The sequence below is a fragment of the Gouania willdenowi genome, chromosome 13, assembly GCF_900634775.1.
Source record: "Gouania willdenowi chromosome 13, fGouWil2.1, whole genome shotgun sequence".
NCBI classification, from domain to species: domain Eukaryota; kingdom Metazoa; phylum Chordata; class Actinopteri; order Blenniiformes; family Gobiesocidae; genus Gouania; species Gouania willdenowi.
Genome location: NC_041056.1, coordinates 3,567,958 through 3,681,921, shown reverse-complemented (window position 1 = coordinate 3,681,921; position 113,964 = coordinate 3,567,958). Strand labels below are relative to the sequence as shown.

At 37.3% G+C, this 113,964-nt stretch overlaps 7 protein-coding genes across 15 annotated transcripts in view; 3 read left to right on the top strand and 4 right to left on the bottom strand.

The window, feature by feature from the left end:
- Nucleotides 1-3,790: 3,790 nt before the first annotated feature.
- Nucleotides 3,791-13,621, top strand: LOC114474515 (sushi domain-containing protein 6). 4 transcript variants are annotated; one of them, XM_028464897.1, is made up of 5 exons: nucleotides 3,791-3,928; nucleotides 9,825-9,934; nucleotides 11,470-11,673; nucleotides 12,276-12,408; nucleotides 12,802-13,621. In XM_028464897.1, the coding sequence occupies exons 2-5, from the start codon at nucleotides 9,838-9,840 to the stop codon at nucleotides 13,097-13,099; spliced, it is 732 nt and encodes a 243-aa protein (XP_028320698.1). In that variant the 5' UTR covers nucleotides 3,791-3,928; nucleotides 9,825-9,837; the 3' UTR covers nucleotides 13,100-13,621. The 4 variants fall into 4 exon arrangements, with proteins under 4 accessions (XP_028320698.1, XP_028320696.1, XP_028320697.1 ...); XM_028464895.1 differs by having other exon boundaries at nucleotides 12,799-13,621; XM_028464896.1 differs by lacking the exon at nucleotides 3,791-3,928 and adding an exon at nucleotides 6,193-6,627 and having other exon boundaries at nucleotides 12,799-13,621.
- A 5,200-nt stretch (nucleotides 13,622-18,821) lies between these two features.
- On the bottom strand, nucleotides 18,822-42,490 carry hif1al (hypoxia inducible factor 1 subunit alpha, like). 4 transcript variants are annotated; one of them, XM_028464779.1, is made up of 15 exons: nucleotides 42,335-42,490; nucleotides 29,350-29,543; nucleotides 29,026-29,177; nucleotides 28,097-28,181; nucleotides 27,851-27,966; nucleotides 27,030-27,214; nucleotides 26,834-26,940; nucleotides 26,544-26,691; nucleotides 25,717-25,919; nucleotides 25,438-25,616; nucleotides 24,835-24,945; nucleotides 21,850-21,995; nucleotides 21,576-21,660; nucleotides 21,334-21,457; nucleotides 18,822-19,967 (listed from the first exon to the last, which is right to left on the bottom strand). In XM_028464779.1, the coding sequence occupies exons 1-15, from the start codon at nucleotides 42,367-42,369 to the stop codon at nucleotides 19,912-19,914; spliced, it is 1,926 nt and encodes a 641-aa protein (XP_028320580.1). In that variant the 5' UTR covers nucleotides 42,370-42,490; the 3' UTR covers nucleotides 18,822-19,911. The 4 variants fall into 4 exon arrangements, with proteins under 4 accessions (XP_028320580.1, XP_028320581.1, XP_028320578.1 ...); XM_028464780.1 differs by having other exon boundaries at nucleotides 29,350-29,540; nucleotides 42,335-42,486; XM_028464777.1 differs by lacking the exon at nucleotides 42,335-42,490 and adding an exon at nucleotides 33,449-33,906.
- A 3,936-nt stretch (nucleotides 42,491-46,426) lies between these two features.
- Nucleotides 46,427-57,194, bottom strand: LOC114474448 (WD repeat-containing protein 20). The gene is made up of 4 exons (XM_028464776.1): nucleotides 56,255-57,194; nucleotides 52,435-52,617; nucleotides 49,893-51,305; nucleotides 46,427-49,014 (listed from the first exon to the last, which is right to left on the bottom strand). The coding sequence occupies exons 1-4, from the start codon at nucleotides 56,639-56,641 to the stop codon at nucleotides 48,967-48,969; spliced, it is 2,031 nt and encodes a 676-aa protein (XP_028320577.1). The 5' UTR covers nucleotides 56,642-57,194; the 3' UTR covers nucleotides 46,427-48,966.
- A 1,530-nt stretch (nucleotides 57,195-58,724) lies between these two features.
- On the bottom strand, nucleotides 58,725-84,624 carry map4k1 (mitogen-activated protein kinase kinase kinase kinase 1). Its single transcript, XM_028464824.1, has 32 exons — nucleotides 84,404-84,624; nucleotides 74,314-74,371; nucleotides 74,094-74,184; nucleotides 73,167-73,231; nucleotides 72,747-72,802; nucleotides 72,624-72,671; nucleotides 72,266-72,308; nucleotides 71,915-71,987; nucleotides 71,139-71,270; nucleotides 70,998-71,060; nucleotides 70,430-70,511; nucleotides 70,091-70,210; nucleotides 69,940-70,018; nucleotides 68,347-68,384; nucleotides 68,199-68,245; nucleotides 68,089-68,133; nucleotides 67,963-67,989; nucleotides 67,837-67,882; nucleotides 65,987-66,119; nucleotides 65,312-65,418; nucleotides 65,174-65,215; nucleotides 65,011-65,089; nucleotides 64,837-64,913; nucleotides 63,925-63,985; nucleotides 63,574-63,676; nucleotides 63,443-63,501; nucleotides 63,253-63,356; nucleotides 61,894-62,071; nucleotides 61,679-61,747; nucleotides 60,796-60,888; nucleotides 60,580-60,706; nucleotides 58,725-59,207 (listed from the first exon to the last, which is right to left on the bottom strand). The coding sequence occupies exons 1-32, from the start codon at nucleotides 84,509-84,511 to the stop codon at nucleotides 59,072-59,074; spliced, it is 2,589 nt and encodes an 862-aa protein (XP_028320625.1). The 5' UTR covers nucleotides 84,512-84,624; the 3' UTR covers nucleotides 58,725-59,071.
- A 5,206-nt stretch (nucleotides 84,625-89,830) lies between these two features.
- Nucleotides 89,831-94,793, bottom strand: LOC114474608 (THAP domain-containing protein 6-like). Of its 2 annotated transcripts, none has more exons than XM_028465027.1 (7): nucleotides 94,698-94,793; nucleotides 94,420-94,527; nucleotides 92,589-92,781; nucleotides 92,329-92,430; nucleotides 91,511-92,074; nucleotides 91,253-91,326; nucleotides 89,831-91,088 (listed from the first exon to the last, which is right to left on the bottom strand). In XM_028465027.1, the coding sequence occupies exons 2-5, from the start codon at nucleotides 94,497-94,499 to the stop codon at nucleotides 91,865-91,867; spliced, it is 585 nt and encodes a 194-aa protein (XP_028320828.1). In that variant the 5' UTR covers nucleotides 94,500-94,527; nucleotides 94,698-94,793; the 3' UTR covers nucleotides 89,831-91,088; nucleotides 91,253-91,326; nucleotides 91,511-91,864. The 2 variants fall into 2 exon arrangements, with proteins under 2 accessions (XP_028320828.1, XP_028320827.1); XM_028465026.1 differs by having other exon boundaries at nucleotides 89,834-91,088; nucleotides 91,174-91,326.
- Nucleotides 94,794-96,024: 1,231 nt separating this feature from the next.
- rhbdd1 (rhomboid domain containing 1) lies at nucleotides 96,025-104,880 on the top strand. Of its 2 annotated transcripts, XM_028464757.1 has the most exons (9): nucleotides 96,025-96,267; nucleotides 97,343-97,509; nucleotides 99,586-99,865; nucleotides 100,789-100,921; nucleotides 101,083-101,171; nucleotides 101,425-101,487; nucleotides 103,355-103,471; nucleotides 103,530-103,658; nucleotides 104,862-104,880. In XM_028464757.1, the coding sequence occupies exons 2-8, from the start codon at nucleotides 97,357-97,359 to the stop codon at nucleotides 103,637-103,639; spliced, it is 945 nt and encodes a 314-aa protein (XP_028320558.1). In that variant the 5' UTR covers nucleotides 96,025-96,267; nucleotides 97,343-97,356; the 3' UTR covers nucleotides 103,640-103,658; nucleotides 104,862-104,880. The 2 variants fall into 2 exon arrangements, with proteins under 2 accessions (XP_028320558.1, XP_028320557.1); XM_028464756.1 differs by lacking the exon at nucleotides 104,862-104,880 and having other exon boundaries at nucleotides 103,530-103,749.
- A 3,114-nt stretch (nucleotides 104,881-107,994) lies between these two features.
- Nucleotides 107,995-113,964, top strand: part of galnt17 (polypeptide N-acetylgalactosaminyltransferase 17) — a 17,198-nt gene continuing 11,228 nt past the window's right edge. The window contains exons 1-3 of the mRNA XM_028465528.1: nucleotides 107,995-108,543; nucleotides 110,239-110,422; nucleotides 113,439-113,605. Of these exons, the coding sequence (XP_028321329.1) occupies nucleotides 108,309-108,543; nucleotides 110,239-110,422; nucleotides 113,439-113,605 (586 nt within the window). The 5' untranslated portion in view covers nucleotides 107,995-108,308. The remainder of the gene's footprint in view (nucleotides 108,544-110,238; nucleotides 110,423-113,438; nucleotides 113,606-113,964) is intronic.

The following is a 113,964-nucleotide window of genomic DNA, read 5'->3' as shown; positions in this document are numbered from 1 at the left end:
AATGATTTCCATCTTTAAGATGACTATATACTATGGTGCAAATAATAATAAACATCCTGGTTAACAGTGGATATTATTCAGATAGATAAATAAATGTTGTTATCACAGATTCATAGAACAATGGACCATCATTTTACTGACTTTATGGATGGACCCCAAAAATCTCTCCCCTTTATTCCCCCTATAGATGGTCCTGTCTCCACATGACTGTTCTTCAATGTTCATGTCTGTGTTCAACCACCTTCAGCTACAGTGGGGGTCCCCGCTCTCTGGAACCTTTATTTTTGGGGTCGCGGCCTGAAAAGGTTGAGAACCACTGCCCTACAACACGCCCAATGAATGGTTCCAACTACAACTTTTAATGAGCACATTTCAACATAAGCTGTCACTGTTTTTAGTGCATTTCCAATGAGAGAAATTACTACCTTTAAAGTGATAGAATTATACTGTAAATATAGTATTTTCCCCATAATTTTAGAAGAAACATTTTTAAATGTTGAATTCCTGTTTGAATGAAAGCCAGCGTTCACAATCAGACACTTTTTGTGTTTCCGCGTCGACAATGTGTGTCGTTCTTTTGCCGAGGTGGAAATGGGACTTTTTCATTGGTCGATTGAATCACTGAAGTTACCAATTAAACATCGTAAATACAAGCGAGTGACCTTCTAGCGTTTTCTCTGACATTCTACGATGCATATCAAGTGAGAAACGAGTAATTACTAGTAAATGTGAGTAATTTCACTGAGTATATTCTCTTAGATATGAATGATTGTCACTAAATCAGGCTTTTGTGTTTTTATTGTACAGTAAAGGTGTTTTTTTTTTTTGTTAAACATGTTAGTATGGATTTTGAACGGTAAATACACATTGTTGCGGTTATAAAAAAAAGGTAAACACTGTTAGCATGTTTGATACATTGTCCAACTGTAAGATAACCTGATCTATTGAGAATCAATGTTGTATTTATGGGGTTTATTTCATTTGGTCCACCTGCATTTACAAAGTTCAGAGCTTAACTAAACGCACAAAACGTCACAGAAATACACTGTAGGACAATGGAGAAAAAAATGACAACAAAATACACAAAACGACAACAAAAATTGACAAAACAAGAGATAAATATCCAAAATGATAACAGACATATCCAAAATGTCCACAAATGCACAAAATGACAACAAAAATGAGAGAAAAATACATAAAACGACAACAAAAACTGAAATCGACAGCAAAAATAAACAAAATGAGACAAATATTGATAATACCAAAAATGCACAAAACAAGAGAAACTCACAAAACAAAAATGAACAAAATTAGAAAAATATACAAAATGATAAAAAAAAAAATAAAACAGCAACAGAAACACAAAAAAACGACAACAAAAATAGGCAAAATGAGAGAGAATTATACAAATTGACAACAAAAATAACAGCAAAATCAAATAGACAACAAGAATGAACAAAATGAGACAAAAATAGAAAAAACACACAAAACAAAATTAGACAGAATTACAGAAATATTAAAAAAAAAGCACAAATCAACAAAATATACAAACTGAGAGAAAATTATACAAAACAGTAAAAACATACTTAACGGCAACAGAAATCCAGAGTATGAAAACAAAAACACAGAAAGTAAAATAGACAAAATTATAACAAATATACAAAACAACCACAGAAACAAACTGTGTTGTTTCCTGTGTTGATGCTCAGATTGATCATTATTCTAAATACGAACATGAATGTTGATCATGTGACCCTCAGATCAGAGCCAATCACACCGCTGTGATTAATGGTTCAGAGGATTTCATTAGCTTCCCGTTTGTTTTTAACCTCCAACTCATGTTTGGAGTTGAGTGAAAAATAGGAGACAGTGTTTGAAAGAGGCTCACGCACCAAACGCAGCAACAGAAGGTCTGATTTGAACCGTGTTCACAACGATGATCTGATGATTTAAATAGATGAGCTGTCACAGGGACGTCATCGTGCAACAGAACCATGTCGTTCCATCTGGAAACACTGTTGTGTAAAAAAAAAACGGCTTTGGTTTGTGAGATGATTTTAATGATGAATGAAAGTTTGTTTGTTTTTAATCTGCTGCTTCCACACGGACCTGATCATTGTACATAAAACTGTACATTTCTACACATGGACCTAATGTTGTGCTTTATGTTTTTTTTGGTAAAAGATGAACAAAGATGAACAAACATTTTTGTTTTTGTTTTTTTTTTTTTTTACAGTTGATCCTGAAGTCGTGCTCAAGTTAACACACACACACACACACACACACTCTTACACTCTTCATGCTACTGTGTTTGACATCAGACCTACTGATTACATTTTTGTAATTTTTTCTTCTTTTTTTTGATATTTTTCTGAATTGTCCATAACACCAAATTGTTTTTTATTTTTTACATTTATAATATGTTGATTATAAATCAACAAACCACATAACTTCATGTCTGCTGAATAGAAACATTAACCCTCCTATTATCCTTGGGGTAATTTTTTTTTTTTTTTTGCTTTATATTTTTGGACTTTTCCTATTTTGATGAAGCATAAACTGATCATGATTGGTGTTCCTCTGGGGTCAGATTGACCCCAAGGGTAAATGTGTTTGTAATATTTGAAGATAATGCGAGGGTTAAAAACTTTTTTCCACCTGATGAAATTAAAGACGTGAACTTTGTGTTATACAAATGTTTTGTCACGTAAAAATAGTTTTAGTCCACATTATGTTTTCCTTCACAGAGCTCCATCACCCTCTATCATATACAGTAAATTAGACCTGATTATGTCTCACAATAAATACATGAAAGTGGTTATTTTTCAATGCTTTATAAGGGTTTGTTTTTTTAATATATATATATATATATATATATATATATCAGGGATTAATATCTGATCTGCCAATACACGTAATTTGTAATTCCAACAAAAAACAGATCCTGATATACAGATTATTTACACATTTTTCTTATCTACAAAAACCCAATATTGATATGTACCAATAATACATTACTCCTCAAATATTGCACAACTCTTATTTGTTGGTTTTTATCACTTTATTTAGAAGAATAATCACAATTTTCTTTATATTCTGCTGCACTGTGAACCTGGATAAGTTCAGAATACTGCGACATTTCATCAACTTAAAATCTTAAATCTACCAACACTCAAAAGTTTAGGTGTTTTTTGTGTTAATTTTAAGTGACAATTGTAATATTATAGTACTTAATTTATATATATAAGCCGGCTTTTTAAAAAAACTAAAATTATATATATATATATATATATAATTATTGCTTGGCCTTTTAAACTCAAATAAGAATATTGAAATTAAATCAAATGCTGAATGAACAAGTAAGATAATAATAAGATAAAGACTAAGTCTGTCATTTTTGTAAATATATGCTCTCAAATACTTTAGGAGTTATTTCCTCTCATATAACACAATTAACTTTTCTGTTTTTATCCAATATTGTATTTTATTTCCTCATTATTGTTTTTTCTTTTTTTTTTCTACTCTAAGAAAAAAGTAAAATAAATAAAAAACAAACAGAAAAACACACATAAGGTAAAAATAAGTTGAGGTAATATTGTTAGTTAATGCATTGTTTTTCTAATCGGTAGCAGCGCCTCCAGGAATAAGGAGGAAACAAACTTCAATATAATTATTTAGTTTAGAAAATATGAAAATCCATGAAAATGATTATATTTGATCAATGGGAGCGTTTCCAGCGAGTGACAGCTCCTCCCTGCTGGGCGGTGCTTGTGTCCCTCTGGAGGCCGATCATCGTTGATGAGAGGAGCGGTGACTCAGAACCGGAGCAGCCGCTGAGGAGGTCTCACTTGTTGCTGAGCTGACCGAGCATCGATCGCCCTGCCCGGTCACCGCTGTCCGACGGACGCCGCTCCCCGCCGGAGCTCCGGTGAGCACGCACACACACACACACACACACACACATACACACACACACACACACACACACACACACACACGCACACACACACACACACACACACACACACTGTTCCTTGTTGTCGCTAATAATAATAAATAACATTATCATTTACCATTAAAACTACATGTTTAATTTACATTAATAATTAACTCCCATATTTTAAATATTTATCCAACATTTTGTATCAAATATTGTGAGAGTAATTATTATACATATCATTGTTGTATCTTATTAATATTCTTAATAAAGTAGTTTTTTAATGTATTAGATTTGTGTTAAATATGAAATTGGTTCATTATCTAATTGATGTTGTTTGACACTGTGTTTGATGGTGAGTTATGATAATAATTATATTAGTGTTAATTTTCACATCTACTTTTGATTTAGTTTTAGTCATAGTCTGTTCACTAAAATACAATGTAGTTTTAGTCCAAATTTAGTCACCAGGTTCCAGGACTATTTCACTTACTTAATTTAGTCAACTTAAATGACATTAAGATTTTAGTCGACTAAATGTGTTACAGATTTATTAGCAGATATTACATGTATTTTTTCTAAATTGATCACAGTCCAGTTATTGTGTGTCACTTAAAAACTATGACAAAAAATGTTTAGTTGAAAAATTTAACCCTGGTATGAATAAATAAAAATAGCAATTATATAGTTAAATTATTGAAAGTTAGTGTGTGTGTGTGTGTGTGTGTGTGTGTGTGTGTGTGTGTGTGTGTGTGTGTGTGTGTGTGTGTGTGTGTGTGTGTGTGACTGAAAAAATAAGAGCTCATGAAGCAAGTTTTTTGTATTGAAATTTAATCCGTTTTAATCATTAATGAGAACAGACTGACTTCATGTTTGAATGTAATTATAAAACACTCCAAAAATTTAGGAAACTTTTCAATGTTACATTGTTTTAAAAGAGGGGGAAAGAACTGCTTTTCAAAATAAAAGTACAATCTTATTTCAATGATGTGACTATGACAACATTGCAGCTTATCTTTTGTCATTGTTAGATTTGTTCATACTGTATTTTAATTAAAATAAGGGGAATCAAAGTATGAAAGGAAAAGCAAGGCAAAGTTGTTGTTGCGGTACTTTTTGTAATGATGACTTGATGATTGTGTTGTGGTGTGTTTAATAAAGCTCCAGCTGAGCTGAGGTGAAGTGAGGAAACGCACACTCAGCTCTTTGCTCTGTGCTTTGTGTTTAAACTACAGCTTCCTCTGTGGGTCAACAGAGACCAACGTGGGACTTTGTAGAAAAGTGTCACAAAGCACAGCGCGTTGTTGGCCTACTGTCACCATGGTGATATGTGGGCAGGGCTAGCTCAGGTTTATTTGTTATCGGGTGTTGACTCAGGATGATCAATCAGGTGGACCAATCAAAGTGGATGATGAGGCTAAAGTTATTGAATTTCCCATGTCCTGTTGTGTCTTGTGGTTTTTGTTTTTTTTTTGTCATTTCTTGTCTTGCCATTTTGTTACTTGACTTTGGTCTTGTCTTTACTTGTTTTTTTTTTACTTATCAAATATTGTCTTGACTTCTCTTGACTTGTATCTTGTCTTGTTGTGTCTCATCGTGTCATTTTGTGTGTTGACTTGTGTATTGTCTTGACTAGTCTTGACTTGTTGTGTCTTGTCTTTACTTTTTGTCTTGCCTTGTCTTGTCTTGTCATTTTGTGTCTTGACTTGTGTCTTCTCTTGATTTGTGTATTGTCTTATGTCGTGTCTTGTCTTGACTAGTCTTGACTAGTCTTGACTTGTTGTATCTTGTCTTGACTTGTTGTGTCTTGTCTTGACTAGTCTTGACTTGTATCTTGTCTTGACTTGTTGTGTCTTTTCTTGACTTGTGTATTGGCTTGACTTGTGTCTTGTTTTGACTTGTGTCTTGTTTTGTCTTGACTTGTCTTTTCTTGACTTGTCATGATGTGTCTTGTCTTGTTGTGTCTTTTCTTGAGTTGTCTTGTGTTTTATTTTATCTTATGAGTTGTTATAATACTGAAGTGGAGAAGTGTTAATTTAAAAAGAAAATCTACTTAAACTAGAGGACGTGTTGAGACATTTATTTTCTAAGTTTCTACATGAAAACAAGATTAACAGGATAAAAGTTGTTTTCTTAATGAAAGATTATAGAGCGTAACTGGTTAATCTCTCGTCCTAATTCCAGTTCAGTGGCAGTAATGCTCTTTGTAATGATAATAAACTGCCATTAAAACACAAGAGAAAAAGAAATGTGGAACTCTTTGTGATGATGGCTGATGAACGACTGCATCTTTATCGTTTGTGATCAGTGTTAGATTAAAACAGCAGACAAACACGGATGGATTCATGTCTTCACCTTCTCGTTTCACCCGTTCATAGTTCAAAGTTCACCCCTGGCAGAGCAGCTACTGATCAACCAGACATGCTTGAGTGGGTGAAGACTTGGCGGAACTGTGTCAAACTTTCTTCTTCTTTGTGCTCATTCCCGTACTCGAGGCTTCAACTTTGTCCTCAGAGACCTGGTGTTTTTGTCCCAGTTAAAGTTTAATCTGCTAATCCTGAGTTATTATATCCCTGTTCACTCATCTGGTGAACATAGAGAGCTAACCCACGTCTTTCTTTGAGTAGTTCTTCTCTGGAGCGCTTTGGGAATTTTACCACTGGAGTCTTGGATCTGTGGAGATTTATCAGGTTCGGATCTAACGAGTTGATTTGGAATCAAGTCGTTTATTCACATCTTTTTAACGCATTAGGGACCGAAACTTTTTGAAAAAACTTGTTTTCTTTTGTCATGTCATTGTCTTGTCTAGTCTTGTGACTTATTTTGTCTTGTCCTGTCATTTGTTGCCATTCCTTATGTCTTGTCTTGTCTTGTCTTGTCTTGCTTTGACTTGTCATATTGTGTCTTTTGGTTTTTCTTTTTTTGACTTGTAAAATATTGTCTTGACTTCTCTTGACTTGACATTTCTTGTCTTGTCTTGTCATGTTGTATCTTATCTTGTCATTTTGTGTCTTGACTTGTTGTGTCTTGACTTGTTGTGTCTTATCTTGTTTAGTCATTATTTGTTTGGCCTGTACTACGAAGCTAGATTTCCTCTTATTTCTTTCCATTTTTTTATGTCTTTTCTTGTCTCGCTTTGACTTGTCTCATGTCTTGTGGTTTTTCTTGTTTTGACTTGTCAAATGTTGTCGACTTATCTGACGTGTCATTTCTTGTTTTGTCTTTTTTGAGGAAACTTTTCATTTATTTCACATTGTTGTGGCTTCAAAGTAGTTTCATATAAATTCATGAATTAGGATTCAAGCTCTCTGATACTCATCTAATTAGCATAATGTGACAGCACATGGGGGGGAAGAGGGTCTTTTATTTAAACTAAACTATTAACCTATTTATTACTATTATTAGTTGAAAGTTTAGTCATTATTGGTCATTGGTTTTGGAACCAATCCGGGAACTGAATTTGGTTATAATCCTTACTTCATATGCATTGGGTCTACTAATACTACTAATGAGATATTTTGAGTTTTCTAGTAGTAGTAGACTGTAAAAATGTTACTCATACACACTAGTGAAGCTAAATCATCTACTAGGAGACGATTTAGCTTCACTGTTGTGCCAAAAACCTTTACCAGTATTACTAGTCATCTTAAAATATCTCACTTGTACTGTAGCCAGTTTTTTTTTAACTCCAGTAAGTTAATTTTGTCTTCTTTTTTAAAATAATATGTTACGGTTTTTTCAGGAAATTTGCTTTGATCTCATGACATGTTTTGACTGCCAATTGTCAGTCTTCCTCAGAGGCATCTACTGATGGATGTTAAAACGAGACAAGACGTAAGAAATGAGACAAGACATAAGAAATGGCAGGTAATGACAGGACAACACAAAAATGAAAATACGAGAAAAACACAAGACGTGACAAAACAAGGTTGAACACACGGGACAAGACAAGAAAAAGTACAGTAAGACGTGACAAAATTACATGACAAGTAACAACAACATCAGGGGTGAGGGAACATTTTTACTCTCACATCATAGACGCTTTTCTCCAGAGACCATCGGGCGACAGAGGGCGTGGCCAGCCTGATAGAACTGTCCAGTTGGCCACGCCCAGAAATAACTTGTCAAAAAACATGTCAGGAGATAAAAAGTAAATTAAAAAAAAGTTGTCTGAATAAATGAAACCTTAACATATTAGACCATTTTTATTCCACTAGTAGTACTAGTAAAGGGGGACAAAATGCACCAAAATACTGCTTTCTGATTGGATGTTGGGATGTTTTTGATGGGAAACCTGAATTTCTTTTTCTCCGCCCTACGATTAGCATACTAAAGTACTAGTAAACATTATTAAGTCTACTAGTAAACCAAAGAATCAACTAGTACTACTAGTAAACATAAGAGTCAACTAGGAGTACTCGTGAGACTTCTTGCTTCACCATTAAAGTCGTGCAAGTAATGATGCCTCAGAAGTAATGATGGAGCTCTGATGACTCACAGTACCTCCTACATAGATTTCAGTCACACACGACCAGGTTGTGTGTGCGTGCGTGCGTGCGTGCGTGCGTGTGTGTGTGTGTGTGGGCGTATCAAATCAAGCCTCTGTGGTTTAATTTCTGCCATGGTCGTACTGGGATCTCCCAGACAGCTCATAGCGTTAAAAGCGCTCTCACAGCCTGGCATCAACAAAGGTCGAGTCCCAACCAAAGAGGTCATGGTGAAGTGATGCGGTGAAAGGGCTGATGGGAAAATAACACCACAAACATGGTTTTAGTCCCTATTTACTGGTTTAAACACTGTGTGTTTGAGACGTTTTCAGTTCAGAATCAAGTCCTGAAGTTGTTAAAGAGCTTTTAGTCTAACCCATTTACCAATATGATTCTTTGTGTGTTACTAATACTTGTGACTAGAGATTTGTGATATTATCGGCCGATAGTTTTTTCAGCAAAATTTATTCCTTTTTTCTTTTATTTTATATTTTTAATCCCCCCCCCCAAAAATAGTTTTGGGCAAATCAAGAATAAGGTCGAGATTAAATTCAAAATTTTGAAAATGAACTCAAAATACGATATCGTGATAGAAGTCAAAGGTTTGCAAATAAAGTCAAATCAATGGAAGCGGATTAGAGCCAAGTCAACATTTCAACTTTATTCTTGATTTGCTCAAAATTATTTTCTCCATCAAAATTAGCTCTGATCCTCTTCTGTAATTATCCATTAAAACAACAAATATGAATAAATTAAATAACATAACAATTATTACAGTAAAATTATAAACATGCTCTTTATCTATGGTGGAGTTTTTGGAATATAAAATATATATTATGTAGCCTAAAATATATAAACTATTGTAAATGTCTTTAATTATAGAAATATTATCAAAAAAAATATCATTAGGTTTTAAGTTGTTTAAAAAAAAACCAAAAAAAAAACCTTTTTATTTGTTTATTTAGTTTTCTACATCATTAAATGTTTGTGCAGTAAACAGAGAAGTCCATCTGCCTCAAAATGAACTTCCTCAAATTAATTAATAATTAATTTAATTCGGAACGGTCTGCACCAGTTCTGCTTGTGCACTAATGATTGCTGCAACCTCCGTGCAGCAGGTGAGGAAACTGCGTCACTAAAGGATTTAGGGAAGCAACTGCATTACCACTCTTTATTTCAGATCTTTGTGAATCTGCCCCTCAACATGTGATTTCCTCTCCTGTTTCTGTGGTGATGTGAGATTCCTGGAAAGCCTGCTGTTATATGAAGGAGTGTGACTTAATATTAACTCAGTGAGGAGTGTTTGTGCAGCTGCAGACGTGTGAACACAGACACGAGCCGGAGCTAAAGTCTGCATTAACGTTTGAGTGAGAACGTTTCTTTTCCTCTTTCGACTTCAGGAACGCTGGTTTGATGTCTGCGTCACTGCTGCTCCTCCCACGGCCATGTGGACGCGTCAGTCTGCTCTGTGGGATCCTCATCGTGGCCTCAGCACCACTCCTCACTGCAGGTATGACCTCTGAACCAGGAACAGAAACAACAGGTTTTAGTTCTTTAGACGTATAATGACACACTGTACTGAGATTATTTCATATTTCACTTTTTGCTCTTTTGATACTTTTCTTGTTTATATCAGACATGAGCGACGTGCAGCATGCGATCTAATTTTATGCAGCACCCAAAGTAACTGCACAAAACCAATCCAAAAAGACTGAAAAATACACAATATGACACAAAAAACGGCCAAAATGATTCTAAAAAGTTAAAAAAATACACAAAGTCACACCAAAACTACAAAAAATTACTATAAAGATACAAAAATACACAAAATCACCCCAAATACACTAAAATGACTATAATAACACACAAAACGACAACATAAATATACAAAACAACAACATAAATACACAAAATGACTCAAAAGGTTGACTTTACTTTTGGGGCCTGCACTAAATTAGACTGAGGCTGACCAGTTGCTCATGTCTAAAAGAGGAAAATAAAACATTACAGAAGATAAATGTATTTTTGTATTTTACTTGTCATTTTGTGTATTTTTATTTTCGTTTTTTTGTGCAAAGTACATCATAGACAGATCTGAGGTGGACAGTAGCAGCTTCTGAAAGAGGAATAAACAAAAAGGGAGACGGGAACTAAACTAAATCTGTCACAAAGTGTTCACGGCCCAAGTTAACATCAGAATGAAAGAGAAACCTACTGACAGCATGAAGCAGATGAAGCCTCAGGGCGTTCACTGTGTTGTTGTTGGTGGGGACGTCGGTTTGTGAGCATTCACGGGTGAACAGTTGAATAAATACAGGCCAAACACTCACACTATGCATCCTTTGTTTGGGGTGACAATAATCAGCACACACACACACACACACACACACACCGGCCCAGCTGCCGTCACACTCGCTGCTCGTCCATCGTCTGATGCAGGTTGTAACAAAGCGTCGCCTCACAGTGAACTCACACTCAGGAAAACAACACAAAATCAGTTTCTACGATAGCCAATAGAAAACCTTTGTCTGCAGTTTCATCCCTACAAATATATTTTGCCAAACATTTGAGCAAAACAAATGAAAATTGAACACAAAATGTGTTTGTTGTTTTTGTGTGGAACTCTATAGTCCCACATGTTTTCATTAGCATAGCATGTAGCGGCATCGCTGAGATGGGTCAAAGGATAAAGAGGCGGAGCTATGATTTTAGGTGGTATTTCCAGGTTCAACCTGAGTGTGTTTGTGTTGTCATTTTGTGTTTTTTTCTGACATTTTGTCTCTTTTTCTTGTGAATTTGTGTTCTTTTCTTGTCATTTTGTGCGATTTTGTTGTAATTTTATGTAGTTTTCTTCTCATTTTGTGTATTTTCTTGTCATTTCGTGTAGTTTTCTGCCATTTTGTGTATTTTCCTTGTCAATTTGTGTGATTTTGTTGTCATTTTGTGTAGTTTTCTTCTCATTTTGTGTATTTGTCTGTTAATTTGTGTATTTTTTGTCATTTTGTGTGTATTTTCTTGTCATTTTGTCTCTCTGTCTGTTTACAGGCAGGTGGAGTAACTGCTCTCACCCTCTGATGCCTGAACATGGAGGTTTCCGCTGTGACCCGTCACCGTGTCGTGGTTTCCCCTCTCGGAGCTCCATCCGTCTGTTCTGTGAGCCGGGGTACCATATGCCCAACAGGTTGCCCATGTCCCGGTGTCACCGCGAGAAGTGGACGCCCCCCATACCAGCCTGCATCCCCATCAAAGGTAAGACTGACAAACACCCAGTAAGACATGACATGGAGGGTCGCTGGTTCAAATCCACCATGGGCCCTAAAACCTCATGTTTTCCAGGTCTAACGTAAAAAAAATCTTTTTGCTTTTTCTGTCATTTTGTGTAGTTTCTTTGTCATTTTGGGTGTTTTTCTGAACATTTTATGTGTTTTTCTTGTCATTTCATGTTGTTTTCTTGTGATATTTTTCTGTTATTTTGTGTATTTTTCTGTATTCTTATTATGACAGATAGATACTGTAGATGCAGTAGTTTTTTTTTGTCCTGATTTGATCTTACAAAATTCTGCAGAGAAACCAGAAGTGTGACTTCCCGTCTTTCATTCAAACGACAGAAAGAGGAAGTGAGTGATGCCACCATCAAACCATCAGTCGTTTTTATATGAGCTCTGACCACAAACCTCCTCCTCTCACACGTTACATCAGCTCTAAGTTAAAGTCCATCACAGACAGAAATTCAAATCTCTACAGTTTGGTACCAAAGTCTTAGTTAGATTAGCTTAGTTAGTTAATTATATGTCTGTAATAAAGGTTATTTACACATATTTCTATCGTTTGAATCGTTTTTCTTTGCTCAGACGGGACCAACAACAGAAGCTACGAGTCGATGCCCAGCATGGCTACCACAGCAGTGGGCGTGTCCATTTTCCTGCTCACCACCACCGCCTGCCTGGTCATCAAGTCCCGCCTCTACCCCTGTCACTCAAACAGGTAAGCCCCGCCCCTAACTATCACTCATTCATTCTTTGATTGTTTTCTTACTAATTTCCTTCTTTCATTTCTTCTGCATTTGTTTCTTCCTTTCACAGGTTTTTCTTTTTGGCTTAAGTCCTTACTTTCTTTTTCTTTTACATTCTATCATTCTTTCTTACATTCGTTCTTTGTTTATTTCCTTTTTTCTAGCTTACATTCTATTTCTTTCTCTCTCACATTATTTCTTTCTTTCTGTCTTTTTTTGCGTTTTATCTTTTTTGCTCTCTTATGTTCTTTCTTTCCTTCTGTCTTTCTTTTTTCTTTCTTTCTTTTCATCTTTCTTTCTTACATTCTTTCTTTCCTTCCTCATCCATCTGTTCTTTAATGTTCTCTCATCCCTCCGTCCAGCAGGAGGCGCTCCTCTGACCAGTGTGACCTGATGGTGGACGGTCTCCCGGTGTCTCTACCGTCTTATGAAGAAGCCGTTTACGGGACGTGGGGTCAGAGAATCCCTGTCTGTGCCTCCCCGGGTCCAACTCAGCTCCTATTGGCTCAGGAAGACACGGGGCACCTTCAGCAGCCCCTCAACAACCAATCAGACGACAGCAGCAGCAACAGAAGCAGCAGTCCTGGGATAGCCCCGCCCCCTTATGAAGAGCTCCAATCCAGAGTCAGGACGTCACCCTGTCAGAGCTCAAAGACTTCGTAGCTGCTGCAACGCTTCCTGTCTGACTGCAGGTCATCAGCACCAGGGGGCGCAATAGGGGCGGAGCCAACGCTGAAATAGAGACTGTACAGTGAATCATACGAGTGTGTGTGTGTGTTTGTGTGTGTGTGTGTGTGTGACTGAGCTTTGATTTTCAGTGAAACCGGTGCACACTTAAACTAGTTAAAATCCTGTAGGGGCAGAGATTCACTTGACAAAATGGCTGTTACGAGCGTGGGTTCGGTTGAAATCTGAAATCATGTCAAGATCTTACGCGAGGTCATGTGTGCAAATATTTATGCGTTCATGCATAAATATTTTGACGGTAACCGTACCTCATAGCTGACGTAGTTACAGTTGTGCTCAGTGGGTGTGGCCAGTGTTTAACCAGTTTAACCAGAACCCTTTGTTATTATTTTTCAGTCAAGTAGGGCAGGGGTTCTCAACCTTGGGGTCAGGAACCAATTTGGAGTCACAAGACACTGGGAGGGGGTCGCCAGATGCCTTCAAGACACAACATTTTTTGTTTTTTTTTAACATTTTGAGCCCATTTTTCCTTATTTTTTACCCTTTTTTTGCAACTACACCAAACTTGCCATATTTTAACCCATTTTCATCACGTTTTCTTGCCATTTTTTTGCTCCTTTTAATGCATTTTTGCTACATTACTCCCATTTCTGCCACTTCTTCATCAAATTTTAATGCCTTTTTTGCATATTTTTTCCACTTTGAAGACATTTTCGGCACTTATAAACTCTTTACATCACTTTTCCACCTAATGTTGCATATGTTGACTCATTGTCATTTTTAACCTCTTTTCACCATATTTCAAGCTTATTTTTGCCAATTTAACCACATTCACCATTTGTTTTGCCCATTATTGTTAATTTAAACTATTTTGTAAACACAAAAGCGGAAAATTGGCGACTCAGGTCATTAAAGTTGTGCTCATAAGTTCATAAATCTGGTGAAAATGTTACATTTAAAAATAATTTTTATTGTTGCAAAATGTTTTTCTCAAAGGTTACACTTTATTTAATCTAATTTATTTCCCTCATGTTTTTTTTTTTATAAAACGTGTTGTTCACCTTTAAAATACAAGTCAAGGTTTATTAGCAACTTAAATAGAACTTACGGAATAAGAATGAGTTTAGTTTATTAATTATCCAAGTCTGGAGCTCATCCATAAAATGTATTATTATTATTATTATTATTATTATTATTATTATTATTATTATGAGCACAACTGTATCTGCCGCTGTTAAAACACAGATTCATGGATTGATCACGCCGGCCGGTTCGTGTGTGTGTGTGTGTCTGTGTATGTGTGTGTGTGTGTTTGTGTTTGTGTGTGAACAGACGCCACCAGTCCTCATCATCACGTGACAGAGGGTCTCCAGGTCATCAATGAGCTGTTGGGGAAATCTGCTTGTTTCCATGGCGACTGTGGCCTTGATTCAAATGAAACATGTTTTCTTTGGTTTCCAGAGTTGCAAAGTGTTTCTATAAAAGAAAATAATAAATGACATCTATTTATAAAGCTGTGAGTGAGTGAACAGGGAGAGAACCAACGACTGTTCCTGATTTTTTTTTTTTTTTTAGCAGATCAATCATCTTGATCGGTGATCTCAGAAGCCTTCACAGACTAAAGAATGTACTGTGTCTTTAATTTTGTGGCTGTAAAGCTCGACTCTTCTATGAATTGTGTTATTTGCTAATGATTTGTACTGCGTTGTATTACTGCCACATTAAGATCAATTAAAACTGTTTTGATTTTCGTTGAATGGAGCTTGTTTTTTGGAGCATTTGAGCTTTGAAAAATTTCCAACACCCAAAAATGGAGGTAAGAAAAAAGAGGGGCACAAAAACGGGCAAAACAAACACTCTAACGTCAAAAAACAGTGGCAGGGCCATAGTAAAGGCATAAAAATGGGTGAAAATTTTTCAAACACCCGGAAATAGAGGTAAGGCATAGTAAGGCATAAAAATGGGTGAAAATTTTTCAAACACCCAAAAACGGAGGTAAGGCTATAGTAAGGCATAAAAATGGGTGAAAATTTTTCAAACACCCAAAAACGGAGGTAAGGCTATAGTAAGGCATAAAAATGGGTGAAAAAATTTCAAACACCCAGAAATAGAGGTAAGGCATAAAAATGGGTGAAAATTTTTCAAACACCCAAAAACGGAGGTAAGGCTATAGTAAGGAATAAAAATGGGTGAAAAAATTTCAAACACCCAGAAATAAAGGTAAGACATAAAAATGGGTGAAAATTTTTCAAACACCCAAAAATGGAGGTAAGGCTATAGTAAGGCATAAAAATGGTTGAAAATTTTTCAAACACCCAAAAACGGAGGTAAGGCTATAGTAAGGCATAAAAATGGGTGAAAATTTTTCAAACACCCAAAAACGGAGGTAAGGCTATAGTAAGGCATAAAAATGGGTGAAAAAATTTCAAACACCCAGAAATAGAGGTAAGGAATAAAAATGGGTGAAAATTTTTCAAACACCCAAAAACGGAGGTAAGGCTATAGTAAGGCATAAAAATGGGTGAAAATTTTTCAAACACCCAAAAACGGAGGTAAGGCTATAGTAAGGCATAAAAATGGGTGAAAAAATTTCAAAACACCCAGAAATAGAGGTAAGGCATGAAAATGGGTGAAAATTTTTCAAACACCCAAAAACGGAGGTAAGGCTATAGTAAGGCATAAAAATGGGTGAAAATTTTTCAAACACCCAAAAACAGAAGTAAGGCTATAGTAAGGGATAAAAATGGGTGAAAAGTTTTCAAACACCCAAAAACGGAGGTAAGGCTATAGTAAGGCATAAAAATGGGTGAAAATTTTTCAAACACCCAAAAACGGAGGTAAGGCTATAGTAAAGCATAAAAATGGGTGAAAAAATTTCAAAACACCCAGAAATAGAGGTAAGGCATAAAAATGGGTGAAAATTTTTCAAACACCCAAAAACGGAGGTAAGGCTATAGTAAGGCATAAAAATGGGTGAAAATTTTTCAAACACCCAAAAACGGAAGTAAGGCTATAGTAAGGGATAAAAATGGGTGAAAAGTTTTCAAACACCCAAAAACGGAGGTAAGGCTATAGTAAGGCATAAAAATGGGTGAAAAAATTTCAAACACCCAGAAATAGAGGTAAGGCATAAAAATGGGTGAAAATTTTTCAAACACCCAAAAACGGAGGTAAGGCTGTAGTAAGGCATAAAAATGGTTGAAAATTTTTCAAACACCCAGAAATACAGGTAAGGCTATAGTAAGGCATAAAAATGGGTGAAAATTTTTCAAACACCCAAAAACGGAGGTAAGGCTATAGTAAGGCATAAAAATGGGTGAAAATTTTTCAAACACCCAAAAACGGAGGTAAGGCTATAGTAAGGCATAAAAATGGGTGAAAATTTTTCAAACACCCAAAAACGGAGGTAAGGCTATAGTAAGGCATAAAAATGGGTGAAAATTTTTCAAACACCCAAAAACGGAAGTAAGGCTATAGTAAGGGATAAAAATGGGTGAAAATTTTTCAAACACCCAAAAACGGAGGTAAGGCTATAGTAAGGCATAAAAATGAGTGAAAAAATTTCAAACACCCAAAAATAGAGGTAAAGCTATAGTAAGGCATAAAAATGGGTGAAAAAATTTCAAACACCCAAAAATAGAGGTAAAGCTATAGTAAGGCATAAAAATGGGTGAAAAAATTTCAAACACCCAGAAATAGAGGTAAGGCATAAAAATGGGTGAAAATTTTTCAAACACCCAAAAACGGAGGTAAGGCTATAGTAAGGCATAAAAATGGGTGAAAATTTTTCAAACACCCAAAAACGGAGGTAAGGCTATAGTAAGGCATAAAAATGGGTGAAAATTTTTCAAACACCCAAAAACGGAGGTAAGGCTATAGTAAGGCATAAAAATGGGTGAAAATTTTTCAAACACCCAGAAATAGAGGTAAGGCATAAAAATGGGTGAAAATTTTTCAAACACCCAGAAATAGAGGTAAGGCTATAGTAAGGCATAAAAATGGGTGAAAATTTTTCAAACACCCAAAAACGGAGGTAAGGCTATAGTAAGGCATAAAAATGGGTGAAAAAATTTCAAACACCCAGAAATAGAGGTAAGGCATAAAAATGGGTGAAAATTTTTCAAACACCCAAAAACGGAGGTAAGGCTATAGTAAGGCATAAAAATGGGTGAAAATTTTTCAAACACCCAAAACGGAGGTAAGGCTATAGTAAGGCATAAAAATGGGTTAAGAATTTTCAAACACCCAAAAACGGAGGTAAGGCTATAGTAAGGCATAAAAACGGCTGAAAATTTTTCAAACACCCAAAATCGGAGGTAAGGCTATAGTAAGGCATAAAAATGGGTGAAAATTTTCAAACACCCAAAAACGGAGGTAAGGCTATAGTAAGGCATAAAAATGGGTGAAAAAATTTCAAACACCCAGAAATAGAGGTAAGGCATAAAATGGGTGAAAATTTTTCAAACACCCAAAAACGGAGTAAGGCTATAGTAAGGCATAAAAATGGGTGAAAATATTTCAAACACCCAAAAACGGAGGTAAGGCTATAGTAAGGCATAAAATGGGTGAAAAAATTTCAAACACCCAGAAATAGAGGTAAGGCATAAAAATGGGTGAAAATTTTTCAAACACCCAAAAACGGAGGTAAGGCTATAGTAAGGAATAAAAATGGGTGAAAAAATTTCAAACACCCAGAAATAGAAGTAAGGCATAAAAATGGGTGAAAATTTTTCAAACACCCAAAAACGGAGGTAAGGCTATAGTAAGGCATAAAAATGGGTGAAAATTTTTCAAACACCCAAAAACGGAGGTAAGGCTATAGTAAGGCATAAAAATGGGTGAAAAAATTTCAAACACCCAGAAATAGAGGTAAGGCATAAAAACTGGTGAAAATTTTTCAAACACCCAAAAACGGAGGTAAGGCTATAGTATGGCATAAAAATGGGTGAAAATTTTTCAAACACCCAAAAACGGAGGTAAGGCTATAGAAAGGCATAAAAATAGGTGAAAAAAAACAGAGGTATGGCTATAGTTAGTATAGTAAAAAGTTGTTATGCCTTATTAAAGCCTTACCTCCGTTTTTGGGTGTTTGAAATCTTTTTTGACCGTTTTTATGCCTTACTATTGCCTTATTTCCGTTTTTGGGTGTTTGAAATTTTTTCACCCATTTTTATGCCTTACTATAGCCTTTCCTCTATTTTTGGGTGTTTGAAAATTTATCACCCATTTTACCTCCGTTTTTGTGTGTTTTCACCCATTTTTATCCCGTACCTTCGATTTGAAGTGTTTTTGCCTGTTTTTATACCTTACTATAGCCTTACTGTACTCTAGCTGCAATACAAATGGATTTTTGCATTTCTAGGCTCATTGGTGTTGTCTCAGACACAATAGTTGATATTAAGTAGGATTAGAGAACAATACAAGATGAAGAGCTTTTTGGTTCAGCAAATATCTACACCTACCTATTACAGCAATATTTTTGGCTACTTACAACGTATACTATTTATTTTATTTTTTCAGATAAGACTATATAGTTATACATAGAAATGGAACATATTTTTAAAAAATTCTGAAATAATGCTATAATAGGCAAAAAAATCTGCTGCAACAGCTTAATTTCCTGAAAAGGCTGATTTAACTATAGCCATTTCCATATCTATGTCTATATGTAGATGTGCAAACACAGAGTGAAGTCATATTGTTGTGTATCTGTTGATTTTATTCACGTGAATGAATGACACACACAGAACAAACAGTATAAGATAACAACTGTTTTCCAGCTCCAGTTTAATGCGTCCCAGCTGATTGGCTCCCGGCTGGTTCTTGTGCGTTTCGGTAACAAAAGCTGAGCGGAGAAAAACATTTTTCATTGATCGTCAGCGTGCGCCGGTAAAAAGGCACAGACCTAACAATGTTTGTTAGCTACAGCTTCAAAATCACGAGAACTCTGCTCCCTTAAAAACATCACCACCATCACGACCACCGCTCCAGCATCAAAAGTAACCATTGAATCATCATCATCATCATCATCATCATCACGTGTGGCTTCAGTTTATCATCATACAGAATATCAAGTTAAAAGTCACATGCCACTAACTTTAGTTTCACTACAATGATGGCTTTAGTATTTCAGATACACACATTTAAAAACAATCAGATTACCAAGACATTTTGGAAACTTTTAGATTAAAAAGCTCTGATCAGCTCAAAAAAGGGGGGGGGGGTGGGGGCATGGATAACTAATCATTATCATCATAATCATCATCATCATCATCACTGGCGGACCATTTGCTGACTCAACATTCATCAGAAAACTTTCAGGCATGAGAAAAAACTGTGAATATAAAAAAAAGTAAATAAAAATATGCCACTGATTTCACCAGCTTATCTGTGGGTTTGTGTCTCTGACGAGTAACTTCTTCACATCGGGGGAAAAAAAAACGGTTAGTTAGTTAGTATCCATACTCGACGGTTACGGCAGATAAATGCGATACAAAGTTGCGATTAATGTGATTCTAGCTGCACAGAAGACATCGGCTCTTTTAACGATGCGTAAAGATAGACGAACAAACAGCACCCCCTGCTGTTTCTATCAGGTACTGACATTAAGCTACAGATGACGTCGAACCGCACAAAATCACACACACGAAACGAGCTGTGTGCGCGTGTGCGTTGTCGTTCAGTGTGCGTTGTAGTTGAAATGCGTGATCGTTAACTGCTGTCCGTTGGAAGGGCGGTCATGTGACGATGAGACCACCCCCCACCCCAAGTGGCGAGGAGGCGGGGCGTCAGGTGAGAGGAGAGAGGTATGGAGGGCGAGCAATGAAGAGGTCCTTTATCAGAGCTGAGAGAGAGAGAGAGAGAGAGAGAGAGAGAGAGGATTTTTGTATTAAAAATTAATCAATTTCACACAAAACACATTATATCTTTGTTATCTATCCAATAAATAAAATGCATCTAATTTACACTTTATTTAAAATACTTTTACACTGTTTATTAGAGACTTTCTCATTTTTGTATTCAGTTATATTAAACCACTGTAGATGCACAATTTGACCACCAGAGGGCGACATGTCACACAAACCTGTTGTGCCCAGTTCAGGTTGAACCTGATTGTTGTCAGTGTTTCACTAACATTAGCATTGACATTTGCATTAAAACTGCATCAGCAATAGCAGTGACATTAGCATCGGAATTAGCCTTAAGATTAACATTAATGTTAGCAATAACAATGACATTAGCATTAACCAAACCATTAGCCTTATAATTAGAAATAACATTGAACTGTTCACAAAAGCATTGATTTAAATATTAGCATTGACATTAGCATAATAACTGCCATCAGCATTGGTATTAGCATTGACATCAGCCTTATAATTAGCATTAATATTGATATTAGCATTCACATTAGTATTAACATTAGCACTCACATTAGCGTTGACATTAGCAATAAAACTGCTATCAGCATTGACATGAGCTTTGAAATTAGCCTAAAAATCAGCATTAATGCTAGAATTAACAATGACATTAACGTCAACAAAAGCGTTAGCCTTATAATTACAAATATTATTACCATTCACAAAAGCATTGATATAAATATTAGCATTAAAGTTAGCCTTAAGATTAGCATTATCAATGATATGAGCATTGATATTGACATTAGCAATGACATTGTCATTAAAACTGCTATTAGCATTGACAATGATATGAGCATTAAAATTAGCATTATTAATGATATTAGCATTCACATTCGCATTAGCCCTCACATTAGCATTGACAATGGCATTAAAACTGTTATCAGCTTTGGGATTAGCATTGACATTAATATTAGCATTGACAATAGCATTAAAACTGCTATTAGCATTGGTATTAGCATTGACAATGATAATAGCATTAAGAGTAGCATTATTAATGATATTAGCATTCACATTAGCAACTAGATTAGCATTAATGCTAGCATTAACAATTACATTAACATTAACAAAAGCATTAGCATTATAAATACAAATAACATTAAAACTGCTATCAGCATTGGAAATATCATTGACATTTGTTTTAGAATTGAAATTAGCCTTAAGCTTAGCATTAATGTTAGCATCAAAAGTAATATTACCATTCACAAAAGCCTTGACATAAATATTAGCATTGACATTATCATGAATTTTAGCATTACCAATAGGATTGATATTAGCATTAACAGAGGTAGATACCTGTGGTGTCGCACAGGCCCAGAACGCCTCCTAACACAGGGTCGCTGTCAGTCAGCAGTTGGCTGCGTCCATGCGTTCCCACGTCCAGGACCAGATCTGATTGGTCCACGTCCCCCAAACAGTCCTGCAGGAGGTCAGAGAGCAAACGTCAACACAACCCTAACACCACACATCCCAACCTGAGCCGTTTATTGTTTATCGTGATTTAAAAGTGACTCTCTGTGGTTATTCTTTAGGCTCACCAGTAGTTTGTGGGTGAGGAGAAACTCCTCCTTCATGGACGGAGAACCTTTTTTGGCCGGCAAACCTTCGTCCAACTCCAGAGTCCTGAAGAAAAATTGAGAAAGATGGAGAATAAGCACAAAATTAAATATTTGAAGAAAGGGAGACATTTTTCAATTACAATTTACTTTTATTTTTTAATTTCATAAAATAAAACTATTGTGACATTTATTTGAATATGGATTTTAATTAATGTAATAGAAATAATAATATAATAAATAAATTGATTCTCACCTCTTCCTGCTGATGGGGATGGAGGGCTGCTCTGAGGACAATTGGTCACCCTCTTCAGGCAAAGCACCGCTGAGGATGGTGAGCTGGAAGTCGTCGTCCATGGAGATGTACGGAGCCAACATGTCCAGATCCACCTCCTCCATGTTCTGAGGACGGACAAAGAACAACACCGAGATATTTAATCACCTGTGAGCGTGTGTGTGTAAAACCTCAAATCATCAGGGCGATACCGTAGCTCTCTTACCTCACACACACACACTATTGAAACACTCTCATATAAACAACTGAAACATTATTTGCTCACACACACTAGTGAAATGCTCTGGTAATGAACTGTAAACTATACATTTATGTTTAACAGAAACACTCACATAAATAACAAAAAAATGTTTTGCTCACACATGCACGCACGCACCACTGAAATTATGTACAGTAAACTACAACAGTCCAGCAGTGATGATAAAAAATCACTAGTGTGTGAGTCTTTCACTAGTGTTTGTTTCACTAGTGTGTATGAAGAGTGTTTCACTAGTGTTTATGAGTGTTTCACTAGTGTTTGAGTGTTTCACTAGTGTGTATGGAGTGTTTCACTAGTGTTTATGAGTGTTTCACTAGTGTTTGAGTGTTTCACTAGTGTGTATGACTGTTTCACTAGTGTGTATGACTGTTTCACTAGTGTGTATGAGTGTTTCACTAGTGTGTATGGGAGCATTTCACTAGTGTGAATAAGTTTCACTAGTGTATATAAGTGTTTCACTGGTGTGTATGAGAGTGTTTCACTAGTGTGAATAAGTTTCACTACTATGTATGAGAGTGTTTCACTAGTGTGAATAAATTTCACTTGGGTGAATAAGTTTCAGTAGTGTGTATATGATTCACTAGTGTGAATAAGTTTCACTAGTGTGTATGAGTGATTCACTAGTGTGAATAAGTTTCACTAGTGTGTATGAGAGTGTTTCACTAGTGTGTATAAGTTTCACTAGTGTGTATGAGAGTGTTTCACTAGTGTGAATAAGTTTCACTAGTGTGAATAAGTTTCACTAGTGTGTATGAGAGTGTTTCACGAGTGTGAATAAGTTTCACTAGTGTAAATAAGCTTCACTAGTGTGAATAAATTTCACTAGTGTGAATACATTTCAGTAGTGTGTTTCACAAGTGTGTATGAGTGTTTCACTAGTGTGTATGAATGTTTCACTAGTGTGTATGAGTGATTCACTAGTGAACAAATTTCACTCGTGAGTATGAGTGTTTCACTAGTGTGAATAAGTTTCACTAGCGTGTATGAGAGTGATTCACGAGTGTGAATAAGTTTCACTAGTGTGTATGAGTGATTCACGAGTGTGAATAAGTTTCACGAGTGTGAATAAGTTTCACTAGTGTAAATAAGCTTCACTAGTGTAAATAAGCTTCACTAGTGTGAATACATTTCAGTAGTGTGTTTCACAAGTGTGTATGAGTGTTTCACTAGTGTGTATGAATGTTTCACTAGTGTGTATGAGCGATTCACTAGTGTGAACAAATTTCACTCGTGAATATGAGTGTTTCACTAGTGTGAATAGGATTCACTAGTGTGAATGCGTGATTCACTAGTGTGAATAAGTTTCACTGGTGTGTATGAGTGATTCACGAGTGTGAATAAGTTTCACTAGTGTGAATAAGTTTCACTGTGTATGAGAGTGTTTCACTAGTGTGAATAAGTTTCACTAGTGTGTATGAGAGTGTTTCACGAGTGTGAATGAGTGTTTCACTAGTGTGAATAAGTTTCACTCGTGTGTATGAGAGTGTTTCACGAGTGTGAATAGGATTCACTAGTGTGAATAAGTTTCACTAGTGTGTATGAGAGTGTTTCACGAGTGTGAATGAGTGTTTCACTAGTGTGAATAAGTTTCACTAGTGTGTATGAGAGTGTTTCACGAGTGTGAATGAGTGTTTCACTAGTGTGAATAAGTTTCACTAGTGTGTACGAGAGTGATTCACGAGTGTGAATAAGTTTCACTAGTGTGTATGAGAGTGATTCACGAGTGTGAATAAGTTTCACTAGTGTGAATGAGTGTTTCACTAGTGTGAATACGTTTCACTCGTGTGTATGAGAGTGTTTCACTAGTGTGAATAGGATTCACTAGTGTGAATATGTTTCACTAGTGTGTATGAGTGATTCACGAGTGTTAATAAGTTTCACTAGTGTGTATGAGAGTGTTTCACGAGTGTGAATACGTTTCACTAGTGTGAATAAGTTTCACTGTGTATGAGTGTTTCACTAGTCTGAATGAGTGTTTCACTAGTGTGAATATGATTCACTAGTGTGAATAAGTTTCACTAGTGTGTATGAGAGTGTTTCACGAGTGTGAATACGTTTCACTAGTGTGAATAAGTTTCACTGTGTATGAGTGTTTCACTAGTCTGAATGAGTGTTTCACTAGTGTGAATATGATTCACTAGTGTGAATAAGTTTCACTAGTGTGTATGAGAGTGTTTCACGAGTGTGAATAGAATTCACGAGTGTGAATAAGTTTCACTAGTGTGTATGAGAGTGTTTCACGAGTGTGAATAAGTTTCACTAGTGTGTATGAGTGTTTCACTAGTGTGAATAAGTTTCACTCGTGTTATACTGTTATAATTTGTTTACATGTTGCATTTGCTTACATTGAAAAATAAAGCACATGTTTTGAAACATTTCTTTTCATGTTTGAGTCCAACAACACACATAGTTAAGTAGGCAAGTAATTATAAGAAACTGCATTTTAAGGTGCTTAAAAAAACATAAAACATTATTTACTGTAACCTGAAAATAAATGAGGACGTCCCTCTGAAAGCACACAGACAGACACAAAAACAGACAGAAGAGACAGACACAGGCCTTTAGCTAGCTAATGATTAAATTAAACTGCAGAGCGACGCGTTCCCTTGACGCAGAACTGTTGTTGATCAACCTCTGTGTACGGAGTAGCTCCAGACGCAGTAGCATGATTCAGACTCTAGGCTGACCTGCTGGACTTCCTCCTCCTTCTTCTGAGCTTCTTCAGGCCAGAACGCGAAGAACTTCTCCACCTCTCTGGTGTCCATCTTCACTTCGTCCTCCTCTTCCTCAGCGGTACGCTGAAGAGTAAATAAACACAATTTCACTGATTATTTAATATTCGTTTACTGTATATTCACATATTGATTTTTAATATTAACATATATATATACATAAAACATAATAATTAATAAATAATAATATTAAATGAATAAATTCTATAATTACTATAAAAATACACTTTTGTATGGAATACAATTGTAAAAAAAACACATGTTGATGTGAACTGTTTTGTCCCACTCCCTTTTGAGCTGTGTATCTATTTATTTATGTAAATACATATCATGTCATTAGCCCTGTAGGCTACAAAAGGAAACATGCATGTACACATACTACTAAAGCTCGTGTGTGTTTTATTTTATTATTAAATATAATAGATTACATAATAAAATTAATTCAATACAACTTGATAATATTATTTTAAGCATATTATTAATCGTTAATTTCCTACTATATCATAAATAGTTTATAGGAGGAAACCGTGTGAAGAGGATTGCAGGTTCTCCTCTTACCAGTGCGGGCTTCGGCGAGCAGTCTGGTGAAGATGGTGCGGATGATGAAGGTGGCATGTCTGGGTTAAAGATGGGGCCCAGCAGCTGCCTCAGCTGTGGGCTGCACAGGTCCTGAGGGCGCGCGGTCCCGCAGTCGTCATCATCTGACGGGCTGCAGAACGATAGCTCCACCCGACCCTCTGCCAACAAGATCACAAACATCATCATCGTCACCTCAAGGACCCACACCACGGCTTTAGAATCACAGAAATGTCTGATTCCGTCCTTTGTCTGTCTCACCTGAGCTCAGTGGGATGACGGTGTCTCCAGCTTCAGGCGCTAACTGCAGCAGCTCCTCTGGTTTCTCCTTCAGCTTTATGAAGAGTGATGCGGCGTTGTCCTCCTCATCATTGACGCAGGCCTTCAGTGGCAGCTGCTCAGCTTTAGGCTGACCACAGCGCGTCTGCTCCACGGAGAAAACCACGTCCTGCTGCTCCACCGAGCTGCAGAGAGACAGGGCGGAGGAGTTAAAGGAGGAGCTAAAGTAGGAACTAACAGAGGAATTAAAAATGGAGCCAAAGAATGAGCTAAAGAAAGAGATAACAGAGGTGCTAAAGGAGCAGCTAAAGAATGAGCTGAAGAAAGAGCTGAAGAAAGAGCTAACAAAGGTGCTAGGAGCAGCAAAAGAAGGAGCTAAAGAATGAGCTAACAGAGGAGCTAACAAAGGAGCTAAAGAAGATGCTAAATCAGGAGCGAACAGATGAGCTAAAGGAGGCGCCAAAGAAGAAGCTAACAGAGGAGCTAAAGAAAGAGCTAAAGGAGGAGCTAAAGAAAGAGTTAACAGAGGAGCTAATGGAGGAGCTAAAGGAGAACCAAACAGAGGAGCTAAAGAAGGAGCTAACAGAGGACCTACAAAGAAAAGAAGCTAACAGAGAAGCTAAGAAGGGAGCTAAAGAAAGAGCTAACAGAGGAGCTAAAGGAGGCGCTAAAAGAGCACCTAACGGAGGAGCCAAAGGAGGGGCTAAAGAAGGGGCTAAAGGAGGGGCTAACGGAGGAGATAAAGAAAGAACTAACAGAGGAGCTAAAGGAGGAGCTAAAGGAGAAAGAGAGCGATTAAATTAAATTACCTGAGGATGAAGTTAAGGCAGACGATGGCCTCGGCCTGAGACGTCTTGTTGTTGTAGAGGACGGTGGCTTGAGTCTCCGCCCACACGTAGCCACCACCGTTAGCCAGGAAGCGGTACTGGCTGGTGGTCACCTGACCTTTGGCCAGCACTGTGAAGAGAAAACACCAAGTTAGGACACTTTAATTTTTACTAATTTTAGTGATCATCAAAATAAAGTAATATGATCATTTTTTTTTCTTTAATCTTTATCTGATCCTTAACTTTAGTCCATTTCAAATAGTTTCACTCACGCATGTGCAGGCTTTTGTTGATGTGATCAGAATCGAGCGCATGGTGAAAGTTGAAGGCCGAGCATCCAATCAGATCCTCCGATCTGTATCCCACCAACTCCATCACTCTACAAACACGGAAGAGGAGAGAGGCGTTTGTTTTTCCTCCTCGCTCTGTTTCCCACTGTGTGCAGGAGGTCAAAGGTCGGCGCTGTACCTGCCCTCGCAGTGCGTGAAGCACAGGTCCATGCTGTGGCGGGTCAGGAAGGTGCTCATGTCCAGGGGAAACTCCACGCTGGACGGGTGCGGGATGGGCTCGCACAGGAGCGTCATGGTGGTAGCAGCAGGGGGCGCCACCGAGCTACCGCCGAATGAGCGGATGTGTCCGAAGCAGTGGAGCACCTGGAGACAGGAAGAGGAGGAAATGAAGGAAACACCACCAAAATAAAATTTAAATTGTAATAATTCTATTACAACAGACAATTCCATTCTACCAGATGAATTACCACTATACAAAAAAAAATTCTCTTTACAAAATAAAATGTAATGCGATTAAACAAAAAAAAATTCCACTATCCAAAATACATTTGCACTAAACAAAATAAAAAGAGAGAGCGAGAGAAACTAAACAAAATGAAATGCCAATTTACAAAATATACAAACACTTCAATTCTACAAAATAAAAAATTCCATTCTACAAAAAACACAGCCAAACAAAAAAGTAAATATAATAGTAATAGTATACAAAATGAAATTTCCCTTTGCAAAATAAAATGTCCCTTTACAAAATAAAATTCCACTACAGCAATTGAAATACCACTCCACAAAATTAAATTCCACTATCAAAACAAATTGCCACATACAAAGTAAAATGCCACTTTACAAAATAAAATAAAATTCTGTCTACAAAATAAATCTCCATTCTACAAAATATAATGCTACTAAACAAAAAAAAATTAAAGCACTGCCAAACAAAAAAAAAAAAAAATAAAATGCATCAGTACTAGTATGTAAATGTAGTGGTATCTGATGCAGAACCTTCCAAGTGGCAGCCTTGATGTTCACCGTGCGCCCCCTGCTGGTCAGCGTCGTCTTCATCCGGAGGAAAAAGTTCCTCTCGTTCGACTGCTTGGAGTGAGTTTTCTTACTCAGCCCTGAAAACACAACAGAGCTCAGAAATGTTACATGAACTCATCACTGCTCTTGTGATATGAATTCTGACTAAATCCTCACTGAATACTTCTGAGGACTTTTGTTTGTCTTTGGTGTGGCAGGGTTTCAGACCTGGGCGAGTAGTCAGAAGGTCTCGGAGCTCCTCCTGATCGCACGGGTGCACATAATCGTACACGCTTTGACCCAGAAGCTCCAGCTGTGGAAAAAACCCAACAGAAAACACTCCAGTGAGAGGCCAGTACGTGTTAGGGATGTGTGATATTAATCCATATCTGAGCGTCTCTACCAGGGTTGGGGTCAATTATAATGGTGTAATTTATAATTCATTACAATTATGGCGTAAATATAATTGTCATTTAAAAAAAAAATCTGTTGGTCTCATAATCGTAATTAAATTGTAATTGAGTTTAGAAAATTGACTTTGGGATTGGAATTGCAAATGAAAATCCGATAAAAATTGTCAATTATAATTTAACGCCAAACTAAGGAACCATGTTACAGTTCTATGTCCAGTTCTACACATATGTAGTTAAACAATTATTAAAATATCTTTCATATCAAGCTCTCCCACAATTTTCCAATAAAAAATAAATAAAATTGAGGCGTATACTGACACAAAAAAGGCTCAGACGCCCACACCAAAAATATTAAAACCTATATTTTCATTGATTAGGAAGACTGATAAAGTAACTAATAGATAGGAAAGAAACTAGATGATAGATATTTGTTTTTAGTGTGTTTTACAGCTGATTTAAGACCTAATATCACAGGGGTGTCAAACTCATTTTAGTTCAGGGGCCAAATACGAGCAGTTTGATCTCAAGTAACTTTAGTAACTAAGAACGTAATTGACTTTCTGAGTTTAAAAAATAATTGTAATTTAATTGTAATTGGAAAAAATGCTGGTCATGAGATCATAATTGAATAGTGATTTAAACATTGGTAATGAAAAATGTCATTTGTAGTAGAAAAATGTAATTGATCCTAACCCTAAAGTCACTTGGTAAAGTCTTTTGTTGAAACCTATTTGCGTGTCCTACCTGCGTGAGGCCAATCTGCTTGTTGACGTTCTCCGTCAGGTAGACCATGTCTCCCTCCTCGGTCAGCACCATGATGAAGCCGGCCAGCGCTTGAGGGTAGAAAGTGTCCATCGGATCTTCATCCTCCACCTTCTCGTCATCCTCCTCCAGACCTGAAAATAAAAAAAATTAAAAAAGACGTGGTGACGGAAACCCAGTACGACCACATCAAGAGTGGTTTGTAGATGATTTTAGCTCTTAAAAAGATTCTTCTGACTTGTATTTAATTTTATTTCTGTGCTCATTGATCGGACGTATGTCGGGAGCGTTTTCTCGGCTTCTTACCATATTGGAGAAGGTGGTGCATCCTCAGGTAGCTGAGGGCCACCCTCATGATGCCGGCCTTGTCCAGGTGGGTGGAGACCTTGCGAGGGAGCGGCAGCGTGTTGGCCAACTCGTAGAACACCTCCGTCTCCTGACCTCGCCTGCATCGAGCCGCATCGCGGGAACGGAGCTTCCTCTGCTCCGAACTGGTTCTGCTGTCATGAGAAGAAGAATCATGGTCACAAATAAAGAAAAAAGAAAGTAGGAAATAATTCAAGCTGAAGGGTTTGGAAGTAAACTAAGCACAATTTTAAAAAAAAAACTCAAAGAAAGTTTCTGCTTCACTCATTGTCACAAAACTCTCTCCAGCATCAAAACTCATTTTAGTTCAGGGGCCAAATACAGACCAGTTTGATCTCATGTGGGCCACAGATTTCAGGCAGGAATAAGAGCAATTTCAACATTAATGTACTCTAGATGCATTTCCAGGTATATAAATTATGCACAAAGCAAAGACCCTAAACTTAGATTATCTTACATTTCCTTAATAAAATGAACAATTGTTATCTAATTCAGGAGAATAATTTGAGGAAGTTTGCAGGATTTTGGAAAAAATTAACATTTTTTCATCAATTTGAGATTAAATAAATTACTGTAATCATGTGATAAAAGCATGGGAAATTTGTAGATTTACATCTGTGTATTTAAATTGGCTGATATATCTACAATGAAATTATTTTGTAATTTACACAACGATGCATGTTTTTTCTGTCATACTTTCTCCAGCGGGCCGAATTCAATTTGGGCCCCGGGCCTTAAGTTTGACACATGCTCTTCTACAGACTTTAAAACAAAGCAGCACATGTTGTGTCTCCTAATTTTAATATTGCTTTGATTGAGTTTGTCTGCTTTGAGTCATCCTTAAAGTGCCAGTTAAAAAGATTATAGTTTACTTTGTGCCTTGAACTTTTGTTACGCAACCCGTCCAAACTGCAAGTAAAGACTTGTACGCTCACAACGGCAAAACATTTAAAACTGACTGTTAAGTAATGTTAGCACTTTACATTCTGTTCTCATAGTTTTTATAATACTGTTAAATTTATTAATTTCTAGTACTTTTCTAGTCGGCAAAATGTGAAGAGAAAGCAGCACACCCACACTAACCACTAATGCTAGTAGCTAATGCTAGTAGCTAATGGTCACTTAGGTCTAAAAAAAAAATTCTACTCTCACTTTTTACCAGTTGTTCATGATTATCCAATAGGCACACTGTAAAGATCAGAGTTTGATCATATAAATCCTTAAATGGACAATTTAGCGAGGGGGGTATGTATTGATTTTTGCATTTTTCTTCCATTTTCAGCTTCCAATATCTCGTGAACTCCACCACATAGGAAACTGAAATTTGATATGATAATACAGCTCCATCTACTCTCTCAGAATATACAACAAGATCTGCTATACATCCTATTGGTGGACATGCCAACCCCTCGAAATTGGTAATAAGTTTGTTTGGGTCTGGAACATGTTTGGGTCTTCAGTAAAGAACTTAGCATATGTTTCAGCTCCCTGAAATTTGATCAGCTTTGAGCTATGAACATAGACTGTTCACATCACTAATGATTAGTCATATATGCATTGATTGTTGGGTGACAGCCTCTTAAAATCTGAAAAAATGCTTTTTTTAATCTATTTTTATTGGCTCATAACTGCATGTAAGAATGTTAGAAAAAAAAACCTGATTTATAGTATAAATGTTGCTCTTTCTTTGGATATACAAATACATTTTTTTCCATGGAATTCGTCTAGTTGCTTAGTGTTAAATGTCTGAACAAGTGGTTTGGACTTTTCTTTCACTTTCTCAGCTAAAACAGAAAGACTGCGAATACGTGACAGGAAGAGAAATGAGGTCAGATACACAAAAAAGTGGAACACTTAATGAGAAAAAAACCATAAATCAAACCCATGACAGAGATAAACTTTGTGTTGGAAGGACAAAAAAAGGAAAAAAGAAATGCATCTGGGAACATTGGGAAAGTTTGGGCCAGAAAACAAGAACCTTTAAAATAAATAAAAATCTTTCACTGTGTAACAACCTAAAACAAATACGTGACGTTTCTCTCGATCCTTCAATCGTGAGTGTGCAAATTTCAGCTCAAAGAACATTCCGGCATTCTTATTGAAAAGCAAAACATCAACACGCTGAATAACAAGTGACTGGAACAGTCTGTTCAACCACAACCACATGCAACGTCACCGTCAATAATGTTTTATGTACTGGGAAACCTTCCAGTCCCCCCCCTCCCCCCCCCGCACCCGGCCCGCACACCGCCTCCACAGCTTCCTTTCAAGGCTAAGCGCTAAGTTCAAAGCCTGCCTTGGCTTTGTTTTGCACAAATCAGATGAAAATGCATCACTCTTTGATTGTATTTGCTCCACTTTTATGTTTGGATTAAAAAGAATCAGACATTTCACAGCTCTGAACATTCCTTTCCTTCTATTAAACAGACAAATAAAACAAAGACGTGTTGCAACAACACTTGTCCGTTATCCACAAAGTACATTGTTTGGCCCACGTTGAGGGCGTGGAGCCAAAGCTAAAGAATCCGTACACTGTGTATCTGCGCTTAATCCGTCCTCCTCTCCTCTGTGATTATTTATGCAGGTCAAAAGCGGCTGGAAGAGGATCAAAACAAACTCCAAGGAACTGCCTGACTTTTATTCAGAGTTTTAGAAAAAGGACATGGGTACTGTGTGTGTATGCGTGTGTGTGTGTGTGTGTGTGTGTGTGTCGTACGTGTGCACAACAGAAGCCAACGAGCCTGTGCGTATGGTGTCCGTCTACAGCTCTGATGATCCTCCACAGACGTAGTTTGGAACACCTCGAAGCTCCAAAATAAAACTGCAAGCCAGGATCGAGCTGACAGTGTACAGTTAGAAACTTTCAAAACATGTTGACTTAAAAAAAAAAAACTATTACAAGATTGTTTTTTTTTTTTTGGTCTATTCCGGTTTGGTTTTTGACTTTTCACACCAGGATCGTCCTGGACCCGCCTTGACGATGCGTCATCGGATCGTTTTACCACTTTAATTTGGCTTGGTTCCCCTTCGCACTGCATGTGGTAACTCCATATGGGCCGCGTGTGCCGTCTGAGTCACTCACGTAGGAGCCAAGACTGGATCACCACTGCAACCACAAACTGTGGTCAATAACTGCGATAGCCTTCAACTCGAGCTGAAAGGGCAAGAACAGCTGATAATTATATCACTTTAAGTTTGCTCAATTTCATTTACGGCGCACGAGAACTCATATTGTACGGCGTGGATAGGATTTTCCGCAGGGAAAAAGAAGAAAGAAGAACAGGGTGAAGGAAACGTCTCCCCGGAGCGTCACAGGCCGTCAAAAAACTGCTGCATCGTCTGCCCTAAAGATTCAAATAGTTACTTTTTCCGGTAACTTTCTTCAACTGCTGAATTCTTTTCGTTTTTTAACGTTCTGTGGTGGTGGTTTTTTTTTTTTTTAGAGCAGTGAATCTGATCGAAAAAACTCCGAAACAAACGCTGTAGGTTGCACTTCCCTGATCTGCTCTAGAGTTCATTTGTAGGTTGTTCACATCGTCTCAAACTAAGTGGATTTTCCAGACAAACTATTCCTAATGCTCAAAGATTTGTTGTTGTTAACCCAATAACTGAAATCCAGCAGCTAACATCTTCTAAGTTTGGAGAGACTCGATCAAACCATCTGCTACCATGCGTTAGGCCTGGGCATTATATCAAAACTCAAGATATATCAAGTTTTCTATTTTGGCGATAGATGACAATATTAAGTATTACGTTATTTATATTTTTATAGCTTATTTTGTATTAAAATACTTGTTTACTACAGAACTCACTCACACATGCTGTCCCATAGAGGAGAAAAAGCCGAAAGTGGCACATATTGTGCAGCTGTTCGTTAATAAATGTGCCTTTGTAACATTATGCATCAGCAAATTTAACCCAGAATTGTCTTTCTGGTAAGATTTTATTGAATTAAAAACATCATGATTTATATCGTATATTGGCATTTTGAGAAAAAAATATTGTGATATGAGTTTTGGTCCATATGGCCCAGCCCTACCTTGAGTTGAACATCTTGAACATGCCACGGCTGGTTTTAAGGATCATCATAGAAGACGGAAAGAAAAATCAAAAAGTTCCTCTCAGGTCTCTGTAGGCACATCTGTCGACTCGTCATGAGATTCTCATAGTTTGAGTAAAGCCAGCAGCACAAAGTAAAGCCCTGTGCTGTTGTCACGGCAACACGTGATGAGTCCACTTATCAGAGCCGATCTTGGAAGGAAGTTGCGGATGTCACGGAGGCTGAGAGTTAAACTGTGATAACTGTCGGCGTTGCATGGACTTGCTCTGCTTCAAATAAATTCCACCCAAAGTCAGACCTGGAAACGCCATCAGATTAGCTTATCCAGTTAAATAAATCTTCAAAGGATGGGAGTGACCTCGCTGTGAAAAACAAAGGGCCCTCGGAGGCATCCTAAAACTAGTTCCAGGGGCCAGGAGGTGATTGACGAAGAGAAGTGGAATATGCAAAAACAATCCTGTGACATTCACCAGCCCCTCCCCCCTCATCCTCCTCTTCCTCGCCAGCGCATCAGTTTGTAAACGAGCAGCTGAAGTTACACCCCGAGGGCTTGGGGGCGCCTAGGTTAACCTCATTGACCGGTTGAACCAGAGACTATTAAGTGCTGCTGCTGGGTGAAAACATCCAGCCGGGAGATAAACAGGTCCATATTAGTCCACACAGTGCAGGGCTGTAATGTTTGTGAATGTAAATAAAGACACGTACAAGTTCGCTTTTCCTCTTATCGCTGCGTGACTCTCCATCAACCCTCAAAATAAAAGTTTCATTGCACATGTTTCAGGATTTAAAAAAACATTAATCAAACTTGTTGATTTTAAATACATTATTGAAGCCTTAAAGGTGCAGGTAAGCGACTCTCAGATCCCTCTCTCCCCGCTGCTCTCTTGCCCTACCTCCAAACTTTCCAAAGTCCCTCCCTCAGAGGATCTAACAAGCTAACGTTAGTCCGACAGCAACATCACAGTAATATAACGCACTGTTTAAAAGCATATTACTACAGTGCTTCTCTCTCTCTATGTGCACACACCTCAACAACAGCAGCAACAACACAGTGTCACTTACAGCACTCACACGGAGGCTGCTGCGCAGGCAAACAACCCATGCACCGCAGAGTTCTAGTGTAACATCTAGAAATCAAACATAATATAAATCAAGCGGCAGTAATTACCTTTCAAGCAGAAAAGTTGCTAATTCCATCTTCTACTCCTGCAGACCATACACTGTAAAAAAGGACAGCACTACAGCCCGGGAAAGGGGCGGGGACTGTGAGCAACAGCTGTTATCATTTGTTAAATATTTTATACTTGGTGTTGTTCTACCTCACCTTTGTTAATTTCAATAAATGTTCCTTTAAAAAAAATTCAGACTTGTACCATTTGTTATCATCATTGTGTAATTTTTATGATGTAAATTGAGGGAGCAAACGTAGTATCGGCTCCAAATATCAGCTAGAGAAAATTGGCAGTCCGTATCGGTCATCGGCTAAGGCTGATCCCTATTAAAAATACTTCTTTTTTTCATTATTCTTTTTCAAATTAAAACACACAATCTTAAACTACTGTATTCATTCTATACTTTCACTTTGTCAAATATAAATGCAGTTATCAATCAGAGTTGGGGTCAATTATAATTGTAATTGCATGATTGGTAATTACAATTATGATGTAATTATAATTGTAATCTAAATTGAAAAAAACATGTTGCCGTTGTAATCATATTTTAATTGTAATTGAGTTCAGATTTAAAAATTCTATAAAAACTGTCATTTACAATGTAATTAAATGCAACATAGTGGAACCATGTTATAGTTCTATGGCTTACACTTGCGTAGTTAACAATTATTAAAATATGTTTAATATTATGTCCATTTTATCGTAAAAAAAAAAAATTGAAATCGAGGGGTACAATGACACAAATAAGGCTCAGACATTCACACCAAAAATATTAAAACCAATATTTTCATTGATTAGGAAGCCTAACAAGGTGACAAAGAGATAAGAAACAAATTAAATGATAGATAATATTTTTTTGTGTATTTTACAGATGATTTAAGACATGGGTTAAAACAAACCTCGATGATAACACAAGATGAATGTTAAGTTTCATGAGCTTATTTATTTAAAGGCTTATTTAATTTATTTGACTCCAACCCTGCTATTAATAATAATAATAAAAATAATAAAATGCAGTATAAAAATATCTGGGCAGACACAACGTGTCACTAATTCTGACTATTCTATTTGTAATACAATATAATAACAAGAGAGGTTTAAAATGTATAAATCCTCCTACAGGAACAACACGACACTGCCTTTACACAGCAGTTAGAATTCAGACAGTTTAAAGGTCACATAGTACGACCGTCCACGAGTGTCACATGTGAGTGTCAAAGCGTCACCTCACACATCGCCGCAGGCTCTGGTTTCTACTACAGCGACTGCTGTTTACAATCCGACGTGAAAGAACAGCAGCGCTGCTGTCAAACACAACGTCCCGTTCTCCCTACGATCAATAATACTAATAAATAAATAAGCAGAGTTAAGGAAGCACAACTGGGATTAAATCAAATACGTAACAATAGACAAACACATAAACTCATTAGAAAATCAAACACTGTATACATGAATAATGAAAAAACAAAGATTAAGAGCCTTGATAAAAAACATAACATTTTAAAAATGCAAATAAATGAACATATAGTACAACAATTGTATAAGATATTATAATAGAATATCAAAACTAAAAAGTAATTACAAGCTGAAAAAGTCTTTGCCACCTTCTTGATTGCTTACTTTTTTGCATGTTTTCCACACTTAAATGTTTCAGATCAAACAAATTTAAACATTAGTCAAAGATAAGTTTTATTAATGAGGTAGAAAAACTACATGGCCCTGTGTGAAAAAGTGTCTGCAGCCAGGACCTCTTGAATTTATCGGGGCAAAAACGGTTAACTTCATTAATAAGCTTATATTCTGCATGAACTCATCCTTTAGTACGTTCATCAGTTAAACCGTAAAAGTGGAGATGTCTATGATGAGTGCTGTAAACAACACGGCTGAAGAAGAAATGATCATCCCTTTCTCTCCCTTGTCACCGGCACGTGCACGCACACACACACACACACACACACACACACACACCACACACACACACACACAACACACACACACACCACACACACACACACACACACACACACACACACACACACCACACACACACACACACACACACACACACACACACACCACACACACACACACACACACACACACACGAACACACACACACACAGAGCAATATAAACAGTGAATAAAATTGGGTTGTGTGAGGTGTCATTAGAGACGGCTCGTCAAGACCCGCCTTACGTTGCTTCTGATTGGTTTATTATTGTGTGATGCCTGCTGTGGTTGGTTAAATTTAGGCACAAGGAGACATGGATTGGTTATCTCGGTCAGTCAATCGGAATTACTCGAGCTACGGCAAGCCGCGAGCATCAAAGTTCATTATCATGAAAAAAATACATAGAGTATTGAGTGGGGAAATATAAGCGTGAGAAATGTAAAGTGTGGCGTGTGGTGTGAGAATGTGTCAAATTGCGTTACTGTCACACTCAAAGCGTGAGGCTTGTTAGCTCTGACATTAGCCTAGCAATAGCATTAACCGAGCAATAACTGAGCATTAGCAATAAGGTTGAAAAGATTAAAAAAAAAGTTGAACTAGTTGAAAACATTTTTTTAAAGAAAGCTGAAATGGGTTGGAGGTAGAAGCTGAACATGTTAAAGGTTGAATGGTTTGAATCAGTTGAAGAATGGCTGAGGATGAAGGGGTTAAAATTTAAAAAAAAAAACACTAACTTCCAATATAAATGAATGGGAAAGAAAGTTTAAAAGTGACAACATAAATCTCTGGAACTTTCAGAAGTTTTTGACATGGGACGAGCGGTATGTAGGAGGAGAGTTAATGCAGATAACAATAGTGAGGATGCCTCCTGTATCCTCACTATTGTTACTTTTGATCTTTAATGCATTTTATTGGAGACATTTCTCTTCTTTCACTGTTCTTTGATTATCAATAATTCATCAACTCACTTTTCTGCCAGAATCAATGAATTCACTCTCATGCACACATTATACAGTATTTGTAGCCTAATTCATATAGTTTTCATTCTTTTTTTCACACACACGTGTCACTGGAGCAATGAAGTAAAGGAGTGACAAAAAACACCACAATGTTCCAGCGACTCCTCACAGGCGAATGAAGTGACTGCAGTCGCTACAGTCACGTTTGGTGTGAACGCACCTTTATACAAACCAGCGCAAGCAGAGCAGAGTAACACAAACCGCAGAAACAAACTAGTGCGGGCATTTAGGAAACAAAAACAAATGATAGAAATTCAAACATCTTCGTAACGATTCCGGAACCGGACGTGAGGAAGGAACAGTTCTCTGTGCCCAACCCTACCGCTTTCAGCACAAGGAGGACCCGGCGCTCAGCCTCAGCCGCTTCACTCCAACTGAGACGTTTTGCACTTCGCTCATAGGTTTTCACCTTTGTGCACAAATGCAAGTGAAATAAAGCCGTGTCACGTAGAGCAAACACCTCTTTGGTGTATGTAAATGAGATGATATAAAACAATGCAATGGGAGCATCTACAGAAAGTTTCATCACGACAATGACGTCAGTGATCGGATCGGCATTTGGAGACATTACAGCTGATCACATTAATTGCATAAAATGCAAAACATCGGCCGATCCGATCGGTGTAAAGCCTAGTATGAAGGCTTCATGTTGCTCTGCAGGAAACGCTGGCAACTGAAGATTCCTGTTCCTCTACAAAGTACACACATACACACAAGCAGACACACTCACACACAAAGCATGTGTTCAGTGGTGTCCTGGTGTGCCCTCGGCCAGTGGGGGAGGGGCGCCAGCTCTAGTCACAAGACCTCAAGGAGAAAAGAAGCAACTGGAAAATAGGGAGGGCTGCACACGCACACACTATTATAGAAGTTTCCATTACAGACGAAGGCAAAGACTGTCATGTTACGTAATATGGTGCGTCTCCCTGATATTAAGATATGTGTAAATGTGGGATACCCTCGCAAGTTATAATTACTTTCTCTCTTAATGATTTTTTTTTTTTTTGCAGATTTGTGGGTATAAGCTTTTTAAATGAGCTTTCTGTACATGTTGTTTTTTAAAATGTTGTATTCTACCATCATTTGGTTTCTTCTAGTACAGTGGTTCCAAACTGGGGTACTGAATATCTCTCAGAGGCACCACGGAAACATGCACACCGGACTTCTTTCTCATCCATCAATAATAATTGTAGCACAACTCTTTAAAATACACCAAAAGGTGAAGTTAAAATTCTACAACAGCAAAACATCAGAAATAAATGAATAAAACAAAGGACTTAAAATTGAAGGTTAAGTGGACGGGACACAGTAAAGAGTTTAGACGAGCCTGCTCTGCAGACCCAAATATAATGTATTAACATGATCTAAGGGTACATGTGATAAGAAATAAAGGCTAAAGGGAACATGGGGCAATAAAGTGTGGAAACACTGTTCTCATATATTCTGTATTTATAGATTATTTAACCCTGTTTGCGTTTTTCTTTTCTGTAACGCTGCTGGAAATATAATTTCCCTGACAGAGCCTTCCCAAGGATTTAATAACAGTATATCTAATCTAATCTAACTATGAAATTTTTATATTTCTTTCTGTATAAATATTGGGTTTTTATGTCCCCTGTATCCACTTCCACTAATAATTATCAGTGCTCGTTTCTATAAAAGAAAAATTGTCAAAAAGTGTCTGATTTGATAAAATAATTTGGTTTAAAAGAATAATAACAAACATAATGTTAAATATCATAACAATATGGTTATTTACATTTAGGGAAATTAATTTCAGATTTTCCATCCTGCAAAACAAAGCTTTTAAATGCTGCATTTAGAAAACATTTACATTTTAAGTTAAATATGAAAACAAAAGCACGAGCATTTGGAATCTGTCGCGAGGAAAAAGCAAAAAAAACAAAAAACAAAAAAAAAAAAAACAATAAGAGAAACTGAGAAACAACTAAACAACACAATGACCTCAAAGTGAGAAACAAATCAAACTAGAACATACTTCATTCCAATCAGCTGTACACCACACATCTATAAAATAACACACCCTGATTTAGAACAAAGAGGTCACATACAGGAAAGTGTTTTTCCACACACACACACACACACACACACACACACACACCCACCCCCTGGCCTCACGTTCTTCTTTTGGACTGGGTTGACCCTGGAACCAAACAACACACTAAGTGTATAACACCTGCGTTAAACACAATAACAACACGTACCTGAGGAGTTCAAAGTTCCCTCCGTAATCAACCAGCTGCATGTTTGAATTCGATCAATATTTTCTTGTACGACGTCAGATAAAAACGCTAGAAGGCCACTCGGCTGCATTAGCAACATTTTGCCGTAACTTTGGCGATACTCTCACCAATTTACCGATAAATCAAGATCTTTTTATGCACAATATGGGTTTGCAAACTGTACAATTCATCACTTCAGCACAACAGCTCTGTGATTTTACAGTGTAGTTGATAGATGGCTCACTGCACTATACTTGTATTGATCAGTATTATACTTGTACATTTGTATTATTTTGTTACTTTTTCCTGGGGGTGTGCATTGGTATTGAATCCCTATTTAATTAACCATATTTTATTAATTATGTACATTTTCTTCCTTTTCTATGCCTTAGTGTTTGTTCTTTTCATTCAACATTCTGGAGCATCTGTTAGAAAAAAGAAATTTACTTACGATTAATCATTACATCCCTAATAATAATAATAAGAGGCATTTCAGTAATAGTTCACGTAGAATCAGCGGTACCAATGATATATGATTGAGTATGTTAAGTTTTCTATTTTGGAGATATAAATAATTACAATATTGACTATATTGATATATCTATATATTTTTATAGCTAGTTTTATATTAAAATACACATTTTAGGAGTCGCTGCTTTTGATACTTCATAGAACAACATGAAAAGCTCAGTTAGATGGATTACTGAGTGCGTCCTAACCCAGACCTTCGCCAAAAACAAGCCATGCTACAGAACTCACTCACACGTGCTGTCTCAGAGAAGAAAAAGCCAAAAGTGGCACATACTGATCAGCTGTTTGTTAATAAATGAGCCTGTGAGGCCTTTTTCATCAGCACATTTAACCGAGATTTGTTTTTCTGGTCCGACTTTATTTAAATCAAAATATTGGAATTTATATCGACTATCGCTATTCTGAAATAATCATATTGAGATATGAGTTTTTTTGGGTCCATATCGCCCAGCCCTAATGACGATGTGAAGCTGCATAATCTAGGTCAATTAAACTAACTAAAGCTAAACTAAGCATTGCATAATATTATTATCACAGCCAAAAAATATCAAATTTAAGTTGCTGTGTTTTTCTATTTGAGTTAATTGTTGATGGTCAAAACATGGCGAGAAAGACAATAGTTAATATAGTAATAATCGTTGATTAATCGAATCGTGGCACCCTCGAATTGTGCGGTCCCTTATATGGCACTCCCCTAAAAGTAAGGCAGAACAAAGATAAAAAAAAAAAAACTTTAGCTTTACTTCACTAATTTTGGCAATAATTTGGCCAGTTATAAATTTCAAAATTTCCGTGCCAGCGACGCTCGCGCGCCACGCCCCCTATACAGTGACAAATTTCTAGTGAGAACCCTGATATAATAATATATAATAATCTGACTTTAATCAATATATCACAATAATCCACAGTAAACAACCCAAACAGTCCTAGTTATAACACTTCCAGAAACATGTAAACAATGAATCTATAAAGCAATAATTCTTATTACAGCCACACTTCTGTAGTAATAATAAACACAGCATATAGATAAATAAAAAGAGCAAAAACTGTGTGTTGTTGTCCTCAATAATCAATCAGTCACTTCGATTAATCAGTGTAAAAGGTTAAATACTCTAATATATATATATATATATATATATATATATATATATATATATATATATATATCTGAAAATGACCAATAAATGTGCTTCAAAGATACAAAAAACAAACTCACTACACCACTGATGCACTAAAGTAACAATCTGAAGTTTTTTTTAAAACGAGTCCAACAGAAAAATCATAGAATGATGACGTAAACAACCCCAAAGAGTCCCAGTTTTAACCCTTTCACAACATGTGAACCACTGCTCTTTGAAGCAATAATTTATGTTACACGTAGCTACACATTAGTCGTAATAATAAACACAACATATGGATAAATAGAGTTAAAATTATGTGGTACTGTCCTCAAAGGTAAAATGATGTAAAATAAACAACGTTAAAAAAAAATAAATAAATAAAAAAAAGCAGAAAATGACCAATAAATGTGCTTCAAATGTAGAAAAAAACAAACCAAGCTCCACCAGTAATGCACAGAAGGAACAATCTGACAATATATGTTTAACAGAAGTCCGACAGAAATGTCATAGATTTATCCAGTAAACAGCCCCAAAGACAGGAGATAATACTGAAAATAAACCGTGAGGCCAACAAAGCAGAACAAACACCCCAACATGTGCATTACAAGTCATCATCTTTCAGTTTCGAGCACAATTACAAGCTATTTGCTCCAAATGTCAGCATTTGATGCATAAAATCTGCATAAACAGTGTAAATGTGAAATATTGCGCCTGTTGTTTTTTTTTTTTCACCGTCTGCTGCTTTTTTACGGCTCATGAGGACTGACAGAAAATGCATTAATAAAAACGCGTTAAAAAAGCATCTTTAACCGTTGGTTAGTGTCTCACCGTTTCACCGGCACCGTCTCCTCCTTCGGGTCCATGTTTAGTCCGCACCAGCTCCAAACAATCTGTTTCTATCCGTTCGTTCCTGCGCAAATAAAACCGAGCCGTAAACAACGCGGAGCTTGCAAGATGAACGAAACTCTACGAAGCTTCCGCTGACAACCACAAAATAAAAGCGTTCGCGTCAACAACTGTTTTTGGAATGATCTATGTCGATTAACAGCAATCGTCTTCTTATTTATTAATCTCTTTTGTTTATTGTTTCTGTTTCCTTGGTATTATTACTATAGACGCTGACATTTTATATGCATTTGGCATGTAACTGCATATCCCTTATTTATTACACCTTAAAAAAAAAAAAAAAAACAGTTTAACTGTACAATTTAACTGCACTGAAGGGGATTGCACACCCACTTTTGTTGTACATTTTGTATAATGACAATAAAAAGAATCTACGTGGTTAATATGACATTTTATATAATTAATGTATATTAACTTTCCTAACATATCAGAATTGCCATGGTATGCACGTATATAGGCTACCTTGTAATTTTATTTTAAAAAAATGTCCATCCATATATATATATATATATATATATATATGTATATGTCCAACGTTGACAATCAAGAATTACATCAAATATGAAATCAAAACCACTTTTTATTATTCACTTAAAATGTAGAATAATTTTTCGAAATATTATTTTTTACGTGTTTAACTCGTGAAAAAAAAAACCTGTGATAATTAAAATTGAATTGTAAAAAATAAATAAAAAACTTTAATTTGTAAACCAAACTTAATGTCCAAAAATTATTTTTGTGCTCGCATATAGCAAAAACAAATGCTCAATTTTGTTTTGTTCCTTTGATTAAAACAACAGACTTGTCTTAGTTTGAAAGTTCGAATTATTTCCGATTTTTTAAGGTCACGTCACAGACACGCCCCCCTTCCCCCTCCCCCTCCCCCTTTCCATATAATGTCTATGCTCCCTTCGGCTCGATTTTTTCCTGTTTATATTTCTCGAGGTGACCTACATTCTTTCTTCTTCTGTGGTAAAACCAGTTTGACCACAGCGCCCTCCCTTGACTGTCCGAGAAATGACAAACCTACGGAAGATGATTAGGGACAATTTTAATAAAGAAAATAATTTTGGGCAGATCAAGATTAAAGTTGAAATTTCGAGAATAAAGTAGAAGGTTGCAATTTGCGGCATGCGCCGCGATCCGTTGAGGTCGAAAGAAAGAAGGATTAAGGATATTTTCGGTATAAATACAGCAACATTAAAACAAGGTAAATTCGCGACGCAACATTAGTCGCTTCATCAGTAGTGTAAAACTAGCCAGTCTCATCCAACACGTGGTGAATTCTGCGTGAGATTGTGCGTAATTTTCGTGTTTGTTACACAGTAGAATAGCATTGGAGCCGTTGTTTTTACGCTCGTCTTCAAGTGAACTAAACGATAAAACGAGAAGATGTGAAAACGTTGTCTGTAATTCATCGGTGAAATGGTCCACTTACTGCTTAAAATGCTAGAATCAGTGCTACACAGAACTTGAGTGAGACAGCAAGTGTCAAACTTAAGGCCGGGGGCCAAATCCGGCCCTTTAGCGCATTCAAATTTGGCCCCCCGCTCGAGAAAGTAAAAATGATTGAAAAAACATTTAAAACATTTAGTAAATTACCAATTCAAATGTAGATATTTAAGGTTATACAAAAATTCTACTATAATCCACAATAATTTGCAGAGCTCAGATTTCCACTTCTGACTGCAGCCATTTTTAATCTTACATTTTGAAAGAACTCTCAATTTTTCCAAATTCTAGCAAATTTTCCTCAATTTATTCCACAAAACTTCCCCAAATTTGCTTAATGAGGGAATATATAAGTGAAGATCCTGACGGGACTGATATACTCACATACTATTCATACGCAGCGCTCCTCATTGGCCAGTTAGGTGACGTGATAGGTGCACCACGTGACTTTAAAGTTCCGTCAGTTTTATTTTAGCTCATATTTATTTTTAGGCTACCCTGCTAACCCTTATATTTTAGCCCTACCCTAACTCTATCCCTAACCCAGGAAATACCATAAAATGTTTTTTTTTTTGTATATGTATTTTTAAAGGTGGAATTTGCCGTGTTAAATATGTTAAATGAAAATATATATATAAAAAAGCGGGGATTTGAACCCATGTCAGCGGAAGAAAAAATTCTTTGAGTAAGGCGCCTCCGTATCAATAGACACTTCCTATCATTTATACAGTATGTAATTTATATGTGGAAGTGCAAAAATATGCACATTAATGTCCAATTAATGAATTTTCTTTTTTTTCCCACAAAAATCTGTGGCACATTTTAATTTTCAATTATTCATTTGTAGTTTAACAAGTCTTTGCATTCATATTATTTACAGTTAAAATCAGTCTTTGCAGCTTTGTCACTAAATTCTTCTACAATCACGCCAGCTTGTCTTTGGGCTTCACTGTCAAAGTTACAAATGTTTAGGAGGAAATAAATGTGAGCATTTATTCTTTTTTCATTTCAGATGTCTTTAATACAGCTGTGTGATACACATGGATAGGGCTGGGCAATAAGGACCAAAACTTATACCGCAATATTTTTTTATGCCAGGCTACAGGACTCAAATTTGTTGTTGTTCTTCTTCTTATTGTTGTTGTGTACACTAGTTAAAATCACTACTCCTCTGTTATTCATGAACGGATCGGGCTGAAATTTGGTAGCTATAATCTATGGATTTGTGGCCCAGGGGGGGCCCCCTTGAGTCAATTTATCATTTATTTGCGAGTTAAATATTGAGACAGTTGATGGTACTGAATCATTGACACATACCAATATATAAATGAGGCCCATTACTCCGTATGTGCCACAGGGGCGCCAGGGGCCCACATTTTTCAAATGACTACTCCTCCGTTAATGCTCGTTGAATCAGGCTGAATTTGACATGAATATTCTATGAGCGGATGTCAAGAGCCTTTCGGAGACCTTATTTTACTCGGTGGAAGTGAATCATTTGACTGAATTCTCGGTAACGTGGTACGTGCTATTCGGCACAAAGATGATCCGCGGGCCCGGCCGTAGTTCATCCAAACTTGTTTCCTCAAAATACGATAAAAAGCTCGATAATTTTAATTCTGCAGTGTGAACATAGACATTGTCTCTCCAGCATGTCCTGGGTCTTCCTTGGTGTCTCCTTACCAGGGGACATGATCCAGGGGACATCCTAATTAGGTGCCAGAGCTACCTCATCTGGCTCTTCTCAATGTGGAGGAGCAGCGGCTCTACTCCGAGCCTCTCCCTGATGACTGAGCTTCTCACCCTATCTCTAAGGAAAGCCCAGCCACCCTATGGAGGAAACTCATTTCGGCCGCTTGTGCCCGCGATCTGGTTCTTTCGGTGATGACCCAAAGTTCATGACCATAGGTGAGGGTAGGAACATAGATTGACCAGTAAATCGAGAACTTCGATTTAGCTCCCTCCTAATTACAATTACTGAGCCTGAAATAAATAACCTAATAAAAGATAACCTTCCTCTTGTGTTAGCGTTCTGTTAGCATCTGTTATGATAACGGGTCCTAAATCAGCTGTAAAATACACAAAAAAATATTATCTATCATCTAATTTCTTTCCGATCTATTGGCTACCTTGTTAGGCTTCATAATCAATGAAAATAAAAGTTTTAATATTTTTGTTGTGAGCGTCTGAGCCTTTTGTGTGAGCGTACCCCTAGATTATTATTTTTTTTAAAAGGTAAAATGTGGGAAAAGCTTGATATGAAACACATTTTAATAATTGTGACTACATATGGTTAGAACTGTAACATGAATCCTCAGCTTTGCGATAAATTATTTCATGGCAATTACAATCAGTTATCTAAACTCAATTACAATTTAATTATGATTGACATTTTATAATTACAGTTACTTTTAATTATGCCATGATTGTAATTAATTATCAATTACAATTATAACTGATCCCAACCCTGGACTCGGCCATGAAAATATAAACATTTGGGATATTTTTGTTTTGATGTTTAAAGTCAGATTATAACCAATAGAAGAGAAAAACTGTGTTGGCTCAGGATGGAACTGTGGATTTATTATATGTGCAAAATTTTGCAAGAGGCAATTCAGGTGCAACAGGAATGATGTCCCAGACACATTAGACACAATGCTACACCATCAGTGTGTGTTTGCCAACCGTTTTTTGTTGGGAAAAGTGCAACAGAGTGTGTTAGTCGGTGTGCACCGCTTTGACCTCGGTGGAGAATCAGTAGAAGATTTGGACCTCAGCTCCTTTTCCTCGTCAAACAGAACGAAATCCAGATTCACTTTTTCAGGAACAAACTGCAGAAACAAAACCTTCACACAAAATAAACACACGGACATCTTTGAGCTCCCCTAAAACATCCCACATTCAATTTATAACTGTTGCTATGTACAATTGAAGGACGTTGTTCATATATTAATAATACTACTCTTCATTTTCTCCGGTTTCTTAGTCTCCTTCCAATGGTTTTTCCTTTTTTAGTGTTCATAGAGTATTTTTTTAAATATTTACAGTATAAATAACTACATAGTCCAGTGTCAAAATAAATAACAAATACAATAGTCGTGGCCTTCCCAGTGTCTGTGGCATGAGTTGGTAGGGAAGTGATGGGTGTGGTCGAATGAGGCGCCTCCTTGTTTCAGGGTTTACACAGAACGGATCGACGACGCAGAGAAACACAGAGGAGCAGCAGCGAGAATAAGCGTCCATTCCATTCCCGAAGGTGGTGAAAAGGTGGGAAAGTCCTGGAAACCGAGAAAGATCATGACTTGTGTCGCTAGAAATCCTGAAGCAAATTCAAATATTTGGATGTTGGGTTTCGTCTTGGTAATATGGCCAAAAGTATGCAGATTCTGGCAAACGGTTTTCACAGTTATTAGCTATTCTGGATATTGGTTAGCAATAGCCGCGCATCAGTTATGCCAAGTCAAAATGAATAACGCAGCAATCTACAATGGTATTCTGCCTTGGTAGATCTATGTCATTAAATATCTCAAACATAAGGAGAATGAAAGTTAAGCACATCTAAAACCTCATGTCGCCAAAACTTCCCTCAATCAAAGATAACGATAGTGAACATTATGGATATCCAAGTTTACTCTTGGCGATACAGATATCTGTAATGACGTATCCCGAAGAAATTAAAAGGAAAGTAATGGCATTCTGCAATACTGTCCGTAGTCAAAAGGCCTTTTTGAGAATGAGTCAACGACGCAGAGAAACACAGGAGCGTCGCCAGCAGATTCAAAAATTTGGATGTTGTATTTCTACGTGAGAATATGGCCAAAAGTACGCAGACTCCAGCAAACCGTTTTAACATTTATTAGCTATTCTGGATATTTGGTATCCATATCCGTGTATCAATTTCACCTAGTCTGAATGAAGAACGTAGATATCTACATTGCATTGCCATTCTGCCTAAGTAGATCTATGTCATTAGATATCTCAAACATAGGCAGAATGAAAGTTAGGCATGTCTAAAACTCATGTCACTTGTTCAAAATTTTAACTTCCCTCAATCAAAGATAACAATAGTGAACATTATGGATATTGAGAATTACTTTTTGACGATACAGAGATCTGAAAAGTATCGTCATTCTGTGATAATATGTTATGGTTTCATTTATTCAGACAAGTTTTTGATCTTGATGTGACATGTTTCGACTGCCAACTGCCGGTCTTCCTCAGAGGCATCTGCTGATCGCTTTGATGCGTCTTCATCAGTTTTGTCTGGACGTGGCCAACTTGACAGTTCTGTCAGGCTGGCCCTGCCCCGTTGCCAGATGGCATCTGGAGAAGCAAGTCCTAGGTGTGGTAGAGTGAAGTAATAAAGTACAATAAAATACATCAAAGCGATCAACAGACACCACTGAGGAAGACTAACAGTCGGGACTCGAAACATGTCAGGAGATCAAAGTTAAACCTCCTGAAAAATGTTGTCAGAATAAATGAAACCGTAATATATTATTCAAAAAGAAGACAAAATGAACTTGCTGGAATTGTCATTCTATGATATCAAACCACGTCAAAAGGCCTTTTTGAGATGTTCGTGATGTTATTTCCTGGTCGACACATTTAGGCATTAAATGTTAAAAAGGTTTGCCGGAGCTATAGCCTCTACTTTTACGTAATTGCGGAAAACCGACGAATAATATGGAATTCATTTCTGAAAAAAAATTGGAAATATTGTGAAAATAACCGACAGACCCCGAGTTGGTCTGTATCCTTCGCAGTGTGTCTGCTGGATAATCTGATGTCTACTGTATGTCTTTTTTAAATGAAACATGTCCACATACTTTTGGCCAAACTGAGCTAAAGTTACAAGTATTGACGGTTAAACAAAAAAGAAGACAACGCCTTCTTTTGGAGATCAAAGGGAATCTCTCTTCTTTCCAGGAGTCACTTTCCCACCTCTGGGCTGAGGCTTTAGTTATACTGACGCTGTAATACTGACACGGCAGGTCTGGAGAGTCCATGTAGTTTGGCCCTGACCCCTACACGAGGCATTTCTGCTAAGCCAATAGAGAAGAGGTAAGGAACGGGGAGTGAGTGCAAAGCTTCTCCTTCAGCTATACGATGGTGCCACTCGGAGAGTTCCCGTTCTGTGCCGCCAAGTTCTGAAGAAGAAAGAGAAAAAAACAAGAGGAAAGAGAAGAAATGAGGGATGGATTCCAGTCTGAAATACATTTAGACACATATTAAAGCATGTTTATTACACTCTCCACATGTCTTGTGGTGTTTGAGTGTTGTAGAGGGATCTAGGGACATAACCCATAACCAAAATTTTGAAATGTATTGATTCGATTCACGATACTAAGTTCATGATACGATTCTTTCACAATTTATTTTACAAAATTAGACTGTAGACTAGGGATGTAACGATTCACTCAACTCCTGATACGATTCGATTCACGATACTGATTTCACGATACAATTCTCTCACGATTTATTTTACAAAATGGGACTGTAAACAAATGACTGAAAAATAGTGTACTATTTTCCTTTTATTTTTCATTATCAAAAGAATCCCTTGATAAACTATTCAAAACAATGCAATTTAACTAAAAATAAATCTTGAATGAAATAAATAAAGGAATAATACAAATGAAGAAGAAGCCTATTAATTTAAATTCTGGTTCTATAGTAAACAATGCAAAACTGCATAATAGTTCTTTTTATTTTTAAAAGTGCAACTGAAAATGTATTTTGTGCCTTAACAATTGGACATAAAAACAAATCCCATATCAAAGAAATAATATAAATAAACAAACTATAGCTTTCATTCTCTCTCTCTTGTTTCTCCCTTTTCCCTCTGTGCCCCTCTGAGATTCAATGTCAGAGCATCAATGTGAATCGTGACACCTTTGAATCAATTTTTAACTGCCTCACGATTAATCTTTACATCCCTCCTATCTAATGAACGCATTAATTTTGACGTCAGACTTAGTATGAGTAGTACGTTAGTATGACATTTAAAACACAGCCTTGGTCTTACCGCCTTCCCGGGTCGGGCCCAGGTACAGATGAGTCCTTCCTGGCAGGCGGTGATGATGCAGTCGTCCATGAACACCAGGACCGTGAGCCTCTCGTGGGCGATCTTCTTACAGACCAGCGGCTCCAGCAGCGGCACCTCGTGCATGCGGGGGCACAGTGTGGTTCCCAGCACCTTAGCGGCGTCCAGCCTGTTGCTGCGTGGTGCCACGTTGATCTTGTCGTTGCTCTTGCTGATGTTTCCCAGGCTGTGGTAGCGTTTGTGCTCCTTCTCCACACCGCTGTTACCCGATTTATCCGACTTGCGTTCCTGGAGGGACAGCGTGGCGAAGCGGCCGATGCTGAAAGGGGTGCTGTTCCCCACCGCAGTGCTCCCTCCCCCTGTGACTCCTCCCCCCGTGCCCTCGGTGGCGCTCTGGCCTTTGGAGGCATTGGCCACGGCAGGATGGGGGAGGGAGTTCGAGCGGGACAGGGAGCGGGGCAGCGTCAGGGGTAGTGTGGGGGGGTTGGCGGTGCCAGTGTTAGTGTTGGGAGGATGATGATGTCCTTCTACTCCTCCACTTCCTCCTACACCCGCGGTACTGTTCACCCCCCCGCTGCCAGAGTTGGGCAGCGAGGGCCCAAAGGTGTTAGTGAAGGCTCGGGACAATGGTAGGCGGGGGTACAGCACGTCGTCGGTCAAGTCCCACAGACAAAAGTGCGTGTCCTGGCCAACAGAGCCAAACCGGTATGTGACGGCCGCCGAGCCCCCGCCCTTGGAGCTGTGGCGGGACAAACGTGACAATGTGCTGCTGGTTCGCACGCGCCCAAAGTGCAGGGCATTATTAGGTGGTGCCCCACCCTGATGAAGGTCCTCCTCGCTGCCGCTCAGCTCCATCGGTTCTTCGTCTTCTAACGAAGTCGTGAAGGGATCGAACGCCACCACGTTGACCCACGACTTGTGGCCGTGGCCCCGAGCCACCACGCGGCTTTCAGCAAACGACCACACGGTCACGAGGTCATCCTCTCCCCCCGTGGCCAGGTACTTCCCGTCCGGACTCCAGGACACGCACAGGAGTCCGCCGAAGTAGCTCTTCATCACACCCTGCAGCTCCATGGAGTCGAAGTGAAAGACGCGTAAGCAGCCGTCCTGGCCCACGCACGCCACATGTACGCCGTCCGGAGAGAACGCAAACTCGTTGAGGCCACCCTCCCCCACAGCCCATCGCAGCAGGGGGTTTCGGGGCGTCTTGGTCTTACAGGCGTAGACGGAGAAGCCCTCGCCCTGTCGGAGGAGGGAGTACTGCGGCGCCGTGGTCCCACACGGGTGGTCCACGTTGTAGAGGTAGAGGTGGCCACTGGCGTGGGCGGCCAGGAACAGGTTCTCAGACTTAGGGAGCCACTTCAGACACGTCACCTTGGATTTGTCGATCAACCTCTGGAAGATGGAAGCAAAAGGTATGACAGGAAAGAAAAGAGACGAGAAAAGGAAAAAATACAGAGGAACCATGAACAAAAAGTTATTACAGTAGAACAAAACCCTCCAAAAATATGTTTTTAACCTGTAGATAAGAACATAAATAAAGTTGTTTTGTGCGTTATGAGTCATTTTGTGTATTTTGGTAGTTGTATGTTTTTGGAGTATTGTGTATTTCTGTTATTTTTGTAATTATTTGTCATCTTGAGTGTTTTGGGGGTAAATTTGTGTTTTTGGTTTAAATTTTGTGTGTGGTTCTCGTTTTGTGATTTTTCTGTTATTTTTCTAGTTTTTAGTAGTCATCTAATGTATTTTTTCAGTAAATATTTGTATTTCAGCTGTTTTTGGTGTTTTGTGTTTGTGTTTCTGGGTTAAGTTTTGTGTGTTTTTGTTCTCATTGTGTTTTTTTCCCCCATTCTTTTTGTGTATTTATCATCTTGAATGTTTTTGGGTTCAGTTTTGTGTGTTTGTGTTCTCGTTTTCTGTTTTTTCTCTTATTTTTGAGTCATCTTGTGCATTTTTGTAGTACATTTCTGTATTTTAGCTGTTGTATTGTCTGTTTTTGTTGTCGTTTTGTATTTAAGGGGTCATTTTTGTGTACATATGTTCTCATTTTATGTCTTTTTTTGTTATTTTTATGTATTTGTTAGTCGTCTCATGTGTTTTGGGTTTTCATTTTTGTGAGTTTTTCCTTCCCGTTTAGTGGTTTATCCATTATATTTTAGTTTTTTGTGGTTATCTTGTGTGTTTTCTAGTAAATTACGGTATTTTTGCTGTTTTTTCTGTGATTTTTTGTCATTTGGTGCTTTTTTTTGGGGGGGGGCAGTTTGCCCATTTTTATCTACACTATTTATTTTAAATATCATTTTCTTTCACACACACACATATATATATATATATATATATATATATATATAATGAATAGCATTTATTGTCTTGTTTCTCTCACTAATCTACACTTTCTGTATAAACGCTAAATTGCCTTTCCTCGTATTGTATTTAAACCAACAATGTCAGTGTTTGTTTGGGTGTGCACATCCTCTCTTCCTGAGTGAGGATGGAGGCGTTCACAAAAAGAAAAAAGCCACACCTCCTCGTTGAAGAGTTTGCTGGTTTCCTTCTTGATGGGGTCCAGGTACTGGACCTGACCAGCAGAGAACCCCACGATGAGAGCGACGCTGTCGGCCGTGGCTGAGTACTGGTTGAAGTCGTGACACGTGGGCTGCGTCCCTTTGTAGATCCTCTTGTCTATGGGTTTACTGAGGTCCACCGCCTGCAGACACAACCAGGACAAAGGTTCGCGTCACATGACATGTCTGTACAACTGACACTGGCCGATCCTTGGCCAGGCATTTCCTTAGTTCCTACACTTGCAATTTTTACAACAGAGCTTCTGGGACGTGATGTTTGAATGTAAACCAACATTTGTTAAATATTCTAATAGTACATATGTAAAAAAAAAAAACGGTTTTTGTGGTACTTTGCTGAAGGGCAGTGTCAAACTCAAGGCCTGGGGGCCAAATTAGGCCCTTTAGAGCATCTAAATCGGCCCACAGGAGAAAGTAAAAATTGCAGACAAAAAATGTATCATTGTGTAAATTACAAATTAATGCAGTTGTTGACTGTAGATATATCAGCCAATCCAAATACATGCTTATATCACATAATGGAAGTCATTTTTTAATCTCAAATTGATGAAAAACCTAAAAATTTTAAAAATCCTTCACATTTTCACAAGTTATTATACTAAATCAAATGAAATGTAAAAGAATTTAAGTTTGAGGTCACTTAATGCTTGGGCATTATGGATCTCTTATATACTTTGTGTAATTTCATACCTGGAAGTGTAAACTAGAGCACATTGATGTTGAAATTGCTCTTTTTCCTGTCTAAAATCTGTGGCCCACTTGAGATTAAACTGGTCAGTATTTGGCCCCTGAACTAAAATGAGTTTGACACACCTGTATATGGTAACAGCTCCACCTGGTGGCACACTCACTTTATGTACTGATTCATGTAACTAGTAACTATCCACCCTGCAGCATCACATTAAATAGATGTTTATTTCACAGTCTTTGAAGCTTTGTTATTTTCGGAGCACTTGATTAAGTCATATAATATTTAAATTCTGAAATAAATGCATGGAAAACTGTTTTTTAGTCAGTATAAAAAAAAATATTATTAAGAAACATTTTACCTCTGTCCTCCGTAATTTAAAAATACCAAATGACATGCTTATCAAGATAGATTTGTCTGTGTACCAGCAGCAACAAAGTAATATTTGAATCAAATACTTAGATACTAAAGTAATAATAGTATACGAATAATAATAATAAAGCGTATACATACTATTAATAGAACAATGATAAAAACTGAAATGATGCACTTAATGAGTGAATTTTTATTACATTTTCATTTATACAACCAGACACTTAGATCCATATCTGCAACTAACACAAAAGCTAGAGATTAAAATTCGCTATATTGTGAGTTGATGTATTTGATGTAAATAAAGTAATAAAAGAGTAAACTAAAAGACGGATGACATTGTTTAAAAAAAATATTAAATATACAAAAACTGATCAACACACAATGAAAACACAACATTGAAAACCAAAAACCAAACAGAAAATAAAATAAAAACCAAAATAAATCAGAATTCACTCAAAACATACATTTCCAACAATAATTTGGGAAATCTTGGCAGCAGGTTTAGAATGCACGAACTAAGTCTTTTTTAATATTATTTAACTCAGTTAAAAATGTCAAAAACATGGTTTCATTTTTTTTTTTCTTTCTAATATCTGCATTAATGACTAATAATATATATTTTTCAAATAGGGTTGTACAGATGAATTAACTTTTCAACCAAACCTAATATAACTAAATGAAAACCCTATGTTGTTTACATGGTCACTGTTGCCATGGTTACATTCAAACCCGATCCATAAAATAGTAAATAGTAAATGAACTGCAGTAAAATAGTAAATAGTAAACAAACTGCCGCAACATAGTAAATAGTAAACAAACTGCCGTGAAATAGTAAATAGTAAACAAACTGCTGTAAAATAGTAAATAGAAAAAAAAACTGCCGTGAAATAGTAAATAGTAAACAAACTGCTGTAAAATAGTAAATAGAAAAAAAAACTGCTGTAAAATAGTAAATAGTAAACAAACTGCTGTAAAATAGTAATGTGTAAACAAACTGCTGTAAATAGTAAACAAACTGCCATGAAATTGTAAATAGTAAACAAACTGCCGTAAAATAGTAAATAAACTGCCATAAAATAGTAAATGAACTGCTGTAACATAGTAAATAAACTGCAGTAAGTTAGTAAATAGTAAACAAACTGCTGTAAAATAGTAAATAGTAAAATAGCTGTAACAGGCCCAGTGGATGTAGAGGGTTTCTGCATACTTATTCATTTAGGTTTTTTCCTCCGCAAAAATACTTTGCATTGTTTCTCTGCATTAATGTTACCTAATTCCCCTCGGGGATCATTGGTTTACTGAATCTGATCAGGTTTATTCATTAAGTTTTGATCAACTTAATTTAAATTCACCTAATTTAAATTATCCTGATGACATCATTCCAAAAATAAATGGACACAATGATACAGCAGTTATTTCACTCCTAGGGGCCAGAATATTTGACAGTATCAGAAGTTATCAATAACCTACGATGTTTCAGACTCTACAATCTCTGGTATCGATGGTCTCATGAGCAACAACAGAACAACTCTATCCACAGATCTTCTGTAGCTCTGATTAGATGTTGTTTAAACACTGAGCAGGTGAAACTGATTAAAGCTGACTCATGTTTTCATGGAGCGCTGCAGTGCTACACGAGACATGAACAGGCACAGCAAAGTTAAACGGGCACTGGTGGCTCTGTATTTGGGAGTCAGTGATGATTTGCGTAGTTTTTTGGCAGTTTATACAGTGTTTAGGTGGTCTAGGCTGTGTTTAATGAGGCCAGGACAGGAGGGGGGAGGGCGGTGCACCTCATAAGCAGTCCCCAGAAACATTTCTCCATTAAAAAAAACCTTCCTTTCCTCACGGTGACGGCGTTTCATGTTGATTCTGTCCATTTCTGCATTTAACTGTTTTCATTGGTCGATTCCGTTTACGTGGATTTCATAGGGCCCTACTAAAGCACATTTAAGACAATTTTATACTTTTTAAGGCCTTTTATTTGTAAATATATATATATTTAATACTTTTTAAGGACCCGTGGTCACCCTGGATTGATGTTGATGACATCCCCCCTTGCTAATCACACCATGCACACTCTGTCACACACGCACTTTATCACACACACACATCTACTGTATCTTGCACACTGTCATCTGCACAACTGCACTTCAACTGGACTGGCACACACTATACTGTATTTCGATATTATACCATTATATTTTACCTTAGTACTTTCTTTGCACTGTTTTAAATTTTTTTCTTAATTTTTAAATTTTTAAATTTCTACATTGTACTTTCCCTGCATGCCCCTGTGTTCCCATACCTGTAAGCTGCTGGAACTGTGAATTTCTCTTGGAGATGAATAAAGTATCTATCTATCTATCTCCTTTCACTCATAAACATATTTATTATTTACTTATTTGTATATCTTGTCTGTAACTTTTGTAACAGTTTTATGTTTCATGCCTCATCAATTGTACCCATCAAATTAGGAAAAGTCATGAAATATGAAAACTAAAAAAGTTTTTTCTGAATGATAAATATTGAATGGGGTCAAATTGACCTAAAAAATAATAGGAGGGTTAATAGAAAATTAAGGTAATGCATGAGAGGTTTTGGGGTTCCCGTGCTCTGGTGTTGGTTCCTGAGGAGGACTGCGGTTCCATTCGTGCACAGACCGTGCACCACCACCGCACCGTGCAGCCCTAGCTCACCTTCTTGATGTTGGTGTAGGTGTAGAAGTAAAGCTCTCTGCCGATGTTGAAGCAAACCCTCTCCGACTCCTCCCCCGGGTCCTCCGGCTGCAGCTTTACCATGGAGACCCGCACCGGGGGCAGGAAGCCGGCCGGGGACGCATTGGCCGCGGCGTTGGAGGACGAAGAGCCGGCGGCTGCGGCTCCGGGCCCGGGAAGCAGCCCGACCCCTCCGCCGGGTATGGGTCCGGGCCCGGGGCCCAGCGTGACTCCTGCGGCCGGGCCCCGGGGCAGCCCGCCCCGCTGCTGGGAGTCTGAGAGGGTGAGCAGCTTGTAGAAACCCTCCCTGGTCCGGAACTGGGATTTAATCTCATTGATATCCTTCAGAGCGCCGACATCTCCGGCCATTTTCAGTCCAAACACAGGAAGCGCAGACGCTGACCTGGAAATGAAAAAAACAAAAATAAAACGCCGCGATTAAAAAAATAAAACCCGGGAAGGAGGCGAGGCGAGGCCGAGGAGCACCGGCTCACGGAGCCTCTCAGCCGGCCTCAGCATCAGCATCAGCATCCTCCGGTCCTCCGAGCATCCACCGAACCCTGCTGTGCGTGATGTGCGGGACACGCTGATGATGACGATGATGATGATGGTGATGGTCCAGTCTGGCACTGCGCACTCACTGCACGTGAGGGGGTAAAGGGAGGACATCCGGTCCGTTTACCCCCGGTTAACCCCCCAGTGCCCGAACACGTCCATCCACAGGGAAACAAATACAATAATAATATAGATAATAGATAATATTGCCATATGTTCTGTCATATATAACAAATTATATACATATTTAATATACAAAATAATGTAATTACAAGAGCAAAAATATATTGACTAGGTAATAAAATGGAAAGGGTAAAAATAACAAAAATGTCATCATTACAACAGATTCAAGTCAATATTACAAATAACCTTTACCACATCTAGGGACGAAAAAAATCCATGATACAAAAAGATCAATAGTCATAATGTGAAAAAAGAGTTCTTATTGTGAGACTGAACAAAAAAAAAAAAAAAAAATAATAAATAAATAACAAAACGAATCCAAAACCACACAAACAAAATCTAAAAAAACAACAACAAAAGAACAACAAAATACACAAAATTCCTTCAAAAACACACAAATCAACAACAAAATACACAAACGGAATCTAAAAACACATAAAACTAACACAAAATTAATCCATAAACATGATAAAATCTTAATAATGCAAATAATTGAGTTAAAACTGGAAGTCGGTTGTATTTGTCAATAGCAGCAGCTGTTGTTGAGTAGAAATAATTTATAACTAGAATATTTTTGCATTTCCTGAAGAAAGAACAAGTGAGGATGCAGGTGCTGGCCCTCGCTGCGCTGCATTAGCTTAGCATTAGCATTAACGTTAGCTAGCATCAGCATTACCCTAGCATTAACACTAGCCTAGCATTAGCATTAACATTAACCTATCAATAACTGAACATTAGCAAAAGGTTATAAAGGTAAAAAAAACAAAAAAACAAGTTGAAGTCGATGAAAAAAGAAAAAAAATTAAAATAAAAAAAAAGGTGAATTGGGTTGGATGTAGAAGCTGAACATGTTAAAGGTTGAATAGTTTGAATCAGTTAAAGAATGGCTGAGGATGAAGGGGTTAAAAGTGAAAAAAAAAAAAAAAATTAAATTTCCAATAAAAATGAATAGGAAAGAAAAAAAATGTAATTAGTCAAAAAGTTTAAAAGTTACAAATTATAAAAGCAACAACATAAATCTCAGGAACTTTCAGAATTCTTTGATAGCTTATTTGTCAAAATAGGACAAATGGTGAAGGAGTTAACGCAGACGGAAGAAAAAATGAATAACAATGTGAAGATGCCCCCTGTATCCTCACTATTGATCTTTAATGCATTTATTGGAGATATTCATCATCTTTCACTGTTCTTTGATTATCAATAATTTATCAACTCACTTTTTTGCCAGAATCAATTAATTAACTCTCGTGCACACGTATACAGTATTTGTAGCTTAATCCATATAGTTTTCATTCTTTTTTTCTTCTTCTTCTTTGTCCTTTATAAAGCTTTGCATTTTTATATGAAAAGGGCTTAATAAAATTGATGCATTATCATTAATAATAAAATATTCAGAGCCACACTTTCAATAGAGACGTTCTTGCCAATATAAAACCAATAACTTGAGGATTTCCATTTTTAAATACAATAAAAACATGTTAAAATGATTTAAAGTCGCATTTGTATATGATTATTGGTGTTGCCAGGTTTGACGGTTTCTACAACATGAGTGACTCAAAGCTTCATTTTGCTGGAAACAATGCATTCATAAAGTGTTAAAAGCTTATATTCATATGAAAACTAATTTGAGTGGTAGGAGATTATCTCTTCATCCAACAATGGTCATAAAGAAATGGCTGATGGGTAAATGAATGTTAATTCACAAACTGAAAAGTAAAACAGGGTTTTTTTTAATTAATTGTCTTATTCCCTATAAAAAACAAAAGGAGGATCAGTACACACATTTTGTGCATTTCTGCTTTATAATAGTAACACACACACACACTGCAGTTCATCAAATGTTTGGCTGCTCAGTTTTCACAGAAGCAGCTACTGTTACGTATATTTTCCTGGAGTTTTCTAATCTTTTCAGACTCCAAAAATAGTTCAGGAGTTTAAAATCCAGGTCAAAAAGTTTACAAAAAGTACTGGAAATCAAAGACTCAGACCAGACGTGGTGACTCTGTTGCGTGTCTGCTCAAAGCTCGCATTGGTTCTAAATCCGTGAATCTGTTCAGATGTTCATGCAGTGGTGGAGTTTGCATTTAACCACGATGCTCCGTGCCGGCACATGGCGTGGCTTTCAGCGGTTTCCAGGAGGTAGAGGTTGGACATTCCCGTCTGATCTTCTGTCTGTCGCGTTTCTAAGACGATGAATCTGCAGCCCCCCCAAGAGTAAACAAACAAAATGACTCAAAAAAACATATGAAAATATTTAAAAATAAACAAAACAACAATGAATATACACAAATTACTCCAAAAAACATACAAAACTTCAAAGAAATGCAAATAAGGAGAATAAACATACACAGATTTACTCTAAAAACACACAAGACATTTTCAAGTATACACAAAAAGGACTGAAAATTGTACACAACACCATAATGTACACAAAAGACTCAAAAAATGCTAAATCAATCCCCTAAACACACAAAATGAATCCCAAACCACAAAATTCCAAACTACAAAATACACAAAATGACTCCAAAAACACACAAATCGACAACAAAATATGCAAACGGAACCGAAAGACACAAAACACACAAAAGGAATCCAAAAACACACAAATCGACAACAAAAAACACAAACGGAATCTAAAAACACATAAAACTTACACAAAACACAAAATGAATCCAAAAACCCACAAAATGATTTTAAAAAAACCACACAAAATTACTTTAAAAAAAATGCACAAATCAACAACAAAATACACAAACAGAATCTAAAAACACATAAAACTAACACAAAACACACAAAATGATTGTATAATTGTTGTGTGTTGATGTGTTTGGTCTATGATTTAAACACTAGGGGGCACTATAACATTTGTTTATGTTTTTTAGTCTTCCTCTTTGCAGCATTCTAATGAGAGTATTTCTAATATTGATAAATCATGGAAGACGATTAGGGCAAATTTTTGATGGAGAAAATCAAGAATAAAGTCCAAATGTCGAGAATAAACTCAAAATACATTATCGTGATAAAAGTAGAAGGTTTGGTATTAAGTCAAATCTGCATTAGCTGACTAAGGCCAATTCACCATACATGACAACAGTCTCCATCCAAACTGGTCCTAACGTGTTGCCGTAGCTCCTCAATAGCCACAGACGGACCTAATGCTCCGCCTCGTCCAAACTTCATTGGTTTTTGCTTCTGAACAGATTCAGTTTTTTCCAACATCTCTTCAAAGTCGTTAAAGTCAACACAGTGTTTATGAGCTAAAAAAGAAAGAATCTCTTTGAAGTATAGTTTAACGCATTAATCGATACACGTCATTTTGTAGATGGCCACGTTCTGCTGTTTGTTTGTTGTCATGGTGAATTGGCACTCGTCAGCTTCCGTAGATTTCATTAGCAGACCTTCGACTTTTATCAAAATATTGTATTTTGAGTTTATTTTTGAAATTTCAACTTTAATCTAGATTTGCCCTAAATTATTTTCCCCATCAAAATGGGCCCTAATCATTTCCCGTAATAAATACTTGCTTTATGGGTGTAATAAAATACAATAAATGAAATAAACGTACGGACCTGTTGGACTGGAGCAGTCTGTAGACCTTCCTGTGGTCACTGGTCTCCTCCAGAACCTCAGAGAACCTTTTGTCCATCCTCATCCAGCCGTGACGCCACACCGCCAACAGAGAGTCCTCGAAATACACTGGAGAGACACAGACGGTCAGTGCTGAGCTTTAACTGACTGACTGACTGACTGACTCAGCCCTTCACTGGTGGCTGTGGTTCTCTCACCTACTGACTCCACATCCTTGGAGAATGTGGTCTGAAGAGGTCGTGACCTGCTGGTCTTTACGTCTCCTTCCAGATCCACCAGGTGGACCGAATCTGTGAAAGATGAGGTTTACATTCAGAGGAGAACAGAAAAATACTGATGGATGGATGGATTCATATCAGGATGAGAGGATAGATGAATAAATGGATTTAATGATGGAGGAAATTATATGAACTTCTTTGGATGGATGCATAGAAGTCTGTGATGGATGCACACGTATGAATGCATGGAGATGTGAATAGAGGATATGAACATCAACAATGACTAAATGGTTGAATTGGAAAATTTTCAATGATGGATGGACAAAGGATCAATGCATGGAAGGATGGATGAATAAAAGGATGGATTCATGGGTTGGTTGATGGATGAATGGATGGATAATTGCGTGAATGGTTTGATGGATATATGTGAAAAGACTTATTGATGATGGATGGCATTTTAAAACCTTTATGGTGGATGAATAACGAATGTGCATGGATGGATGGATGGATGGATGGATGGCTAAAAGGATGAGTTCATATTGATTGATGGTTGGATGGATGGATGGATGGATACATGTGTTGATAGATGGATAAATGCTTGGATGGATGACGGATGAATGTGTGGATGGATTGATGGATAAACACATGGATGAATGAATGAATAAATGTGTGGATGGATGGATAAATGCATGGATGGATGGATGATAAATATATTGATGGATGGATAAATGCATGCATGGATGGATGGATAAACACATGGATGGATGGATGAATACATTTGTGGATGGATAGATGGATGGATGGATGGTTGGATGGATGGATGGATGGCTAAACACATGGATGAATGGTTATATTAACTTACGGTCTATGAGAATAAGGAGTGAGCTGTTGTCCAACTGGTCCACTTGAACAACGTCTGGACTGTTTTTCTCTGTAAGGACACACACACACACACACACACACACACACACACACACACACACACACACACACACACACACACACACACACAGTCATGTAGCCCTTCTCCTCACTGATGTATGGATGGATGGATGCAGATGGTCTCTTCTATCTTACCAAGGCCGGCGCTGCTGAACCAGGACGTGTTGGAGTTGAGGTTGATGTAGTCGATGTGAACTGGACGGCTGTGGGCGGAGCTCTGGGACAGGCCGATGCACACTAAGGGGTATTCCTGCTGAGGAACCACCACCATCTCAAAGACCCGCAGCGGGCTGGGCAGGGGGAAGTCGAAGTGCTACAGAGGACACAAACTCAGTCTGAGATCCAGATAGATCTAGAGAAACTAGATTATAGCACCAACATGGGTTTAAAGGGGACTTATTCAAATGGTCAGTTAGTGCTAGGCTAGACTATATATTAATATCATGCTGTTTTTTCAAAAACAATATATCGGTTTCACAGTGAATAACTTTTTTTTTCTCCCAAACACGACTGGGTGTTAACCATATTTTCTAACTATTTAGAGCACACATGTCAAACTCAAGGCCCGTGGGCCAAGTTCGGCCCACCAGAGCATCTTTGGCCCACAGGAATATTTTGTAAAAAAGTAAAGTAAAGTAAAAAAAACTTTTGGTAAATTATCATAAGTTGCAGATAAAGTTAAATGCAGGTTGCAGTACTACATTATTTACAGTAATATTAAATCGCAATTATTTTCAGAAACCTGGAACAGAATTCTGGCAAATTTTGTTGCAAATTTCCAGAAAATTAGTTGTAAAGTCAAGGTTTTTTGACCAATTGTTATACATTCAGGATTTTGTTTGAATTTGTGCTTTTTCCTTCACAAAAACATTAATTTATTTTGGTCCGGCCCACTTGATTTCCAACTAGGTCGTATGTGGCCCTTGAACTGAAATGAGTTTGACACCCCTAATTTAAAGAATAATCACTGCAGTAAGTTATCTTACAATAACAATGACGTTCAAACCAAAGTCCATTCAAAAATCAGGGACTTTAAAACTGCTGGGGATGGTCATTTTTATTAAGATAAAAACATAGTGTAGTAGGCCTCATAGACATATCATGGGATCATTCGCTCAAGGAAAAAAAAAGATGTAAAAGGTTGACATTGTTTTGAACTCCATAGTAAGCACTTTATTCTTGATTTGCCCAAAATCTGCCGTACAAAGTACAAATGTCAAGATTAAAGTCAAAATTTCGAAAATAAACTCTAAAGACAATGTCATGATAAACGTCGAAAGTTTGCTAATGAAGTCAAATCTATGGAAATTGACGAGGGCCAATTCACCATACGACAACAAACAGCAGAACGTGGCCGTCTACAAAATGCTGTGTATCGATGAATGCGTTAAACTATACTTCAAAGTTGGGTTTAATAACAAAGAGATTCTTTCTCTTTAAGCTCATAAACACGTCTTTACAAAATAAAAGTGTAAAAAAGTGTCAACGACGTACCTTTATCAGCATAAACTTGTGCATGGGCTCGTACCACTGCAGCAGCATCACACTGGACTCCAGCGCACAGCACAGGAAAACACAACCCTGCACGATATTTTCTCCTGAAGGACGCCAAAAAATACTCAATAAAATACCACTAGTGGTTTCAAATTGTTCCCATGGAGCCTAGACAGGTGTGTGGTCTCACCTACTGAGCAGGTCTGGCAGCCTTTGGTATCTGGGATCTTGCTGGACAAAAGGTTTTTCCTAAATACAGATGAGACAGATGTGTTTAAAAAGGCTGAACGGGGGCAGACTCAGAGGAGAGTTGGTGCTTACCGAGGTAAGAGTCTGTGAGTGGCCAGAGGAACCGTCCTCTGGTCTCTACGAGCCTGGTCATACAACTCCTTCAACATGTGAGAGTAGAGCTGGGACGATTTACCTGTGTACGTACACATGCCACATGAACAAAAACACTCGTTTCTTGGTCATTGTGTAAAGCTTTTACACCTTAGAATTATAAATATGAATGTAATCTACACATTATTAATACAATTAGGGCACAAAATTGTGAAAACATCGTCATGTTTTTGCATTTATTCTATGGAGGATGTGTCATCACATGGTTTGTGGACACTGTGTAAAAATGTGGTCACATGACCAATGATGGATTGACTTATTTCTATTTACCTGACACAGACATGAGGACGTTGTTGATGGTGTAAACCCACGTGCACTTTCCTGGATGCAACTGGAAGGAAGAGAACATCCATTGGTTTACACCAGAGACTTTAATCACAGTGAATGTGATTCTATCTGATTCTCATCGTTCAATAAAGACTAAAAGAAAAAAGGATTTTGTCCATTTTTGTTGTCATTTTGAGTCATTTTCATTGCTTTTATTCTTCTTTTGTGTATTTTTCTATAATCTATGTTTTTTTGGAGTCATTTTGAGCATTTTAGTTGTCTTTTTCCTTTTTCAACACAATTATTTAATATGTTCTCAGAAGTCATTTTAAGTATTTTAGTTGTCTTTTTTTTCCTTTTTTCAATACAATTATATAATGTGTTCATTTTAAGTCATTTTCTTGCATTTTGTTGTCATTTTGACTGCTTTTATTCTTCCTTTGCATATTTTTGTGTGTATTTTTCAATTATTGTCTTTGTTTTGAGTACTTGAGTTGTCTTTTTTTTTTGTATTTTTTTATACCATTAATTTGTATGTTTTTTGCAGTGATTTTGAGTGTTTATCATTGTTGTTTTGTGTTTTTGGAGCCTTATATTTGCCTTTTTGTTGTCATAATTTTTGTTGTAATTTTCTGTCCTTTTGTGTGTTTTTGGAGTCATTTTCTGCACTTATTTTAGGGCCATACAAAATTAGACTGTGGGCCACATGTAAAATCTGTTTTAAGTTTCCCGTCTCTCTCTCTGTGTGTGTGTGTGTGTGTGTGTGTGTGTGTGTGTGTGTGTGTGTGTGTGTAATGGATTCCTAACTTGTCAGTATGTGTGCAAGTCTTCCCTTCTGTCTCCACTCAGGTGTTCCTTATCTCCTAATGCCTTCCCTGCACTACTGGAGATGTGTTTGTCGATCTTGGATCCTACCAGCTCCATGGTGGCCTCTGAGCCTTGGATGTTCAGGATGTAGATCCCCTCGTCCGAACCCAGGATCAGATGCTGTTCTGTGGGAACGAGAACCGACAAAAGGTTGATCAGAAAAAAAGCAAAGAACGAGGAGAGAAGCCTAATCAAAAATGCAGCAAACTTAAGGAAAATGACCTTTAGATGCTTTGTTTTCCCAAGTGGTGGAGCAATTAATTTTCAGTGGACAGCCATGGAAGATCTTCTTAAAGTGGACCTGCAGAGAGAGAGAGAGAGAGGAGGGGGAGAAATGATGACACTGCAGAAAAAATGTAACGCAGGAAGAAACCAAGACACTCACGGGGGATTTCTTTAGGAGAGGACTTGTAGGATTAGTGGTATCCTGAGAGCCAGAAGATAAAAACAAAGTTAGTTAGATCAGGACGTGGAGTTCTCTCCCCTCGCTCTCTAAGGTGAAGATAAATTCACTCTTTTTAACCTTTGATGATGGTTTCTTTTTCAGTTCGCGAATTCCTTTCGGCGGGAGTTGAGGAGGAAGAAGTTCTGCTTTGTTGTGTTTTATTTTGTCAGGTAGGGATCCACGGTCTGTACGAGACACACAAAAACCTCTTGATTCAAGGATCTTGTACAATCTTGTACTTCCTTTAGATCAGGGGTGTCAACTTCTATAAGTTCAGAGGTCACATACGCTCACGTTTCATCTCTAGCAGTAAAAATCCTTCAAGTTTTTAAGGAAAAAAGTGTAGTTCCAACTAAGGGTGTAAGAAAAAATCGATAGCGATATATCACAATATTTCAGCTCGCGACTATCATACAGATGTATAAAATTTCCAAATCAACTTTTTTAATCATGTTTTTTGACGAAAAACCCGTTAATTGCACTAACGTAGGTATAGCGTGTAAAATCCCAGTCACTGGGTGTCAGTGAACCACATCAGACCTTGTTAAACTACATCACTCCTCTATGCATTTTAGTTTGGAAGTTGATTGCACTTTATTTATATCAAACATACTATGGACTTTTATAGATGTATGTGGTTACTTTTTAAGAATTTAAGAACTTCTCAGAATCAGGATCTGTTGTTGAAGCAAAAGTTAAAGTTTTTTGAAAAATGTAATTTGTTAAATCTTAGTGTGTAGATGATGTCCTCACCTGAGCGCTTTGGGATTTGTTGCTGTGCACTGTGGCTCCTGACGAGAGGAGCAAGTGCTTTTTGGGGGAAGGTCTGCATTTTTCCTCCATCCTCTGGAGGCATGCTGTCCTCTGAGACACTCGGGGGTCTGGACTGCACACACACACGCAAACACACAGTTTATTTTTTTATAGTTTCTCTGGTGTCTGTTTCTGGTGTTGTGTTTTTTTCTCGCTATCATTTTGTGTATTTTTGTTGTTTTGTGTAAATTTTCACTTTGGAGGGCCACACGAAATTCCACTGAGGACCACATGTGGCCCCCGGGTCACCAGTTTCTCATGTGTGATTTCGGCCGTGCCCGAGCAATGCGTGTTGTTGGGTGGGTTGTGTTGAATTATTACACCGAGCTCTTAACATTTGTTTCTTTGTGTTCTGATTTTACACATTTGCGTTTTCATGAAATTTTCTGGATCTGAAGTTTTATGAAATATAAAAAAATAATCAAAACATGACAAATAATAACAGCTTGTTAATAAATTGTAACTAGAATATTATGAGGATGCAGGACACTGCATTAGCTAGCAATAGCATTAGCTAAATTTAGCCTATTAGCTATATTAAGCCAAGCAATAACATTAGTTAGCATTAGCCTAGCAAAAACATTAGCTAGATTTAGCGTAGCATTAGCCTAGCCAAAACATTAGCTAGATTTAGCATAGCACTAGCCTAGCATTAGCCTAGCATTAGTATTAGCCTAGCGTTAAAATTAACCTTAGCATTAACATTGCCTTAGCATTAACCTAGCATTAGCATTAACCTAGCATTAGCCTAACATTAGCATTAATTAGTATTAACTTAGTATTAGCATTTACCTAGCATTATCCTAAAATAGCATTAACTAAACATTGACCTAGCATTAACTAGCATTATCCTAGCAATAGCATTAACTAAACATTATCCTAGCATTAACCCTGGCAATAACACATTAACAATAGATTAGTAATAGCATTAACTATCGTTAACATTAACCTAACATTAAAATGAGCGAGCATTACCATTAGCTAGCATTATTCTAGTGTTAGCATGAGCCTAACATTCGCATTAACCTAGCATTATCCTGACAATAGCATTAACTAAGCATTAACCTGGCATTAGCATTGTGGCCATACCAGCCTGTCATTGGCTGATCTCATTAGAACTCTGAAGCTAAAGAGGTCTGGGCCTGGTTAGTAGTTGGATGGAGACCACTGAGTGACCACAGTGGGGTGACAGTCGCTCCAGTGGTATCTGTCATTGTAAACCGAACCCTAAAAATGATTGCGATATAGGGTCATAACCTAACCCTATTCCTAAGACGCTACGTACGTGTACTTCGGTAAACGTACCAATAGCACTGGAGGTTACCGTACGGCAACCGTACGGAGAGACACTTTCTCGCATTAATATCAGCCTCACATTAGTATAGCATTAGCATTAACCTAGTGCTGGATTAGCATCTGCCTAGTATTAGCCTAACCAATAAACCCGCTGTAAAATAAGGCAACAGATATGATGAAAATTGTAGAAATTGGTTGAAGGATCTGAAACAATCTAAATAAAGTTTAAAAAAAAAAAACTGAAAAATATTGAAAAAGGTTGAAAATGAAGCCTCTTGTATCCTCAATAATTAAAATGAAGCCTCTTGTATCCTCATTAATTAAAATGAAGCCTCTTGTATCCTCAATAATTAAAATGAAGCCTCTTGTATCCTCATTAATTAAAATGAAGCCTCTTGTATCCTCATTAATTAAAATGAAGCCTCTTGTATCCTCATTAATTAAAATGAAGCCTCCTGCATCCTCATTAATTATTGAAAGGTGTGAAGCTTCACCTTTGGAGGCAGAGGTGGAGGCGTCTCATCGGTGCTTGTTTGGACTCTGTTGGCAGAGAGAGCAATGAATGGTACACTACACTTTGATCGTCATGGAGACAAGACGACCATATTTAATCATCTCACCTGTTCCTGTTGATCATAATCGTTGGACTAAACAGAGAAAACAAACATAGAAATGTCTCATCAGAGCAAAAGTTCAGGAAGTTTTCATACATTTTCTGAGTCTTTCTGTGAAGGTTTTATTCTTACACATCGACATCGTCATAGTCGTCGTCAGGGTCCATTTCCTGGTTCCTGAGGAGAAAACCAGAGAGAATAAGAAACACTGATGCTGATCTTGTCAGTGTTTATCAGATTACCTCAGAGGAGATCTGCTGTCGTCAGTCGATAGTGTCGATGGTTTTAACTGTTACAAAAGAAACAAAAGTGATTAACATGGAGTCAAATAAAACCATCAAAGAGTTCAAATGTGTCATTTAGAAACAATACGTATTTGTAGGAATTTACCGTCTTATTTAGTGACTCTGTCGTGTTTCTCCAATTCACTGAACCCAAAGAAAAACAAGCAAACAACACTTTTAATCACCGCTAGCAGCTAAAAAACAATAATTATCATTAAAATTGATGATTTTTAAACAATAGACAAACGCTTTGAACTACAGATGCATGATTTCTTTCAGTCGATCCAATAATTGATCACTTTCCCCCATATTTTGACTTTTAAACAGGTTTAAATTTTTTTTTTTTTTGCAAAACCTTTTATACCACGAATATGATAATGAATGTATTTTAACGTATAAATGAAGAGAAAGCAGGATAAACATTTCATATTGTTGTTTATGTTTAGTTTTTTAATTTATAATCAGGCCTCTAGATCTTTTGGCTTCTCACTAACGAGTCTGGAAACTTTTGATTAAAGCTTTAATCCACAAAACTCACTTTTTGAGGCTTTTGCATGTTCTCTAAAGTGCTGGGAAAAAAAGAAACAGTGTAAAAACACCACTGGGTTTTGTTTCCCAGGCCTTTGTGTGAGTGGATGCTACAGATACTGAATGCATAAATTATTATGAAAGAATCCATGAAGGCACGTTTGACATTTTTAACTGTAAAGATGAAAACCGCAATGAATGACTTTCCTTTTCTTTTTATTTTACACTCGGTGCAGCTTCTGTTTCATATTCCCTGTATTTATGCTAAAAAAAAATTATTCATTTTTGTTTATTTTTGTTTTCAAAGTGAACGGACACATGTTTTATTTGTTTATTAGGGTTAGGGTTATAATCTCAGTACATGACACCGGCATCAAGCTAAAAATCAAACATCCCCTTTTCAAAATAAAAGCATCTCTTCTCGTCTTCCGTTAACTCTTTTGTAAACAGGGCTCTTGTTTTGAAGTTAACCGGAAGTTTTGTCAGTAGCACAATGGAGGGTCTCTGAAGATCTCTGACATTTTGGAATGAAATGTTTATGTGAGTTTTATGGATCAAATGAGCACATGTTGATATTCTATTTGGTCACTTTCTCACTTAAAAAGTTTTCTGAATTTTCAAAGGTGGAAAATCAACAGATATTTATGGGGTGCCAAGTGTAAAAATGTAGTATAAAAGTTGTAGCTAACACATTTTCATTATTTATCTCACTTTTCTCATATTTAGCACATTTTCCTACATTTAACACAACATTTAACCACAAATATAGAGGTAAAAAAAAAAGCATTAAATCTAAATCTTTAGATTATTATATTACACTTGGCACCCCATAGATATTTAGCCTCAGTGTGATTCAGGTTTTTGTCATTGTACGTTCCAAATACATCTTCAGAAACTTAGAAGTATACTTTAGTAAGAACGCTCACCATCCTAATCATACTAATAGTATATAGTAGACAGTATATACTCATTGAATGTGTAGTGTATAATACGTTAGTGTGCTATTTCAAACACAGCCCCTGTTTTGGTTAGCTTAGCACGTAGCGACGCTGACGGAGCAGGGTCAAAGGGTAAAAGGGCGGGGCTAACTTTTCATTAGAAATGGCTGATAAATGATCAAACTGATGAATATATCGTGCATCCCTAGTTCAACCAGTCCTAGTTTTCCTACTGCTGTCTGAGTCGTTACTCTCCACCGCGTTGTGTTTGCTCACGGACTGGATCCTCCTCAAAGAACCAGGAACCACCACCTGGAACCAACAAACACCAGTTAACGCTGTCACGGGGGGGGGGGTCTCTCCGAGACTAAAGGCCTCCATCACCTCCATCTCTTCGTCCTCCATCACCGCTGGGCTGTTCTTCAGCTTCTCTGGGTTTCTACACTTCTCCAGTAGGTCCAGGGTCAGGTCCTGGTCCAGGTTCTTCTGACTCACAAAGGCGTGCTGCAGCAGAACGGAGACCAGGAAAGCTTTTTAAACTGCTGACTAATGGTTTCTATGCACAGTCGTAAGTTGCATGTTCTCAGAGAGCACCACGTGTGTCAAACTCATTGTGGTAAAACTATTTGTTCTCATTGGCCAGATTCAAAACAAAACAAATATTATTTCCTATCAAAGGTTAATGAACAGAAAGTTAAGTATAGAAATGAGCAGAGCACTGACTGAGAGCATCTTGGAGGCTGATGGTCTCCTCCGTGGGTTCCTCACCAACATGGACTTCACAAAACCATAAAACATGGATGACCTGCAGAGAAAGAAGGAAGAGTTAAGAAAAGGAAAAGAAAATTAGAAGCTCCTGGTGAGGAAAAGCAGGTTTGATTACAGTTGTCAGATTTGCACCAACCAGGATCATCTATCAATGGGCAGGTCGTTTTCTAAGAGATCTGATTGGTCAGGAGGCGGGGCTTTAGTACTCACTAACATCCAAGCCAGAAAAAAACCTGCTTGCGACCAGGTTAGTTGTTCAGCATTAATTGCCATAGTGATTAAGCTCCAGCGAGCTTTGTAGTCCAGCACACACTGATTAAATCCCAGAAGTTAGCGCGATAAGAAGTAATCCAGACTTGTAACATACCCCCTTTGAGTATTTGATTGTCGTTTGTATATTTTTTTGGAGTTAGCTTACTTTTATTTTGTGTATTTTTCAGTTTCTGTGTGTATTGACTTTCCTGACAAATTCCTTCTAACTTCTTTAATCAGATTTTTTGTTGGAGGAATAGGTTTCAGTCACCATTTGGATTTGTCCTTCAGCTTCGGAGGCTGGTACGCGCTCTTGGTCATGAGGAAAAGAACTCTGTAGGACAAATATGATAATTATATGATGACAACAGAAGAGTTTTCATATACTTTCAGGACGTTTGTGTGTTTTTACCTCATGGGATGGAGGTCAAACATTGGCGGCTGCAGCTCTGCCAGCTCGATAGCAGTGATTCCCACTGACCAGATGTCACACAGCTCATTATATCCACCTTTTATCTCCACGGCTGCAACCTCTGGAGCCATCCTGAGCACAGTAGAGAAGCATCCCACCATATCATTCATTCAATGAATTATTCAAACACCTTCTGTATACGACTTACAAAAAGTAACTTATATATCAAAGATGGAAAACTTAAGAGACAGAGGTTTTTAGAAATATGTGCAGCCTTTAAAGAAATTCTCTCCCTTGCCTAGAGTTGTTTTGCACAAAATGACAACAAATATGCACAAAAATATATTAAATTGTGACCAAAGAATATATGAAATAACAAAAAAAGACAGAAAAATATGCAAAATTACATAAAATGATTTTCAAAACACATAAAATAGCCCCTCAAAAAATTCACAAATTGACAACAAACCCACAATAATACAAGAAAATACACACAACCAACCAAAAATACACAAAATGACCAAAAGGTGCATAGAATCTAAAAACAATGCACAAAATGACTTCCAAAACATACACAAATACACAAAATAGTGCCAAAAAAAAATCACACAAAACAAAATAAATAGATAAAATAATTTAAAAATATACCAAACAAAAACAAGAATACACAAAATGACTTCAAAAACAAACAAAAGAAAAGAAAGTACACAAAACAACAATAAAATGAGAGGAAAATATACTAACTGACAATGAAAAAAAAAAGGCTTTGACCTTACCAATATGGCGTCCCGATGAAGGACATCCTACGAGCTAGAGTGGCTGTGATCTGAGCAGAAATCCCAAAATCAGCTGCGATGGACGGGAGAAAGAGGTCAAAAAAAGAGACGTTGAGGATTAAAGGGATCACTGCGAGATTCATGAAGAAGAAACATCTTGAAGACAAAAGTTCAACCAACATTAGACTAAATTAAAAAGACTTTATTTCACACATTTCTGCAGGACTTTGAATCAAACCAGGACGTTCTGAGAGTGAGTTTACATGAATTATATATAACACAAACACATCAGCCAGAGGTGAATAAACAGCTCCACGCTGACTGACTAATGTTCACCAGACCTTCACCTACCCAGCTTGACCTCTCCCTGATCGTTGAGGAGGACGTTTGCACCCTGAAAGAAGACAAAGAAGAAAAGCATGAGATGAATCATCAACATCTCATCTATATGTCGCTGAGCTCTCACCCACACACACACACACGCACACACACACACACAGAGTGGGTGGACGGCTAAACTTAGTGATTGATTCTTTATCTGAAGGTCAAGTCTTTGTTTGAGTGTCTTTGGATTATGAAGAGGATTAGATTAGATTAACAGAAGCTGTGAAATCACCTGAATTTTCCAATAAACGCAGAGAAACATTATATATATATATATATATATATATATATATATATATATTTTTTTTTTTAATGAACTTCTTACCTTAATGTCTCTGTGGATCTTCTTCTGTGCATGCAGGTAGTCCAAACCCTGCTCACACAAACATTTATATTTATTAAACTCACTCTCATGCTTTGTTCTTTGTCTGTCTGTTTGGTGGTTTACCTGGAGCATCTCCCTGCAGGTGAAGGCGATCTGTGGCTCAGACAGAGGACCAGTCACTGCACGCAGATATGATGAACACATGTTAGAAAGCAATGGATGGATGGATGGATCATGGATGGATCATGGATGGATGGATGGACGTTAACTATGTCGTGTAGTTAAAGTGACATATTTGAGAGTCTTTCATCCAACCTAGAGGTGATTATTTTCCATTTAGCCAAAAGTGTCAGATTTTTTAATGGACTTTGGTGAGAAGTTCAGTGACTGCATTGTTCACGTATAAGACCACAAACTGTTGTAATTAATGTGTAATAATAACTCATATTAGATTTGTGTCAGCGTGTATTTCTTCATTCAGTCACTGCTCGTTACACATCACAGCTGATTAAGCTGATTACAAACACGAACGAACGGACTTACCGTGATAAATGTCCTGCAGAGATCCTCCTCCACAGAACTCCATACAGATCCACAGTTTATTGGCTCTGTACACGGAGAAGAAGAGCTTACACCTAGCTGTTTATTATTATGAAAGGGCTGTGTCAAACCTAAAAGAGGCAATTGGTGCGCCTAATGGCTCTGGTAATTATAAAATGACAGAAAATACATGTGTAATTACTAATTCTAATAGCAACATCAAATGTTAAATCTAAATGTTACGGCTGAAACTAAATATTAAGCTGAAGTATCAAAATACAATCTCATTGACACAAACGAGCGCTATCTGTGATCTATTTAAACGGAGTCATTGCGTTTCACACTTAGATCTAACATTTACATTTATCATATGGATTTATATTCATTATTTTAATTTAAAATGTAACATTAAGATATAACAATTAGATTTAGATTTCAAAGTACATTTAGATTTAGATTTCATACTTATTTTTAATTGTAAAATTTAGATATAACATTTAGGTTTAATATTTAACATTAACATTTAGATTTAACATTTAACGTTTAGATTTAACATTTAATGTTTAGATTTAACATTTAACATTTAGATTTAACATTTAGATTTAACATTTAACATTTAGATTATGTATTTAACATTTAGATTTAGCATTTAGATTTTATATTTAATAGTTCAATTTAAGAATGACATATTTTTAAGAGAAAAGTAAATATTACAAAATTTCTCAATCATTGCAGTAAATCTGGTCAAAAGTAACATGAACATTTTTCACATACTTTTTTTTAAACGTGGTTTGTTGCTAAAGGTTGTGAAAAGTTGCTGTTTATTTTAGCATGTGCAACTTTACAATCAGCGCCACATAAAACAATGGACGGATGAGTTGAATCAACATGTTTATTCAAAGTTTGAGAGAACAGATTGTGTATTCATACCTAATGTAACTTCCATAATAAGCCACAATGTTGGGGTGTTTGCAGCTCTTCACGATGACGATCTCCTGCTGGATGATGGAGAAGTCGTCCTCTGCAAAGTCACACGCACACACACACACACACCCACGCACGCACACACATACAGACGTTTTAGATATAGATTATCTAAAGATAGAGCTAGGAGTATTTACAGTTAAACTAAAGTGAAATAATGTCTCACCTGGCTCCATCTTGACGAGTTTAATGGCTGCCAGTTCTCCGCTCTGCTTGTTACGAGCCTTAAACACACAAATACACAATAACAAAGTTAGAACACAATAGATTATCTTTATTGTTGATTCAAACCACATTGTGAACACATCAGGATTAGTCTTCATATTTCCTCTCCCATAGAAAGTCTATTTCTGATGTTTTAGTGCTTAGTTACGTGTCATCAGATCATTGGATGTCATGATGACGTTGTACCTACAAAGACAGGAACTTTACGGGAGAGGGATTCTGATGTTGCACTCAGCAGGAAAGGAGAAATAGGGCTTTGGAAATGTCACAGTTTGTCAAACATGTCGACCTTAACAAACATGTGTTTAAGGTGATTGTTATTGACTCTTTAACACATTTTACCCTATCTGACCCCGAGGGATAATTGCCTTCAGACAACTGTTGATCAAGTTTTTGTGTCAGGCACTTTGTTTATTAGTTGAATACATAAAAAGAGCACGACCTGTATTCACAATAGAATTGTTCATGTGAAACATCTTATTGTGTGTATGTTGTTATTGAGTAACGTCCCTTTATGTTGTTCTTTTTACTATTTAAATTGAAAGTAATAATGCAGGAAAAACAGAAGACTGATCTTGACCTTAAATATGACCTTGAACAAAGGTCAAGGCCACACATTAAAAGGAAATGTTTTTCAATGGTACCAGTCAGAGCACTGTATCTCAATTTGTGGCCAAGTTATAGGAGAAAATTTGTTTTTTAGTTTTTTTTGTGAGGTCATGAACTTTGACCCATTCCGACCTTTCTACTGGTGGGTCGTACACAGCGTTGGGAACGTTACTTTAAAAGAGTAATTAGTTATAGTTACTCACTGCTTGATCCAAAAACTAACTGAGTTAGTAATTGAATTACTCTATAATAAAAGTAACTCATTACCAAGGAAAGTAACTATGGGCTCTATTCTTCCGTCTGGACTTGTGCGCTTTTTTGCGCGTCTTCTCTCCTATGCGTATTCTTCGGTCCAGGCTGTTGACACGCCCACCGTGCGTAAGGTAGTTCAAAAGCGCGTAGTCTGTGAATGAAGGCGGGCTGAAGGAAAGGAGGCGATGATGTCATTTTTTTGGGGCTGTCTAGAAATCACGGAACATGGAGTTTCCCAAACACTTGTAAATGTCATTGAAATCCGTGAAAATGATAAAGTTCAGTTTTCATTTGAAACGCCTTCATTGATAAACAATGTAACAGATTGATTTGATCAGATCATTGATCAGATTATTGCAGTGTGACTGAGTCGCAGTTAAAATCTCTTTCCTTGATCATTATCACCTTCATCATCATCATCATCATCATCATCATCATCATCATCATCACTGTAAAGCGTGACTGAGTTAGATGCTGGAGATATGATTAAATAACACGGAGCGTCATGCTTTAATACAGAGGGATGTTTGCAGTGAAACAAAACTATTAACTCCATAATACACAGTTATAAATATAAATTGTTTAAAGCAACCTGAGCTGAGCCTCATTAAAATATGTGTGGAAAGAGTTTCTTGTCCATCCTCATCTGCATATGACAGCTTGTTTCACTCTGTAGTGGATCAAACTGTGACTTTACGTTGGACATAGTATGAAAATAGTTGAATCTCTGTGACCAACGTGGACTGAAGTCTGCATCTGTCAGAGTTTGAATTAATCACGCAGCAGCAGTTGAGTGATCACAGCTGCTGCTGCGCGACACACGAGTCTGTGCGGCTTCAAATGTAACTAAGTCCATATTTCTAGTGCAATATAATGTTTCACCTTATGGGGGCGCTGCACTTATTCCAGGGTTAGAAGTGTGTAAAAGGACTCATGAACACCGGAGAATGCGCGTAAAGCCAGATTTGGATGGGACCGCCCACATTTCAGGGCTGCTCCACCCAGAGTGCGTAACTGGGATGAAGGCACGCAGCGACTGACTTAAGTTCAGGGGGAGAATAGGACACAGCCAGAAACAGCGCCACTGCGCAGATTTTTGGACTTACGCACATGGGAGAATAGAACCCTATTTGCGTTAGTGTCAAAAAAAAAAAAGTTGCTATATGTCAAAGAATTCAGATGCGTGTGTCGTTGTGAGGTGCTTCATTAAATTTGAGTTGCTTACAACGAATGTCAACAAAGTCTTTTCTCCTGGATATAATGAACACTTCACATGTACGTCGCTCACCTTGTTTTTAACCCACCTCCTCACTACAGCTGCGTATGAAGCCAGGGGTGCTTTCAGATAACTGTTTATTCAATCAATGCCTGTAAAGCACCGCATTTAACGTTCAGTAACGTTAACGGCGTTGTAACGCCGTTATTCCAAACACTGGTCGTACAGCTTCAGTCCAACAAATAAAATACTCCACTTGAGATGAGCTTTTCATAAATGTAAGCATCGAACGACAAACGACAAATATTCGTGGAAAAATGGAAAATTTTGGGTTTTGACACTTGACGCGACCTTGACATTTTGGCTCCAAAACAGTAATAAGAACTCCTACAATAACAATGTAGTTTTCATAAAAATCATCTCAAATTTACTGACAACATTAATGACCACAAGAGCATGAAACCTTTTGGTTGCGGTGATGATATGACTTTTACTGCAGCGCCACCATCAGGTCAAACATTCAGTTTTAGAGTTAGTGTATCTTGAAAAGGTTTCATCCAAATATTTTCTAATTTGGGGTGCACATTCATGACTCTCACAGGATTGATGTTATTGACCTCCCTTTTCCTCTCGTAAACACATTTCTTTACTTGAAATTTGCCAAATACATTTTTCTCGTTGGAGTTTTTATCATTTTTCTTCCTCAACTCCTTTGTCGTGGAACTCCTCCTCGGCTATTAATGCAGCACTATGTCATCTCATAGGGGCAATGTCAAGGATGTGCAGTCGACCTATTTTGGAGCCAAAATGTCCAGGTCAAGGTGAAGGTTGCATCAAGTGTCAAAAACCAAAAGATTCCATATCGCTACAAATATTTATCGTACAAGTTTGATGCTTACATTCATGAAAAGCTCATCTCAAGTGGAGTATTTTATTTAATTCGACCATAGCTGTACGACCTACCAGTAAAAAGATCGGTAGGGGTCAAAGTTGATGAAGGACAAAATAAATACTTTTTTCCCTAAAACTTGGCCACAAATTGAGATACAGTGCTCAGACTGCTACCATTGAACAACATTTTCTTTCAATGTGTGACCTTGATCTTCGCACAAGGTCATATTTAAGGTCAAGGTCAGTCTCTTGTTTTTTCCTGCATTATTATTTTCAATTTAATTAGTAAAAAGAACAACATAAAGGGACAATACTCAACAAAAAATATATCCCTATCAATAGGCTACGTGCCACAGTCCTTTAAAGTAGCTGTGATCAAACCCCTTCTCAAAAAACCTACTCTTGATTCCAGCACTTTAGCAAACTACAGGCCTATATCTAATCTTCCTTTTATTTCAAAGATTCGGCTCAGCTCTGTGACTTCCTTCAAAACAACAGCCTGTTCGAGGACTTCCAGTCAGGTTTTAGAGCTCAACACAGCACAGAGACTGCTTTAGTTAAAGTAACTAATGATCTACTCTGGGCTTCAGATGATGGACGACTCTCAGTGCTGGTTTTATTAGATCTTAGTGCAGCTTTTGACACTATAGATCACTATATTCTACTAGAGAGATTAGAAGAATTACTTGGAATCACAGGGACTGCCCTAAACTGGTTTAAGTCCTACCTATCTGATAGGTACCAGTTTGTACACGTGAATAATAAGTCTTCTGTGTACACTAAAGTAAGCTACGGGGTTCCTCAGGGCTCTGTGCTAGGTCCAATCCTCTTCTGTATCTCTATGATCCCCCTTGGTAATGTTATGAGAAAATACTCTGTTAACTTTCACTGCTATGCTGATGATACCCAACTGTATGTATCAATGAAGCCAGGTGAGACAAATCAGCTATCTAAACTTGAGGCCTGTCTAAAGGACATTAGGGCCTGGATGGACCAAAATTTTCTTCTTCTTAACTCAGACAAGACTGAGGTCATTGTACTGGGCCCGCAACACCTTAGAGAAACCTATGCTAGCCTAACTGCCCTAGATGGCATTACTCTGGCATGAAGCACAACTGTTAGAAACCTTGGGGTTCTATTTGATCAGGATTTATCCTTCAACTCTCACATAAAACAAACTTCAAGAACTGCCTTCTTTCATCTCCGTAACATTGCTAAAATCAGATCTATCCTGTCTCAGGGCGACGCTGAAAAGCTAGTCCATGCTTTTGTTACCTCTCGACTGGATTATTGTAATTCTCTTTTCGCAGGCTGCCCGAGCAAGTCGCTTAAGACACTTCAGCTGGTTCAAAATGCTGCAGCACGTGTACTGACTAAAACTAGGAGAAGAGATCACATTACTCCTGTATTAGCCTCTCTGCATTGGATTCCCATAAAATATACAATAGAATTCAAGATTCTTCTTCTCACTTATAAAGCCCTAAATGGACAGGCACCAGTCTATCTCAAGGAGCTTGTAGTGCCATACAATCCCCCCAGAACACTACGCTCTCAAAAGGCTGGACTACTCGTTGTTCCATTTGTCTCTAAAAGTAGTATAGGAGGAAGAGCTTTCAGTTATCAGGCCCCACTTCTCTGGAACCATCTACCAACCACGGTTCGGGGGGCAGACACCCTCTCTACCTTTAAGGTTAGGCTCAAAACATTCCTCTTTGATAAAGCTTTTAGTTAGGAACCAGCTCATAGCTCATAGTTAAGATGCAATAGGCATAGACTGCCGGGGGGGGGGGGGATCTGGCATGCTCGGTTGGAGAGAGGTTGGAGAGGGCGTTAAGAGAGAGGTCATTTAGGTTAGAGAGGGACCGGAGAGGGTCCCATTCCTCTCTCAAACACTCCCTCTATGTCTGCTTCTTCCCTTGTGTGTTTGCTCCTGTACTCCTTCTGGCTTTTATCTTGCAGGTCCATGGGATCCTTAGTGTGGAGTTACAGAGTCTCAACAACTCTGTCTCCACCCTCTCCTCTGCACACACCCAACACAGCATAACGTGGATGGCTGTTCATCATAGGAATGGGATCCACACAAGGTTCCTGCTGCTTAACAGAAGGTTGTCCTTGCCGCAATGATGAATTCATGTTGGGTGTGGGATACATATGTATGTGTATATACGTATATATGCATATGTGTGTATCCATAAAATGAAGAGTCCTTCCTTAAGACTGCTCTACTGTAAAGTATCTTGAGATACCATTGGTTATGATTTGGCGCTATACAAATAAAAGATTGATTGATTGATTGAATAATAATAATAATAATAATAATAATAATAATAATAATAATAATAATAATAATAATAATAATGTACAAATATATACCAATATGATTTCTATTGTCTGAGTAGAAATCAGCTGCTTTTTCCTGCTTCTGTTGGAATTATAAACACAGGAAACACATGTTGAAGTTAATGAGCCAACAACAATGACTGGTAGTGAGTAAGAAGGACAAAAACAACAACACGTTCCTTTTATCAAAGCGAGACGTTGCTTTCTCGTAAACGATTATGACGCGGAGGACTCGACTAACCACAATAACTACATTTTATTGTGTAGGAATGTGTGTGTGTGTGTGTGTGTGTGTGTGTGTGTGTGTGTGTGTGTGTGTGTGTGTGTGTGTGTGTGTGTGTGTGTGTGTGTGTGTGTGTGTGTGTGTGTGTGTGTGTGTGTGTGTGCGTGTGTGAGTGTCGTTTAACAGTCCAACAGGACCAACCAGCTACCAGCAGGTAAAGGAGGAAGAACAGAGCAGAGAGGAGTGGCTCAGCATGTAGAAATGTTGATGGGGTGCATAGCTGAGTGATTCCTTCTCCACTGGAAACTCGGTCATTACTCAGAGCTTTTTCTCCTTTTGGGTTTCGTCTCTTATTCCATGGGAAACTGACTAAAGTGAGGTCTGCTCGTGGTTTGTTTCACTGACCTTTGAGCAACATGCAGCCTCAACATGTGGTGCTGAATGTGTGAGAGTGAGTGGGTGAGGTGATTAATTCTGTGATAAGGAAACGTGCTGACTTTACACAGAAATTTGATAAGACACGAGGTTTAGGACAGAGTCATCACTTTTTACGTTGTGTTTTATTCATGTATTGGTTTAGGATCACGCGTTAGAAAATGTTAATTATCACAATATAGTATGATAGATATGATACGATAGGGGAAAGATGAGCATAAAAAAACCACAGTTGGAAAAATAACCATGATTCATATTTACTCTGATCTTTTCAACTCAATAGGAATATAAAAAAATCTTCTTTACTCTCCCTTATATAGTGTGCTGACATGCTCTGGTGGCTGAAGTTAGCGAATAATCACAGACTTTTGAAGACACACCAACTCTGAAGATAGAAGCCCTTTTGGGGGGGGGGTCCTTTTACAGTCCGCCATTTACTTGCTAACTTCAGCCACCAGAGCGTGTCAGCGCACTGTTTAAGGGAGAGTAAAGGTTCCTTAGGAGAGCTCTTCTTCTCTGCTTCATTGTCTACTACCAAGCCGCAGAGTGGGGACTGTCGCCCCCTACGGTCACAGATTTTTTTTTTCGTGTCACAATTGTTTCTATTCTCTTTCTGTAAACAAAAAAGGGTTACTTCGACATCTTTAACTTATCCTGATTATTTAGAACAACCTAAAGCAGCATGAATTGGCATTTTGACCAACAAAGCTGCTAAATGATCCAAAAAGCAGTTAAATGATTTCAAAATCAGGCTAAATGCTTCACTCCAATAGAAAACAATGGGATGTTTACAGGCAGTGGGACCGTGTGACATCATCAATCACATGATTTTTCAAGATGGAGGAACAGGCTCTAAAACTGTAATGTAGTCGCGTTTTTTTTGTTGTAATGTTTAAGCTGACCTGCCCACTTTGCATAATTTTTAAACATTTAGCTTTACACTTGGCGACTGATTTAAGATTCAGCATTAGATTTAACATTTAGATTTAGATTTAATATTTAGATTTGACATTTAAATGTAGATTTAACATTTAGATTTATTTTTCATGGGCGGAGCCTAGTTATCGACAGGAGCTGACCTGCCCACTTTGCATAGTTTCTAAACATTTAGCTTTACACTTGGCGACCAATTGAACAATTAGATTTAGATTTAACATTTACATTTAGATTCATTGTTTACATTTAGATTTATTTTGCATGTGTACACATTTTTAACAATGATATAGAACATGATGTTTTACATGAATGAAAGAAAAATAGGTTTTTACATTCGGCACCCCATACAAATCACACAGAGTCCAACAGAAATGAAAATCAGAAATAACTTGTAAGGCCTGTGATTGTGATGAAGCTGTGGTGACAGAAGCGTGTTGTTTACCTTCACGTGAACCCACAGACTAACTGACAAACAGAAACCCAGCAGCTCACTGCAGCTGTTAAAGGATGTTGTTCACAGTGTGAATCAGGGCAAAGCAACAGTCACGACTCACTGACTGGTTTTAGAAAAACGTCCATCAGGTTTCATAGGATTTTACTCTAGCAAAGCACAAGTTAAACCTAACATAATAATGTAGGCAATAAAAACCAGGTCTGGTTTACAGTAGCAATGTTATAAGCCAGTGTTTTTCAACCTCTAAAATAATAAAAGTTAAATCCTCTAGAAACTGATTTTGTAAACACTTAATTCCTGATGCAAATTTAAATCTGAATTACACACACACACACACACACACAAAGAGTTCTAGCTCATTCCTCCAGTGGGTAAATTTTGGCTTGGATTTAAAGAAACTACATTTATGAATACAGTATTTTCCTAACAGAACAATATTATTCTCATCTTTAACACACAAGACAAATTTCACATCTGAAACAGTGGATAAATGAAGTCGAATTGATTGAGATTGAAACCAATTGTGGACATAGCTCCAAAAACTCTGCACGATGTCACACAAAAATAGAATAAAAAATAATCCAAAGCCTCAGAAAATACACAGTAACTAACATCCAAATTAAATCTCTGTCTCAATAATATCTATCCTATAAGGTAAATATCATTAATCATCTTAAAATGAAGTCCTTTCACTTTGGGCAGAACTGAATAAACTAAGTATTTGCATCTTATCTTCCTTTAATCTATTTTAAAATCTTTCAGGATGTAATTTATTTTAGTGGAACAGGAACTCAAAAAATGATTTCTTATAAATGTGTTGTTACACTTAAGGTTACAGAATTCCTATTAATTTAAGGATAATTTTGGAATGTAGCATTACATCTGGTTTAATCATATTCTTAAGGAACAGTGGAAGAGCATTTACAATCTGGTCATATTTTTTTAGTACAATCAAAATGTCAACTTTTTTACATAAATCAGTATTATAAATCAGTATTATAAATCAGTATTATAAATCAGTATTATAAATCAGTGTTATAAATCAGTATTATAAATCAGTGTTATAAATCAGTATTATAAATCAGTGTTATAAATCAGTATTATAAATCAGTATTATAAATCAGTATTATAAATCAGTATTATAAATCAGTGTTATAAATCAGTATTATAAATCAGTGTTATAAATCAGTATTATAAATCAGTATTATAAATCAGTATTATAAATCAGTATTATAAATCAGTATTATAAATCAGTGTTATAAATCAGTATTATAAATCAGTATTATAAATCAGTGTTATAAATCAGTATTATAAATCAGTATTATAAATCAGTATTATAAATCAGTGTTATAAATCAGTATTATAAATCAGTATTATAAATCAGTATTATAAATCAGTATTATAAATCAGTATTATGAATCAGTATTATAAATCAGTATTATAAATCAGTATTATAAATCAGTATTATAAATCAGTATTATAAATCAGTATTATAAATCAGTGTTATAAATCAGTATTATAAATCAGTATTATAAATCAGTATTATAAATCAGTATTATAAATCAGTGTTATAAATCAGTATTATAAATCAGTATTATAAATCAGTATTATAAATCAGTGTTATAAATCAGTATTATAAATCAGTATTATGAATCAGTATTATAAATCAGTATTATAAATCAGTATTATAAATCAGTATTATAAATCAGTATTATAAATCAGTGTTATAAATCAGTATTATAAATCAGTGTTATAAATCAGTGTTATAAATCAGTATTATAAATCAGTATTATAAATCAGTATTATGAATCAGTATTATAAATCAGTATTATAAATCAGTATTATAAATCAGTATGTCATGTGTTGTAGAATGTTAATTTTGCTGATTTATTCCACAATTTCTTTAAAGAAAATTTGCATGGATGCTTTAGCGCCCCCTTGTGTGAGGAAGGTTTAAAAAGTGTATATTTTCTCTTTAAATGCATATTTGTTTAGTTTAAATCTATTTTAGTTTTACATCAAATGATATCAGTGTAAAAAATTAAACACGTGGTGAAGTTTCAATAGAAGCAGAATGTTTGGATTGGAAATCAGCCATGTTTAAGTTTTTATCATGTTTTATTTGTTATGATAGAATAAACGTTTTTCTAAAATGAAATGAAACCTTGACTTCATCTGATTAAACTGGGGCTCGTGTATCTTTCATGTAAACTACAGGTTTGAACTGATACCAGTGCATGTGAAACCACTTCCTTCAGCAGAACGAGGCCAAAGCAGCAGTTCAACACTTGATCATTTCCCACCAAAAGATAAACTGACACACACACACACAAGATTCCATCATATTGTGTTATTCACTCTTTTCTTTGTAAATGGAATGGACGAGATTTATATAGAGATTTATCTCCACATACATATCAGCTCATTCACCCAATCACTCTCACATTCACACACCAGTGGGACAGGACTGCCATGCAAGGCACTAGTCGACCACTGGGAACAACTTAGGGTTCAGTGTCTTGCCCAAGGACACTTCGACACATAGTCAGGTACTGGGATCGAACCCTCAACCTCTCGATCAGAAAACGACCCTCTACCACCTGAGCCACGGTCGCCCTGTGTGTCAGTTGTTAGAATAAATCTCAAACTGTGGGAATATGTGAAGTTTATCTGACCTTAAAAACGTCTCCGTAGGTTCCTCCTCCGACCCTGAGCAGGATCTCAAAGTCCTCATGAGGGTTCTTGGAGGAGAAATCCATCGTTGTCTTCTGATGGAAGTCCATTCTGTAGGTGGAAATCACATGTAAGTCACTGCACCTGCATCTGTAGTACAGAGTGAGCTGCTCACACACACACACACACACACACACACACACACACACACACACACGCGCGCGCGCGCACACGCACACGCACACGCACACGCACACGCACACGCACACGCACACACACACACACACACACACAAGAATGCAGCAGAGAGGAGCGGTAGAGGGAGGAACCACAGCTGAGGAACACAGACAAACACACACAAAAGGAAGGTGTGTGTGTGTGTGTGTGTGTGTGTGTGTGTGTGTGTGCGTGTGTGTGTGTGTGTGCGTGTGTGTGTGTGTGTGCGTGTGTGTGTGTGTGTGTTCATGAAATTAAATTTTAATTCAAAACCAAATAAATCAATTGGATAAAACAAGATAATTTTTTAATAAAGTCATATGCACTAGGGTGCGTGCACCAAACCCCACATAACATTTTTTTAGACTTGGAGCTAAAACACCTTCACTTTGTTCTTCTTCTTATTGTGTTACTAGTTAAAATCACTTCTCTGTTATTCATGAATGGATCGGGCTGAAAGTTGGTCGCTATAATCTATGGATGTGTACGCATCGCCGCTCGGACCCCTGATTTTTGATTTGGGGCCCGGGGGCCCACCCCACCATTTCTGGTAATTTCCAAATGTATGGGAACATAGTCATGTGATATATCATTTCAAAGGTAATTCAACGTAGATTATGACTATGCCATGCACAATTCGATTAGGGGCCCACCCCTTTTCTGGTTATTTCTAAATTTATCGGAACATAGTCAGAATCAGAGGGCATTTGAAATTGAAGACCTGTAGCTGCTCTACTGACAACAGTTCAGCATCAACAGTTCCAGGTGGGGATGTAGGGAAGCAGGGGGAGGGAGTGGGGGTAAAAGCCATGTGATATATCGTTTCAAAGGCAATTCTGCAATTTCTATTAAAGTCCTTTTCTCATTTATTTGTGAGTCAAAAATTGCGACAGTTGGTGGTACTGAATCATTGACACATACCAATATATGAATGGGGCCCATTACTCCGTATGAGCCACGGGGGCCCCATTTTTCAAATGACTACTCCTCCGTTAATGCTCGTTGAATCGAGCTGTAATTTGACATGGATATTCTATGAGCGGATGTCAAGAGCCTCTCTGAGCCCTTTTTGAAAGGGTGAGGGGGGACGAGGACCCACCCCCTTTTCCGGTCATTTCCAAATTTATCGAAACATAGTTGTGTGATATATCATTTCAAAGGCAATTCAACGTAGATTACGAATTTACGTCGCACAATTGGACTTATTTTACTTGGTGAAACTGAGTCAATTGAACGTGGTACGTGCTATTTAGCACAGAGACGTACAGCGGGCCCGGCCGTAGTTCATCCAAACTTGTTTATTAAATATCTTTCTGTACCCAATCTAAATTTGTTCTATTACAGAAAAATATAACCAGACAAAAATATTAGCCCATTCTATCATTATTTACTGGGTCTACCAAGCCAGTAACAAAATTAAAAACACCAATTATAACAGAAAATATGCATTATTTTGTTGTTTTCTTGAAGAACATAAGAAAACAGAAATCACAAATTACAACTTACTGCTAGATCATCAATTCATAATGCTAATTGTGTAAATGTGTCAATAGTGTCTTATTAAGCATCATTATCCAAAGCAAAATATATAATTTATTCCAGCAAAAAAAAAATAGCCCAAATGCTATATAAAACTTAAAAATCACTCATATATGTAAAAATGGTTTGATACAGCCTAATAAGCGCTATATAAATGAAATTGAATTGAATCATTATTAAATTATTTCTTATAATTAAAACACAACACACAATCATAAAAAAGTGTATTCTATACTTTCACTTTCTCAAATATCAATGTAGTTCCAATAAAATGTAATATGAATATCTGAGCTGCCGTATCTTTAACACAGTATATCAAACAAGATCAGAAACTAATTCCTAGAAGAAGAAAAAAATGTTGACAATTTGTGATATTGAATCAGGGTCGCGATCCAAAAAAGGTTGGGAACCGCTTTTTAAAATATATATATATTAATTACTAGACTCTAGTAATTGATTGAATTTTTTAATATATATTTTTAACTGAATCTTTAAATTATTATTCTTTTACAAGACCGGTGTTTTTCAACCTTGGGGTCATGAGCCCATGTGGGGTCGCCTGAAATGTTCAGTAATTGATATAAAAAATAATTTTCATTGATTAATTTTTAACTGAAGTTTTAAATTATTTTTATTATTCAAATTAAAACGACACAATCTTAAAATAAATAAACAAAATAAATCTAGTTAAATCTATATAAATCTAGTTAAAATAAAACGCAGTATAAAAAGTTTTTAGTTTTTTGCAGCTCGCCTCCAACTATCATAAAAAATCCAACTTTTGCTCCTCTGCATTTGTAACACAGAATAAACAATAAATCAAAAACTAATTATAGAAAGAAGAGAAAGTCTTTGGGGTCACCAGAAAATTTTGATATCAAAATGGGGTCACGATCCAAAAAGGGTTGGGAACCACTGTAGTAAACATTTCAGGTGACCCCATTTAAATTCCAGGTGACCCAACACGGGGTCACGACCCGAAGGTTGAAAAATGCTGCGCCAGCTCCTTTTTCCAGGGTTGCGGGGGTCTGCTGGTGCCTATCTGCAGCTCTCAGGGGGCATTAGGTGGGGGTACACCCTGGACAGGGCGCCAGTCCTGTCAGACATAAATATGATGTAAAATAATATAAGAATCTGAACTTTTAGCTGTAGTTTCAGGTTCATTTGAATCAGTTTCATCAGAGAATATAAGTGAATATAAGTGACATCCTCGTGAGATAATGACGTTTTGGATCAAAACCTTTCAGCTAATAATCTGTGGTTATTATCCAAACCACAGAAAATACAAAAAGGAGTTATCAGTGTTTGACCTTTAGGTCTGTGCGTATAAAAACACCCACATATGAAAGACTCTCAACACAAACATGAGAAAAGGTCACAGGAATGATTAAACATAACCCACAGCACTCTCACAAAGAGGCAGTTTTAAAAAAATATATAATCAGAAATGACTGAAATTCTACATTTATTGAAAAAAATCAAACAAAAAAAAACAGCAGCTTGAGTGTGAAACAAAAACTACACAAGTGTATATAAGCTGCTACAGGGGGACAAATGTGTTTTGGATCACTATATTGTAGAAACAATATAAATATATTGAACAAACATGAAATTATATTGTACAAACAATATACTTACATTGTACGTACATTATACTTACAGTATATTGTACGAACAATTTATTATCACGTTTGTACAATATAATTATATTGTTTTTGTTCGTACAATATAATAATATTGTTTTTGTTCGTACAATATAAGTATGTTGTTTGTACAATATATACTGTTTGTAAAATATATGTTTGTGCAATATAATGATATTGTTCATACAATAAACCATAGATAATAACTCACATCACAAAACATTCACACTTCAAAGTGACACAAATAGGAAGTTTAACAGCTGCTAAAATATATTAGCTTTATTATTCTATCTTAAAAAAAATTATGTTTATAAATATATAAAATAGTGTAACTATAATACAACTATTTTATTATATATATATATATATATACAAATGTAAATATCAAATATTTTAAATCAAAGAGCCCCAAAAAATTACATTTGAAGACTTTTTTTATAGATTGAAATGATTTACACGCAGCGAAAAATAGGGAGCAACAAAATGTTTTTTAAATACATTATTTTATTATTTCCAAGAATTTACTAAGTGACAAATTGTTTATTTTATTTATATCTTAATTTTAATTAAATTATTTCCAATACATAACTCAGAGATCTCAGTAGATCTAGGTTTTTACATTTAAAACTTTTTAGATTAAAAACAAAAGAAACAAAACTAAAACTAAATGTTTCCAGTATTTACCTGCAGAGGGCGCTCTGGTCAAATCTGTGTGTTTTGGTCTACTCGTGGATCACGTGACTGTGACGTCAGACGCAGTGACTCGTTTTCTAAACCATAGACATTAGGCTGGATGATCGTCCGATTAAAAAGCAACTTTGATAATACAATTAAAAAGAGTAAAACTTTATTAAATACATTTGCTATATAAGTTTATATAACAGTATTCTTTTAATCAGATGTTTTACGTTTAGAAATCAAACGATCAGTTATTATAGTTAGTTAAAGATGATATTTAATGCTGATATAAAGCAATACAAATATGTTCAAGATTATTGATTTATTCATTATTTTTATTTATCATTTAGGGGTCTACGGTGTCTGTTTATTTGATTTATTTAGGTATTTGAACATGAGTTGTTTAATGTGTTTAGTTTTTTAAAAATATAATGATTCTTATTAGTTAATGATTCAGACTTCATGCATTTTGGGTCAAACAGACATTTTAGTGTTAATCCGAGTGTCCTAGTTATTTACATCTGATTTATATCTTCGATTACATACATGGTTGTGTTTTAGATTTAGATGAAGTTGAAATGAGATGTTCTGAAACTGTGTCCTTGACAAATTGACCTGAATATATTTTATGAATATATTTATTGAGTATAGAGACATAATAATAGTATTACACACAAAAAGAAGCCATTCCAACAATAGATGGACATAAATAGAACAAAAGGAACCCAGAAAACATTCAGATGTGATCAGCTTTTTATTGCTATACATTGCATTTGACAATTATTACTGTACAATTGTGCTACTGCTTTTATTCTTATAATTATATTTTTTACTGTTTTATTTTATAGTGTCTGGTATTCTCATTGTACTATTATAATTGCTATATTATTCTATTACCTCATTATAATTATTTAATATTGTTTATTATTACTGTATTATAGTTACTGGATTCTTATATTTTGTTATTGCTATTATTATTATTATAACCATTACTATGGCTGGGTATTGCCAGGTACCTCGCGATGCGATACTATCGCGAAATTTTGCCCACGATATGATCACGATACATCAATTCTGCAATAATCAATTTAGAATTTCATCCACGATACATTACGATATCTGCGTCACTGAAGAAATTCTGAATTTATTGACTGCACTGAATCATTTCACAGGAATTACAAAACATTATCAAACAATTTCACATGAATGACAGGAGAGTAAAACAAAGTGTATACTGTAACACACACAATGACCACAACTAGTCACATGTCCTTGTGTTATGTTTAAGTCTTTATGGGAAAAAAAAAATTATGCTTCACTAAAATATTGTTAATGTTTGTGCAAATTAACTTAAAATCATTAAAAACAAAATGAATGCAGAAAATAGTCATTTCAGTGCTAGTATGATCAACTTCTCTGTAAACATGGACATTATCAGTGATGCTTAACAAGCAGAATGAACTGCTTTTTATGAAAACTGGAAAAATAAACAGCGCATTATAGTATAAACAAGTGAAAACCTGGGCACATATTTTAACTTATACTTGCCACCATATGTAAAGTTTAACTTAAACCTGCGTTCTTTGTAAACTTAAAACCTGAGAATATTTAACTTGTCTTTAGTACTTAACTTGTGTTAACAAAAAAGCGATATATCATATCGTACCATTACTATTATTACTGTCTATTAATATTATATCCCCATCATCATCTTTATTATTGTTGCAGCCAAAGAAATGAAATATTCAAGGAACAAGAAGATAAAACTATCTACAAGAGTATTTACAAGCCTTTCATTGAACTAATACCCGTAGTAGAAAACTGCTTTTCTTCCTTGTGCTGCCACTGTGGTGTCTGAGTGCGGTGAGTGTCGTGTTGCCTAATTTTGAGGAACACAGACACTAATTGTTTCACTAGGTTTGAATGGTGATTGTGGATGCCAAACAGTGTGTCTCCAGCATGTTGTCTCTTCACAGACCACATGCAGGACCATTGACACCTTAGGAATTGACCCTGAGTGGCCCTGGCCAATCACCCGCTCTGCTGCTCTCACCACCTGGACTGCGCCTTCTGGTGGAATCATCAGCCCACCATTATTTTTGAGCACAAGTAGGTGGTACAGTAGCTCTCATTATGTGATGAGGGTACGGCTGGTATGACGCACATCGCAAGAGAGGTGTGTGTGTGAATTGAAATCTAAATAATGAAAAACAGTCATTTAATATGAATAACATTGAAAGATACTGCATGAACAGGCAGATAATTACAATATAAATCTAAACTTTACTTTCAGATTTTTTTTCAGACTTTTTAATAAATAAAAATGGTCAATATTATACTGTACATTGATAGTATTGTTTTGTTATAATCCTAAAAATCAATGCAAAACAAAACCTGGCGCGTTGAGTATTGCCAAAGTTCATGTCTCTTTGAAAGTCATTGTACGTTTTGGAAACGAGTAATTCAAAGGTGTTTGCACATGTTCTCCCACACGGAAAACACGTCCTCTGGAAAATCAGCTTTGGTCTTGGGTGAATTCCGGATGGAGGCAGAGAGTTCAGTCCTGTTACAAACATCAGGGTGTCTGAGAGAGTGAGTCCAGTTCATCCATCTTAAAAAGTACAAGGATTAGTTTATTATCTGTTTCAATTCAAATTCTGTTTATAAAAGATGACAAAGTTGAAATACATGTAAACCTTCTGTCGCATATGCAATGTCGATAATCCCTCCAGAATCCTAAGGTTGACCCTTCCTCACTCCAAACTCAAACAGTACCTCCAGTGTCGCAGATGTGACCACATGTGGTTCCTGAATATTGTAGCATGCTGCTCGAAAGCCCATCCTTGAATCTAGAAAACATTTAGAGCAAACATTCACTCAGAGATAAATATGGCAGGATCTTAATAAAGCAGATAGAGGCCAATGTAAAGCACGCTATAGAGCTCTATGTCAATCTCTAGCATATTATAGAGACACTTTAATCATTAGAACCAAAGTAAAAATAACAAAATGTATATATATATGTAGTATTACCTTGTAACTTTGATCCACCTTTGTCCCGTTAACAATTCCATTCTCCCATGCCACTTTCTGGTCTCTTCCTCTGTCGCGAGCTGTACCACAGCGCCCCCCACAGGCCTGGAGAACTTCCGTAACACAGGCTGAACTTGCAGCATTTCTGTATTTGCAGCTGTTTTGTGGTGGTGTGTGTTTTTCACTTGAGTTTCGTTTCTTTACTTGCAGCGTGTTTAATGTAAATGCAGTTGTTTTGCCTTTTTGCAGTGCATTTCTTTGTTTTGCAGGGCGTTTGTGTCTTTTCATTTGTTTTTTTCAGAGTTTGCATTAGCTTTCGAATGTGCAGCGTTTCTCAATATGCTGCGCATTGTACTAAATGTTTGGCGTTTTATCAGTTGCTGCACGTTTGCCCTTGTTGGCCACCGTAAGGTCCTCAAGAAGAGCACGCATGTTTCTCTTCGCCCTTCGCTCCCGGTCCTTGCTGTTTCTCTTCTCGTGCTCCAGACTTTCCACTCTAGCCAGAGCTTCATTAAGTTTGGCCTTGAGAAGAGTGGGAGAAGCAGGCAAGGCATAATTGTGGTCCTAGTGAAAAGAGGGATGAAAAATGACAGTGATGCTTATAACTCATCACTTACTGATGTAGCTGGCCCACATTTTTACCCACTGTTTGCACCTTGAATATGAGTGTCTTAATGACAGGGACATACTGTATATACAACAACAGTATGTTTTAATATATACTCATATATTTCAGTGTGTATAAAATGAGTGATTTTAATATGACCAGGGCCTTCATGCTCTCATGTGTTTGAAACATATTACATGCAAATACTCACAACATTAGAATAAGGTTCAGGTTTACGGAAAGGCTGAGGCAAGTCCACTGGCAGGCTCTCTTCTGCTTTCTTCGAAGTTTTTGTTTTCCTTGATGGTACTTCCTAAATGCAAGAAACATAAACAACATTTTAAGAAAGATTTTAGCATCAGAAAGTGTACTGTACTTAATTCCCAAACATGCAGACAGAAAAGAAAATTTATGGACACATGAATCATTTATTTATCATGAATCAATTATTTAGCCAAATCACACACATACCTTTTGTAAATAAGATGGGAAGTTAAAGACAGATGGTTTGACTCCCTGTCTCAGCCGGACAATTTGCCCCGTCCTGTCAAAGTCATCTGCGTTGAAGTGTTCACTGCAGAGCACGGACCAATCAGTTGCCACAAAACCTTTCCGTTTCACTGCCTGTTCCCATTTTCTCCTTAAAATACTGTCTTTGGGAAACCTAAAACATGTGAGCAATGAAGCCAGAGATAAAGAATAATCAACAACAAACACAGATAATTCCATCATTAATTAGGCCTATTATTAGCTCTAATAGATGCTGTATTCTCTCTAGTGCTGCGTTCACACCAAATGCTTCTTCTGCGGCATCTGCCGCAGGAAACGTGCCGCAGGTTTCCCAAGATCAAATAATGTCCCCATTCGCGTCATATGCACATTAGAAGCGAAGCCCCGCCCACCAGCGACACATTTAACTAAGTGAGTTTCACTGCCTGCTGAAGCGACGATAAACATAAACCACCAGTGAAAAAAGCCCTTGTGATTAGCGGCTAATGCTATCCTAGCTCAGCGCCAACTTTCAAAGATGAAAACTACAGCGATAACTTTTACCTGCTACTACCACCTCCTCGCTGATTCTCCTCCACGCCAAATCCTTCCTAGTCCGGTCCTGGTTATAAAGGCCATGTCATACAGCTCTGGGTGGTCACACACAGCTTCTACTCCATGGTTGAATGGGTGAACAGACCGATGTCCGTGTTGACGGCCTGACGTCATCGTCAACAAAGACTCTGATTAGCTTTCGTCATGCGAAACAATCGCATGAGTTCAATATTTTCAAAATCGAGAGTGTGCTTGACACTCTTGACACGCGGATCGGACCGCACCGCCGCACAGGAAAGATTTCGTCTATCCACTGACTTTGTATGTAATGCGGGCGCACAAACACTTCGTGACGCATCCGTTATGAACGCAGCATAGCCCTTCAGTTACTGCAGTAAGTCTGTTTTTTTCTGTGTAAAAGGCTGTTGCTAGGAACGCAAGATTCATAACATCGAGGGTTCCGTCCATCCTGTTGGTGTTTATTTCAGAATCCGAATCATCTTTATTGGCCGTGTATGTTTAAGGAAGTGTCTATTGATACAGAAACGTATCCCCCCCCCGGGACTATGTGTACGTTTCCCGGACCTTTTCTACATAAGCGTAATAAGCCTGTGTTTTTTCACTGTGTCAGAATGGCTGAATGGTCGAAGACGTTTGACTCAATAATTCTTCCTTCTGCTGCCGTGGGTTTAAAGCCCACTTTTGTTATTTATATTTTTTCATTTTAACATATTCAACACGGCAAATACCACCTTTAAAAATACATATACAAAAAAAAATTAACATTTTAAGGTATTTCCTGGGTTACGGCTAAAATAAAAAGGTTAGCGAAGTAGCCTAAAGTAAATAAACACGAACTAAAAGAAAATTGACGGAACTTTAAGTCACGTGGTCATCTAAACTGGCCAATGAGGGCCAATGTTTAACACACAAGGAATTTGACTCCAGTAGAATGTGCTTTCGCTCTCTGTGCAATGTAAACATAAAAATAATAAGAATATAGACAGTAACTAATATGTACAAGACTAAATAAGACAACATAATAAGATCGTCAGTAGGGTAAAAAACGAACCTGCAGTGGTGAGTAGTGCAAAAGGATGATGAAGTAAACATCATCTGTTCCAGTATTTACATTAACGAGTGTGCGTAGATGAACATTTCAATTAAATTATATACATTTATGTACATTTACAATGACAGTTTAGTTCACTATAGCAACAACCTGCTAACAATATATGATCCCTTACATACATCTTACTTGTGAAAAGTGATCCCACGAGATCTTGTTTCTACACAGCGCTCATTAGAGCATCCATAGGCTGAACAGAACTCCGGCATCTTTATCGTCTGCTGCACACTGTTTACGCTGAGTGAGAGAGGGGTGGAGCTTAAGTGTTGAGTGGTAAAACCAGCATTTTAAATACATCCAAGCACCTTGTATCGTAGCTACATGTGTGACGTTTTTTAAAAAAATCAAACAGTTTGGAAATTGGTTCAAAATTCATGGAATAATTCTACTTAGAGATTGAGAAATACCTCGCACCGCAGCCTTCACCATAACCGGTCCAAGATGGCGGCGCTGATGACGTGTCCCTCCACGAGAAGGGTCTGTTTGCGGCTGGGCGTTCCCGATTTGACTTCCTGTTGGATTTGCATCAACCAATCAGGGGAAGTTATGTGAGAACGACATCAAGGGGGCAGCGTTGCGCTACCAGGGTACAGCATGCCTGAAAACATAGAATAAGAAAAAGAAGAAGAAGAAAAAGAAAAAGAAGAAAAAGGAAAAGCAGAAAAAGAAAAAAAAGAAGAAAAAGAAGAAAAAGGAAAAGAAGAAAAAGAAAAAGAAAAAGGAAAAGAAGAAGAAGGAGGAGGAGAGGGAGGAGCGACATCACTTCCGCAACTTCAGTAAAAGTTAAAGTTGCGGATTATCATTGATGATTACAATAATTAATGAACACAGCTGACTCCATATATGTCACTCATCTCTGTAGTAACTATTGTACAATACTGTAGTAATGTTTTCACGGACAATTCACAAGTTACTTTACCTGCTGCTTAATCTGTCCATGTCCTTATGAAACAGTCTGCATCACTGTAAACTCTATATTCTGCACCTACTGCTAATGGCATACTCTACTTATTTTTTGTACTTATATACTTAAGTTTAAATATAGTTGTTTTTTAGCCTATTCATCAGGTAAGATTTTTAAGCACAAAGAGTGGACTTATTCCTAATATTTCAGGTGTTATTTATTATATTGTTACCTTATTTATCCTGTTTGAGTGCTAATACAATTAGGGCAATTTTAATTTTATACTTTAACTTTAGATGTGTAAGAGATTTGTTATTTACTAAATATTTACAGCCATTTATATTTGTTTCATTATCTTGTTGAGTGCTCTTTTTATTCCTTCTGTTGGGATAAATGTTCAGAGTGATGTGGTGGTGTTCTTGAGAAATAAGCTTTTAAATTATGTGTAACATGCCATGGTAGCTCATTAAATTAAATTAGCTAAATTAAAAACTGTTCAGTGCAATATTTAAATGTGTCAACTTGTTCATTAAAACGACCTTTGTTTTATATCTTTAAATTATATTATGTTCATTTGTATTTTACTGTTTAGACATTCGGTACATTTAAATGTTTTTATATTTGGTAAATGTATAACTCAAAGCAGTCTGAAAACTGTGTCCATTTTAAAGAGGACAATAACTTCCTACACACACTGTTCTTACGTTTATTTCCTCTGATATATATTTAAAAAAAAAAAACAAAACAAAAAAAAAACAGTAGGTGTCGCCATCTTGTTTTCTTTACGCATCTGACAGCCGAAGAAGCGGTGGGCGTTCCCGTTTCAGATACGGAAACGCCCATTTTTGGCCACATTCGATCCAGCGTCTACGTGATATATGTCTATGTTGTAAACATGACGAAATGGAAAGAAACAAGCACAGAGATGGTGTTATTTACTTTATAAGATGAGTTTGTCCGTCAATGTTCACTTATTATGAAGAAATGTTCTGAGACGTTTAGACCTTGAAGGGTTTAAGTGTGAATTAGCTTCAACTAGAGAAGCTAAACAAACACGGGAAGAGACAGAAACGGTAAGATTTCATCTCATAAACTGATTGTAGAGCTTTAAAGCTGTATCAGACTGTGTTGTTTTTCTTTTTTTAGTACTTTTAAGGCAGCTCATGTATACGTTAGGTGTTAATAAATAAAAAATATTTGTTTATTTTTATTTTTTATCAGCAGAATTTTTACAACCTAGCTCGAGAAAATATGGAAAATATTGTAAAACTATTATATTCTGTAATGTTTGCTCCTTTTTTTTTTTTTTTAAACAAAGCCCGATTCAGGAACCATAAACGGACACGTTTTTTAGAACATTTTGCCTCCTATAAACATTAAAGTATTAACGTGGTTCTACCAGTGTTCGTTGCCTGTTTATAGAGAAATATGTTTATAGATACTTTTTTTTTTTTTTTTTTAGCTTTTACACAATAAAGAGAAATATTGAGAGGCTATAAATGTTGTATTTTTGCCTGTAAATATTGTTTGTATTAACTATCACCTTTTTTTTTTCTTACAAAAATTAAGTAAAATGTTTCTTTTAAATGAAATTTTATGATATATTTTGAAGAATATATTTGCTAGAACTCAAAGAGCGTAAAACAAATAACTTTTTTCTAATTTAATTTTTTAAACCATTAAAAACGATTTTATTGATTACTATGCAATTTAAGTTATTCTATTTTTTTTTTTTCTTAATAATTACATTTTCTAATTTGTCAGAATTAGTTTTACACCTGTATCGGGATAACAGAGTGTAGTTGTTTTTGAACTATGTCATAAATTTTGAAGGAAAGTTGATACGAAAAGAATTTCGTAACAAAGATTTATTTTTAAATTATTCTTATTATTCAGGTGTGTATCTTTTTCTTTACTGCGTATAACTGAGCGGGAGATTTTTTATCATATTATTGTTGATTCAAAGTTTTTACTGCTGATTTTAATGTTCAATTGATTTTTAAATTGTTGAATGTTTTCTGTTGCACTTTTTAATCATGTAAAGCACATTGAATTGCCTTGCGTGTGAAATGTGCTGAACAAATACATTTGCCTTGCTTATCACTTTAAGATGAGCGCTCCTGTGTTACACTAATGTTTAATCCTCAGATTCAGGTTTCAACATGAGGCACCGACACAGAGGATCCCACCTTGGGTTGTTGCTCCTGGCTTCCCAGCTGGCCCATGTGGGCCTGGATAACATTCCCCCCGTTACTCTGGCTGTGCTGGGTCTGAACGTCTACCTGTATCTGTTCCCTGCTGCGCCGCTGATGAAGGTAAATGCAACATAGACAATGTGGTTGTTGTTCATGGCGTTATATGATATTATGAATAGAATCAGGTGGTTTACAGCTCTCTACCAAGGTTGGGGTCAATTACAATTGTAATCGCGTAATTGATATTACAATTATGGCTTAATTGTATTTGGCAATTGAATACATTATTATCGTAGGAGTTATCATTTTTCTTCTGCAACTCCTTTGTCCTGTAACTCCTCCAAGGCTATTAATGCAGCACTAATGACAGGTATGTCATCTCATAGGGACAATGTCAAGGATGATTTGTCAACATTTTTGGAGCCAAAATATCAAGGTCAAAGTCGCGTCAAGTGTCAAAAACCAAAATTTTCCATATCTCTATAAATATTTATCGTACAACTTTGATGCTTACATTTATGAAAGAAAGTGTCTGGAGGCATGTTCAACGTAGCCATAGCCCCCCGGACTATAGCAACATTTCTGGACCTTTTCTACATAAGCACAATGTGCCTTTGTTATAACGGTGCCAGGGTAGCCAAGTGGTCTAAGGTGCTGCACTCACCGCTAACGTGGGTTTCGCTAAAGTGGGTTTGAATCTCACATTTGACAAATCATTTTTTTTCATTTTAACATATTTAACGCGGCAAATTCCACCTTTATAAATACATATCCGACAAAAATAAACATTTTAGGGTTAGGGATAGAGTTACAGTTAGGGTTATGGCTAAAATAAAAGGGTTAGCGTGGTAGCTAAAAATAAATATGACCTAAAATACAAATGACGGAACTTTGAGTCACGTGGTGCACCTGTCACGTGACCTAAAATGGCCAATGAGGGGCGCTGCGTATGTATAAAGTGGCAGTCTACGGATACGTTTAACATACCCGTAGCCACGGCCTTTGTGAAAACCTCATCTCAAGTGGAGTATTTTACTTATTGGACCAAAGCCATACGACCTTACAAATACAGGTCCTGCCTTGTTAGATTTGTAATTGTACTTGAAAAAAATCTGTTGCTGTTTTAATCATAATGAAATTGTGATTGAGTTCATATAATTGACTTTGTAATTGGAATTGGCATGGAAATTCTACAAAAACTGTCAATTAAAATATTATTAATTGTAAACCTGGGAAACCATGTTACAGTTCTCTGGCTTATACACATGCAGTTAATACTTATTAAAACATATTTTGTTTCATATAAGGTTTACCTGTCAGGTAGGGCTGGGCGATATATCAATATTCAAGATACATCGAGTTTTCCATTTTGACATTATTAAAATTTACAATATCACCTATATTGATATACATATTTTTTTTTATAGCTTATTTTGCATCAAACTGCTCGTTTTAGGAGTGGCTGCTTTCACTTTATAGGAGAAAAAGTTAGAAGTGGCTCATATTGTGCAACTGTTTGTTAATAAATGCGCTTGTGTGGCATTTTGCATCAGCAAATTTAACCCAGAATTGATTTTCTGCTCAGACTTTATTTGAATTAAAATTATCGCGTTAAATCGTATATCTCCATTTTGAGATAAAACATCGAAATATGATGTTTGGTCCATATTGCTCAGCCCTACTGTCAAATTTCTTGAGGATCATTTTGCCATTTAAAAAAAAAAATCTAAAAATGAAATCTAGGCGTATACTGACAGAAAAAAGACTCAGACGTTCACGCCAAAAATATTAATATCAATATATATATTGATTAGGAAGCCTAACAAGGTAATTAAGAGATGTTAAACTAATAAGATTATAGCTATTATAATTTAATGTATTCTACAGCTGATTTAAGACATGGGTCATGGAAGGTTACGTTTTATGGGAATATTTATTAAAGGCTCAGTAATTGTGGTTAATTGTAGTTATATTTTAGTAATTGAAAACTTATTTTTATTAATAATAATAATAATAATAATAATAATAATACATTTTATTTGTAATGCACTTTATATTTGATTCCAAATCTCAAAGTGCTTATTTGTAATTGATTTTCAGGGGGAAAAATAATCATTTTAATTGTAATTAGGAAAAATGTTGATCACTGTAATTGTAATTAAACATGGGTAATTGTAATGGACCCTGCTCCCCCAGGCCTGTGTGAGCGTCCAGCAGACGTACTGGTTCAACGACTGGCGCCGCCTGCTGCTGTCGCCGCTGCACCACGCTGACGACTGGCACCTGTACTTCAACATGGCGTCCTTCCTGTGGAAAGGAATCCTTCTGGAGCGGCGGCTGGGGGGCGCCTGGTTCTCCTACCTGCTGGTGGTCTTCTCCATGCTCACGGGGCTGGTTTACCTGCTGCTGGAGGCCACGCTGACAGAGCTCACGGACGACCAGTCCTACAGCACGGTCTGTGCCGTCGGCTTCTCAGGTGACGGGCGGCGACCTTTACAACAACAAAAAACATTGTCCACAAATCTCTGATTTCACTATTTTAAAGTAGATGTTGTAGTACAGACATGGTGGCATCATTTTGTAAGGCCCCAAAAAAACACAGAATGCAAACAATAATACACAATATGACACTGGTTAAATACAATGACAATGATTTTACACTAAACATAACAAACACATTCAAAACGAGAACAAACATATTAAATAACTCCAAAATCACACAAAACAACAAACAATACAATTAATAACTCCTAAAACACACAAAATAACTCCACAAACACAAAATTACAAACAATTCAATACATAACTCCAAAAATACACAACATGACAACAGAATAACTCCACAAACACACAAATTGACAAACAAAACAATACCTCGAACACACAAAATAACTTAAAAAAAAATCACACAATACAGTTAATAACTCCTAAAATACACAAAATGACAACAAAATAATTCCAAAAACACAGTAGTAGTAAATAAGTCATGTTTATTTATATAGCACCTTTCACATATCAGCTCATTCACACACTGATAGCACAGAGCTGCCATGCAAGGCACTAGTCAACCACTGGGAGCAACTTGGGGTTTATTGTCTTGCCCAAGGACACTTCAACACATAGACCGGTATAGACCAGGACTGAACCCCTAACCTCTTGATCAGAGGATGACCCCTCTCCCACCTGAGCCACGGTCGCTGACGCTGTGAAAACAAAATCACACAAAACATTAACAACAAACAATACATAAAGCAACTCCAAAAAACAAAAAGACAAAATCCATAAAATATATCACAAAATGTACAAAACAGCAACAAAAACACACAAAACACCAACAAAAATACATTAAATAACTTTAAAATGCTTCTTCTAAAGTCCCTCCACACACACTGTGTCCAGGTGTCCTGTTTGCTCTGAAGGTTCTCACTAACCATTACCAACCCGGGGGGGTCACCTACATCATGGGCTTCCCAGTGGCAAACCGCTATTCCAGCTGGGTGGAGCTAGTACTGATTCACATCATGTCACCTGGGTGAGTCCCATGTATCTCTTCTGATGTGTCACAGAATATAAGTTTAGGAATCCAAACCCATCTGTCTCCAGTGTCTATTTGCATCTGGTGGTTTGAGTGAGATTGTCCACTAGGGGGCAGTGTGGTGCTGTGCTGTAACCTGTGCTGGCTTTTTTCATCAGGACCTCCTTTGTGGGACATCTCTCTGGGATCCTGGTGGGGCTGCTCTACACGTCTGGACCCCTGAAGAGCATCATGAAGACATGTGCAGGTAGTAAGTGGGTCCTGTTCTTTAAAAGCATGGGAGAAACAGGGTAAAGAGTGCTTTTATTTTGAAGAGGATTTAGTGGTCGTTGCCCTGGGTTTGATGGAACTGTCACTTCAGCACATTTTCCTTTAACCCTTTTTTTTCTTTATCCTTTGAAGTGACGCGTTTTCATATTTTCTCTGCTATCATCAGCTGAAAATCCTCAATATGTGGGAACGTTTGGTGCTAAAACGGCTCGTTTACGTTTTTTACACAGGGTTTGTGACCAACGGTGTTAACGCACGACCTCACACGCACTACAGCTCCACGGGCACATCAGGTAACACACACACACACACACACACGGCTGAACTCTGATCAATAATATTAATGAAGAAAAACTAGCTCCATAATGAGAATAATTTCATTAATTAAATTTAATTGATTAACATTTTTAAAATTTGGTTATTTTGAAGGACTTGCAGCATTTTAGTTAATAATAAACAAGCGTCTAGTAAAAATAATACAATAAAATATTGTATTAAAGGAAAAAAAAGTATGAAAAAAGTCAAATAAATAAAACACAGAACAAAATAAAACAGACAATAAAGTAAGAAATCCCGATGCTGAAATGATCCTTGCTGAAAATGTCAAACAAATACAGAAATTATATACAAATTATACATTGCCATAGCAACAGAACAACTTGTGATTGGCTGCTGGAGAGAAAGAAGGTGTTAAATTGATAATAATAATAATGACAATAATAATATTAATAAAGAGAAATGCTTTATGAGGTTCTAACAAATACTCTCGCAGGAGCTGCTAGCACCGAGCTAACGTCAACCAATCAAACCACATAGAGATCAAAGGGATCACATACAGAGGGGTTTATTCCATAAAGCAGGTTATGTTCAAACTCTTGAGTATGTTCAGGCTGAAATGAGGGAAACTCTGAGTATCTCATTCCTAAACGCAAGGTATGTTCTTCTCTGAGTATGTTACCATGGCAACATTGTCCGTGAACTAAACCTGGTCGCTGGCAGGTTTAATCAAAGAAACCCTGGGTTTCTACCTGGCTCCGCCCACCTGAACATTGTTTCTGAACATTTTATTGAACCTTAACACTTTTCTCTGAAACACATTAGTAACATCACACACCACAGACGTGTTCACATCATTACTAATGTGTTGCTTTATGTTTTTTTTTTTTTTGTGATAACGGTAGTTTTCTTTATAACATTGTAGATATAGATCATTTAGTGAAACACACTGAGAGGTTGATCTGCATTAAAACATCTACTGACGTCTGTAATAAAGTTCACTGAATACAAACCTGTGGATAATATAAAGGTGGAGATGATCATTTAAATGAATCCACTTTTAAGGCTCGATTGTTGTTTTATATTGTTATACAGTTAAATCTGTGGATCACGTATCTATGAAGGTATGATGGTGCAGTGAATTGTGACACTGCTCTTGGAAGCGATGCGTTGTGGGTTCGTGTCCCACTTCAGTTTTTCTTAATGACATTTTTTAGGACATCGAGATGACTCTGGCAACAAAATTACATTAAAAATCAATATAATTGATTCGATATCAAGCGCTGTCTTAATATCCAGTGTAACAGGAGGACTCTCTATGCAGTCATCCTATGCTGCTGCCACGTCTCCTCAGACACATTTTATTCATATTATTCACCGCTCATCACGTCACTGAAGCAATAAAGTGATGAAGCGACCAAAAAGTGTGACTAATTACGGGTGATTTAAGCCACTGTAGTCACTGAAGACTGAACACACCTTTAGAACAGGCTCATATTCATCAAACACCGGCTTATTTCACCATCACGGTGAATAAATCACTTTCTTCCGTTTGGTTGTCATGGCAGCTCGAGTAAATCTCTAATCCATTGATGATGGCTTTTTGTCGCGCGCGTGCACATCAGTAACCCAAGGTTTACATACTCAGGGTTGATTGACCCACTTCGTACCAACTGTAATGGAATCAGATACCCAGAGTTTCCCATCGCGGGGTATGTTGACCCAGAGTTTATGGATAGACTCAGAGTTTGTTAACCCTCCTTTATGGAATAAACCTCTGGACGACAACCAATCAAAACAATAAATACAGTCCGGAATGATGTGGATGTCAAAAGCCTGAGTAAAGATAGTAAAGCACTCTGAAGTGTGTGTGTGTGTCTGCAGGCTACAGGGACGCTGGTAACGATCCGTACGCACCAAACAACGCAGCGCCGTACACGGGCGGACTGACTGAGGAGCAGCAGCTGGAGGCAGCCATCAGGAACAGCCTGAACGATGGAGGTGAGACGCAGACTTTAGATCAGTGTGAATAAATACTGACCGTGTGTTAAACTCACAGGACGAAGCTACCAGAGAGAAGCTCCGCCTCCGTACGGCTTCCACCTGGGCACAGAGGAGCTGAGTGCTGAGGAGCTGAGGAGGAGGAGGATGAGGAGGTTTGACAGCTGATGGATGAAGAAGAAGAAGGTGTTTGATACTGAAGAGCGTGACATTTCTTTTGTACAAGATGTGATAAAGAACTGGTGAAAATGCAATAAATACAGTATATTTGCTTTAAACATCATTATTTTATTATTTTACTTTATTATTGAATGCTGTAAAGCTCTGTGCTCACTCCTACGTGTACATTTTAGGACTTCCTCAGGTCTCAGAGTGAAGTGTCAGGAAAACCTCACAAAAAACTGATTCATGACTCAGCAAAACCTCCATCAAATGAAACGGCCTCATTTATCAAACCAAACGCTGTCAAATAAAGGGGCCTCAGGCTTCAAAAATAAAAGTAATCAGACTCAACAACTTCAGGCCGTAAAACGCGACATGGCGTTTTTATTTTTAAGGAACCACAAGTACACAATGAAGTAAGTGCGAAGGGTCTAGCTGCAGCCGCTACAAACCACGCCCCCTACAAAACACGCCCTATCGACTAACCTCAACTACTACCGCCTCCACTAAATTTGAGGTTAAGTTACATTGAAAAATTGCTTTCATGAGTGTGGTGTGTAGGTTGTAGGGGGCGTCGCTTGTACTGTACCCGGGGCTGCAGTTGGATATTATTGGAGTGAGTGGAAAAGCTGTTCTTTCCTTTTATTTCTTAAAAGTTAAGATATTAATAAACACAAATGAATGAAATGTCGATACATCTTAACCTTTAAAAATAACAGCTTTTACCTTACTCTCATATTGGAAGCGGCACGAATTAATTACGTCGTGTGTTTCCGGTTTCTTCAAAATACATCATGTCGTGTTTTATTGTTTAGTCTGATTAGTTTTATTTCGAAACCTGAGGCCGTTTCATATGACAGCGTTTGGTTTGTCAAGTGAGTTTGAAATGTTTGAAAAATGACAGAGATTTTCCGGAGACCTGAGGATGTCCTAAAAAGTACACTGACTGTGTTCTAAAAAGATGACATCACTACTCACGTCTGAAAATGTCATGTTACGCATTATGACCACCAAGGAAACACCACAGAGTCCCAGTAACTTCTACTGTATTCAGGGGCGTTTCTAGACCCCCTGGGGGCCCTAGGCAAGAAGGACTATGGAGCCTCCCAGCCCCAGAATGATGATGAATGAAGTCCAGGACGATGAATCAGTAAAGAAATACTTTATAAGATAATTAACGTATAAAATAAATAACATATCTATTTTTTTTTTCTACTTTCTCCGCACCCTGTCAAAAGGTCAACACTACAAGAGAACCAATTTTTTAGACAGCAATGCTGTTTTGTTTTGTTATTGCAATTAAATAAATGAATTTATTTTATTGCATAATTGTGACCATCACCAGCCCTCCCTAAGGAAGGGTAAGAAACACTTTATTAAAGGGAGAATATAAAAAGAGAGGGCAGTGTTACACCAGGGTGAGGGGGTGGGGGGAGGGAACAGGGAGAAGCGATTCAAGGTAGAGAAATGGAAGGGTGGGGAAGAGTTGATTATTGTAAAGTGAGAGTGAGATGTGAAGTTGTAGGCGTGAGGCTTAGGTATAATGGTGGTGGCTGTGGACAGAGGGAAGGAGTGTGTGAACCTGAAACAGGTTTGGGATCAACGTGTCTAAAGTTAAGCCCACCATGAGTTTTATCCCACAGTCCAAGGCATGCCAGTGCATCGTAGACAGATGTATGTGCAAGAAACCACCACTGCAAAGCCAAGTGCTGCCCCTGAACCGAAGATGCAGCCAGGCTAGCAGAAAGAGCGGGGGCCAGGGAGCCCAGACAACCCCCCCACGGCCGAGCAGCCCTCCAGACGTCCCCAAGACACCAAGCTGTGAGGCTGAAAACATTTTGCAAATATCTCAAGTCATTAATCAGCATGCATGGCTATGCTGTGTTTTCAGTGTGTGTTTGATAACATCAGCACATTGATGCAGGGACAGGAAGTAGTGGGGCCCCATTAGGGAGGTTACCGACGTAACACTGTAATGTGTCCGGGGGGTTTCAAGTTGTGTCGCTGATATCTGCCGTCTGTCGGAGCCCCCTACTAGCAACTAGCCAGTAACTACTCAGAAAGGGCCCCGTGCAGGGGATTTTGCCTGTTTTGCCTACCCTGTTGCAACGCCTCTGACTGTATTAAAGTATTTCCCTATATTTCCATTTCTGAGGAGTTATGAGAGTTACTCAGTCTGCGCTCAAAGGTTTCACTGTATCTCAGAGTTTTAATGGAAACACTTTCTCAGAGTTCTGTGTGTGTTTGTATCTTATCACTGAGCTTTTTGTTAACAGATTTCATTTGTAAGGAATGTTGGGCATGAATGAGCCTTTTCAATCCATCCTCCCATCTAAGCATGTTTAGGATGCCTTTGTGCACAAACACACATGGACACAATATTCTTCTTCTTCACATACCTGCTGGATCATTGGGTGGCTCTCCAATGCCGGGTTTGGTGCTGCCTTCATTATGAGACAGCAATGCATGTTTTGTTATTGCAATAAAATAAATTGAGTTATTTTATTGCTTAATTGTGACCATCACCAGCCCGCCCTAAGGAAGGGTAAGAAATCTTTTATTATAGGGAGGATATAAAAAGGGAGAGCAGTGTTACACCTAAGTGGTGAGGGAGGGGGAGGGGAGGGGAAAGGGAGCAGGGAGGAGAGACTCAAGGTAGGAAATAGAAAGGGTGGGGAATAATAGATTGTTTTACAGTGAGGGTGAGATGTGAAGTTGTACAATATATTGTGCTTATTATGTTGTGTAATCCAGCCAGTATATTGACAAGTGTGAAGCTTAGCTATAATGGTGGTGGCTGTGGACAGGGGGAATGAGTGAGTGGTAGTACCTAAAGCAGGTATTTGGGATTAACGTGTCTAAAGTTAAGCCCAGTATGAGTTTTATCCCACATCCCAAGGCGTGCCAGTGCATCGTATACCAGTATATGTGCAAAAAACCGCTACCGCAAACCCAGGAACCGCCCCGGGCAAGCAGATGCAGCCAGACCAGCAGAAAGAGTGGGGGCCAGGGAGCCCCAGGCCACCCCCCCACGGCCGAGCAACCCCCCAGACGCCCCCAAGATCCCAGGCTGAGAGGCAGCCACCGACCCCAACCCCCAACCCCAAGGCCCCCCGCCAGCAGAGAGCGCCAGATCGCCTTTCCTTGATGCCGCCCGCGCGATGAGCCCTACAAAATCCTGATATGAACGCAGACAATTTACCTTGGATCAGATGTAATCACATTTTTGGGGCCCTGCTGTGATCAAAGTTCACATCAGGCTTGGTTTGATCATTAAGGAAAACTTGATTTATTATAACTCTGTATAAATCATTGAGCTCCTGGTGGCCTGGTGGGAACTTTACTCCTTTTAATTGTATCTGTCGGCTTCTTCTTCCGTCCTTCGATAGGCAGAGTTTGAGATTCTTGCCTAATCTCAAACTTTTAAGACCAAAGTCTGAAGTCTAAAAAGTTTGGGACCATTGCTGAAAACTTATACTACACACCTGAGGTAGACCTAACATCTGTGACATGAAACTAACAGTAATATGTTAGAATCAAAGAAGAAAAATATTTTATAAAAAGGAAATCTCAATAACAATTTAACATGGTTTCGCTGTAGAAAAACTGTTATGAACACCTTTGACCACTAGAGGGTCAAAGGTAGCTTTTTTTGTACCGAAAGCGATGCCGATACCCAGTTGCATAGTCACGGGCGATACCGTATATTGTATACAGTATGCCAATACTGCTGTTTTAAAAAAAGATATGACCTGTTTTTCGCTGAAAATTAGGTCCTCAAAATCGCCGACATTTTCTCTCGTGTGTAGGGACATTTGTTAGTTCAGATCCTCTGATACTACTCTTTTTACTGTTCCGAAGAGCAAAACTCAAAAGTTTAAAAGTTTGGAGACAAGTCTTTCAGTTTTTATGCTCCAAGACAGTGGAACGACATGCCGGCAGATCTGAAAGGAGCCGAGAGTGTCACGATATTTAAACGCAAGATAAAAAACAATTTATTCAGTCTGGCTTTAATGTCGTGCTTTTTTAGGGTTCTTAAATATTTTTTAATTTTAATGTTTTACATTTAAAAAATGTTTCCCTTCTCTGCTTTGTTTTTTTTTTATGTTTTATTTCTGACTCTTATTTTATGATCTTTTTAAATATTTTATTAAATTACTTCTGTGTGCATTAGGCTCTAAACCTTTTTATCATTTTTAACATATTTGTCAATCATAAGCACATTTCTGTGAAGCAAGAAGTGAAGCACTTTGATGTACAATTCAATTTTAAGAAAGATGCTATATAAATAAAGTTTCATTGAGTATTTTTTGCATTGTTAATTTTTGATAATTTACGGTGGCCCCTAAACTGGAATGTTTGGCACCCGTTTAGATCGTGTCTCCTCCTGATTCTGAGAACCATCCTTTGCAGATTAGTTATTAGACACCCCGCCCTCCATCCGGCCCCGGCCCCCCTTTAAGCGCTGCCCTGCAGTAGGGAGAACAAACTGCAGGAGAGGATGCAGGAAAATCGGGAATGATGAGGGGATGAGAGATGCTGATGCTCTGAACCAATAACACGGTCTCAGGGTTCTGCAGTATCCGCTCCGTGGTCTCCGTGGTTCGGCGATGACTGTGGTCTGCGGTCCGCTCCTCAACCCGAACACAGGGACCAAAGAACCCGAACCCTTTTAATGGCTGTTGTCTTCAGGAGATGGAGGCTCCTGCTGCTGCTCAACCTGCTGGCCGCTGCGGGCTTCGTGACTTTCTGGTCCCGGTGCAAAACACGCAGCGTCCCGGCGGCCGCCCCGGAGGCTCTGGTGAAGAGAACCCGGGAGAACGGCACCGGCCCCGGGGCCGGAGTCAGCCAGGAGGCGCTGCTGAGGAGGCTGGGCGCTCTGGAGGACGTGGTCTACAGACAACTGAACGGTAAAAAACTCATGTCCTGGGGTTCTCAATTAATGGGCCGCGAGCCAAATACGGTCACAGACGTTCGGCTTTTAAAGTAATAATAATTAAAAAAAACAAAACAAAACAAAACCTCTAGCTGTTATTAAATGGTTTGTACGGAAGAGAATTAGGGCCAATTTTGATGGAGAAAATCATTTCGGGCAAATCAAAATGTCGAAATGTAGAGTATAAAGTCAAAATGTCGAGATTATATCTGAAATTTTGAGACTAAAGTTGAAATATAATGTCAAGATTAAAGTAAAAAAGACAAGATTACCGTCAAAATTTCAAAAATAAACTCAAAATACAATATTGTGATAAAAGTCGAAGGTTTGTAAGAAGATGATTAGGGCCAATTTTTGAGAAAATATTATTCGGCAATTAAGAATGAAGTCGAAATGTCAAGATTTAAGATGAAATTTTAAGAATAAAGTTGAATTATAATGTTGAGATTGAAGTCGAAAAGACAAGATAAAAGTTTAAATTTTGAAGCTAAAGTTGAAATATGATGTCAAGATTAAAGTCTAAAAGAAGTCGAATTTTCAAAAATAAACTCAAAAGTCGAAGGTTTGCTATTCAAGTCAAATCTACGGAAGCAGACTATCGGGCCAATTTTGATGGGGAAAATAATTTTGGGCAAATCAAGAATAAAGTCTAAATGTCGAGATTAAAGTTAACATTTCGAGAATTATGAAATATGTCGAGATTGTCGAAAAGACAAGTTTAAAGTCAAAGGTTTGAGGATAAACTCAAAATACAGTTTTATGATAAAAGTTGAAGGTTTGCTATTATTAAATGATTTGTACGGAAGTGGATTAGGGCCAATTTTGATGGAGAAAATAATTTTAGGCAAATCAAGAATAAAGTCAAAATGTTGAGTTTAAAGTTGAATTTTTAAGATTAAAGTTGAAATATAATGTCGAGATTGAAGTCAAAAAGACAAGATTAAGGTCAAAATTTCAAAAGTATTGTGATAAAAGTCGAAGATTTGCGGTGCTTACTAGGGCCAAAATTTTTGATGGCCGAAATTTCGGTGCATCACTTTTTTTTCTTTTATCATCACAAAAACCAAGCACATATTCAGAATCAGGAGAAAAAAACCTCTCTGCTGATACCAGTTTTTGAATAAAATTAACCCTTTCCGACTTCAACCAATAATTTAAAAATTTTTCAACCTTTTTCCAACTTTTTGAAATTCATCAACTTTTTCCAACTTTATTTAGATTGTTTCAGATCCTCTAACCTAGTAATATTTTTCATTTTAGTTCTACTTTCTTCAGCTTTTTCACCTTTCTCCAACCTTTTGACCTTATTTCAACTTTCATTGCTTTTCTAACATGTTATTGCCTATATCTATGTTTTTCAACCCATTTTAACTGTTTTCATCATATCTTGTGCAGTAATTCATAGAGGATTCAGCTGTAAATATCAACACATGCATTATCACTTGCATTTTCTTCAAGAAATGCATTTTTTTTTTAGTTATTGCTGTTAGTACGCATATGTTTGAACACGTATGACTAAAAACAATCATCAAAATCTAACATTTATAACAAATCCTTAAAATCATTAAATATCTTAGGCGATATTTTAATAAAAGCTTAGAAAGTTACCCTTCATTGGAGTTCATTTTCTGGTTTTAAGGTCCTGAGGTGTATTCTTTGGCGTTGGCAGGTCTATCCAAATCCCTGGGCCTGATCGAGGGCTTCGCAGGTCGAGGTAAAAGTGGTTTCTCGGCCTCTCTGTCACCGGCGGACGAGAACGAAGCGAAGTACTTGAGGGAGAAGTACGGCTATAACGCTTTCATCAGCGACAGGATCTCCCTGGACCGAACAATACCAGACAATCGGCCAAGCAAGTGAGTAAAGAAAAGATGGTGATCTCACATCTAGAGACTCAAATCAAGACAAGATGTTTTACTTCTAATAATACTTTAACAGAAAAAAGCTCAATAACAAATGCATTCCGTTAATAACAAGCACCTCTCTAACAAGCTCAGATGAACTACGGCCGGGCCCGAGGGACATCTCCGCTGCAAATAGCATGTACCACATTCCAGAGAATTCAGTCAAATGACTCGGTTCCACCAAGTAAAACAAATCAAATTGTGCAACCTAAAATCTTAATCTACGTTGAACTGAAATTTAGAAATTACTGGAAAAGGGGGTGAGCCCCCGGGCTTTCATCAAATTATGCAGGGCATAATCCTAATCTATGTTGAATTACCTTTGAAATGATATATCACGCGACTATGTTCCCATTAATTTGGAAATTACCCAAAATGGGGAAATGGGCCCCATTTAAAAAAAAAAAGGGCTCCCAGCATGTTATATTAATTCATAGACTATTCATACCAAACTGCATTCCGATTTATCAAGAACTGCTGGAGGAGCAGTCATTTGAAAAATGGGGCCCCCGGGGAACCCCTGGCACCCCAGTGACACGTACGGGGTAATGGGCCCCATTTATATATTGGTATGTGCGAATAATTCGATACCACCAACCATTGTAATATTTCACACACAAATAAATGAGAAATCGACTTTTGTTTTGTTTTTTTCTTTTGGGGCCCCAAATCAAAAATCAGTCTCCGAGCGTCAATGCGTACACATCCATAGATCATAGCTACCAAATTTGAGCCCAATTTGTTCACGAATAACAGAGGAGTAGTGATTTTAACTCGTGTATACAATAAGAAGAAAGAAGAAGAAGAACAAGAAGAACAAAGTGAGTGGCGTTTGAGCCTGGCCTAAAAACACGATTAATTAACCTCTTCTTTTCTTTTTACAGACGTATGAAGAATAGATCTGTTCCCGGGTCAATAACGTGACACTTAAATATTCTGTACAACTGCATTAGTTTTAGTTAAAAAAAAATATGTAGCAACTTAGTAAAAAGTGGTGAACCGGTGAGGAACTTCAAGTTTGTATCTTTGCATTCGCCGTATTGTTGACGGTATATTTATTGTGCATTCATCAAGCTTCTGTTTGCTAATGCTACGTCAGCAAATCTTTCTCACTGCTGATGGTAAATAAAAACTTAGTCCATAAGTTTATGCACATGGAGATCTTGAGCCTGAGAAATCGTTACAGTTACTATCAAACTAGAGTAAAATAAGTTTGATAAATGTGCGTGAAAATGACTCATCATTAAAGCAACTGTATGTTTAGTTTCAAAATAAAAGCTCATCGTGATACAAACCTCAGAAAAATTCCAACTCTATCCAAAGTGGAAAACCGGTTTGCGTTCACTGTATCGTTGACGGTAAATGTGCCGTCTCACATGCCTCGGTTAGCTTAGCATGTAGCGGTATTAGCTTAGCAGGGTCAAAAGGTTAAAAGGCGGAGCTAAGTTGTCAGGTCAAATTGTTCATTAAAAAACGTCATTTGCCGATATTGGCCAATAAGTTATCCAACCTATATTTTTTTTCTACATTCGTAGTTTAAGCTTCTGTTTGCTAATGCTACGTCAGCGCTAATAAACCGTGCTAAAGCAAGGCATTTCTCACTGCTGAGTTTGAAACCGGTCCATTCTTTTATGCACATGTGGAACTTGAGCCTGAGATGCCGTTACAATTACTACCAAACTAAGCAAAATATTTTTGGTAAATGTAGGTGAAAATGACTCATTAAAGCAACTGTACGTCTAGTTTCAAAATAAATGCTCAGACAAGGTGAGAATTTTTATCAAATAAATGCTTGCCGTGATACACAAACCTCAAAATCACAAAATTCTAAATCTATCCAAAATGGTGAATTGATTAGAAACATTTGCCGTATTGTGGACGGTAAATGTGCCGTCTCACATGCCTCGGTTAGCTTAGCATGTAGCGGTGCCGGGTGAGCAGGGTCAAAGAATAAAAAAGCGGGGCTATGTTGTTGAGTCAAGCTGTTGATAAAAACATATGAAAACATGTAGATGCTGTAACAGTTAGTAACAAACCAAATAAAATATGTTTAATAAATGTGGGTTAAAATGACTCATCACTAAAGCGACTGTGTGTGGAGTTTCAAAATAAATCCTTGGACAATGTGAGATAAAATAAAAAATAAATAAATACATAAATGCTCATTGTGATACACAAACTTCAGAAAAATTCAAAATCTATCCAAAGTGGTTAACCAATAAGAAACGTTGGCCGTATTGTTGACAATAAATGTGCTGTCTGACATGCACCGGTTAGCTTAGCATGTAGCGGTGCTGGCTGAAGAGGGTCAAAGTGTAAAAAGGCAGGGCTATGTTGTCCGGTTAAATTGTTGATTAAAAACATATGTAGACGTTGTTACAATTACTACCAAATTAAGTAAAATAGGTTTGATAAATGTGAGTTAAAATGACTCATCGTTAAAGCAACCGTATGTTTAATTTCAAAATAAAAGCTAGTAATGATGGCGACCGTGGCTCAGGTGGTAGTGGGTCGTCTTCTGATCGAGTACCTGACTATGTGTCGAAGTGTCCTTGGGCAAGACACTGAACCCTAAGATGCTCCCAGTGGTCGACTAGCGCCTTGCATGGCAGTCCTGTCCCACTGGTGTGTGAATGTGAGAGTGATTGGGTGAAAGAGCTGATGTGTAAAGCACTTTGAGACTGTTTCAGTGGTGATAAAGCTCTATATAAAATCAAGTCCATTTAATGATACACAAACCTCAGAGAAACACAAAATCTATCTAAAGTGGTGAACCGGTGATAAACTTGTGGGGTTTTTGTTGGAGTTCATTCTGTTTCTGACCCTGGTTGGTCATAATGTAATGACTGTGTGGAAACAATGGGTGTGTCTTTGTTTTATTGTGTGAATAAAGTCTGAGATATGAGCCACTTATACGAACGGTCACTCCAGATAAGGACGTTTAACTCTCAGTTTTTCTCCTTTGCAGGTGCAGGAAGCTGAACTACTCCAAAGATCTTCCTCAGATCTCCCTCATCTTCATCTTCGTCAACGAGGCTCTGTCCGTGATCCTGCGCTCGGTGCACTCGGCCATCAATCACACGCCGGCTCACCTGCTCAAAGAGATCATCCTGGTGGACGACAACAGTGACGACGGTCAGTGGATAGAGCACGTGTGAAACTCGAGGCCCGAGGGCCAAATCCGGCTCTTTGGAGCATCCATTTTGGCCCGCAGGAGGAAGTAAAAATGACAGAGAAAACATGAATCATCGTTTAAATGAAACTCGACACTCCTGCTGCTTATATCACGATTGCAGTCATTTTTAATATTAAACTGTTGAAAAAACTCAAAATTCTTACAAATTCCTTCAATTTTCCTTAAATTATGACTCAACATTTCCCTTAATTAAATAGAAATTGGTCACAAAATCTAGAAAATTTAAAATGAAGATCCTGTTGGGACTGATTTCTGTCACTTAATGCTTGGATATTGTCAGCTTCTTACATATTTAGTA

What these genes read in the sequence shown, in the direction of transcription:
- LOC114474608 (XM_028465027.1), bottom strand. Translation starts at nt 94,499, where the DNA reads ATGCCGGAGTTCTGTTCAGCCTATGGATGCTCTAATGAGCGCTGTGTA. An exon ending in TCCCATCTTATTTACAAAAG is followed by an intron (nt 92,431 to 92,588) that starts GTATGTGTGTGA and finishes TCTTGCATTTAG; the next exon opens with GAAGTACCATCAAGGAAAAC. An exon ending in CTGAACCTTATTCTAATGTT is followed by an intron (nt 92,075 to 92,328) that starts GTGAGTATTTGC and finishes TCTTTTCACTAG; the next exon opens with GACCACAATTATGCCTTGCC.
- hif1al (XM_028464777.1), bottom strand. Translation starts at nt 33,498, where the DNA reads ATGATGATCCTTAAAACCAGCCGTGGCATGTTCAAGATGTTCAACTCA. An exon ending in GCTCGCCGAAGCCCGCACTG is followed by an intron (nt 24,946 to 25,437) that starts GTAAGAGGAGAA and finishes TTTACTCTTCAG; the next exon opens with CGTACCGCTGAGGAAGAGGA. An exon ending in TCCTCACCCACAAACTACTG is followed by an intron (nt 21,458 to 21,575) that starts GTGAGCCTAAAG and finishes GACCTCCTGCAG; the next exon opens with GACTGTTTGGGGGACGTGGA.
- rhbdd1 (XM_028464757.1), top strand. Translation starts at nt 97,357, where the DNA reads ATGAGGCACCGACACAGAGGATCCCACCTTGGGTTGTTGCTCCTGGCT. An exon ending in CTGCTGCGCCGCTGATGAAG is followed by an intron (nt 97,510 to 99,585) that starts GTAAATGCAACA and finishes CTGCTCCCCCAG; the next exon opens with GCCTGTGTGAGCGTCCAGCA. An exon ending in ATTCACATCATGTCACCTGG is followed by an intron (nt 100,922 to 101,082) that starts GTGAGTCCCATG and finishes TTTTTTCATCAG; the next exon opens with GACCTCCTTTGTGGGACATC.
- map4k1 (XM_028464824.1), bottom strand. Translation starts at nt 84,511, where the DNA reads ATGGACTTCCATCAGAAGACAACGATGGATTTCTCCTCCAAGAACCCT. An exon ending in TATTATGGAAGTTACATTAG is followed by an intron (nt 73,232 to 74,093) that starts GTATGAATACAC and finishes CTCCGTGTACAG; the next exon opens with AGCCAATAAACTGTGGATCT. An exon ending in AGACTGCTCCAGTCCAACAG is followed by an intron (nt 59,208 to 60,579) that starts GTCCGTACGTTT and finishes GGGGGGCTGCAG; the next exon opens with ATTCATCGTCTTAGAAACGC.
- LOC114474448 (XM_028464776.1), bottom strand. Translation starts at nt 56,641, where the DNA reads ATGGCCGGAGATGTCGGCGCTCTGAAGGATATCAATGAGATTAAATCC. An exon ending in GCAAACTCTTCAACGAGGAG is followed by an intron (nt 51,306 to 52,434) that starts GTGTGGCTTTTT and finishes TCCATCTTCCAG; the next exon opens with AGGTTGATCGACAAATCCAA. An exon ending in GGGCCCGACCCGGGAAGGCG is followed by an intron (nt 49,015 to 49,892) that starts GTAAGACCAAGG and finishes TTTCTTCTTCAG; the next exon opens with AACTTGGCGGCACAGAACGG.
- LOC114474515 (XM_028464895.1), top strand. Translation starts at nt 9,838, where the DNA reads ATGTCTGCGTCACTGCTGCTCCTCCCACGGCCATGTGGACGCGTCAGT. An exon ending in AGCCTGCATCCCCATCAAAG is followed by an intron (nt 11,674 to 12,275) that starts GTAAGACTGACA and finishes TTCTTTGCTCAG; the next exon opens with ACGGGACCAACAACAGAAGC. An exon ending in TACCCCTGTCACTCAAACAG is followed by an intron (nt 12,409 to 12,798) that starts GTAAGCCCCGCC and finishes CCCTCCGTCCAG; the next exon opens with CAGGAGGCGCTCCTCTGACC.